At 37.8% G+C, this 144179-nt stretch overlaps 3 protein-coding genes across 4 annotated transcripts in view; all 3 read right to left on the reverse strand.

The window, feature by feature from the left end:
• Positions 1 to 851: 851 nt before the first annotated feature.
• Positions 852 to 119673, reverse strand: LOC145246552 (uncharacterized). 2 transcript variants are annotated; one of them, XM_080108151.1, is made up of 4 exons: positions 119257 to 119673; positions 51682 to 60056; positions 6367 to 6556; positions 852 to 1061 (listed from the first exon to the last, which is right to left on the reverse strand). In XM_080108151.1, exon 2 carries the CDS (start codon positions 59073 to 59075, stop codon positions 57861 to 57863), a length of 1215 nt encoding a protein of 404 aa, XP_079964277.1. In that variant the 5' UTR covers positions 59076 to 60056; positions 119257 to 119673; the 3' UTR covers positions 852 to 1061; positions 6367 to 6556; positions 51682 to 57860. The 2 variants fall into 2 exon arrangements, with proteins under 2 accessions (XP_079964277.1, XP_079964276.1); XM_080108150.1 differs by lacking the exon at positions 6367 to 6556.
• Positions 28467 to 28928, reverse strand: LOC145246441 (uncharacterized). Its single transcript, XM_080108062.1, has one exon. The coding sequence runs from the start codon at positions 28926 to 28928 to the stop codon at positions 28467 to 28469; it is 462 nt and encodes a 153-aa protein (XP_079964188.1).
• Positions 119674 to 143612: 23939 nt separating the features above from the next.
• LOC145246551 (uncharacterized) overlaps positions 143613 to 144179 on the reverse strand; it is a 24700-nt gene continuing 24133 nt past the window's right edge. Inside the window, exon 2 of the mRNA XM_080108149.1 lies at positions 143613 to 144179. This exon is cut by the window's right edge and continues 1112 nt beyond it. Within this exon, the coding sequence (XP_079964275.1) occupies positions 143865 to 144179 (315 nt within the window). The 3' untranslated portion in view covers positions 143613 to 143864.

Raw genomic sequence — 144179 nt, forward strand, 5'->3', positions numbered from 1 at the left:
TAGACCCCTGAGGTACTCCCGCATTTATATCATATTGTTTAGATGTACGACCATCGAGGACCACCTGGATTTTTTTCTTACTTAAAAAGGATTTAATTGCATTATGTATTTTTCCAGTGATACCATATAATCTAATTTTCCTTAGAAGGCCATCGTGCCATACCCTGTCAAAAACCTTAGATATATCGAGGGCTACCACTCTACCCTCCTCTGTTTTGTCCAGTGAACGGGTATGTATGTTACTCGAACCAAAAGCATTTGATTTTATTGTCTTTTTCCTCTTCTTTTTTTTAAGCTAGCATCAATTCAAAACATCAAAGAAATGTTGCCCAAAAGCTTTAATATAATGGTTTAAATAAATCAAATTATTTTTGTTTATTTAGATGTCCATAAACCATCTTTCACCGTCTCTTTTCTTTCTTATCCTGGACGATCCTTTTCCCCATTCTCAATCTCTTCTTTTATCTGTTGTCTGTCTCTTTTCTTTCTTATCTTGGACGATCCTTTTCTCCATTTTCAATCTCTTTTTCTTCTTCTAATATCTGTCGCTGCTACCAGACATCCCCTTACTACCTTCTCCCATCACTACGACAATCTCTCTCTTTCAGTATGGCATATGTAAACACATTTTACGAATCAAAAAGAAAGCAAAAACAACTTTAAAAATAGTTCATCAAAATGGAAGAAAAAATGATTAAAACCGGACACTTTTTTTTTGCAGAGTTAAAAAAATGTTTGGATGCTTGAAATTTAGCATTTATAAAAGGATTCACGAGTGCATTAGACATATAGACGCGCAACATTCAAGCTAGTGTTCTACTGAGTAAGAAAAAAAATAAATACATATGCACTTGACAAGAAAATGTATTTTTCATTATATCATAAAATGCACTGTAATAAAAGAAAAAGATGGGTATAGTTCACAAGAATATAATTTTATTGTTTCGGCAATTTACATGAAGAATTTTCAAAATATTTTCTTTTAAGACATTTCGATATTTCAAGTCACCAAGAGAATGTCGATCCAATGATACTTGTTTTTCTCAGGAATGCTGAATATTCTGCAAAATTAAAAACAATTAAATTATTAATTTCAAGAAAAGATTGATTTTATATATTTATTTTAAATACAATTATTAAAAATTATAAACATAAAAGTAAAATTCATATTATTAAATTTTATGCACGATTTTATTAAGTCTCCAAATGCATTCTAGATCAAATTAAAAATATAATGAAGACAATTGTTGCAATACTTATTAATAAAATGAATGAATTCGTTTTCATATTGAACTAAATATAAATAAAATCTTCAATATTACATCCAAAATGTAATAATTGTCTTTTATAATTTACACAATTTTTATAGTTAATAAAATACATTCTTTTAAAAGATATCTGGAAAGCTCAAATATTTCATTGGTGTTCTTCAAGAAACAATTATAATAATTCCATTTTGTTTACAGCACTATTCAACTAATGCATTACAATGCATGTAATAAATCCAACCATTCTCTTCCATTGCTATTGGTTCAACTAGTTAATCTATAAATATTTGAAAGGTACTGATACAGTTAGTAACCAATGTTTCTTTGGATTCTTCCAGCTGTTTATGTAAATAGCTGGAAGATGCTGAATAGAAACGTTACGTGCCTCAAAATTAAAACGATGCAGCACTATTCAAACAGGTAAATATTATTAACAATTTTCAGTTAGAAAAAGCTGTCTTTATAGGAAGCATTTCATAAAAAATATTTTCTTTTGATGAAGAAAATATAGTGATTCAACTGGTATAATAAGAACTTTTTCCATGATAAAGTTAAGGATTATTTCATTTATTTTCAATTTGTTTCAATAATTGTTTTTGTGCTATTACAGTTTTTAACTCAGACCGGTTGCTATTAAGGTAGTTTAATGTTAGGTTTAAGATTATTTTTATGTTACGTTTGGGCTAGGGAAAAACAAGTTTTATTTTACATTTTTGGTTTAGAATAAGGAGTTTGAGAGAGAAAAAACAGTGTTTTTTTTTTTTTTTTACATGGGTGTCACCACTTATCAAGACCCAGAGGCCACTCGAGGATAAGGGTTAATAGGTATACAATTAGTCATTGTGATTTTAGCATAGTAAACAGTGGGAATTTTGTAACTTGGATTACTTAGGGGGACGATTCAATTAGAATTTGTTCACATTGGACTTTTTCTTTTTTTTTTTCATAGGTATCAACACATTATCAAGGCCAAGAGGCCACTCAAGGATAAGGGTTAAAGAGTGTACAGTAGAAATTGGACAATATAATAATCATTAGTGTTTACATGTTATTTAGTTTTTCAAGAAGGGGAGTCGCCTGTTTTTAAATGTTGACATAATTATTGCTTTGATTTGTCTCGATGAAATTTACAATTTAGGAAGTTCTCGATTGAAAAGCGTTGTTTACTGCAATCTGATTAGCCAAGCGCGTCAGCATCGTCTGTTTTTATGTAAACTGTTAGACGATACCAATGAAAAGTCGGTTTCAGCATGAGTTACAAACTTTACACGTATCAATATAACCAAAGGAAACTGTAGCAGAAACAGATGGAACTTTTTTCTTTCACGAATCAATGCCTACCCTCTGTGCTATTTGGCCACATATTGACCAATCAGGGGCACGGCGCATTGATCCTTTCTCTCCCCTAAGGAAATCGGCCAGCATCGGGTTTGAAGAATAACAACTCGTTCCTACTAAGAGAGACACCAAACGGAACGAACCCCTTTTTTCGCTCTCTCCACCTCGTTGTTATTTCTACTGGTATTGACGATTCCACTGGAAATAACTACCGCAATAGCACCAGGTAGCCGGAGTCCAGCTTTTGACCAGGAACATATCACATTCTCCTTAATAAACCTTTTCTGTGTTATCTTTTATGAAGTTGTTGTATTTGTCATTTCAAAAGCTTGTATTGAATTATTTATTTTCTTAGGTTGTGCCCTAAAAGCATCAAAACCCTAAAAAAAAACCCATTCAAATTCTTCACATATTCCATAAAATATTTTATTATTCTATATATTTAATAGTACCAAATAAGATTATTAAGTTGAAAATGATTTTTACTTAAAGCAAAAATGAAATAATACGTTATTTAAAGAATAATAATAAGAAAAACACCTAAGATTTTACAGTCGATTAGTGATTAAACTTGGCAGTAAAATGTAGACATACAGAATTGTTAATTGTAATGGTGGTTGTAATTCAGGTCTTAAAATGGTGAAGACCCTGTGTGGATTTTCCTTCCTGATAATAATAGACGCAATGAAAGTTCCTGACAGAGTATCTACATATAAGTTAGAGGAGGTCAAATTTCCTAACAAGCCAGTAACTGTATGTGTAACTGCCTTAGTACTTGTTGTCAAAGAGCATAATTTTCAGCAAAGTTCATTGAGCCATGAAATAATGCAAGTGAGTATAATCCAATTACTATGACAAAATATCGGCAACCTCCAATTGAGAGTTAATTCAATGAAGAGTTAAATTAATGGATAAAATATAGTTTGTTTGCTCTCTAAGGCACAAGATTTTTTAGCTATTTAAATGGTTACTCTCGCTGATGATAAGATAACTGGATAGATATGCCATCAACAGAAAATGTGTCATTGCCACCGAATAAATAAGATTATTAATTTGAAAATGTTTTTTTATTTAAAGTAAAAACGAAATAAAATTTTATTTGAAGAAACAACAGTCAGCAAGTAATAAGCTTTATTATGGATGTAAACTTATAACAAATCGCAATATATTTTTTATTGTTTTCTTTAACTGAAACAATGCACAGTGCCATTTGACTTAAAGGGGATACTATTAGGGACCAAATTGACAGGGATACTATGTAGGTGGTTGAACACTGAGATTTCTGTTCACATTACACTTGAACTTCTGCATGTCAGTACAGTCAGGGAAACAGGAATTCGGGAGAAAATACAAACGTCTAGCAGTTCGATGGAAAAAAATTGTTGAATAAAAGGCTTTCCAGCATCTAGGGATCTGAACAGTGTACAGGTGGGATTTTGCTGCTTGTTGGGTTAGTTGGGGCTGTTTATGTCAAGGAGGTACATATGCTTGCCATTCATCAGAGCTCATTCTATTAAAATAGCTGTAAAACTGGCACAGGGATGCACCATTGCAGTAATAGAACAGAAGTTGCAGTTTTGTTGATAGTGTGGGATCTATTAGGTTGGTAACTATTTTTTTAACCCCATCTTGCAGATGCACCGCCAAGACGTGACAACAATACTCCATGCATAGGCGACTGATGACCTTGTAGAGATACAGCATACTCTCAGGTGTAAATAAATTTCTAGCATGGTAGACAGAGTCCGCTTTCTTTGCAACAGCCTTGGCAATGCCCTCGATATATGAATGTTAAGCCGAGGAGTTTAAATGAAGAGCTTTCACATAGTTATCATTAACTATGGCTATCAGTGGTTGAAAAGGTTTCTTGTAATTATTAAAAAAAATAGCTTAGTCTTAGCTGCATTGAATGTTACCATCCATTTTTCCCTATTCTACTACAGGCTAGAGATCTTTTTCTAAGTTTTCAGCCATTTTCTTAGATATGTGATTATTCATGTAGTGTCACATTGTTTAATGTAAAAGAGAGTAGTTATTTTAAATATATTTTTATTAGTTTTATTTAGTTATTTTACTTGGTTCTAGTCTATTTTTTTCCTTGTTTAATAGAGAAGATAGTGGTATTTAAAAAGATATTTTCATTCGATTCCTCTAGTTACCTCCCTCGATTCTAGTTTATTTTTACCTTATTTAATAGAGAAGACAGTGGTAATTGTAAAAGATATTTCATTAATTTAATCCAGTAAGTATAGGCCTTTTTTTAAGCGAAACACAATTAGAACTTTTTTTAATATCTCTTTTTTTAATATGAATATATTTCAAAGGTAAATAAAAGTAAAAGGTAAATATAAGAATTATTAAAGATATTAACAAAATTAAATAAAATCGTTTTTTGGCATAAAAACTTGGTCAATAAAAATAAAATCAAACCAAATTTAAGGGGGAAAAAATGATACCAAAGCTATGAACTTTAAAATCTAGTTCAGATGTTCAAAATGGTCTCCTTATAATTCCATACAATTTTGAACTCTACCAGAGATACTTTTACAAACTTTTTGGCACACTTCAATAGTAATTCCATGAAATTTATCTGAAATTGCATTTTTGAATTCATGAATAGTTTTCTGCGTAAGATTTTAAACTTTATCTTTCAATACATTCCATAAAATGTATGATGGTGTTAGGTCTGGTGATTGTGATGGCCTTTCAATTCGTCCCCTTCACCCTAACCACCTACCTTCAAAATTTTTAGTTGAACATTCCCTAACTCTTAACTCATAATAGGGTGGAGCTCCATCCTGTTGAAAAATAATATCGTTCTGATTTTCAACTCTTGGCCAAAATTCCGATTGTAGCATGTGCAAATAATTATCCTGATTCACAGTACTTTCAAAGAATATTGACCCTATCGATCCCGTACAAAAAATGTTGGCCCAAACTGTTACTTCTGGTAAATTAATATCCTTTTCCAATATGACATGAGGATTCTCATTGCTCCAATATACACAATTATGGCGATTGATATGCCCATTTTACTTCAAGGTTGCTTCATCTGACCACCATATCTTTTCAAGGAAAGTTATATCTTCATTAACTTTATACATAAATATTTCACAAAATTGCAATCGTCTATCTTGATCTCTATTATGCAAACTTTGAAGCACACGTGGAATGTAAAGTCTCATCTTTAGTTTCTTCAACATTATGTGAACACTATCACTGATTACTACCTCTGCAGAAAGATATCTATTTGATTTTTGAGAATACAACAACGATTCTTGCAGTTCATTGGACTTCTCTAAGCTTGTGTGACCCAACCAGCTAGAGTAAAAAGAGATTAACCCAGGAGAGGATTGCAGATAGCTAAATTGGAACTATGGTTGAAACGAGGAATTCGGGCCTTTTTATTTTATGGTGGGTCTCAGAAAACATACTGCCAGTTGGAAAGGAAAATGGTGGAGCCGTCGAAGTAAGTGCATTTCCTTTGAGAAGGAAAACAATGGCGACAATATGAACAATATTTTTGGGAAATAATATTTTTGATACAACAGGATTATTAGAAGTAGCTTATTGTTTTGTTTACCGGGGATTTGAACCTGACCTGGAGGTCAAAGATAAAGTCCTCAAGTGCATGAAACGATATTGATGGGAAGCCATTGCCAGTGGAAATTGCCTGATCTGGATGTAGGGGAAAGAACCAAGGTGTGTCAGATTGGATGATGATTGGCTACCTGAAACATATAGGATGGAACATACCTACCCCAACCATCTATATATAAGCCGGTGAAGAAAATGAGAAAGGCAGTTGCAGTTGCAGTTGAGTTGAGTTCCGCTTGCCATTGGGATTGAGTCATGCTTGCTGTTGTGATCGATGACAAAACACTTGTTGGAGCATTCCAATACTAGGTATAGTCCATTGTAAAGTGGCTGCAGTGGTCTGCATATTGAATCTATATGTATGAAAAAATATTTGCAGGAATGAAGATTGGGTGGATAATATGGCTTGGAAGTAGTAGAGCGTATACAGTATTTGAGATATTGCCATTTTTATATGATCTGCATAACCAGAGGTGGTTGCGGGTATTGATCTATCGACAGTGAAAAGTTCACTGGGAAGGCAAAGTGTGATTCCAAAATCCATCTAAGCTGATGTAGTATTCAGGTCTTCTTTAATAATGGACAGGAGTCCTAGAAGAACTAGCTGTAAATGTTCGCTCCAGTGTTGCAGTTAGAGCTGAGCTGATAGGTCAGCTTTGAGTCGAGGATGAAAGTGCTCTACCATTCTCTTAGCTGAAGGGTGGTAGGCGGTTGTTGCAATGTGGGAAATTCCGAAAGGTTAGCAAAGTTCTTGGAAAATATGTGATGTAAACTGGGAACCACTGCCGGTGGTGCTTCCATAGAAATGTTGTGCAAAGATACTGCTACTGGCCAACGAGTGAATTGACCTATCATTGTGAGGATGTAATGATGACCAGCAGAAGGTGGCAGGGGGGCCAACGATATCCAGGTTGATATGCGAGAGACGAGCATCAGGTATAGAGAAGTTGCCTGGAGTGGACTTAGTATGGTGATGTACTTTAGTAGTTTGGCAGGAAATACATGCCAGAGTCCATCGGCATATGTCAATGTTCATGTTAGACCAACAAAAACGAGCTGTGATTAGCTTGAGTGTTGCGTTTTTTCCAGGGTGTGTCAAAGCATGGAAATGATGAAAAATTTTCTTCCGGCAAGAAGGAGGCAAGTAAGGTCTTGGATGTGCAACAGATGTATTGCACTAGACGACTTTGTCTGAAAATGGAATTGGCATTTTTTTCAATTGAATGTTTGAAGTTGACATAAATTCTGTTAACGAAGTATCTTGTTCCTATTCAGCTGTGATGTAATCCAAATCTAGAGGTTTCTCAAGACTGTTGAGATCACAAAAACGGGAAAGAGTGTCAGCTACAATATTTGTTTTGCATGGTAAATATTGGATGTCGGCAGAATATTGTGTTACATAATCCATCTATCAAAGTTCTCTGGGTGTGTGTTTGCCACAAACTGAAGATGTACGGGAATTGATCAGCAGTTTGTGATCGGTAAAAATTGTGAATTGTCTCCCTCTCAACATAAAATAAAAATATTTTCCAACTAAGTACATGGCTAGCAGTTCTTGACTAAAAATGCTGTATTTGCGTTGAGGTGTGCTTAACTTGGCAGAAAAGAAAGACAGTGGCCGTGTTTAACAGTTTATTACCTGATTGAGTACAGCACCAACAGCTATATCAGAAGCATCTGTAGAAAGAAAGAGCTTAGCTGTCAGGTTGGAATCAAGTTAGGATAGCTTTGTGAAATTCAGAGCAGTTTTGGATGGATGGAAAGATGTGAGAGCTCTGTCAGAGAGATACAAGGGTCTTCTTATGTGTATGGAGTGAGTCTGTGAGTTTGGAAAGGTGATGTGAACAGTTGGCTATGAACCGACGGTAGTAGTTCATGACTCCAATGTAACGATGCAGTTGACACAAGGAAGTGGGAAAGGGGAAAATCCTGGATTTCTTGCACTTTTGAAGGAAAGGGTGTGAATCCAGGTTTGTCGATCCAGTGTCCAAGGAAATCAAGGGAACTAGCATTTGCAACATTGATTTTTAATCTGAAGGATTGTTTATGTTCAAAGACTTCAGTTACATGGGCCAGGTATTCTTCTTGTGTGGAATTTGCGATTAGAATGGCGTCGATGTATGCGAAGATGAAGGGTAGTCCATGAAAGACTTCATCTATGAAACTTTGGAATGCCTGGGCAGCGTTATGCAGTCCAAAATGTAGGTAGGTGAATTCAAATAGTCTAAAAGGGATGTATATCACGATCTTAGGAATGTCTTTCTCGGTGATGGGAATTTGGTTGTATGCACAGACTAAATTGATGCACAAAAACACTTTAGAACCAGATAAGGATGCAGAAAAATCGTGCATGTGAAGAATGGGATATCTGTCAGAAACAGTTGCTGTGTTGAGAGCCGGTAGTCTCTGCAGTGTCTCCACTCTCCCTCCAATTTCTTGGATACCATGTGAAGTAGACTGCTTGAAGGCTCTACTATGCCGATGGTGATCATGTGTTGAAATTCCGAGTGGGCTAGGGAAAACTTTTCTGGGCACAATTGTCAAGATTTTGCATGTACGGGAACATGTAATGTAATGTCGCACAAGATGTTTAACAGTCTCCATGTGGGAAAAGGGTTGGGTGAGCTCAGGAAACTAGTTCATTTTTTATACTAGTTATTTCCCTTGGTTATAGTTCATATTTGTATTGCTTAATATAAAAGACAATGGTTATTTTTAATATATTTTTATTATTTGTTTCCCTTGATTCTAGTATTTTTTCTTTGTTTAATAGAGAAGACAGTGGTATTTATAAAACTATTTTCATTAGTTTCTTTAGTTATCTCCCTTAATTCTAGTTAATTTTCACTTCGTTTTATAGAGAAGGTAATGGTTAAGTTAAAGATATTTTCATTAGTTTAATCTAAATATTTCTCTTGATTCTAGTTTATTTTTACTTCATTTAACAAAGACGACAGCAGTGATTTAAAAGATATTTCATTTGTTTCATCAGGTTACTCTCTTTCCTTCTAGTCTATTTTTACTTTGTTTTATAGAGAAGATAGTAGTTATTTTAAATATATTTTCATTAGTTTCATCTAGTTATTTCCCTTGTTTAATCGAGTTATTCTTCTCAATTCTAGTATATTTTTTATTTTGTTTGATAAAGAAGGCAGTAGTGATGCAAAAAATATTTTCATTAATTTCATCAAGTTTTTTCCCCCCTTATTCTTGGTTATTTTTATCTTGTTTAATAAAGATGACAGTGATGGTGTAGAAGATAGTGATGATTTTAAAGATATTTTGATTAATGTCATCAAAATATTTCGTTTGATTCTATATTTACCTTGTTTCATAGAGAAAACAGTTATAATTGAAAAGATATTTTTATTATTTTTATCAAGTTATTTCCTTTGATTCTAGTTTATTTTTACCTTGCTTAATAGAGAAGACAGTTATTATTTTAAAGCTATTTTCATTAGTTTCATCAAGTTATTTCGAATATATTCAAGTTTATTTTTTACCTTATTTAATAGATAAAGCATTGATAGTTTTAAAGATATTTTCATAGTTACATCAAATTTAAATAAATATTTTTAATTCCATAAGAAATTTCAATTGATTTAAGTCTATTTTTTCGTTGTTTAATAGAGAAAACAGTAGTGATTTTAAACATATATTCATTGATTCTAGTCTAATTTTATCTTCTTTAATAGAAGACAATAGTAATTTTAAAGATATTTTCATTAGTTAATTCCCTTTATGCTAGTTAATTTTGATCTTGTTTAATAGTGAATACAGTGGTGATTTTTAATATTAGTTTCATCTAGTTATTTCCTTAGATTCTATTTTATTTTGACCTTGTTTAATAATGGAGACAGTTGTTATTTGAAAGATATTTTCATTAGTTTCATCGGATGAAGTAAAGAATAGATACCCTGTAGCAGACGACGCCGCCTGGCGGTGCCAGGCGCACAATTCAACTAACACCGGTGATTCGACCTTAACATTGGCACAAGCACATGGCTTCAGTTGTTTTTAAACACGTCAAACCTGCTCGAATATTCACCAGCATTTTTTTTTTAAATATATTTACAAAACCTTTGAAGATTTAAAAGAAAAAGTATATATTTCCAAAACATTTTTTTAAAATAAGTAACAAAACGAACGTATTTAAATAAAAGATATTTAAATAAACGGGTGTCTCTTTCTGTTTCGAATTTTTGCGACCAAGATTGATTTTTATGTGCCGTGTTTTGGGGGGTTCTGTGTGCGTTTTTAAGACAATTCAATATTTATTGTTTAAAACATTAACTTCAGCGACAATTAATATATTTTCAAAATAATATTTTTAAATATTACATTTTTACGAATATTCGCGAGCAAGATTTAAAAAAAAAAAAAAAGACGAGGTGTTTTTTTTTTCAATTAAATTATAAACTTTATTTGAACTTTCAACAAACTTTTACAGACATAAAAATAGACTTTATAGATATTTTATAATAATTTTTTAAAAATATATTTAACGAAAAGTTTTTTTTTATCATTTCATTGGTGAGTAAAATTTCAAAGTAATAAATGGTGAAAAAAAATATCTCGAAAAGAAAAAACACCGTCTTTTTTTTTGTTTTAAATAAAACTTTAATTTTAAAATTTCGATGTTTGAAAAACAGTCCATAATATATATTTCATTATAAAAGTTCTATTTTTGTTTGATAAAAAGAATAAAACAGTTAATAAAAAAAAAAACAGTCCATTAAGTTCAAATAAAGACTGTTTGAATAAAACTTATAAAAAAAGATATGAATAAAATAATATATTTTTTTATCTCGATTGTTTATACTTGTGATTTTATTATGCATAAAAAATTGCCTCGGCCTAAAAGGATTTCTCCTTCACTGACCACTGACATACATCGCACTGTAAATAAATATTGAATTGTATCAAAAACGCACAAAAAAGAAATGGCCACAACCGTATAGAATGAACCTTTCTTTATAAGTTTTATTCAAACAGTCTTTATTTCAACTTTTTTTTTTAAATCTTGCTTGCGAATATTCGTAAAAATGTAATATTTAAAAATATTATTTTGAAAATATATTAATTGTCGCTGAAGTTATGTTTTAAAAAATAAATATTGAATTGTCTTAAAAACGCACACAGAACCCCCCAAAACACGGCACATAAAAATCAATCTTGGTCGCAAAAATTCGAAACAGAAAGAGACACCCGTTTATTTAAATATCTTTTATTTAAATACGTTCGTTTTGTTACTTATTTTAAAAAAATGTTTTGGAAATATATACTTTTTCTTTTAAATCTTCAAAGGTTTTGTAAATATATTTTAAAAAAAATGCTGGTGAATATTCGAGCAGGTTTGCTATTTGACGTGTTTAAAAACAACTGAAGCCATGTGCTTGTGCCAATGTCAAGGTCGAATCACCGGTGTTAGTTGAATTGTGCGCCTGGCACCGCCAGGAGGCGTCGTCTGCTACAGGGTATCTATTCTTTACTTCATCCAAGTTATGTCTACTCTCAGCCAACCTTTCCGCCATCTGGTCGGGGCAGGGTTGATTGGCTGGCATTTTTGGCATTCCTTGATTACTGCTTTCACTGCACTTTTAAACACAGACGGCTTAGACAACTTCACAAAATAACATGTCCATCTCACTTCAGGGTCCCCACTGAGGTTGTGTATCTTCCTGATTTCGTCCGCCACATCTATAGAGGCAACACATACTAATGATACTGGCTCGGCTTCCTTCTTCATGGTGTCATACCATCCCTGTGGCACCTGACTGAGCCTATCAACAAGGTTGCAATTTGAAGTGACCATTACCGCATCCATAGACAAATTGTACTGTTACCAGCTTTTTTACAGTCTCCAACCTTCGTCTGATCAGCATATCAGTGGCTGCCTTTGTGCGCACCCTGGTCTTGCCTGTCAGTGTATCGAATATCCAGTGGTACATGCATAGTGAATCAGTGTGTATGTGTAATTTCCTGATTTTCCACTGGAATGCCAGGTTGATGCCTTTTATAACTGCATCGAGTTCTGCCAGGTTGATAGTAGCAGCGTCATTCACCAGTCGCAACCAGCAGGCATCCTCAATCGCAGCCTCATTTTTCTCCAACAGCACACTTTTACTTCTTTGAGGTGAGGTTGTTTGTCGCGTTACTACTACATTGTGATGAGAAACTTGTTCCCCATTATGCCAATGGTTCCTGTATCCCTTCTGAGAGCTTCGATGAAGATGAATAAATCCAGCCTGATGGTATGACTTCAAACCCTAACACTGATGTCAATAGCTCCAATGCCTCTTCTGAGAGCTCTAATGAAGATGATGTAAGCCAACGAATCCCCCTTCATAGGAGTGCCCGCAACAAACGATCATGTCCACAATGCCATATGTGTGATCTGGAGACCAGGGGGGAGTGTAGAGTTGAATGTAATAAGCAATGAGGAAAGCCCCGACGTGTGTGTGTGCATTATGTGGCTATACTACTTACCTTCAGATGGGATCTGAGAGAGATTAAAGATGGCGGCTGTGACTTTATAAGGTTTAGTCTCATGGAATCGCACGAGATCACACTGCCCCCTGCACACATATGCAAATGGAATTTAGTCATTTTTTTAATAAAATGCCTATTGGCAGAGGTGAGGGGGAGAACGCATGCTGGAAGTTGAGAGAGAAAGTTGTAAGTGACGAAATTGACAGCGATGAATTCAAGCTGAATGTTTTGTTTATTTTATTTATTTAATTTTATTTTGCTGTTTATCAGCCCATCAAACTGCATCTTATCTATGTTTACCTTGTTAAATAGAGAAGACATTGGTGATTTTAAAGGTATTTTGATTAGTTTCATCAAATTTTACCTTGTTTAATAAAAAAAAAGTGTTGATTGTAAAGATATTTTTGTTTGATACATCTAGTTATTTTCCTTTGATTCTAGTCTATTTTTACCTTGCTTGATAAGGAAGACAATGGTGATGCTAAAGTTATTTTAATTAGTTTAACCTAGTTATTTTCCTAGATATTAGTCTATTTTACCTTGTTTAATACAGAAGACTGGGGATTTTAAAGATATTTTCATTAGTTTCATCAAGTTATTTCTTTGTATTCTTGTCTATTTTTACCTTGTATAATAAAGAAGACAGTTTTGATTTTGAAGATATTTTAATTAGTTTTATCATGTTATATCACTAGATTCTTAATTATTCAATTGAAAAGACTAATTATTTTATAGATTTTTTTCACTAGTTTTATCAAGTTATTTCTCTTGATTCTAGTCTTTTTTTCCTTGTAAATTAGAGATGACAGTCATGATTTTAAAGATATTTTCATTAGTTTTATCATTTTATTTTCCATATTTTTTTTTATCTTGTTTAATAGGGAAGACAGTGGTGATTTAAAATATATTTTCAGTAGTTTCATCAAGTCATTTTCTTTGATTTTAGTCTATTTTTACCTACCTTTTATTATATTTTCATTAGTTTAATCTAGTTATTTCCCTTGATTTTTTTTTATTTTTACCTTGCTTTTTCAATATAGAAAACAGTGGGGATTTTAAAGATTTTTGTTAGTTTATCAAGTTATTTCTTTTGATTCTTTAATTAGTTTCATCATGTTATATCACTAGATTCTATATCTATTTTTACCTTGTTTAATAGAGAAAACAGTGGTGATTTTAAAGATATATTTATTTATTTCATCTAGTTATTTTTATTGATTCTAATTTGTGTAATAGAGAAGACAGTGGTAAAATATTTTAATTAGTTTCATCAAGTAATATCACTAGATTTTAGTTTATTGTTACCTTGTTTAATAGAGAAGACACTCGTGATTGTAAAAATATTTCATTAATTGAATCAAGTTTTTCCTTTGATTTAATATCTATTCTTACCTTTTGTAATAGAGAAAACTAGTTATTTTTAAGATATTTTTTAGTTTCATCAAATTACTTCCCTTGATTCTAGTTTTTTTTCCTCGTTTAATAAGGAAGACAGTGGTGAATTTCAAGATATTTTCATTAGTTTCATCAAGTAATTTCCATTGATTCTAGTCCATTTTTATAGAAAACACAGTGGTTACTTTAAAGATATTTTCATTAGTTTCATCAATGTTTCCCTTGATTCTAGTCTATTTCTACCTTGTTTAATAGAGAAAACAGTGGTGATTTTAAAGATGTGTTTATTTGTTTATTGAGATTGTCGGACTGACTTTCTCATCTTGGTTGTTATAGTCACAACGTTTCGGCCGTTTTGCCCTCTGCCGTTCATCAGGTGTTTTGTATCGAAACGTTGTGACTATAACAACCAAGATGAGGAAGTCAGTCCGACAATCTCAATAAATGAAAACACCTCATCTAAAAAATACAGACAATTAATGTGTTTATTTGTTTCATCAAGTTATTTCCCAATATTCTTGTTTATTTTTACAGGTTTAATAGAGAAGACAATGATGATTTTAAAGATATTTTTTATCAATTCTATCATGTTATTTTGCATTATTCTAGTTTATTTTTACCTTGTTTAATAGAGAAGACAGTGATGATATTTTATTGGTTTTATCAAGTTTTTCCCTTGATTCTAATCTGTTTTTATCTTGTGTAGTAAAGAAGGTAGTGGTTATTCTAAAGATATTTTCATTAGTTTCATCAAAATATTTTTCTTCATTCTAGTCTATTTTTAATACTGTAGGGAAAATTGTAGTGTGCTTGATTAACGTGGGTGTCATTTGCTTAAGAAAAAGAAAGCGATAAAATCTAAACTCAGAAACTGACCGACACAAGACAAAAATGTATCTTATGCATATTGAAACGTGGCTGGGTATACAATGTAAAAAGCCAACATTTCTTAAACTGGAGAGGATTTCTTTTTTGTTGGCTCAATAGTCGTACAGTGTACTTTGCAATCTAGTGTCAATTGAAGAAGGTTTGTTTGCAACAACATTGAAAAGGGAAGAGGACAGATTTTTTTTATGTGTGCTTCAACATGGTTTACTTGGCGATCTGAAAATCATTTTTCTTTTTCTGTAACTCAAACATTCAAGGTTAGAAGCTATTCCGGCTTTAAATATAAAGTCCATGCAACCGAAATGAAAGTGGGATTTTGAAATTTGGAAGCGTTAAGAAAGAGACATTTTTAACGATTTGCATTGAACTTGGAAATTTTATATGATCAAAAAATGAAAAGATTGGACTGATTCGAGTCGAAACTGGGAAATTTTAAGTTTCGTTGAAAATTGAAAGCATTGAGACATGACAAGATTTAAGTGTGAGTCGAGTCAGACGTTTTTTCTAATCGTCGTAATAAAATGGAGAATTATGATTTGATTGACTTGTTTGTATTTGAGAGGCTAGCAAAGTCTAGCAGTGTTTTTGAGAGATTAGCAGAGTCTAGCAATCTGAACAGGTCAGAATTTACAATGTCGTTTGAATGCTACCATTGTATCTGGGGATGTATTGGCCCTCTACTTTAGATGGACGAAGGTTGATGCAACTGAAGTGAGTAAGGCCTTTTTTTTGTTTTAATTGGCATTCCTGGTGGAAGTCATCGAATTTTTTTTTAACCGTCATCTTTTATTACTCTTTTACAGTGGATGCTGGCGTTCCTGAAAGCAGCTTTAGTCTCAGTGCATCTATTACGTTGGTAGTTATGGAAAAAGTGATTTCTGTGCGCGATAGCAGCAGCACATTCTGGGGAGAATCTTGGCTGGCTGTAAGGTTTTTGTTGGAATATTTTAGATGGTATGAATCGGTTTATGCCTACAATTAACCATTCGGTCAGATCTGATACTATAGAGGACACATCCTTTTTTAAACATGGAATGCAGAGGTAAATCAGATATGAATGTACGGAAGCTATTCCAGTCAGCCATAGAGTATCAGTATACAGTACGGTGGAGGGGTACGTCTGGGGACTTATTACATTTCATTTTTATCTTAACTGATACGATGAAGTGGTCGGAAGATCCTAGAGGAGAATGAACGGAACATGACCATAGCTCAGGAGAAGTTGAGAGAAAAAGATCTAGGAGGCTTGCATATTGACCAGTAGTATCGGGCACACGGGTGGGTTCGCGAACAATCTGAGTGAGGTCATAAGCAATGGCAAAATAATGACAAAACCTCCCCTCATCGTCTGTCTTATTTGAATGGGTCAGCCATTCCACGTTATGGACGTTGAAGTCACCACAGATGTGGATGTTAACTGAGGTATGTGCAAACAGGATCTGGTCTATTTTCTCAGATATACTCTTAAAGATAGTAACTCCACTGTTATGGGGCCGATAGAGGGCAAATATAAATGCAGTGGTGTAAGCAAGTGCAACCCGGAAGCACATATAGGGTAAATTAGGATCTTCTCTAGAGATATCCCTGTCGCACGGGAAGCCATCTTTAATGTAGGCACATATTTCATGCCCATGGCGATCTTGGGGGTCAGATTTAGCTATAGCAGACGGTGGTGATTTTCAAGATATTTTCATTAGTTAACTCTAGCTATTTCCTTTGATTTTAATCTAGTTTTACCTTGTTTTATATAGAAGACAGTGGTTATTTTAAATATATTTTGATAAGTTTAATCTAGTTATTCTTCTGGATTTTAGTCTATTTTTACTTTGCGTAATACAGAAGACAGTGGTATTTACAGGGATTCTCATTAATTTTACCAAGTTATTTCTTTTGATTCTTGTCTATTTTTACCTTATTTAATAAAGAAGACGGTGGTGATTTTGAAAATGTTTTCATTCGTCTCATCAATCATATTATATAACTACATTCTAAAAAAAAAAAAAGTTGTCGCTTTTAAAAGATCTTAATATGCGATTCAGTCGTATTGTATGCAAAATGTCATCGTTTTCAAGTGAAGAATTTAAAAAGAAATTCGGTTGTATTTGTTGAGTAGAAAAAACTTTGTCGCTTTTAAACGAAGTAGTTAAGATTCAGTTTGGTTGGATTTCCTAGAAAAGTTGTCGCTTTTAAATAAAGAATTTAAAATGCGGTTGTGTGTTTTTTTCTGAGGGCTAGCTGTGTGCTTAGCCATGTAGCATGGGCAAGCTGTGTCTTGCCCTGCAGGATGGGCTAGCTGTGTCTAGCAAATGTTGAAACTAGCAGTGATTTGAGTGGCTAGTGTAGAGAGTAGCAGGGATTTGAGTGGCTAGTGTAAAGAATAGCAGGGATTTGAGTGGCTAGTGTAAAAAATAGCAGGGATTTGTGCAGCTAGTGTAGAGGCTTGCAGCGATTTGAGTAACTAGTGTAGAACTAGCAGTGATTTGAGTGGCTAGTGTAGAGAGTAGCAGGGATTTGAGTGGCTAGTGTAAAGAGTAACAGGGATTTGTTTGGCTAATGTAGAGACAAGCAGGGATTTGTGTGGCTAGTGTAGTGGCTTGCAGTGATTTGAGTAGCTAGTTTAGAAACTAGCAGTGGTTTGAGTGGCTAGTGTAGAGAGTAGCAGGGATTTGAATGGCTAGTGTAAAGAGTAGCAGGGATTTGTGCGGCTAGTATAGAGGCTTGCAGTAATTTGAGTAGCTAGTGTAGAAACTAGCAATGATTTGAGTGGCTAGTGTAGAGAATAGCATGGATTTGTGTGGCTAGTGTAGATGCTTGCAGTGATTTGAGTAGCCAGTGTAGAAACTAACAGTAATTTGAGTGACTAATATAGAGAGTAGCAGATATTTGAGTGGCAAGTAGAGAGACTATGAGGGTTTTAAGTTTATGTGGTGATCTTTTAATATCATGAGGGGGTGTAGTTTGATATGCATCCATTTGCATATTAATGAGGCTACATACCAAAATGATGTAATAAAAGACCTGGAGTTAAGATGGCGGGTGTCAAGTTTAGGAAATCTTACTAAACGGATCCAAATTTATAATGTCAATCGAATGCTGACAAGAGTCCAGTTTTATTTGATTTCAGTGGTTCTATACATTCCTGTAAGTATGGTATTAACCAACCGTTATTAATCCACACATTAAACACTTTTCTATATGCAGCATGATTCTTGGGCGAGACTGCATACTCGGGAATAGTATAGCCCAGCTGATCTGGCACCTCGCTCATTGTCAACTTCCACCTTACAGTTCAGGCTCTTTCTTTGTTTTCAAACGTAGTATAGAGGTTCTTTTCATCAATAGAAATAGCTGCATAGATTTCTTTCCTTCTACCAAGCATTACTCATCCAGCTGCTGTGATTATGACGCTTCCCAGTGCTCATATTGTGTCAATTCCAATTAACAGATCACAGCCAAGGGGTTTTTCTATCATCAGTAGAATGTCAACTTCATCTGTGTCACCTTTCTCAGTACATACCGTGACAGTTCTTAAACCATAAGATACTTGAGATAAGCCATTGATCGTCAAACACTGCACATAACTATTTTTTGCCAACAACAGGCATTTCTGTGTTTATTGTTTGGCAAGAGGCAAGAGTGCCAACAATACCTTGGCCCCAACTTTGTTTTCTGAACAGTTGCAAGATATGTGACTCACCTCATCGTAGCACTAACATTGTATTGTTCCATGTGTTCATGGATAAACACTCATCATACCACTCTGACTTCAGCACTCCTTAGCAAAATGATTATCCCCCCACATTTATAGCACACTGGGCTCTCGCATTTATCGCTAGCAAGGTTCAGGTGCTGCACAGTGAGTGCTGGCTGCTGCTACAATTGGTTCCAGTTCATTAAGGATGTTTCGAGTTCGGGCCAACAACTCATCCATTGCTAATTGGTCAATTTGTGATGATGCTTACAACAGTATACTGACATCATCAGATAAGCGTACTAAAAAGACACAGGTTAATATTTTGTTGATAATGTTGTGAGTTTAGAGCGCTAGTGCGCATGCACACCAGATGTTTACAAATAGAACGAAATTGGCGCCTTTTCCCAGCTTAGTCGTTCATTACCGACCATGTTGTTGTACCTGCTGAATTTTATGTTGAATAAAACCTTTCTAATATCTTAAAAGGTCTTTATTTTTCATTACAATTTATTCAACATAAAATTAAAAATTAACAGCAACAATGGATGCTATACTGAGACCTGGTAAATTCGAAGGATCGTCAGATACAACCGCTGATGAATGGAATCATTGGTATCGTACCCTCATCAACTGCATCGACTCTCTCACAGTCGCTCATCCTCAAAATCCTCCGAATAAGTATTCTGATTAATTTCATCTAACCGAAAGTCTATTCTCTTCTATCTCACTGTTCAACATTCGAGAGGGCTATTAGCATCCTTCAAGCAACCTATGTAAAACCGGTAAATTCTGTGTTTGCTCGTCACCTTCTCGCCACTAGGAAACAAAATCAATGTGAATCTATTGATCAGTTTCTCCTAAAACTAAAAAAATCTTCCTAAGGATTGTAAATTTGAAGATGTTACTGCCTCTCAAGATGCGGAGCTAGCGATACGTGACCCATTTATCACAGGTCTCACTTCCTCAACTATTAGGCAGAGATTACTTGAAAGTTTTGAAATTAACCTAGATCATGCCGTAGCAACTGCACGAAGTCTAGAAATGGCCCAACATAATGTAGCAGCTTATGACACATCAATTGTAGCAAAGGCATCTATTCATGCAGATGAATCTGAAAATAACTCTAGTTTGGAACTAACTAATGAATGTGCTGCTGTTTCCAGAAATAATCAGGCGACTCACTTCGCCAGATGCCAATTCTGTGGACGAGAAAATCATTCTCGAAATATTTGCCCAGCTCGGAATGCTGACTGCCTTAAATGTGGAAAGAGGGGCCACTTCTCTAAAGTCTGCCGATCTAAAATAAAACAAACAACTTATAATACCAGGACTAGTTCTGCATATATTGCCCTCACTGCGTCATCCCAATGCACTCCATGCACACAATATTCTGTAGTAAATGCAACAATTAATAGTACCTGTTTGAAAGCTATGGTAGACAGTGGAAGCACTCATAACTTTATACGAATGAACATCGTGACATCACTCGGCCTTAGTATATTACCTTCTAATGATACGGTAAGCATGGCTTCCTCGAATCTCACGAGCAAAACCTTAGGAGACTGTGTTGCATCCATCGCTGTTAATGGACAAATTTACACTAATATGCGTCTATCTATCCTTCCCAACTTGTGTGCTCCAATTATACTAGGACAAGAGTTCATGCAATTGCATAACCGGGTGGAATTCCGTTATAACGGAAAGATACCATCTTTACAGATTTGTAACGTCACTCAGATGAAAATCGAGCCACCGTCTCTTTTTCCTAATTTAGCAAAGAATTGTAAACCCATCGCAACAAAAAGCAGAAACTACTCAGCATCGGACTGCAAATTTATCCGGAATGAGATACAAACATTATTAAAAGAAGGTATCATAATCAAATCGAATTCCCCATGGAGAGCCCAAGTACTAATAACTAGAAATGAAAGACATAAGCGTCGCATGGTCGTTGACTATTCTGCAACTATTTTACACTTTTGGATGCTTTTCCGCTTCCCAAAATTTCGGATATCATACGCCAACTATCACAGTACAAAATTTTCAATAAGTTGGACCTGAAGTCTGCATATTATCAATGCCCTATACGTAGAGACGAGAGAATTTACACAACATTTGAAGCTGACGGAGGACTATACGAGTTTTCTAGGTTACCTTTTGGGCTAACAAACTCAGTAGCTGTGTTTCAACGTATTATGCATAATCTGATTCAAGAACATGAACTCCAAGGTACATTTGCCTACATTGATGACATTGTCATCGGAGGAAAAACTAATAAAGAATCAGACAGACTTACACCACTAAAAGAATTACTGATTCCGAACTGCAGTAAGTCACTCAGGCGGGCTCTAGGTCTCTTCTCATACTATTCACCATGGATAGAAAATTTCTCAGATCGGATTTCACCTTTATTAAACATTACGTCCTTTCCTATCACTGAGAAACTCAAAAATCAATTTCAAGCCATGAAAGATGAAATTTGCAAGGCTTCGGTTGCAGCCATTGAGGATGAAGTTCCTTTTACGATAGAAACTGATGCATCTGTGACAGCATTAGCAGCCTGCCGTTCCCAGAATGGACGTCCAGTAGCATATTTTTCCAGAACCCTAACGCAGTCAGAGCGTCGACATTCAGCAGTGGAACGTGAATCGGCAGCCATTGTAGAATCTGTGCGTAAATGGCGTGACCTCTTACTCGGTCGACACTTTACCATTATTACTGACCAACAGGCTGCATCATTTATGTTCAACACGCAGACACCAAATCGTATTAAAAACAATAAGCTGCTTCGGTGGAGACTTGAACTTTCAAACTATTCTTATGAGATAGTATATAGACCAGGTTCTCTTAATAACTCTGCAGATACCCTTTCTCGATCATGCTCTGCTTCGCACTCATTATCACTAAAGGACCTGCACGCAGCACTTTGTCATCCTGGAGTAGCGAGACTCTATCACTTTGTGAGGCAGAAGAATCTACCATTCTCCATGGAAGATGCTAAGCGCACCTGCGCTGAATGTCAAATATGTGCTGAACTAAAACCAAGGTTCTTCAAACCTCCATCAGGTCGATTAATCCATTCCCGATCCCCCTTTGAATGTCTTTCAATAGATTTCATGGGACCGAAACCATCTACGATTAATCTTAAATACCTACTCGTGATTGTAGATGAATATTCACGCTATCCTTTTGTCTATCCATGTCAGGACATATCAACAAAAACTGTTATAAATTGTCTCCAGAATTTATTTACCTTTTTTGGCTGCCCAGATTCCATCCATAGTAATCGAGGAAGTCAGTTTATTTCATGTGAACTAAAAGAGTTTCTCTGGCAACATGGAGTTGTGATTACCCACTCAACTCCATACCATCCAATCGGCAATGGATAATGCGAGAGAGTAAATGGCACAATTTGGAAAACGATCAAACTTGCACTCAAAACCAGGCAATTGGACGAACGTCACTGGCATGAAGTATTCGACATAGCTTTGCACTCTATTCGATCGCTACTTTGTACAGCAACTAACTCAACCCCACACGAGAGAATGTTTAACTTTTCCAGAAGGTCGGGCACCGGATATACCTTACCCGAGTGGCTGCAAGGAGGACCGGCCCTGCTTAGGAAGTTTGTCCGCCAACACAAGTCAGATCCCCTAGTGGAACCAGTAGATATAATATCTGCAACTCCTAATTTTGCCAGAATTCGTTTCCCTTACGGCCGTCAGTCAACAGTCTCAACAGAAGACCTAGCCCCCACTCCTGTCACTGACCCCTCCTCTACAAACTTGGAATCTCCTGTCTCCCCTGATCATGGTACATCACCAGACTCTACTACTCCATCAAACATCCGCGAACCAGAGTTGATTGATCAACAGGAGACCCCAAAGAATAATACCTCACCAAATGGAGAATCTTTCTCTCCAGTCGACAAAACAAAGTGTTTAGAAATAGAAGAGCAGCAGCAACAGTCTGACTCGAAGAAGAGCGTTTTCAAATTTCTTCCAGAAGCAACAAAAAGGGGAAGGAAGATCACCTGCAACCCGAAATATAAATAAAATGTGGTGGAGAGTGTCATAATATAGGCTAAGAGACTATTAGTCGCCTAGAGTTATGCCCCTTGGCCCGTGACGTATGAATCTCGTCCGCCATTGTTTCTCAGTGCAAGTTTACTACTAGACAATAAAGAACCCATTTTACACCACCTTCGAGTCTGTTTATAAATGCTTCCAAAGTATGTATTATCACGACATGGTGTCTGAAGTGGGATCCTCTAAAGAATCAAAGGAATAGTAACAATATTACACAAAAAAAAAACAAAAAAAAACGAACATTTTCGGGATCTAAAAAAAAAATTAATACAAAACACACGTGGTGTCGGTATTTTTCTCGCAATCGACGATGAATACATATTCGCAACTACCACCTCCAACAATCGATTGGAACACTTCAAATTTGGCCAAATCAATGGACCGATTTATCAGGCAAGTTCATTTATATTTCGACGGCCCAATGAAAGACGTAGATTCAGACACAAAGTTAAATTACTTGCTAATATGGTCTGGTATCGAGGGCCAGGAAATAAGTGACACTTTTCCCTTTCGACAGGGAGAAGAAAGGACATTGGATAAATATATCCAATTTTTTAAGGAATATGCGAATCCGCGATCGAACTTTCGTGTAGCTAGACACAACCTACTAAAATGTAAACAAAACGCGGATGAATCGGCACACGCATTTCTAAGTCGGCTGCGTCAGACAGCCAAACAGTGTGAATACGGTCGGACGGTGGAAGAGACCATTGTGTTGGACCTATTCATATTCGGTATTTATTTACAGTCCCCACAAAAGTCCCTAATAAGAGAAGGAAGCGATCTCACGATCGAGAAAGCAGTCGGAATCGTCGAGACAGAAGAAGCCACGTGTAAACAAATGGAAGCATTTATAAACAGACTCGAAGGTGGTGTAAAATGGGTTCTTTATTGTCTAGTAGTAAACTTGCACTGAGAAACAATGGCGGACGAGATTCATACGTCACGGGCCAAGGGGCATAACTCTAGGCGACTAATAGTCTCTTAGCCTATATTATGACATCCCTTCCCTTCCATATATATGTATATAGTCCAAGGGCGATATTTAGCCTTTATCTGATTAAGGGATAACATAGTCTCTAATATACTATTTAGCTTGTCTCCATTGTTCTAGGGTAATGGTATTGTCTCTTTTTTGCCCAGACAGAGAGTGTTGTGAGTTTAGAGCACTAGTGCGCATGCGCACCAGATGTTTACAAATAGAACGAAATTGTCGCCTTTTCCCAGCTTAGTCGTTCGTTACCGACCATGTTGTTGTACCTGCTGAATTTTATGTTGAATAAAACCTTTCTAATATCTTAAAAGGTCTTTATTTTTCATTACAGATAATCCCACCAAATGGTACAAATAACTTCCGTAAACCGGCTAAGTACACGTCAATCGTTTTCTTGGGGGTGAAGTTGACAGCTAGTGAACTGTTAACATGCAACAAAAGAATCCGTACCAAATGCTATATACAGGCTCTGCTTAATTTCATCAATGCCTGGTTGATCCCAGAGTTATTAGCATACTATACAGGCCCCTTCAGTTAATCTCAACTGTAGAAGTGTTGCTGGTTCTTTTATTTTGAACAGTTTATAGATATGCTCAGCCTTTTCAACCCATTCAACGACAGATGATCCAGCAGTAGATCCATCAAACTGTGGTATTAAGTGAATGTCGAATCTGTCAACTTTTTTAAATCACCGTTTATCAAAGCCGAAATAGTTTATGGCTTAACTAACAATTTCTCTGGTAAATTCGACACACTGCTATCAAAACTTCTAACTCCAAAACTCGATAATCTTTCAAGTTGAATTGCACACGACTACATACATAGCATAAGCCTTCTTCCAATTCATTTCACTGTTCACTTCACGTTCGTTTATATTCACCAGTCTCATTTATATAAATATAGTGACAGTCTGTGTCGCTCATGTGGCCGTCAACCAGAAAACCAAGTAAGTGTTGGCATTTTAGCCTTTCTTTTTTGTTGTTGTTTTTGAAGCACGCACACATGCTAGTTAAGTAAGTTATGATTTTTTCTACATTGTGTAAATAAAAATACCTTGACTGAATTTATATTTTAAGTACTAAAAATTCCTTTGACTAAATTTATAAAAAGCGTATGAATTTGATTTTGCTTTTTATGGAAATAAAGCATCATAGATGTTAACAATTAATTTTATTTTCAAATATTTCTTATATATTATGAAAAAGCAACTAAAATTTGTGTTAATAAGATCTATATAACTCAGAGAAAAATTAATTTATCAAACTAACAATATTATCATCGAATTAAGCATCGTATCTTCGATATTGTCATTAAAAAATAGCAAATATGTTATATGATTTTAATAATAACAATTTCAGGTAAATTTTAAAACAATATTCTGCAAAAGATTAGCATAAATTTTGTTTAATCTTAAAAATAAAAAAATGAAGGAAAAACTTTTAAAACTTTTAAGTAAAAACATTGGTAAACATACGTCAACAATAATTTCAAAATTTTAATTTAACATCAAATATAAATGCCTATATAAATATTTTTAGATAAAAATAAAATTAATTTACTTTTTTATAATCTTCAAAAATAAAAAAAGTATAGTTTTTCAATTTCCTACAAAATATTTTTCCCCTAAAAATAATTAAACAAAGCATTATTGCATTGACAGAGATCTGTTTTGCTTAGCTTTTAGTTTAGTAAATAAGTAAGTTCAATCTTTAATCCAGTATCTTATAATTTTAATTTACTAATTAACATTTAAATAGTTCCAGACAGAAATGAACTGAAAGTATTATAGGCTTTTGGACAGAAAATACAATGCCCCCTGTTCCTTCATTTTTACAATTAAATGGCATTAAGATGGTTTCAAATTTGTGAAGGTTTTCATTCAATTTCTGTGCTTCATAGCGAACAGATCCTTTAAAACTAGCTGCAGGATGAGTAGAAGGTCTGAAGAGAATTCTGATGACTGATCTGTGCAAGTGCCAGTAAATTTTCGAAGTGCTTAACCTTATAATGTCGGGGACTCCTGTCTGGTGGGAATCAAACAGCATGAAAGGAAGACAATGCAGACATAGGTGTTAACAATGGCTCGTTCGCCAGAGAACTGCCATCCGAGCTTACTTTTATTAGACAGCGCGCATGCCTAAAGGTAGATAACTCTTAGGGTTATGTTCCTTTACTAGTGAACATCACGTCCCTCCCCATCTTGGTGGGACGACCTGTCTTATTGTACTTTTTACTATTTATTTTATTTTATTTTATTTATTTATTTTTTTAACTTACATTATGAAGTCTTTGAGTCTGGCTGGGAGCAGTCTTTTCCAAGGTGGATTTCGTCTCGATAACTGGTCAGCTATTTGTGTTTTGGGCGTTTCCAGGTCTTCTGGGGTGTGTGGATTGTACTCACCTTCAGAGTCAGAATCGGAGTTGGGGTTTTCATCCCTAAGTGTTATGCGTTTTAACAAAGAAGAGTTTCTAGTCACTTGGTGATTTCCTCTCTGAACCGTTATCATACTTCCCTTCATTTTTGTAACGGTATATGGTTTAGGATTGTATGGTGGTGACAGTTTGTTTTACCTCTTCTGTCTGATCCAGACCTTATCACCCAGGCTGAAAGCTGTTGTTTTTGTCTTTCTATCAGTGTACCCCTTCATCTTCTCCTTTCCTTTGGAGTCATTTTCTTTTATTTTTTTATGCATCGGCCCTGTTACTGGGCTTTCGATACCATTTGGTATGCCGATGTTCATTTTTCGACCTGTACAAGCTTCAAATGGAGATATTTTTGTGGTAGTATGGGGGTGGCTCTATATTGCCTTAGGAAATGTGGTAACTGGGTCTTCCAGTTGTGACCTTCCACTGTGGCCGCAAGAACGTATTTTTTAGGGTGCGCATAAAATGCTCTACTTCACCATTTGCCCCAGGCTATAGAGGTGTAATGCATCTATGTTTGAAACCTGCTTGTGCCGCTAAGTCTCTAAAGTCTTGCCCTTGAATTGGCGGACTGTTATCGGATTTTAGAACGGTCGGATATCCTTGTCTAGCAAAGATTATGTTTAGACAGGGAATAACTGTACATGCAGATATTGAGGGTATTACCTTCACTTCAGGGAATCGGCTGTAATCGTCGATTATGACTAACACAGTCACCTGATGGGAACGGACCTGCAAAATCGACTGAGATTTCAGTCCATGGTGCAACTGGTAGTAGTGAGGAGTGTATGGGTTCGCGGCTTATGTGCCTTGGGTTTGAGGCGTGGCAGGGAATGCATCCGTGTATTGCTTCTTTCACCAGCCTATCGATTCCTTGGAACCACACCTTTTCCCTTATTAGTTGCTTGGTTTTGACCATGCCCTGGTGAGATTGATGGGCTATATCGACTGATCTCTTCCTTAATTTTGAGGGAATTACAAGCTGGTGTCCTCAAAGGACAAGACTGTTGTGTATTGAAATTTCAGGCTTGAATGAGGAAAAACTTGACAGCTGGAGGTCATTCCATTGTCCATCTTTAACAACAACCTTGACCTTTTGTAACTGGGGGTCCTGTTTTATGGCTTGTTTGACTTCTTCAAGAGTTAAAGATTTTGATATTGTATTCTGAGCTACATACCTTATGTAGGCTTCTGCTACATTGTCTTTAGATGGTATTTGTTGTGGGTGACGACTCAGATAGTCCGCAGGGTTTTGGTCATCTTTCCCAGGACGGTATACCAGGTTGTACTGGTAGGGCATGAGATGAATGCGCCAGCATTCAATCCTTGTTGTTGCTGGTTTAAGACTTTTCACAATCCCAAGAAGAGGACGATGGTCGGTGTTGATTTTGAATCTCACTCAATATAAATAGAGATGAAAATGTTCAGCTGCATATACGACGGCTAACATCTCTCTCTCAGTTTGAGAGTATTACTGTTCTACATCTGTAAGGGCACGACTGGCATAGCATAGCACCTTCCCATCTTGTATCAGAACTGCACCCAACCCAACTGGGCTTGCATCTACCAGGATGTCGGTGTCTTTCTTCGGGTCGAAATACGCCATCACCTCAGCTCCAGTCAAAGCTTCCTTTAACTTGTTCGCAGCTGCTTCTTCTTCCTCTGTCCATCTCCAGTTTGTATCTTTTTTTGTGAGCCATCTCAGTGGTTCACTAATAGTGGCATAATCTGGAATAAATCGAGCCACATACTGTGTCATGCCCAAGAATGATCTGATTTCACTAATGTTCATTGGAGATTTGCATTTTGTAATAGCAGAGATTTTCTCTGGGTCAGGGGACATTCCATTCTCACTGAAAATGTGTCCGAACAGAAAAAAGGCATTTTTCTTTGTTCAGCTTGGCTCTTACTTCTTGTAGACGTTTTAGGGTGTTCCTCATGCTGATGTAATGTGATGGCTGGTCACGTGCATAAATTATTATGTCATCTGATAGGTTTTTCACTCCTGGGATGTCTCTGAGGAGATCTGATATAGCTTTTTGAAATAGTTCAGAGGCTGCATTCACGCCAAAACTTAAATGCTTGTAACAAAATAAACCTCCATGTGTGGCAAATGTCGCTATATATGTGCTGGACTCTTCCAGTTCTAGTTAATGATAATCATTGGAGAGGTCTAGTTTGCTGAAAACTGTACACCCATTTAAGTCTGCTATTAAGTCGTCTACGGTTGGCATTGGATGTTTTATCCGTTGAATGGCTTCATTTGCCTTTCTCATGTCGATGTAAATTCATACGCTACCATTTTTCTTGGGAACTATCACAACTGGGCTAACCCAGGGGGTAGGTCCAGTGAGTTCTTCAATCACATCCATTTCTCTGAGATGTTTGAGTTCCGTCTCCACGTCTTTTCTCACATGGAAAGGTACCCTGCGATGTCGCTGAGTTATGGGGGACTGATGAGTCAATGTGGAGATTAATGATAACTCCGGAAATTTTTCCCATCTTTCCATCAGTGTGGGGAACTCGTCATGAATTGGGACCATCACATGGAACGTGAAGTTAAACGTTATCATTCCCAGTGCTTCAGCAGAATAACCACTCAAGAGGTTCTGCAGTCCAACTAAAGGATTGTCGCTGTCGACCACAAATATCTTAGCCCTACAGAATTTATCACGAAATTCTATGCTCGCATTAATAAATCCTCGGATGGGTATGGCATGTTTAGATCTGTACGCAAATATCCGGCTCATTGTTTTGTTTATATGTGGTTTGTCTTTTTAAACCTTCATATATGTGTCCAGCAATTATATTGACACTAGCATCCGTGTCTACCACAAACATTACAGGGAAACTATTGACAAGGGCAGTAACTTTTTGTGTCTTAATTGACAGTGTAAATTTCACCGAGTACACAGACTCATCACTAGATGTAGAAAGGGATACCGGGGGAGCATTGGTGAAACGAATTATTTTTACCGGCTTTGCTTTGCATGCTCTCGCAAAGTGATTTTTCTTGTGGCAATTGTTGCATTCTTTTCATCGAGCTGGACAAGTCGGGTGCGTAGACGAGTATCCACAATAGTGACATGTTTGCTGTCCGCCATCTTTTTTTGTCCACCACGCGGTCGATTCTTCGAGGTGTCATGGTAACTGTTTTGCCACACGTATTCACAACTGTCTTTACTGCTGTTGATGTTGAAATTTTCATTATTTCCACGCGTGAGACACGTGCGGTTCCTGTTGCTGTAAAAAGCATGTAGTTCATTACGCTCCATGTTTGCGGCATGCGTATAAGCCAGTTCGATGGCCCTAACTTCGTCCAGGACTTGCTTAGCATAGAGTTGTCCCTTAGCTCCTTCGTTCTGACTTCAGAGGATGTGCACCCCTGCAAAATTTGGGCTAGGATCTCTCTGTCTTTATCTTCAAAATCGTACGTGAAGGCTAGAGTCCGTAGACGTGCATGGTAAGGGTATAGGCTTTCGTCCGGGTCTTGCATGGCCCATCAAAACTTGAAAATTTCATACGATGTGTTCTTTTGCGGTGTAAAATGATTTGTTAATGGCTTTTTTGTAGTTTCATATTCGCCCAAAACTACAGACCCATCGTCCAAAATGTTGGTTGCACCTATGCCCTTTTGTTGGTCTGTGAAGTCATGGAATATATCGAAAACTTTGTCTCCTGCATAGTGGAGAAGTGTCGCTTTCTTTTTTTTTATCGTCGTGTATGTCCATAGCAACAAATAAATTCTCCAACCTGTCTATCCATTTTTTCCAATGAACGACAGTTGTGGTTTGGTCTGCATGTATGCTAAAACTGGTAAACCACCGCTGGCAATTGTTTTTTTTTTTTATATTAATTCCGAAAAATTTTGTTTTTGTATTAAATTCCGAAAATTATGTAGTGTGAGCTCGTCATGAAAAATAATCTCTTGTTACCAGATATAATGTTGGGGACTATTGTCTGGCGGGAATCAAACAACATGAAAGGAAGACAATGCAGACATAGGTGTTAACAACAGCTCGGTCGCCAGAGAACTGCTATCTGAGCTTACTTTTATTAGAGAGCGCGCATGCCTAAAGGTAGATAACTCTTAGGGTTATGTCCCTTTACTAGTGGACATCACAAACCTCTACCTACTACTTGTACTTGTGTAAAACCAGTTAAGCTACCATTTACAGAACTGGATCCAATGGTGGTAACTACATCGTGAATCAAGACCATCCACCCTTGTCGACATCTACTTGACCAGTTAGTTCAATTAGTTTTAGGTGCTTCGTATTTCCTAGTTATGTCTGCATATACTCCTCCCAAACCTTCATCCTTTTATAGAAATCATTGAAAAATGTGCATAGTTCAGTAAGCAGACCAAAAAGACTAACTGCTGCAACATATACACTACTTGCATCACTGATCACTGGATTCAGATAAGTAACAATTTTCATTTTTTTTTAAACATTTAAAAACAGTTTTTTAAAATACTGGCCATATCTAAAGGTTTTGATTAAATATGTAAAAAAATGTCTAGAGAGCAAACAAGGTCAGGGACACACCTGCAGCTACACATTGATTGCACATATAAACAATGTAATAAACTGAGGTTATATTAATGATTTAGAAGAATGTGGTAAGATCCAGATGGCACTCGCATAAATTGACTGCTAGTATTACTGTTAACCTCATTGTCAATTTGAAATCAATTTTAATTAAAAGCAATTCTGTTTGAAATTTGCATTAAAACTCTTTGTTGAAATTTTTAAAACCTTAACTTAAGAAATCACATAATGTGTATTTAAATTATGCTCAATACTTGTATGAAATGAGCATATTAACAGATGTAAACAAAATAATTAATATAGTTAATATTTTAACTCACTAAAATGCTTGACAACAAACAAAAGTTAGGAAAAGGTTTCCTTTCTTTGTAAATTGTAAATATTATATGAAATATGTCTTTGAAAATAACAGAATGTGAATGAGAGGACTTAATAGTTCCCTTTGGAGTTTGTGCTAAGACTGGACTACAAACTAGAAAGGTGCAAGGTTTTCTTTCTTCACTTTTCCTTTTTCCTTCATGAATTGTTTAGTTTGATTTCTGATGAAAACATTTTTTTCTTGCTCAAATTTTCACTATGATTACACAAATCAGCCTGTACTTGTATTCAGTATTCATTTACAGTCATGAGACACACACTATGATGTGCGGCAGAGTGATCTGAGTTAGAGTGCATAACAAGGACATCCTTGATAATTTTCTTGACCGTCAAGCAAATCCTGTTGCAGTACTGAGCATGTGGGTATGATTTTATTGACTGATGGATCAGTTTGATTCTGGTTCCAGAACAATAATATCAATATTTCATGAGGTTTTTGCAATTAACTTAATCAAATTTCAAATTAAGCTGAATTTTTGCTATTAGTACATTGAGCATACATGAAAATGAATGGGAGAGGGTACTGGGATATAGATACAATTCCCTTTCAGGGGAAGTGTATGTAACCCTCTTACATGTCATCTAAGTATTTCAACAAGGAGAAGGATCCTATCTGAGGCTACAAAAATTTTTGATCCATTATTTCTCTGTCTCCCAGTTATGGTCCACAGTTGTGTTCTTATTAGGACTATGTGGAATAATGATTTTGGGTGGTACGATCCTCTCCCTCCTCAGATTTTGAGTGGCTGAAGGGAACTTGTTAGGACCTATCAGGGTTAAGTGATCTCCATTTAAATTGACAGGCCTTGTTGGGGGACAATCCAGTGACATGCACCTATTTTGCAACTTTTCTAAGGAAGCATATGGGTTTATTGCTTGCATTCTACAAAATCAATAATTCTGCTTGCTGTTTGTTAAAGCAAAGGTTGCACCAATGAAGGAAAAACTCTGCACGTGTTAGAGTTAATGGGAGTTTATCTTACTCCAAAATGCCTGCCAACCACCCTGAACAATTGTAAGCAGTTTGTCCCACCCAATTTATGTGTGGCCACTGACACACAGATAGTGTTGTTTTTGATGTTATCCTAATTCATAGTATTACTAAGAACAGATTCAAGGATATCGTGCATCTAAGATCTCTTTTCAAGTATATGTCCACAACACAAAATCTAGGTGATATTATCACAAGATTGATTTTGAGGAAGTTTCTATTCAACTCAGAATTTTGATGCATTGGTCCTTTTGGCTATGTGAAGGACTCCTTTAGAGATCACACATGAATTATTCTGTTTAAACAAGCACTGCCAGCAGATGGTACATACTCCAATGAATTGTTCACTGATCTTGAATCAAGAGTACACTTCCATCATAATCATCCACAAGTTCTCAACCTCTCATCTACTGCAAATCACCTCAATGGTGTTCAAGTTCATAGCCTTTATGTTAGGATGAGTATTGGACAACAATTCCAAGGCGGTGGTGAAGACATTCCAAAAACAAGAATTTCCAACAGACACTAAGTATCTGAAGGAAATCAAGAACCTATATGGGTTCGTGTTGCAGATCATTTCCTGGATACAGATAAATTAATCCAATTAAAAGAGGAAGAATTGATGGATCTTTGCATCTTATCCACAAAATAAGGCATCCTATTTTGATAGGAAAACACCACTCACTTACCAAATATAATTTTACATGCAAGATGTTCCCATTTGGGAACTAGATCAACCTTGGCTAAGTTGAGGTAGAGTGACAACTGGGTTTCACAGGAAAGTCCGGCAGTAAACAAAGTCTTAGTATCTTGTACGAGATGAAAGAGGCACTACTCCAGACCTGTGCGACCAAATTTTGTGGGCAGTCTACTGATACATTGTACAGATTTTAAAGTGTCTTACCAACGTACATGTCTGGTAAAAGATGGAAGCTTGAACAGGAAAATGTACTTTCACTTGCCCAAACAAACTGTCCATATAGTGTGCTGTCCTTTTGTCAAGCATTTGCACACTTCACCAATCAATACAGAGTTCCAAAAGCAATTTTCAATGACAATGCCAAAACCTTTATTTGAAATATGAGATTCTTTAATTGTCTCTTTCTCCTCCAAAGTTAACCAAAGTTAATTTGGCTCATTTCGCATGAAACTAAATATGATTCTCTTATTTTTGCTATAGTATGAGGGAACTTGGGAATGTTACATTAAAACAATAAAAATCTGCCTCTATAATATTCTTGGCAGAGTTAAATTGGATTACTTTATTCCCTTCACACTTACCGCTGATATTCAGAGATCAGTAAACAATCAACCTCTGATGAACCAGGTATCTGCAAATAATCATGGTACTGCTGTCACTCTCAACATGTTCGTGAAGCACAACAATGTGTCTGCATTGATGAGATACACGAAGACGAAAGAAATGGTATTGCCCTGAATGTACGCTTCAGAAAAGATCTAGGGGTAGACTGAGCCTTCTATGTGCATAAAACTGCAATCAGCGGTGGAGTGTTTGTAAGGGACAAAAGAGTATCCCCTGTTCCATGTGCACTCTAAATGGGACATTATGTCTGTTTATTTCCTTTTCTGAGCTACATATTTAATTGTAACACCAAAGAGGGGCCACATCAGATCAGTAGGGTCGATGTGATGTTTTTTGTGTTAAATGTAATATTCAATCCCGGGCGAACGCCGGTTACAGAAAAAAAAAAATTTTTTTTTAGTTAATATTTTTATGTGTCAAAATCTTGTTGTTGAAATACCATACGGTCGGGGGATAAAAATAGAAATCGCATGCTAAACTTCAAAGTGAAAGATTACTTAAAAATTTTTTTAACCAAAATACGCTCGTGTTTGAACTAAACGAGCCAACACAATAATATTCCGAAACAGAGATTTGAAATGTCGGTCAGCTTGAAATGTGGTGTTTGACAGGTGAAATGTCGGATCGTTTTTGATCTGAGAAACACACACACACACACGACACAAATCAGGCATGATAAAAGAATTAATGACATCAGCCCAAGGTTCGACATGAATTGTTTTTTAATATGTATTATCTGAGAAACTTCAGAATGATAATATGTTTTGGGCGTGAATAGAATATTTTGGGGAAATACTTAACCTGCCAATGCACAAAGGACTTCAAAAGCAAGCCAGTATTCATTTCCAATTATGACTTATCTAAAAATGTCTTTTGGCAAATTGTTTTGGGCGCTAAATGGGAATTTTAACATGTAAAGAATATTTTTTAAAAATCACACGGATGTTTTTACAAAACCAATAAATTCAAAGGGGAAAGAATATCAAACGGATATTTTTAAATAGATGAAAGCTGGTGATCTATTACAAGCTAAACAATAATATTTCCTCTGATTATCAGTTGATAATATGGAAAAAACCATTATAAAGAAGGCGGGGTCAGACAAGTTGGGGAGGAGTCAATTTGATTTTGGAAATTGGGGGCGGAAAAAAAATACCTGCCATAGGCCAAATTGACCAATGAGAAGGAATCAGGTGGATTGTTATCAATCAATTTGATTGGTCGAAGATGAACGTAGGCGTCGTCATTATTCAAGGGTTTTACTATATAAGATCTGTAAAACTCGATTTAATCAGAGACAGAGAGAGATAGAAGGAGATAGAAGAAGAGAGAAGATAGAGATAAGGTCTCGGTAGAGGACTCCAGCCACCCAACTTCTCTCGCCCCCTCGCTGGTCGCCAGAGAGCTCAATTTGCAACTTAATAGAATTCAGAGGACCTAGGAAGAGACCAGCCAGAACACCTTAACGATAATTACAACGACCGCGACTCCGACCGAGTATTTCAACAACAAGAAGCTCATTCACAAATCTAATTGCTTGCTTCCATTTAATCTTCAATTGTACATACGTCTGTAGATAATCATTTATGAATTTCCTAAATACATTATATATCAACCAACCTCCGGAGTTTGTTTGCTGATGTGCTGTTGTTCCATGTAATTTTAATTCTTTTACTTGCCACTTGTGACCCCGTTCCCGTCAACGAACACTCAGTCAACAGGACGACCAACTAGACGATCAAAAAGAACAGGCCTTGAGGACCGTGCAACCGAGAAGAGTCCTCCAACGCCTTGACGAGGACTCACTGGGTGACGCGACGTACCAACGGTTGGCAGACCTGGTTGCCCAGTCGGCATAATTAATTACCCGGTGACTAGGATAGTCATAATTGGGCATCGACCCAGGGTTAAGATCATAACTGGGCCGCGATCAGAGGTTCAAGGTCGTGTAAGGTCACGTTCAAGGTCACATTTGGTGCCGTGACCAGGATCTTGACCCTGAAAGGTTTCTACGGCACATCAATCGGAGAGAAGGATCAGAAGAAAAACCACGGCACAACGTCTGTTAAGGAGAGGAAATCATAAACTACGACACAACGTCATCGAAATTGAAGGAGTGAATCAACCCAGAAAAAAAAACTACGCCCACAAAGCATCTTAGGAGGAGAGAACCAATCAACACCAAAAACTACCACGGCACAACGTCTTGAAGAGAAAAAAAATCGCAAACTACAACATTGAACATTAGAAACTTTTTGTGCATATATCTACAGACCTCGAACTACGGGAACTTTACCCTCGGAACCTGAAGCGAAGCGGGATATAGGTGAGACCCTCTTATTTTTCTTGTGATTATTTGACTTGGGTTTTTCTCGCAGTAGTTTGGGGGCGCCTGGAGGCATTAATTTTAAAAACAAAGAATGTCTGAAACGGGCGAGAGGAAGAGTGAGGCTTTAGGGGGAGTAGAGAGGGTGGCAACGGAGACTGGGGCGGTTTCGGATGGCGCCCTGGGAGAAGGACGGAAGAAGGAAGTCCCAGACGTCCAACCAGAGAGGGTGGCGACTGTGACTGAGAGAGTATCGGGACTACCGATGAGGGAGTTGCTTGGACTCCTACAGGAGGCGGCTGAGGAGGTGGTAGAACTGGCCGAGGTGCTAGGAGAGGTCAGCACCGAAGCCCCACCCCAGCTCACACTCGACCCAGAAGAAGGTCGGAAGAAGGAAGTCCCAGACGTCCAGCCATGGGGGGGGGAGGACGTGGAGGATTGGGAGGCGGAGGCTGACCCCAACCGAATGCGCATGGGTTTTACAAACCCACTCCTGGCAGATATGGCTTGGTCTGTTGGACCTTCCAGGTTGAAGGGCACCGAGCTGTAGAGTGCCCCACGAGTTATGGGAGACCACCTCACTCGTTGGGACCGAGCTGTAGTAAATGCGGGCAGTTCAGTCATAAGACCAGATGGTGCAGAGCAGCGGGAGACGCGGAGCTGGGGAGCAATGCAGAGAATCTTTCAGTGCAGCCCCAGAAGAGAGGTACGAGGCCAAACAAGGGAGCTAAGGAGCCCCAACATGGCCGCTCTCAACTGACTCCCGGCAGAGGTGAGTGGTTATGCTTCACCTACCACCCTGATGGACACGTAACGAAAGGGTGTCCCACCAGGTGGGGGGCGCCGCCCTGGGCGGTTCCCAGAGAGAAAGTGCTGAGAACGGACGGGTCCCAAGGGGGCCTGTTCTTACCGGCCCTATGTCCGCGGCGGTGGCTGGATACAGGGGGGACCTCTGATAAGAGGGTGCCCCTTGGCTAGCGGTGCAACTACGAGGAAGGCGATTGGCATCGGGGGTTGTTCGGGGTTGGACCGTCTATGTTTGTCGGTGAGACAGCGTGGCTGGGCAAGGGCCCCGTCTGTCTAGGTCGCTGCCGATGGATGGGGCGTTCCGGCGCTGGACTCCGTGATGTTCGGGCATCTGTGTGAGACGGAGCTTCCTCAAAGACGTATCATGAAGCCAGCGTAGGGAATAGAGTTGGGGGCGAGTTAATGTGATGGAGAAGTGGTAGGGAAAAAGAAAAGAAGTTACCGAAATCACCCTTGACTTTAATGTTAAAAATATCAATCTGGTAGAATACGGTAACCTAAAGAGGATCTGTTTCCTCTATTTTCAGGTATGACTCGACTCAGGATGACGTACCTGATGACAATGACGATACTGGTGATGACGGCAAGAGCCCTTAGAATCGGAAAAGGGGTTATCTTCAAAAAGATTAGCGAGGTGATGATCTCTCAGTCGAAGTGGTTAGTGACGCTAGTGAGCGATTTAGGACCTGGGGAGCGAGTGGACCAAGAATTCATGAGAGGGATTGATCAGTTCGATTCGGCAAGACAACGCCTGGTGGCTACTTATGGGAACCAGGAGGAGTATCTCCGAATCTTACAGCCTTTGGAAGAGGAAGTACGGTACTTAAAACGCGGGTGGATGAGTCACCGAAATTATCTAGGAAGAATAAGTAGACTTGGGGGACGATATAGACGGGCAGTAATACCCATCATAGGTTAGGCCCTGGGAGCTCTGTTCGGTGTGGTCGCTGAGGAAGATGTTAACCGTATCCGACAGAGACTGAGAGCCGTGGAAAACGGGCAGAAGACATTAGCCCAAGGGAATAAAGAAGGGCTCTCCATACTCAACATAACAAGAAGGGCAGTAACCGAAAATCGAGTGGCAGTGAACACCATTATCGAACAATTTGAACTCTTACAGGAAGAAGTGGTTAACGTCTCCCGGAAGATAGAGTCTGAGGTGTCTATGGGGGAGATGTTTTTGCAACACAATCTCCGGGTATCAAATTTCTTGAGTCACCTAAAGCAGACAGAGCAAGCATTAACCTTGTGGACGGCACACCTCAGAGTGCAGTTGGATGCACTGGCGTTGGGACATCTGGCTCCCAGCGTTATAACTCCAGAGCACTTGAAGGAAGTGTTGGAGGACATAGAATGGAAGTTGCCCAGCCGTCTGGGGCTGCCTATGGACCCCGAGACGGAACTATGGAAATACTATCAGTCACTCGGCTGTAGTGCGCGATTAGAAGATAAGAAGATCTTAGTGTTTGTTTCTCTCCCTCTGTGGGATAGAAATAGCAAATATGAAATCTACCAAGCCATCCCCCTACCTGTTCCCTATCCGATGGCCGCTCCTAAATTGAGTGTGGTGGCCAAATATCGAGTCAGAAATTATAGCTTTTAATATGGCTAGGGACAGGTTTATGCTATTGGATAAAGAGGAGGCTCAGAAATGCCAGAGTAATGAGCTGGGCACTTGTCAATCAGCGAGCCCGATATATGTAGCAGGAGATCACGAGTTGTGTGTGCTGGCGTTGTACCAGTGGGAAGAGAGTAAAATCAACCAGGTGTGCTGGATCGAAATCGCGACTAAGAACTTATTGCCCCTGGCCATACGAGTGACAGACGGCACTTGGGCAGTGGCCACCCAGATAGAATTCAAGATGTCGAGGGTATGTGGGAATGCGCCCTCTGGCTCCGTTAAGGTGTCTCCCCCTATGACATTGGTGGATTTAGAGAAGGGGTATGGAGCTTATGGTAAGAGTGTGGTATTGCCTGCCTTCTATCAATCGGAACAGAGGTACCTTAACGAGATACCAGAGCTAGAAAGGGTGAACACCTATTTCACTAATCTCACCAGTTTATGGGACCCCCTAATTAGGAAGGCTAAATTACAAACAAGGGTAAAACTTCCCGAGTTGTTAAAAGCCACTGAGGACGTCAATGTAGATAGCTTACAACGTCAGTTGGACCACATAATTGAGCAAGAATCAACGAGCGACCCTCCTAAGTGGGTAATGGTGGGGGGTTTGACGGGTGGAGTAGGGGTTATAGTAGTATTAGTGATGGTAGTGATGTGTTGTTTGAAGAAGTGGATGAGTGGAAGTGAGTGTTCAAGATGCCTCTTGGTAGCCCATGGCCCTGAAGGGAGTGGCCCTGGTCAGGAATCACAAGGGGTCCGCATTAACCTGGCGAAGCTACAGACGAGCGACGAGAAACCTGCCCCAACTCCACCCTTATGTCAAGAAGTTGAACCTACTGAATATTTTTAACATTATTTAGTGATTTCAAATGTAGGACTTACTTGCATGCTTAATACCCCAAAAAGGAAAAAAAAAACATTTTTTTTTTTTACTAATTTTTTTTTTATTTTACAAACGAACTTTGTGCTTATGAAACCACCACCACGAAATGAGTTATTGAACACTCTGAGTTAAGGCAGTAGCCATTTATCCGAAACTATGAACTTTCCACTTCTGCATGACATGAATTTTTTGTTGTTTGTTTTGCATGAAATTCTGCAATTAATTCTCGCTTTCAGAGTAGGCCATAATTGTATTATTAGTTGGGAGAATCTCTTTGGGTGTTAAAGACATGGGGCGTTGTCCTCCTGTTGAGTGCGCCGCCCCATGGGGGGGCGATTGTAACACCAAAGAGGGGTCACATCAGATCAGTAGGGTCGATGTGACGTTTTTTGTTAAATGCGATATTCAATCCTGGGCGAACACCGGTTACAGAAAAAAAAATAAATTTTTTCTAGTTAATATTTTTATGTATCAAAATCTTGTTGTTGAGATACCATACGGTCGGGGGATAAAAATAGAAATCGCTGCTAAACTTCAAAGCGAAAGATTAATTAAAACATTTTTTTAACCAAAATACGCCCGCGTTTGAACTAAACGAGCCAAACACAAAATATTCCGAATCAGAGCTTTGAAATGTCGGTCGGCTTGAAAGGTGTTGGTTGACAAGTGGAAATGTCGGATCGTGTTTGATCTGAGAAACACACACACACACGAAATAGATCAGGCCTGATAAAAGAATTCATGACGTCAGCCCAAGGTTCGACATGAATTGTTTTTCAATATGACTTATCTAAAAATGTCTTTTGGCAAATTGTTTTGGGCGCTAAATGGGAATTTTAACATGTAAAGAATATTTTTTAAAAATCACACGGATGTTTTTACAAAACAAATAAATTCAAAGGGGAAAGAATATCAAACGGATATTTTTAAATAATTTGATTGGATAATTACCTGATTTTTGGTAGATTTTTAAAAAGACGGTCCGTCAAAAAGTACTTACCTGCCCCCCCCCCCCCCAGTTTGAGCGGTGCTTACTTCATTATCATTGTTCTAGTTTACAAAATATCTTGCAGTAAAATAAAGATTCAGTGTATATGTTTCACTCGTTTCATAAATATATTTTATTATAAAATTTCAAATCAGAACTTTTTTATGTACTTTCCTTTTAAAATGTACTTTTGTTCGTTTGTTTATTTTTAAAATATTTCAAAAGTAAAAATAAAATATATTTTTAGTTTCTCATTCAAATTGGCACTTATGACGACAATTAACAAAAACATATCTCAATATCCAATATAAAAATGTGTAAACTCGTTTTTTTTTTCACACCGAATTCATGAATTAATGAAAACAAATAATTTTATTTTGGACCAATCAGGGAACTTTCTGAATTTATTCGTAATGGTCTTTCTGAGAGCCACCCAAATCCTTTTAAAAGACAGAATTTTGTTCAATAAACCAGTGGAACCCAGTTGACCCGAGTCTATGGATCAATATCACTGAGCTTGCCTCTGTTAGATGCTAATCTCTGCAACATCTCTTCATTCACACACAAGCATTAGCAAGCACACAGACACACACATTCATTGCCTTATTGTCATCTGCCAAACTGTATAAATTTAATTCATAGAAACATTTCCAATCTTTATCACTGAATTTCTTTTCTAATACAAAAACAAATGAACATTGATTATTATAAACAACTTTAAGTGAATTATAATTCATATAGTGTATAATTAGAATATGGGATATTTTATGCGAGGGAATAATAAGAGGAGACTTCATTCAGTAAGAACTTCGCATAAGAGGAGGATGTGACTTTATTCAGGTTTTTATTACGACTGCCCGGGGAGGTGCCCCCAATGCCAAGGTAGCCCAGTTCGTATAAAGGGCATATAACTCGAATAGTCTGTTAACATGTATCTTTCCTTTTTTTTTTTTTATTTTACAAAACAAAAAAAAGAGAAAAATGTCATCCGTGTTGGAAGTCCTTAAATCTAGGCAGCAGTTGTTTGTTGCGGACGGGTCTAAACCTATTTTCTAGGCCTTTTGTCTTGTATTGTCTCTGTTGGTTGCAGATGTTTTTTCCCTACTGGTGTTCCTGGTGTGGTAGGTGGTGTTGGCATTATTTGTGTTTGTGGGTGTTGGCTGTCTAGGTATACTGGTATGGGTAGGATAGGTAATTCTGGGACATGGTTGCCCATCTTGTTGTTTGGTAAGACGTCTGATAAGGTGTCATCATGGGCCAGGTTGCGGGTGTCTGTGTTTATCCTGCAATGGTGATGGAGGCCACGATCATTGAACATCGGAACAAGGGGTTTGTGGTTAATGGCGAGTGTCAGATGGGGGCAGCCCAGAACAAACATTTTGCAGTTTTCCAAACTAAACTTTATGGCTAAAGTTTCCCCTTCAATTGGTGTGTAACAACTCTCAGCACGCCTAGTGAATCGGGAACGAGCATATACGACTTTCCAGTGTCCTGGTCCACAAAGGTGGCCCACTGTGGATGTACACCCACAATGTTTTTGGAGTAGAATAAATCCTATCCCTGTTCCATTCCAGTCTGTAGTCAGGCATGTTAGCGATTTATTTTGAATGTTTGAACACTATCTTAGATGCTTTCTAGTATTTTATGCTTAGACTGTTGAAAGAGTTGCTCCAACATATCATCCCAGTAAAACCTGCTGTTATGCTTAAGTACCTTCCTGAAAGGTGACATGATGCGTGCATACAAAACCTCGTTAATCAGACCGAAGAAAGATCTGACTCCTGCTATATTTTGGGGGGATGGAAAGTTTCTGATATCCTCAACCAGTTTTTGAGACGATTTATACCCTGTCAAACTGGCAAACTTGACATGGTCTTTTGCAAAATGGAATTTATCTGGGTTGAACACGATCCCAGTTTTGGCACAAAGCATATCTAATAGTGTGCCAAACGGATGTAGTTATATCATCATTCCATAAAATTAAATCGCCCACACAATGAGTCACATGAGGGAATCCTTCCATAATGGTGTCAAATCTTTTTGTGTAGGCATCATTCGATGATTGAAAACCTTAGGGAGCTCGCAAATTAGTATTGGGACGATTCCTAAATTTTTTCCAATTCTGATTCCAGGAAAATCTTGATAAATATTCCAATACCAAGTATGATTCTGGTTCCCGTGGAATTGTTGTTTTGAAATATACCATTATATAATCAACAGTTTTTGTGTAGTGAAAAAATTTGGTACAGCAAAAAACTGGAAATACAATTAAGGGAATTTTGAAAACGATTTGATTGTTTTCGTAAAATTTCTTTCATCTCTATATATGAAAGTGAAAATGTGTGTATGTATGTATGTTTGTTTGTGTGTTTGTATATCTCGCAAAAACTTTCAACATGGGTCACGGATTTTCGCCAGATAGGTATTATTTTAAAACTCGATCGTTCGCCCGACAAATATCGAAAAATTGGCCAAAAACGTTAATTCCATCACTCTAAAATGATCAATTTTCTACAGGGGGGGGTAAGCAAAAACCGTCCTCTCATGACGATGTCGCTTCTACGCATGCGTCATACGACGTCGTAACTTGATTTAATTTAAAGATTTTAAAAAATAACTTAATTTCGTGTACGTTGTCTTAGGTCAGTTGGTTAGAGCGCTGGGTCATTATCTAAAGGTTTTGGGTTCGAATCGTGGTGTGAGATGTTTTTTTTTTTCGATTTTTTTAAATTTTACTATTGAAGCAGGGTTATGTAAGCCATTTTTCATGTAATGTTCGTTTTTCTGTTTTTTTTTACTTCACTTATTCTTAGGTTTTCATTAACACACCCCACCTCTGACTGACCACACACACCCAAAAACACCCGGGCAATGCCGGGTACCCACCGATTTTTAAAATTTTAATATTGAAACAGGCTTATTTAAACCATTTTTCACGTGTTTTTTTTTGTTTTTATTTTTCAGATTTTTTTAAAGAAGTTTTAACGTTCGTTTTTCTGTTTTTTTTTTTTGTTTTTCCGATTTTTACATTTAACATCGTTCGTTTGCCTTACGTTAGTTTTTTCGATTTTTTTATTTTTAACTTTTTTTATATAATATGTAATTTTTATTTAATATTTAAAAATATTTACTTCGCTTATTCTTATGTTCTGATTACCCCCCCCTCCTCCACCGCCCGAGCACACACACCTCTAAACACCCGGCTATGCTGGGAACCACCCGCTAGTCTATATATATAAAAGGCAATAAGTGTGTGACCATTTCGTGTATGTCTTGCAAAGGCTTCTTTCGCACACGCTCCCAGGGTCGTTACAATCGCTTAGAACTGTTTATATAGCCCCTCTGTCCCCTGTTTGTCCTGCTTTTTAGTATAAATAAAGTGAAACTAAATTCAAACCATGCGTTCTTGGCATCACGCCGGGAAACATCCAGAAGCAATCAGCTTTGATCAATGTGGGGACAAACTCCTCTTATATCAGACAATTACTATTCAATCTGGACAATGGGGAGCTGGGTTCCCCCTCCCCAACATCTGTTGGGGAAAAAACCAGTCAAAGTTGGGTAAACAAACCTAAACGCTGCCTCACAGCAAAAGTTAACTGTGTGACTTCTATTTAACCTCATTAATTAGGCCAAATAGAGGTAGCAGAGTTAACTTTTATTGCGGCCACCTGTTTTAAATAAATTCAAACGTGTTTCCGTTGTATGTCACGGTGGCCCAGTGGTTAATATCGCATGTTTTTCTTTTCACACTTTAATTTCCAACTTTGCCTCAAGGGTTCGGGTTCAGGTTCGATCCTCATACTCACCTACCAAAACTTTTTTTTATTTTACCCCCCACCCCGGATTTTTTATTTACCCAAAACTAGACACACCTCAAAACACCCGGGCATCGACGGGTAACCCCCACTAGTTGAAGATAAAAGTCAAAACAAATATTTTAACCATGAATCAAACATGCACCATGAAATTAATAACAATCTATTTCAGGAGTTATTTTATATATCAAAAAATACAAAGAAAAAGTAAGTCATGATTAATTCAAAAAAATACAATAACATCAAATTTCAAGGGGAATAACCTGCTTTTTTTAGCTTTTGATATTCGTTTTTTTCTTTTATTTTCTCTTTATCTTCAATAACTCTTTAAAATTTAACATTTTTTTGCAGCTTCAATCGCTAACTGGTTTTTACTCCACTTTCTAGAATATTCTTATCTCTAAATGAAATTTAAAAATAACAAAATCTTTCATTAAATTTTTAGCCTCAATCGTCTCAAATTATTCATATTTATTTATTTGACGTTTTAAAAATATTTTTAACAATAATGTTATTTTTAAATCTAAATAAATTTATTTATTTCTATATTTATTTTATTATATAATTATATACTTATCGTCCTTTAATGTTTATTTTTATTTAATGTCTTAATTCACCTCTTTATTTATATATAAAAAAGTAAACTTTTGGTAATTGTTTATTTCTATTGCTAAATAAAAGTAATTTATTGAACTTTTGAAATCGCCTCCACCTTAATGCTGTTTCTAACAACCTTTTTATTTTTATTTTTTGTTAGGGGTTCGGGAACATTTACCTATGCTCACATCACGACTGTGATACCAGGCATCGGTGAATGTCGACCAAGCCAGCCCCTACAGTCCTTTACTTGATCGGCTCTGAGTAACTAGTTTGCAAAGTTAGGGCTCAAAGGATTAAAAAAAAAGTTGGACCAAGTAAAGATTAGAAACCCTGTAGCAGAAGACGAAGATTGGCGAACATTTCAAGTGACACCGTTTGGTCGACCTTGACATTGCTGGTGGTTGTTTGTAAACACATCAAATACTAGACATGGCCGAATGTTCCTGAGCAAGATGTTTTTAAAATATATTTACAAAACTTTTAAGATTTAAAAATATATATATATATTTACAAAAAATAATATATATTTACAAAACATTTTTTTAATATTAAATATTTACAAGATTTTTACAAATTTTTTAAGGATTGAAAAAAACTTTTCTATTTACACAAAATTTTTAATGTAAGTAACAAAAAACATGTATTTAAACAAAATATATTTAAATAAATGGGTGTCTTTCTAAGTGCTTTTTTAATATACTGACAGACCTTTTTAATAAAACTAATAATAATTATAATTATGATAAAAATAGAGAAAAAAACTAAATAAATAAATAAAAAGAATGAGCTATATGAATCAAAAACATTAAAAACCGATATTATAACAAAGAATTTCGGACGCTAATCTCTTCTCGCTATTAAAAAAATACATATTTTTAAAAACTTTTAAATAGAATTATTTAAAACAAACTTTTATAATGGCAAAAACAAATATAAAATAATTGACTTGTTCGGATTTTTTGCGACCAAGGTGTGTGTGTGTGTGTGTGTGTGTGTGTGTGTGTGTGTGTATGTGTGTGTGTGTTTCTGTTTGCGTTTTTAATACAATTCAATATTTATTGAAAGTGCGATGTATGTCGGTGGTCAGTGAAGAAGAAATCCTCCGAGAGCGACGCAATTTTTATGCATAATAAAATCACAAGTATAAACAACAAGTATAAACAATCGATATTTAAAAATATATTATTTTATTCGCATATCTTTTTATAATTTATTTTTATAAAGATGAAATGTAGTATCACAAGATACAAATCTTTATAACTTTTATTTTTATTAAAAAAATAAAAAACTTGCTATTTGCTTACTTCTTCACAAAGGCAAATTAAATACAAGTAAGTTTTAGCATCCGAAATTCTCAGTTAATGTTTTGCAATTAATAAAGCTCATTTTATTTATTTATTTATTTTTTGAAAATACTATCTTTAAAAAAAAAAGGGGGGCAGTCCTAAAACTGCAGTGCAGTGGAGTGCGCTTCCCGAGGGGGCGGGGTTCACCTCAAACACACAAAAGGGAATAAATCTGAAAAAGTAGAATCTCCACTCTTGTTGCACCTACTCTCTTGCCAGATCTGGAATCTCCCCAGCACCGAAAAATGAAGATCGGTTTGTAGTTTCCAGCTTCACGCGCACACGAGATTTTGCGAGAACGCACGTAATAAAATGCTGGCTGCCATCTTTGTTTTTCCTTTTCTCGGCCTGAACTCACTCGCTTCACACCCACGGTAAGACTTCTGTTTTTCTTAGCTTCTGACCACATTTTTATTATAATTATTGTTATTAGTTTTATTAAAAAAGTACAGTGAATATATGGTGAGCTACGATGTTCACTCTTTCGCTGCCGGAAGTTCAAGTGCCCCGAAACGTCTTCTGCGCATGCGGCTAGAGGCGCCTTTTTACTAAATTACTTTAAAAATTCAATGTTTTGATTTTCTGACCAATCAGAGAATTTTCCAAGCTGTCGGAAATTCGGTGTCTGTGGGAGCCGATGAGAATCTTTAAAAGAGCTCTGTATTTTCCCCCCCAAAAAAAAAACAGTGAACAAAAATTTAGAGATAATGTTAGAAGGCATATATCACTACTGTCTGCAACTCAACTCTAACACGACAACACTTTGAACATGACAGTCAGCTAATCAGACAATGTAGGTGAACACACAGACACAGAAACAGTAACTAACTTTTGCATTCCCCCTTTTATTATTGTATGCTCACTTGAAATTAAGTTTATGAAAATAATTATTTTAAAACTTCTCACATTTTTCAATGAACCTTCCAGAGTGATTAATTAACTCTACTCAAAAACTTTCAGTGAAAATTATTTCATATAGTTGAGTGAGGAAGTTTTCTTTACGATTTACAGACCCGTGAACTAATCACGGGTCTTGAATTATCAACTCAAACTTCCTCGAAATCTCAAACTAATTTCCCCCTTTTGTTCACTCATAAATGAACTATTATTTTCAATGAAAATATTTCATAAAATGTAATAAATCTTTTTCCTTTTATAAATTGAGAGTTAACCTTGATTTTTATGTTGATATATTTTCTACGAAAGAACCTCGTAAATTCGACTCTCTGTCTCGCTCTCTTTACTTCTTTTCCCCACTATAATAACATTAATTAATAATACATAAACAATTAAAAAAAAAGAATAGGCCAAAAATATATTTAAAATAACACACACACATTCAGAAAGACACCCATTTCAAATATATTTTGTTTAAATACATTTGTTTTGTTACTTACATTAAAAAGTTTTGCATAAATAGAAAATTTTTTTTTTAATCCTTAAAAGTTTTGTAAATATTTAATATTAAAAAAAATGTTTTGTAAATATATATTTTTCTTTTAAATCTTAAAAAGTTTTGTAAATATATTTTAAAAAATTTTGCTCGGGAACATTCGACCATGTCTGCTATTTGACGTGTTTTCAAACAACCACCAGCAGTTGAACAACCGGTGTCACTTTAAATGTTCGCCAATCTTCGTCTTCTGCTATAGGGTTTCTAATCTTTGTCCAAAAAGTTAAACTTTTCTCCTTTTATAATAAATTTTTCACATTTCTTTTTGTTTTTGTTGTGCAAAGATGTTCCAAAGGAAATGTTTAATTGCTTCATTCGCAAAATATTTTAATGAATGAATCTGAAGAGGAGGACATGACAAAATGTAAAATCAGCAAAATCACAATGCGTAAGGACCTGTCACCAAAGGAAAGAGAAGAGGAGGCCCTTTACCAGGAGATGAAGAGGAAGAGAGAGGAATCGAAAAAGTTGGGGGATGAGAACGCCCACTGTGTCCGATGAGACGGACAAGTAATAAACATAGTGAAGTACCCGGGCAAGCCCTCAGGGCAGAGCCTAAAGAGAAAGTAAAAAACAAAACGAAACAAAAACCTGTCCATGGTTTTAAAAGTGGGCGTGTTTTTTCCAAGTTTTCTTCTAATCCAAATTGCAAGCATGCGTTTGTTTTGTCTAGTTTTTCATTTGAGCAGTCCGTTAGTGATTTAACGTGTATTTATTGTAATGTGGATACAGTGACAACAAAAAAAGCTGAAATAAAAGCAATGATAGAATTACACCAGCCAGCAATCCTAGGCCTAACTGAGCTGAAACCCCAAAAGATCACGGTATGATCTTCAGAAATGCGAAATAAATATAGAGGAATATGAAGTTTCACACACTTGAGCAAGATGGACGATATGCTTGCTGATCTCCAAAGACTTGAAACCAACCATCTATGACAGAGTGGACACTAACGACTTCAAAGAAGCACTCTTCGTCGACTGCAACATGGCAAATAACTCCTCCCTCCTTGTAGGCCTTGTATACAGAAGCCCAAGCAGCAGTGAGGAAAACACATGGGAACTAAATACCATTATGAGCAAAGCGACTGAGGCAACAAAAATGGACCTACTTCTGATCGGCTACTTTAACTTTCTTAACATATACTGGAAGCAAGAAACCAGCACAGTCGGTCCTGACCACTCAGCATCAAAATTTCTGAAAGCTACTCAAGACGCATTTCTTGTACGACATCAGTAAGAACCAACAAGATATAGGGAAAAAATCTAATGTGTTAGACCTGGTCCTTACGAACCGTGAAAACTTTATTGAAGAAATTACAATGGCACCTGGACTGAGGAAAAGTGACCACCACACTCTCATTATCAAAATAGTCCACTATAAAGTAAAACAGCCCAAGCAAAAACGTTTCAACTTCCCAAAAGCAGACTTTGAGAAACTCATAGGTGAACTGCAGGAAACTATAATTCAATAACTTGAGTGTTATTTCTTCCGCCCGTCACACCAATAATTTCCTGGATGAGGTTGACACTATTGTCCAAACTTCCAACTTCCAAACTTCTGTATACGTAACGCACCTTCTCTCAACTTCAAACAAACTTCTGCTAATTCAACTATTTCTTCAAAATCCAACTTCAAAATGAACGTCCCTCCAAAAAAATCAACCCTCTTTTATCTCCAACCAGGAGCATCTCATTTGCATATCGGGTGGTCACATTGCAGGCATATAAAGATAAGGCAGTCATTTTTGTTGGCCCTGTCGGTGAGGCATTAGAATACTCCGACTGCCCCCTGCAGAGGGTAAAAGTCCCTCAATGGGGGTCCTGGATATGACCTTAAACTATATCCAGTGGTGAGACTCCAGCTTGTGGGCTTTGGAGAGTGTGGAGCCACCCTTTAATTACCATTGCTCCCAGGTCCACTCTGACCCGGAGTGGTAGTACCGGTTAGGATTCAAACTATGGGTTAAATAGAAACCGACTTGAAAACAAAAAATATATTCTATTAAAAAATTTTTCTTCAAAATCTTTGGATTCGGCATTAAATAACCCGAAAAGGATTGATATGCTGTAAAACAAAAACAACCAACCAACCAACCATTTTTGTTTCTCTCTTCTTCATTCATTTCATTCCACGACCGACCCGTTGAATTATGCACATGTGCTAGTTAGGTAAGTCGCACGTTTCCCTACAGAAACAGACTGGGATACAGAGCTGGAAGGCTAAAATGTAGACAGCATGTGAACTCTGATTAAGGACAAAATCAACCAGGCAGTCCAACGCTCAGTACCAACCAAATCAGTAGGCCGAGCCCATACAAAAAAATGGATCAACAAAGAAACGCTGGAAACAGTCAGAAAGAAACACAGACTCTTCAGGAAGTGGCATCAAACCAGAAAGAAAGAAGACTACATCGAATACCTTAAGGCAAACAACAAAGCCACCAAATAAAATGCAGGAAAGCAAAAAGAGGTCTAGAAGCTAAAGTAGCAGCTGAGGCTAAGAGTAATTCCAAAGCATTTTGGTCATACATTAAAAGCAAGATGACAACGAAATCGGGAATAGGAAACCTAAAAATGGAAGATGGAAGCAAAACAACATCAGACAAAGGAAAAGCAAATATAATAAATGATTTCTTCCATAGCATTTTCACACGAGAAGATGATGGTCTGTTACCCGACCCACCACCTACTGAGTATAACATATGTTTAGAAACATTTGAAATCTCTGAGGAAAAGTATGGAAACTACTCAAGAACTTACAGACCAACAAGGCTGCAGGACCAGATGGCATCAACCCTCTTGTTCTTTCAAAGGCTGCTGATACCTTGGCACACCCAGTATCACTGCTTTTCTGTAAATCTCTGCTAGAGGGACAAGTACCACAAGACTGGAGAAAGGCAACAGTCTTCCCCGTCTTCAAGAAGGGAAGCCAACTACAAGCGAGTAACTACAGACCAATTAGTCTCACATGCATACTCTGTAAGGTGATGGAAAAACTCGTCAGGGAAGAAGTTATAAGGCATTTAAGAGAAAACCACCTTATTAGCACAGAGCAACATGGCTTTGTACAGGGAAAGTCCTGTACTACTCAGCTTCTGGATGTTATGGATACCTGGACAGAAACTCTCGATGCAGGAGGAAGTATCGACATCGTCTACATGGACTTCATGAAGGCCTCTGATTCCATGCCTCACTGTCGCCTCTTGACAAAGATTGAGTCATATGGCATCCAGGGCAAAGTCCTCAACTGGATTCAGGCGTTCCTAAATGCTAGGCAACAGTGTGTAGTAGTAAACGGAGCAAAATCAAGACCAGCACCAGTAACGAGCAGGATACCACAGGGAAGTGTCATTGGCCCAATGTTATTCGTCATCTACATAAACGACCTACCAAAACTCTGCCAAAATGAAATGAAGCTGTTTGCAGATGACACAAAGTTGTTCACATGTAGTGACATCCCAGGAGTCACAGACAGACAATAGGCTGAGCTAGATAACTTTGAGAACTGGTCACAGGACTGGTTGCTCCGTTTTCACCCACAGAAATGCAGTGTCCTGAAACTAGGGAGCAGGAGATCAGAGGCTAAATACACATTGAAAGACCACTCACTTGGAGCGATAACACTGGAAGAGCATGATCATGAGGAAGACTTAGGCGTCGACATTGTCAACAAACTGAGTTCCAAGGAACATGTAACTAAATCCATCGCAAAAGCAAATAAAGTTGTTGGGATCATTCGCCACACTTTTGACTTCCTCTCGAATACAGTCTTTGTGCAACTCTACAAGAACCTTGTGCGTCCTATTTTGGAGTATGGCCACTTTGTCTGGCAGCCACATCATAAGACCTTATGCAGTGATCTGGAAAACGTACAGCGCCGAGCAACCAAGCTGCTGGCATCACTGAAGGACAAGCCCTATTCTGAAAGATTTAGAACCCTGAGACTGCCCACTCTTGAGCATCGGAGAAATCGTGGTGACTTGATCGATCTCTACAAGTACATCCATGGGATCTATGATACAAGAAAGCCGTCTTTTCAGATCGCCAAAAACAGCGTGACCAGGGGGAACAGTCTCAAAATCGTAAAAAAAACACTGTAGGCTAGATGTCCACAAAGGGACCTTCTCACAGGGTGTTGTCAACACATGGGATGATCTCCCAGATGCAGTTGTACAAGCACAAACGGTAAACGCATTCAAAAGCAGACTTGACACCCATCAGAGATTGCTGCCGAGTTTATATTGTCCATCCTCCTAAATGGAAGTGCAAATTCCTGGGTTTCTGTGCCACACATGCTACAAAGTTGTCTAGGAAATTTTTCCCTTGGAACGATGAACAGGTCTAAAACCTGGACCTCAAACATCTATATGTCAAAGTCAAATTTCTAAAAGAAAAAAAATTAAATTCACTTACCGCATTTATTTAACAGATAGCAAAATGGTGGTTTTCTTTTGTAGTTTTCAAAAGACCTTAAGCAGAACCTCAGTCAGCATAATATGTAGTTCTAAGGTTTTGGTTTTGGATACTTCAAAAAGCCAACCGACTGTCAAAGTTTTGCAGACTGATACCACGTGATCAGTTTCACTTTAGTTTTAGAAATATTTCCAGAAACAGCTTTCGTTTAGAAAATAGAACGTACATATATTGTTCTATTGAACCTTTTTTATTTAATTAATTTGACTTTGCTTGTTTTATTTTTAAAAGTATAAAGGTTGCCAAGACATTTTCATTTACTAATAAGGTTTTTCATTCATTAACTAATGGAAGAGTGTCGGTAAAAAAAAAACTTGCCAAAACATAAGCTCCCACCCTTTTCTTTAGTCACCAATTGGAAAAAAACGCTGATTTTTAACATGATTTACTCGCAATGAGAGCACTGTAAAATCATTTTTTCTCTAAGGGTTAAGTATTCATCAACTTTTCATGGACTTGACGTTTTTATACATAAACTTTGCTCACAAATGAAAACAATGTTACCTTGCGGCCCCTAATTTTTGCAACAGTGCAAACAGATAACTAATTATGGGCCTTGAACTTTCAAAACAGACAGACAGCGCCTATGTATATGACGGAATAAGAAAACTCATTAAGATAAATAAAGATTACCTTTAAAGTAGTTAATAAAATTCTTGTATATCATATTAAATATGTTATGAAAAGTTCTATGGCGTTTTTATCATAAATTTTTGACAGCATTAATCTCACTTCAAACAGTTCAACTTAAAAATATATGAGAATCATAATGAAAGAATCGTAAATCTAAGGTATTTTTTAATGATGCGATTCCGATTCTCCTCAAAATACATGATTCTTACAATTAACGATTCCAGTTCGATTAATCGTTCCACCACTATCGCAAATATTGGTATCTGCCCCATCCTGTTATGAAGGTGGTGGCGTCCAATGCTTCTGAAACAAGAGGAACACTGTGATATCCATTCCATGCATTGAGGATGGTTTTCTTTTTTCCAAGGGGTATTGTATTGACAAGGTTGAATGGAGAAGGTGTGTGATGTGTCTCCTGTCTTCTTGCTGCATTCAAATTCTGCAAGTCGACCGTTCTATGTGGGCTGCCATCTTTTTTGGGAACTATGATGATTCTGGAACACCATGTTGTTAGTGTCCCAGCTGGCACTAGTCAATTATGTTCAGTTACATGTCGGCATCTAGCTAGGATTTGACAGCTTCTTTCCAGTGTTAGGATTGGCTTGTGAACGGCTTTGGGTCAGTAGTTGTCTAAAAATGTAATAGTGAGTGGCTCACCCATCATGGTCTGCAACTTTTGGTGTGTGCCCGTGTTGAATGCACTGCTGGCAAAGTGACACTTGATCCAATTTTCTAGGTCGTTGCGATAAACAGGTGTGTCAGGGAATGGCAGCTTGTCTGGTGGTGGTGGACAAGGTGATCTAAATGGACAACCACAAGGAGCTAATGTACAGTTAACCGTTTTACAGTCTATCTTTGTTGTGGCTACTTGACTCCTAATTTGTGTTGGAAAGTCATTGTTTTAATAATCCTTAGTTTATTTTTTTGGCCATCTGTGAGATATATAGACCCCTAATCTTTGGGCAGATGTAAAATCATCTCCGAGCATGTTACATCATCAAGTTTTAATGCGGCGATTAAGGCTCCTATGATGGGCAAGTTGTTGTTGTTTACAGCACCTAATCAATGCTTAGTGCGTAGTAGATGTTTGGAAGTGCACCTGAGATCCTTTAAGATTCTCCAGCTGTACTGGTTTGGGCCCCAGTATTTACCATTGTGATTGAGTGGATCATGGTTTCACCTCAGTATGCATAAATTGTCCAAGGTACCTGTGAGCCATCATGTTCAATGTGATTGTAATATTAATAAATGGGGATGGTTCTGGTCGTCCTGGTGTGAACTGGTTGTTGGTCAATGGCCCATGTTGAATTCTCTCTTCTTCTAGTAACATGGGATGCATGTTCTTGGTTGATATGAAATAGGTGTCATCACTTTGATTGTCATCAGAGTGATCCTCAATTATGGCATTGGATAATGCTTTGCTGTGGCATGTGCCTGAGAAGTGGCTTTCTCTTCCACATTTGTGGCATGATTTACCCCAAGTGGAGCATTGCCTGCGGCCCTTTGGGTATGCTTTGTGACTGCAACCTTTACATTTGTTCTCATTACTTGTCTTATTCTGTGGCAGTAATTTTTGCGATGGCGCAGATCTGATTGAGGCTATTTATGAGGTCTCAGCTGGCCGGAAGTAGCTCGATGCTCTGGCAGTAGACTCTAGAGTCAACAAACATTCGGTTAGGTTGCTTAGTTTTGGCAATGAATTAATCTGTCAAAATTTTGCTTTGCTGGGAAATGTCCTGTAAGTCGGCAATGATCTGGGATTTGATCATATCCTCAGAGAATGAGGTTGTATATCGTTGGTTGTCACAACTACATTGTCTTTCGAAAGAGCAAAGCATTGCTTGCAAATAAAAGATGTTATAGTTTCCTTATCACCTTGCTTCATGACAAAATAATTGTTGCCGATACAGCTCAGGGTGAACCGATTTCATTGCAACAGATTTTATGTATCCTAGCAGCTGTTTCTCTGTAGCAGTATTTAAAGCATCTGGGCCAATGAAATTGAACAACATTTCATTAATAGACGAACTGCATGCAGATCGTAGCTCATTTTGTATTTCTGTGGGGTCAGTGAGTTGTGTCATCTCTTTGTAATGGAGCCTTTGCTTCTTTGAAGATGATCCAATTATTGTCTGACGAGTCTGATTCTATGATTGAGTGGTCGGGTTTAGCATGTGGATAATGCAAAAATGGTATGGGCACGTGTTGCTCGGTAGGTAATAAACATGCCATGAGTTGTGTTATTTGCTCTTGCATGGCAAGCTACAGTTGCTGCATTTAATATCTGATTAAGCTGGGGGGGGGGGCACAGATAATGCTTCTGGCCAGGGGTCAGGTGTCAACAGTAATTTTCTCGAATTATCTCGTCAAAAGTAACTGAGCACTTAAGAGACAAAAATAGGAAGAGATTGTCTTGCATAATCTCACTCAACAGGGGCTAAGCTGTTAAGAGACAAAAAGAGACTGTGAACCAAACAAAAGGTTAGATAAACTAGTTCTCTCAAATAATCTCATTAAAAGTAACTGAGCAATAAAGAGACAAATGAGTCATAGGACTAGGAAGTGCCGATAACTAGTTCAGTCAAATTTTTACAGGATGTTTTAATTGAAATAAAACTATTTGGGCAATTGGCGTAAAATCTATCAATAACCAAGGAGAGATATAAATGTTATGGCTGATAAGATATTGAGAGAAAATCGAGGGTTGATGTAAGAGAATAAGAAAAAGCCGAGTGAAAAAAACTCGCACAAAAATATGTCTACATGTATTTTGAAACACAACATTATAACATGTGTCATGAAGACTGTCAAGAAGCCAAAATCTGACTTTATTATTAAAATAAAAAAATATCCAGTTTCAGTTTATTGAATTTTAAGACTCAGGACCAACAAGCATAAAAAAACTATGCAAACTCTGGTTTAGTCTTGCAATGCTTCGACTGGCTTTGAAAATGTTTTAACATTTGAAATGTATTCTTGCACAACTAAGCTGACACACTTCAACATTGCTTCAGTGCAATTTCTGAAAATCCTTGAAAAAAATAACACATTCTCGCCATTTAAACAATTTACTGAGTGTTTTTTTTCAACATATTAAACTGTTGTCTTTACGTATTTGGAAGAATACATTTGGAATTCCTTTATTCTTACAGGCGAAAAAAGAATAAATAAGGAATTTCTCACAAAAAAGTATAAAATGGCGATATCGAACAGACTATACACTAAGACATTTTTATCTGGATTTAATTATCTGTTTTATGTGAACTTTACCTCAGAAAGGTTTAATTAAATAATCTTTTTTGGAAGAGAAGGTATGCAACAGAGCGCATATGAGTGCGTATGAAAATATCAGCAGCAGCCAAAAGAAGTAGCATTTGAAGCGCATGAAATTGGCAAGTGTGCTCGGGCTTGCATCTGAAGATAAAGAAAAAGACACCACATGATCAGAGAAAAAAAAGTTGAAGCCAAAGGAGATAGACGTGAAAAGTTTAGAATGGGTGGCTATGGCTAGCATGCGGTTGGAAGAAAGAGAAATGCGGCAATGAGAGACATTAAAGCTGGCATCGAGATGAGAAGATAGAAAAACTGTAATGAATGACTTGATTTAATAAAGAAAAAAGCCGAGTTAGATTTGTTTTATTTGTTTGTTCCAGTGACGGCACACAATCAGTCTTTACTCATCAAATGGAAGTTTTCCATTCTTGAGACATTTGAGTGAAGCATTCTTATCTATGTATTCTTGGTTAAATTCTTCCAAGAACTTTTTGGTTTTCCAGTGTTGTTTCTATCTTTGTTTTTGTTTCTATCTCGTTTTCTGTGTATTTCTTTCTTTTTTTTCTTGCAATCTGCGATTTATATTTATCTGATGGCTGAATCGTCAAATGTGTTTCAAATCTATTTAATTTATAAAAAAAAACAATCTTTGTCATTTCTTGATCATACACTCGTTGGCGATCACACAGCTGGTTATAAAAATATTTTGTTTATTTGCAAATATAACCTTTTTATTTTCAATGACAGACTGACAAGTCTGATAGTGTGTGTGATGGTGTTGTTGGCAGTGGTGGTGAAGAATGTGTTGCTAGCATCCTCTTGTGTCACTGTCTTGATTCCATCTCATGACTTCCCTGTCTCTTTTTATTTGGCCCAGATGACGTTAACAGTCCACCTGTATTTTTTTCAAAATGTAAGTCAAATTCGCTGACTGGAGACTGCAGCCTAAAATTTGACCCCCCTCCGACGTTCTAGAAGTGTAAGCCATTTTGAGTTTCAGAACAGTTTCAGATGGTTCGCTGTTACACACAAGTCCTGGGAGGGGACTTGTTTGTAGTAGACAGTTCCACAGAACAAAATATTCTTACCGTGTCGAAACCCGGGAAAAGAACATGTGAAATTGCTCCACAAAAGGTTTAATATTTATGAAGCAACTCTGGTTTCTGATTGGTTGGTAGCAGAACGTAGTTAACTTGATTCGTCAGTTCTTAGCAGCATCTATTATAAATAGAATCGTCCGACTGTGTGGGATCATACCCCATTATACCTCCAAAATATTGCAACATCCTCCCTATTTTTTATAATGGGGAAGTCCCTTGTGTTTGTTCTGCTCAAAAATAAATATATATTTTTATATTTACTTAGACATAACAAAAATTAGAAATCATTTGGATCTTAGAATTTTAGCATTTAAAAAGACGCCATTTTTAATTGTGTTCAAATGTCAAAAAGGAAAATTACAAAGATTTTTTTTTTCCTAAGCAAAAAGTATTAGTAGGTTAAAGTGTTAATACAAATAAAATGGATACAGTTTAACGTCTTGTCCAGGACTATTTTTAAAAGAATTAATTTTTATATATAGAAATCTATATACTGAGCATTATCCCTAGGGTTTTCCACTGATATTCATGCAAAAACGTAATAGCCTTCACATAAGTGGAACTTCACTGGTCTATATTTTTAATATATAGAAATCTATATACATACAGGGCAGTGAAAGAAAAAAAAATTATTCAGTCGAATTCACCAACAAGTTTTGAGAAAAAACGTTGTAGCTTTATCTCGTTTTCTACGAAATGGCATTTTATATCCATATGCCTAGACCTTTGGTTGATCACCGTGCTCTGTGCTAAGACTATACTGGCTTGATTATCACAATTAATTACGACGGGGCTTGTAATCAATTCTGGCTCTAAAATAGTCTTCAGCATATTTTTAAGGTAGAGTGCTTCCTTTAATTGCATCTCTTGGGCCTTTCGTCCAAACTTGTGACCCACTTTTGTTTACCATCACCCTCCTGGACTTTGCATACAGACTTGTGATGACATTTTGTTTGCCATCACTCCCTGGGATCTGAATTATTCAACAAGTGCTGCTGGTTCATCATATATCTTGGCAGTATTCTCTAGTATGGCCCCCAAAAGTTTTCAACAAACTTTGTAATTGGGTTTGTTGGGGTAAGTGTTCTTGGTGATCCCTCATCATTTATATTGTCATACCTGTTGAACTTTTTCTCCTATGTGCGTTTGCATGTGTTTCCTTAAAACAAAATTCTGTGAAAAGGAAGATGTACAAATATTACAAATATAAGGTTTTTCACCTGTGTGAGTCCGCATGTGCCTTTTGACTGAAGAGTTATGTGAAAATTTACATCCACAGATTTTACAAGAATATGGCTTTTCTCCAGTGTGTATACGTATGTGACACTTCAAAGTAGAATGTAGTGAAAAGGATGATTTACAGACCTCACAAGAATATGGTTTCTCACCTGTGTGCGTTCGCAGATGTCCAGCTAGTAAAGATTTCTGCGAAAATTGAAGTCCACATATTTTACAAGAATACGGTTTTTCTCCAGTGTGCATTCGCAGGTGGGTTTTAAGATGCTGACTCTGTGAAAATGTATTTCCGCAAATTTGACAAGAATATGGTTTTTCCCCTGTATGTATACGCATATGCGTTTTAAAATTTGAATTTTCTGAGAATTCAGAACCACAGAGTTTGCAAGAATATGTTTTTTTCCCTGTGTGTAGTCGCATATGCTTTTTCAGAGCAGAATTTAGTGGAAATTTGGACTGACAAACTTTACAATAATATGGTTTTTCTCCTATGTGTGTTTTCATATGTTCTTTAAGTAAAAAATTCTGTAAAAAAGTAGACCCACAAATTTTACAAGAATATGGTTTTTCTGTGGTGTGTATGGACATGTGATTTTTTAGATCACAATTTTGGGAAAACGCAGATCCACAAAGTTTACAAGAATATGGTTTTTCTCCAGTATGAGTTCGCATGTGCCTCTTAAGGTGCTCCTTCTGTGAAAATGTCGATCCACATATTTGACAAGAATATGGTTTCTCTCCTGTATGTATGTGCATATGGGTTTTGTAGTTTGACTTTTGAGAAAATGCTGATCCACATATTCTACAAAAAAAAGGTTTATCTCCTGTGTGTATTCGCATGTGAGTTTTAAAATTAGAATTCTCTGAAAATGTACATCCACAAATATTACATGAATATGGGGTTTCTCCAGTGTGAGTTCGCATGTGTCGTTTAAGTTGCTGATTTTGGGAAAATGTCATTCCACAAACCTGGCAAGAATATGGCTTCTCTCTTGTGTGTATTCGAACATGAGTTTTAAGATTAGAATTCTGCGAAAATGTAGATTCACAAAATTCACATGTATATGGTTTCTCTTTGGACTGCTTTTGCATGTCTTTTCAGGTGAGAATTTCGTTCAAATGCAAACCTAGAAACCTTACAAAGAATATGATTCCTCTTGTTTTAAGTTGAAATAAGCAAGAAATTATAACAGCACAAATACAATGGCATTATAATATTCACTACAAAATTGTGTTTTAATTAAAGTATTTTCAATCCTCTTTAATGATAATTATAACCAAAGATCCACAATGTAAATGTAATAATGCTTGTAAATTATTTTAAATGAAAGTAACCATTGGCTACATGGTTATATTAAATGTCTTTCTCCAATTTGAAAATCAGCCTGTTTTAAATATAAAAGATGATAGGAGCACAAACACAACTCTGATTCTGTCTTTCTTGAACTTATTTTTTATTTCTGCTTACTGATAATTACCATAAATAATATTGAGTATAATTATAAAGGCAGTACATTTTTATGCTATTTGTACTTATATCCCAAAGTAAGTATTTTGTTTCATAAAAACGAGGCCAAAATGTAGCAAACAGTTAATGCCCTTTGGTAAAAATATATAAAGTATAAAGAAGATGTGTTGCAAATAGTTATACCATTTGCCAAAATCTAATATCTGAACCATGGGTTTTCTCCTGTATATATTTGCGTGTGGGTTTTACGAGTAGAATTCTGTGAAAATGTAAATCGACAAAATTTACATGTATATGGTTTTGATTTTGTGTTTTTGCATATTGGTTTGCAGGTCAGAATTTCGTTAAAGTGACACTTCAAGAACTTTAAAATAATGTAATGGCCACCTTGTATTTAATTGGAGTGTATTGAAATAGTATATTTGTATCCACGCTTCCATAACTAGATTTTCATAAAAGACTAGCTAAGTTCATAAAATATGTTTTTTTTCATAGTGCATGTCTCTGTTGATGGATGCAAGTGTTGCAATACAATGTGATTATGTTTTACAAAAGCATTTATCCGTGTCTGAATATTTCATTGTCTTTCTTCAATTTGTTTACATCTGTAAAGAAATAAAAAATAGGAACAGAATTAATACAACTTTATATTATTCACTCTGAATCTGTTTTTAATTATGTCGACTTAATCGAAAGTGATAAAAATGAACGTCTAAAAAGCACATGTATTGATACATTCTATCTCCACTTCATTTGTATCACTCTCTCTGTCACGCTCCTAAACAAGGAAGATGTCACAAGAACATGTTAACTGAAAATGTATCTATTTCATAAAATGAAGATCACCAAACTTTATAAAAGTGTAATTTCTTTCCAGTGTGCATAAGTATGTTTCATAATGAAGCTTTATTATTAAAATAATGTCTGAAGAACTTTTATAAAAGCATTAATCATTGCTTAAATAGTTAACCAAATGTCAATAACTCCAATTTGATAATCATCTTTTTCTGAAATTTTTTACAGCTATAAATAAGATTATATATTATGTATATATTGTATATATAAAACGATTTTCATATTTAGTCCGAATCGTCCTTTAATGAATGTATTGTGCAATTTCTGTTCAATGACAATCACAATATATCATATTGAAACAATCCTTAACCTCTAAAATAGAATTCATATATGAATTCATATGGAGGCATGCCGTTTGCATAAAAAATGTTATAAAAACATTCTTTAAAAGTAATTATTTTAACTGTTATCCTTTCTAGTAGAACTTGTAGCGAGCTACTACTACGATGCTATGCTGTATTCTCACCTTAGTTCTCTCTTTCTCCCTACTCTTTTCTTTTTTCCTTCCTTTCTTCTTATAGGTCATCAGAGGTTCCAGCCAATGAAAAGTGAAAACTGTGTACGTGGGAGATTCAAGTGAAGGAAACGTTCTTACTTCAACGACGACTAGAGACAGCATCACGCGCCACTCCTTAGCTCCCGTAAGGTAGCGAAAAGGAAACATTGAACATTAAACAAAGACTCTACAAAATGCGCTGTCTCTTCTTTGTAACCCGAATTTCGGGAACACATATATATACAGATATATAAAAACCACTTAATTCATTGCAAAGTCGCGTTACACATCCTCATTATTATTTGGAGACGATGTCTTCATTAATCAGCATTCTTTTCAATTTCAACACTCCAGTTCTCTCTGGTATTGGAGGCGCCCCGAAGTGGGGGCCTACCGAAATGGTGACCCTAATTAATACCCCTTGTTAATGTATGGTAATATACCATAAACTTATAATTAGTTACGATATAGTATGTGCCTGATTTATTCTGTGATTTCTTTTACATTTTTCAAGTGTTTCATCTTTTCAAAGATATTTTGTTCGAAGTTAGAATTTAAAATAAAATGTTTTGGGAAAAGTTGCAGTTGTTTATATTATGTTTAAATGCAGTCATAGGCGGCGAGAGTTATGAAGGAAAAATAATTCTCATTGTATTATTTTAAAACAGTCTTTAATCTATAAAATATAATTCATATATAACAAGATATATTCATTTTTAATGAAAGAAAAGTTTTTGTAAAAACATTTTTAAAACTAATTATTTGTTGCCTTTTCTAATACAATTCATATTTATATTGTCTTACGAGATAATATTAGCTTGATTTTTTCTGATTTGTTTATTTAAATTTTTAAAGTGCTTAATCTGTTAATTATTTAGTGATATCTTGTTTGAATTTAGAATTTAAACTAAAAAGTGTAATGTAAAACTATAGCAGGGCTCTAATAGAGAAAGTTTAGGCAGTCCCCCTTTTTAAACTTCCCAGATAGTCAGCCAATATTCCTCCTCCTCTATCTGCCCACGGTTTGAGAAACATAACAGAAGTGGGTCAGACAAAAAATCCCCCTACCATCTAACTTTCATGCTCTTGCTCTCTTCCTTCCCAAAAGCAAAAAGGAAGGAAGAGATTATAATGAAAGTGAATAATGCAAAGAAGGAATATTGGCGAAAATAAACCTATGGCAACAAAAAGACTTTCAGAAAATCATCCTATTCCTTAACCGGCATTTGCAGCAGATGAAAAACGTCCCATGTCTTCTTAACCGAGCTATGATATGAATCCACAACATATTAACCCACAAACTGTGCACTCAAATCAACTCTCATAGAGATGACAGAAAAAGAGCAAACACAATTGCAGATTTTTCTGTATTGTGGAGGGTTACAGAACTGTAGGAAACATGCTTTGTTTCAATCGAATCTATATATACATATATAAATATATATGTGATAAAGGATTATGAAATTCCTAGGGTGTAATTGGATGTATTGGCCAACATTTTCAAGAGCAATCAACTCGTAGAATACTTAACATAATTAAATCCTTCTTAGATAAGAGAAAAATCCAGGTTGTCCTCGACGGTCATACATCTAAACAGTGTGATATAAATACGGGAGTGCCTCAGGGGTCTATCCTTGGACCTCTATTGCTTCTAATATTTATTAATGACCTCCCCAACAAAACTGCCTCTGAGATGGGTATGTATGCTGATGACACCGCACTCTATAACAGACATGACAGAAAAACAAATGAACACATAATTAAAGAAATGGCAAAAACACTAGAGGATGACCTCCAATCTGTAGTGGAATGGGGACAAAAATGGATGGTCACATTCAATGCTACCAAGACTTAACTGGTTTAATTCAATAATTACAAGAAACCTTCTCTGCCACCAATAGCAATGGCCAGTGACTCCCTGTCTGAGAGTACATCTTTCAAACTGCGTGGCCTAACGTTCACAGGAAACATGAGTTGGAACAATTATATTGAAAACATTGCCAGGGCTGCTGCGAAGAAGGTAGGCTTTCTCTACCGTGCTAGAAAACTAATGACACCTGAAAGTATCCTGTACCTCTATAAGGCCACCATTCGCCCATGTATGGAGTATTGCTGTCACATTTGGGCTGGTGCATCTGCTGCTAGTCTCTCACTCCTGGAAAGGTTCAAAAGAGTCGCCAATCTGATAGGCCCTGAACTGGCATATAAGCTTCAGCCTCTGTCCCATCGACGAAACGTTGCATCACTCTGCCTGTTCTACAAGTATTTTAATGGTGAATGCTCTGACGAACTGCAGACACTTGTTCCCCCACGACGTAGACACCCTCAACAAACCTGACAAGCAGCTAAATCCCACCCCCACACAGTAGAGATCCCTAGATATAGAAGATCTTTCTACTCCAGTAGTTTCTTCCCCAGAACCGCTAGACTCTGGAATTCTATTCCAGGTCCCAGCTTCCCCAACTGTACTGACATGCAGAAGTTCAAGTGTAACGTGAACCGACATCTTGCTGCCCAAATCCCAACATAGTGCCCCAGTAGTTGCTGCCTCTGATAGTAGCCCCCTATACCACAATGGTAATGTGCATTGTTTGGGGTGAAAATGTAATAAAAAAAAAACAAACTGAGAACTTATGCCAAGCGATTAATGGAGCCACAGAAACTAAAGCTATAATGAATGATTGATCTGGCGCCTAACCATGAGAGATTATTTACTGAAGAAAAAGCCGAAAGCATACTCAAAGGAGAGAGGTCATATCGATATAATCGAAATAAAAAAAATAAAGGAGAAGATTGAGAGATACAAGGATTACCCTATTATATTCCGATTACTTGAAAAAATCAGAAGTGGAGGTATTACTTGTATTTCATGATTTGTTTTTGGGTTGCTGATTATGTCAACCAGCTAAGTATTTCAACTTTTCTGTCACCCAATCCCAGATCTAACCCTCTCCATCCTCATTGAACAGTCAAGCAAACTTCGGAATGACATTCATGCTTAAATATTCCTTTGATTATAGACTCAATCAATCACTTTTTTATGATACCATAATTCTATTTTTCTTGTTGCATTTGTTCATCCCTTTCTTGGCTCATTGAGTTTTGTATACAAATTTTTAACTATTTTGTAATACAAATACACTTATATATAAATCTATGGTTGTTCATGTGTTCTGTCATTTTGGCAATCCGTATGCATTACTTGGTTATCTTGTGATGACAACTAATCTTGACCCAGACAACATATCATAAGGGCCATTATGCATGATGAATTTTTCAATTTATATTTCTTTTTTATTCATGTGTTGTGAGCAATGTAGGGAGGAACCACTCATGTAATTAAGGATTCACCCTCCTTGGATAACTCTCCTCATTGAAATACTTGGGTCATTTATATTAATGAGTAAAGCAAAATGACGAACATAGGTTTTATGAGCGAACTATACCCAGATAAACTTGATAAAAATAAGGAAGAAATTAGAGCTATAAGTTAGAGGAACCAAGCGAAAAACAGTTAAGAAAAAACACTGAGCACATGGTGGATAATTAGGGCTCTACATTGTGAGCCGAACAGTCGCATTTGCATGTGATTTTTCAAAGTGGCGACTAGAAATAATGAAACGCTTATCTTTTGGCAATTGTATTCCTTTCACTGACAATCTTACAAAGTTCATTACTGAATGAAAAATATCTTTTCAACATTTTTTATATAAAATGAACAAAGTTAAATTATTTAAACTATAAAAGTTTAATAGAACAATATACTCTTTTTATAACAAACGCTGTTTAAAAAATATCTGAAGTAATTAGAATGTTTATACCTTCAAGTATCAATATAAAATTTGTTGTATATTTGGAATTAAACTTATTAAAAAAACACAAAAATCTTTATGATGTGCATACTAATCAGAGAACTAAGATGTAATATTCTAAAAATCATGTGAATTTGGCTAGTAACTTTTCTATTTGGCTAGTAAACGAAAATATTTAGTTGTCAAAGGTCAACTAAAGATAAGTTTGTCCATAGAGCCCTGATAATGATGTGAAGAGAAAATGTTGACAGAATTTCCAGCAGAAATGAAGATCATGACGTCAGATCAGGTCGAACATGAAAAGGCTAGAAATATTTTACACATCTGAACGTAACGATTTTTATTCTATAAATAGATAGGCACTTGTCCAAGTTATCCGGAAATAGAAATCTTCTTACACTCTAGAAAGACACGACGACATGCCAGCTACCAGTTGGCAAAAAGACGGCAGATGGAACATTATGGCAAACACGTTAAGTATTTTTTTAAAACTCATCCTAAATGTTTTTTATGTTACCTTGTTTTTAAACTTGTTTTTCTTGTTTTATTTATGTATTTGTCTCTATTCTCCTGTCTTATTCGTCACCCCCCATGCTACAAAGTAAACGATAAAAACAAACAAAATGCCGGAAACTAACGATAAAAAAATACAAAATGCCGGAAATTATTCTCCATTAGAGTAGATAAACTTGGGACTTTATAAAAAAAAAGTTAGAACTTCTTTAACAATAAAAAAAATGTAAATGAAATATTTTACACATCTGAACGTAACGACTTTTATTCTATAAATAGATAGGCACTTGTCCAAGTTATCCGGAAATAGAAATCTTATTGCACTCTAGAAAGACATGACGACATGCCAGCTACCAGTTGGCAAAAAAACGGCGGATGGAACATTATGGCAAACACGTTAAGTACTTTTTTAAAACTCATCCTAAATGTTTATTATGTTACCTTGTTTTTAAACTTGTTTTTCTTGTTTTATTTATGTATTTGTCTCTATTCTCCTGTCTTATTCATCACCCCCCATGCTACAAAGTAAACGATAAAAACAAACAAAATGCCGGAAACTAACGATAAAAAAATACAAAACGCTGGAAATTATTCTCTATTAGACTTTATTTAAGTAATATACTTAATATATACTATTACTGCAAGCTTGCCTATATTGAAAATGCTTGCTTCCTGGCTAGCCAATCAAACCATCTAATATAGTTAGCCTTATTTTCAATTACATTCGAAATATAATACAGTGCCATTAGCAAAGAAAAAGTTACCTATGAAAACGAACCTCCTAAAGTAAAACCTTGAATAATTATCTAAACTCGAATGTAAATTAATATTAAGCCGACTTCACAAATTGATAAAAGTTAATTATTGGATTATAATTAATTATACGGTGAAACTCCAATGATTCAAACTCGATAGATAACGACAAACTTCCACCCATTAATATGGGAGGGGAGATTATCATCAAAAGTGTCCTGAATTGTTAACTTAGCACCGGACTTATTACTTAGATATAAATAAGTCACTGGTACCCATTCCCCTCCTCCCCCTTTTTTTCTTTTTTAATGGAGAGTAGATAATACAGTGGATGTGTTATCGGCAGCTCCAGTAACTCTCGCTTCTCCTTTTTTTGTCCCTCAGTCCTCATTCAATGAGTGATTTTTCTGACAAAGGGTGAAGAAAAAGCTGCTTAAAGGTCGGTAGTACTTGGTGACCAGTAGTCTGAGATGTCGGAAATTTTTCTGTCTCTGTCTGTCCTTGTGGCCATGTCACTAGTAAGGGTGCTAGAGGTAAACGTTTTGTCTGGGCTGACGTTATCCGCCTGATAGTCAGGGACCCAAACCTTGGATTAACCACTAAGGAGGCTGTCCTATCAGCAGGCGCAAAGTACTGGGACTGCTGTATTGCCATTTGGTGAGTGGATCTGGACCATGCAGTAGTCTCTGATGGGGCCTCTCGATGCCATACTAGTGGGTAATTGTTACGGCTTTACCTTTTCGTGTGCTACAGAAAAAAAAAACATTCCTGTCTTTTTCTCTTACTTTCCCTCTCTGTACTCTAACCAAGTATGCCGACCTATTCCACAAATCCCAAAACCTCAACATGAAATATCTCCAGAATAAAAACTTGATTAAACCTAGAACCCCATCTTCCAACGTAGATCCCTACTACCAGGTCTCCTTCAACATCAGGGGTCTACATTCCAACCTTCCAGAGGTTGAAACCCAATTACAGGAGACAAAACCAAACATATTATTTCTAAATGAAACTGGAATAGGGCCGACCACTTCCCTAGATGAGTTCATAATTAATGGATACTCTAACTTAACAGCTAAGTCTGACCCCCAAGATCGCCATGGTCATGGAATATGTGCCTACATTAAGGATGGCTTCCCGTGTGGCAGGGATATCTCTAGAGAAGATCCTAATTTACCCTATATGTGCTTCAGGGTTGCACTTGCTAACACCACTGCATTTGTATTTGCCCTCTATTGGTCCCATAACAGTGGAGTTACTATCTTTAAGAGCATATCTGAGAAAATAGACCACATACTGTCTGCACATCCCTCGGCTAACAACCACATCTGTGGTGACTTCAACGTCCATAACGTGGAATGGACGACCTATTAAAATAAGACAGATGATGAGGGGAGGTTTTGTCATGATTTTGCCATTGCTTATGACCTCACTCAGATTGTTCGTGAACCCACCCGTGTGCCCGATACTACTGGTCAATATGCTAGCCTCCTAGACTTTTTCTCTCAACTTCCCCTAAGCTATGTTCATGTTCCGTTCATTCTCCTCTAGGATCCTCCGACCACTCCATCGTATCAGTTAAGATAAAAATGAAATGTAAGAAGTCCCCAGACGTACCCCTCCACCGTACTGTATACTGATACTCTATGGCTGACTGGGATAGCTTCCGTACATTCATATCTGATTTACCTCTGCACTCCATGTTTAAAAAGGAAGTGTCCTCTATAGTATCAGATCTGATCGAATGGTGAATTGTAGGCATAGAGCAATTCATACCATCTAAAAAATTCCAACAAAAACCTAACAGCCAGCCATGGTTCTCCCCAGAATGTGCTTCTGCTATCACGCACAGAAATCACTTTTTCCATAGATACCAACGTAATAGATGCACTGAGACTAAAGCTACTTTCAGGACTGCCAGCAACCTCTGTAAAAGAGTAATAAAAAATGCAAGAGAGCTATATGCCCAGTCTGTTAAATCCAAAGTAGCTGATCAGCGGCTTGGTTCCCACCAGTTTTGGCAAATAACAAATAGGATCCTGAACAGAAGTGTGCGTTCTATCCCAACCATTATCAATGGAGCAGAGGTCATCTTGTCAGCGTCAGACAAGGCCAAACTATTTGCAAAGAAATTTGCAGCTAATTCTACCCTATGCGACGAAGGCCATCAACTCCCCATATTTCCTCCTATAACACAGAACAAGCTAGGTAACATACAAATATCCGTGCATGAGGTCGCCAAGCTAATCAAGAACCTAGATTCCAGTAAAGCAACTGGCCCTGATGGCATCCCAATTATAGTGTTAAAAAAGCTTCAACCAGAACTTGCTCCCATACTTACGAAACTATTTAAGCGCTGCCTTAAGGAGAAGTGCTTTCCGACTCCCTGGAAGACCTAATCAGTTTACCCTGTATTTAAGAATTCAGGTGATAAGTCATCTCCCTCTCAGTACAGATCAATAAGTCTCCTGTGTGTTATGAGTAAGTTGCTGGAATCCATATTACATAGAGAAATAGTCAACCACCTCAGCAGGAACAACCTTCTTAGTGACGCACAATATGGTTTCCGCTTTGCAAGAACTACCGCAGATGTGCTGACGGTTATATCCCACAGGATTAGTGAATCTCTTGACAAAGGCTTTCTTTCTAGGGCAATTGCTCTTGACATATCAAAGGCCTTTGACAAGGTATGGCATAAGGGTCTACTTCACAAGCTTTCCAGCTACGGTATAACTGGAAATGTTTTCTCAATCATTAAATCATTTCTCTCCGATAGGCTCATAAGAGTAGTGGTAGATGGACAAAAATCGGAGGCCTGCAATATAAATGCTGGAGTCCTTCAGGGGTCAATCCTTGGTCCAACTCTCTTCCTGATCTACATCAATGACCTCCCTAAATACATACTTAAATCATTCGTTGACATCTATGCTGATGACACGACCATCTACGGCAACACATCAAAGGCTGTAAATCACAAAGTTCTCTCTGATTCTCTCTCCTCTGATCTCAAGTGTGTGGTTCAGTGGGAGAAGACGTGGCTGGTTACCTTTAATGCATCTAAAACCAAACTCCTATCCTTACATCATCAACGCTCTAATCCCATCTGGCATCAGTTGTGATGGATGGCTCTCGTCTGGGTGAGGCCCCGTGTTTTGACAAGCTTCTGAGTTTGACCTTTACTCCTGATCTGAAATGGAACACGTACATCAAGTCTGTTGCCAAGGTCGCTGGAAAGATGGTTGGATCCTTCTACCGCTCCAGAAGATATCTCACTACTGATGCAATTCTCTATCTATATAAAAGCCAAGTACGTCCAAGGATGGAATACTGTTGCCATATCTGGGCAGGAGCTGCTAAAAACAGCCTATCCTGCCTTGACAGAGTACAAATAGATTTTGTGGCTTAGTGGGGGATGCCCTTTTCTCTACCCTGCAACCTCTCTCCCACAGAAGAGACGTTGCGAGCCTATCCTTGTTTTATCGTTATTTCCATGGCAGGTGCTCGTCTGAACTCCAATCTCTGGCCCCCCCCTCGCCAATCTTTCACAAAAAACACCCGTCTAGCTGAATCCACTGTGAAAAATTTCCCCCACTCTATATCTGTGCCTAAATCAAAACGTGGATTCCATGAACAAAGCTTCTTCCTTAGAACTGCACGCCTGTGGAACTCTGTTCCATCTGCCTGCTTCCCACCGGACTACAACTTGGATGTCTTCAAGTCCAACGTTAACAAAATCCTAATGAACCGCCCCCTTAAGTAAACACTTCATCAAATCTCCACACTAACGTAATGTACTTGCAATAACCCTTATCCCTGAGTGGCTTCCAGGCCTTGATAAGTGGTGATCACTGTGTAAAAAAAAAAAATCATGGTTAGAAATGAAAATTGAGAAAGCTTGAATTGAACAGAAATTAAGGATAAGCGAGTTGAGTATAGCATGCCAAGCAAATGAAGACAGGAAAGGTAGATCTGATGTGATGGAACAAATATGCCTAGTCCCAAAATCGTGGATAAAGTAGTTAACTTTGCACACTTTGAAATAATCGCCTTCCACATAAACTGGCCAAAGGAATGCTGGGCAATACTTTTGCAAACAGCATTGAGTGGCAAAGCTCATAAAACATATGCAGTGCTTCCAGTAACAGACTTTGAAAACTATGAGACTGTAAAGACAGCTATCTTAAAGGGATACAAACTAGTTCCAGCATACAAACAGAAGTTTAGAGACTTGAAGGAAAGCGAGGGTGAAATATGTGTCCTCTATAGTATCAAACCTGATGGAATCGTAAATTGTAGGTATAGACTGCTCCATACCCTTCAAAAAATTCCAGCAAAAAACTAACAGTCAGCTATAGTTCTCTCCAGAATATGCTGCAGCTGTTGTTCACAGTAATCATTTTTCAATTGCTTCCAATGTAATAGATGTACTAAGACTAAGGTCGCTTTCAGGACTGCCAGCAACCATTGTAAAAGAGTAATAAAGAATGTGAAAGAGTTTTATGCGCAGTCTATTAAGTCCAAAGTAGCTGAGCAGTGGCTTGGTTCCCACCAATTTTGACAAATAAAAAATAGGACCCTGAACAAAAGTGTGTGCTGTATCGTAATCATCATCAATAAACCTGAGGTAATCTCGTCAACATTGGACAAAGCCAAACTCTTGCTAAGAACTTTGCAGCTAATTCTACCATATGCAATATAGGCTGCCAACCCCTTGTATTTTCTCCTGTATCTGAAAACATGCTATGCAACATACAAATATCTGTGCATAATGTTGCCAAGTTAATCAAAAACCTGAATTCCACTAAAGCAACTGTCCTTGATGGCATTTCAATTATAGTGCTGAAAAATCTTCAACCAAAACTAGCTCCCATACTTACAAATCTGTTTAAGCCTTGTCCGAAGGAGAATTGCTTCCTAACACCCTGGAAAACCTCGTCAGTATGCGCCATATTAAAGAATTCATGTGATCACTCATCTCCCTCTCAGGACAGACCAATGTCTCCTGTGCATCATGAGTAAGTTGCTGGAATCTGTGTTAAATAAAGAAGTAGTCAACCATCTCAGCAAAAATAACCTCCTTAGTGACATACAATATGGTTTCCATTCTGCTAGATCAATAGCAGATGTGCTAACTTATATATCTCATAGGATTAGTGAATCTCTCGATGGAGACTTTCTTTTTAGGGAAATTTCTCTTGATATATCTTATCTTAAAAGGTCATTGATTACCTGACAAGGGTATTGAGACCATATGCCAAGGTTTGACCATCTTCCTTCAAAGAGTGTCAAATGGTATTAGTTATATGTTCATGAAAATACCTACACACATATACATACAACACATACATATACATATATATACATACACACACATATATACAGGGCAGAGTCACTGATTTAGTAGGAAAATTAGTAGTGGAATAGGTCCTGGTGGTTCTTCCATTCCGTTGCGAGGCAAGACTTAAAGGCAATAAGTGAAGGAGCATTAACAGTATGAAAACTTAGCCCATTCCAGACAGGAGTAACTCTGCTAGAGAAGAACTGTCCACGAGAGCCAGGATGATGTTGTATTTGCATCTTTAGATTGTGTCCCCTGGTGGATGGATTGAGGACTGGAGCAAACAAGCTATTGCCACATATGGTGCAAGGTCTATTATAGACGTTATCGAAACCCCTTATTATCTTGTAGGCCTGTATTATATCAAAGGCCTTTGAAAGGGTATTGCATAAAGGCCTACTCCACAAGATCTCCAGCTATGGTATAGTTGGAAATGTCTTCTCAATTATTAAATCATTTCTCTCTGATACGTTCATAAGAGTAGTGGTTGATGGGCAGAAATCAGAAGCGCACAGTATTAATACTGAAGTCCCTCAGGGTCCATCATGAGCCAAACTTTCTTCCTGATCTGCATTAATGATCACCCAATTCACATCCAAAGATCATTTGTAGACATTTATGCTGACAATATGTAGTGTTGTAAATAAATGAAGATGTAAAAAAAACGCTTTCCAAGGCTTTATTGAACAAAATTCACAGCTACTAAAGCAAGAGAGAAAGAACTCAGTCTTTTAAAGAAAAAGGAACATGTGCAAAACCGTAGCAAAAAATTTAATTTGCATATCTAATTTTTTTCTTTTTAAACAGTAAGAACAAAACAATTTGCATTAGCATTTCCTTTAAATGAAAATATAACAATCTCCTCCACTTGTAAAAGAGATTGTAAATTTGTAAATAGTTTTTTTTTTGTGTTTTTTGTTTTTTATGAATCCAGTCACTGGACTGGTCTGTGAATTCTGTTAGATTGGCATGGAGGTAGTTCACTATTCGAAGGGCTATTGGTCCTCTGAGAAGGTTAGTTCTCAGGGCTCTGACTATTATAGTCAAATTAATTTTCTGTATTAGGTGTAGTTCTAATGGGACTTGCTTTGATCAACTGGGTCGGGTCTGCATTTGAAATGTTGGGTTGAATACTTTTAGCAGGATTTTGAGGTCTATCAAAGCGTGGAAAGGGAGCTAGATGTCTCAGTGCTACTGAAACTTCCGGGCCATCATTATGTCATATTCTTGCATGTGTAGGGTTAGCTCGTGGCTACCATAATATGATGGTCTAGCGACGACTATAATTTAGTCTGGTGACGTCATGAACATCGGTCAGTAGAAATTTGGTCACGTGTCTCATGACTAAACCAGAGTTTGGTTTACAGTTTTGGAGGGTTAAATAAATTTAAACATGCCGTCGATATGTATGGTTCCAAAATGCCAAGGTAACTACGAAAATGGACCAAAATTTACCGTGTTTTCATTTCCAAAAAAAAAGGAAATAATTTACCAGTGGATTAATGTAATAAAAAGAAAGGATTTTACTCCATCTAAATATAGCAGAGTAAGTGTTAAAATGTTTGAGATATTTTTAGAAAAAACAAAAAACCGTGCCTTTTTTTATTTTTATTTTTTTTAGAATGTATTTTAAAATAAAAATGAAAGTATGCATATAAAAAATGAATTTTTCATGTAATTTAAGTTATGTGCTGAAATAATAAATTATTATTTAGAAACTTTTTTAAAATGGGGAGTATGGTGAAAATATTATGTACTTTCACCTAAGAATTTAATAAAAGCGATATCATAAAAACGGAATTCCTTGTTTAAATAATTCTAAATAAGAAAAATCATTTATCTTTTTAGTTCAACTATTTTACTGTGCAATATTTATATCAGCGTGAAATAGATTAAACTTTTTTAAAAAGTTTATGACCGTTTTTGTTATCCCAAAAGCTTATTAATAATTATTTGTGGTAAATGTTGTGGCCCTGTAGGTGTGAGAATTTTGGAGAATATACTTCCAAAATAAACTATTAAAATTGTTTAAAAAAATAATAGAAATATTATTTTTCATTTAAAAAAAAAAATGTTTACAAAATGCCAGCAATAAAAAAAATAATATTTCTATTATTTTTTAAACAATTTTAATAGTTTATTTTAGAAGTATATTCCATAAATAAAATAAACAACCCACTTTAAACGGAGAAATTACGAGTTTTGTATATGTTATTCACAGTTTTGTGTTAGGGTTGTCAAAAATTCCCCAAAATTTTGATACTACTAGTGGCGCTGTAAACGAAAATAACGTTAAAATTACGGCTAACGAGTAGTTTCCAAGATATGAAGAAATGTTAGTTTTAAAAAAATGGGAGATCACTTTCTATAAAAATTTAACATAAAATGAACACCCACTTTATGGCCATCGTTTTTTTAGGGCGCTTTCTTTAACAAATAAAAGCGAAGAAAAATGAGTATGGCCACCTTTATGTTGGGGGTTGAGAGTCAACGTACAATGAACACAGTTTAACGTAAAATGAGCACCCCCTTTCAAAAAGTGTAAACAGAATTTTTGTCGGGGAGAAGGGGTCAACTGTAGATGCTCATTTTATGTTTAGTTGTGTTCATTCCTACATCAAAGAGGCACTTCGCCTTGTTTGAGGCGAAAATGTAATTTTTTAAAAAATTGCTCGTTGCCCATGTAAAAAAAAAAAAAATTGGCCATAAAGTGGGTGGTCGTTTTAGGTTAAATTATTCCCCCCCCTTTTTTTAACTAACATCTCTTTATATCTTGGAAACTACTAGCTTGCCGTAATTTTAAACGTTATTTTCGTTTTCAGCACCCCCGAAAACCTATAAAAGTGGTAATTTAAAAGGATTTTTTAAGGGTGGACTAATTCTGCACATTTACCTTATTTTTTTATTTTATCGTTTTTTTTGTCATGTAATTTTTTTTTTTTTTTGTATTAAGTCAAACATGGTACGATTTTCTTTTAAATTATTTCTTTAGGTATGTGAACTTCATTTTCGATCTGAAGACATACAGTGAGAGTGTGCCAGTTGACACGGTTAAAATTCGGATAAAAAATTGTTATAAAAATAAATACAATTTAGGCGTGCAGTATGATTATGATTATGTTGGTGCGTGAAAAATAAAAAATAACTTCCACGCAAATTCCAGCGTGGCCTTATATATTAAATCGATTCAAAACGAGCGGACGTAGTACAGAGTACCCCACGTGATGTTTCCGTCCAATGGGATTTCTCCAAGGACATTTTTCTAAACTTTTCCTCTTAAGCTCACTGGGAGCCGGTCCAAATAGTATTTAAGCACACACAAACATCAAATCTCTCTCTCAACTGCATTTTCATTCGGACGTTCCACGCATGTTACTATCACTCTTCCATTTTCACCGCTCCGCGCGCTTCATACAATTTCACAGGCGAACATTACCTATTGCCTCTCTTAACATGTTTTAACATATGAACAGTTCAACAAAAAAAGATATTCTCCTTTTTTTATGAACACTTATAAAGGACTTCTGAACTCATTATAAAGAGAATTATATTTTATTTGTTAATGGTTGGTTTCTGTGAATAAACCCCCGTTTGTTTTGCATGTAAGTCTTCTTCTTTTTATTTTTATTTATTTGTGGAGGAAGTTAGTTCCTAAAAAGGCCTGACGACCCCCACAAGTTGGTGACCCGACTTAGAACATTGCATGCACAACGGAATCTCCTTCAAGCTACACGCGGTTTCCTAACCTACTTGCAATATCATGCGTGCAGTAACACTCAAAGGAAGTAAAAAGACGACGCGAATCTCAAGGGATGATACGAAGCGTGGATCTCAGTACAATATAGCAACAAATTAGTGAGTTATGCCGATTGTCGCTATAAAGTCGAAAATTAAACAAATCATGACTCAGCGTCAAAACAGTACTTTTGCTCATCAGGCACCCCCCAACAACGAGTTGGTGATAAATAACGTGTAATGAACACACACAGCTACAATTCAGCAGATCCAAATGTGAACACGAGCATGTAAAATCCCTCGGAAAATGATCTACCACAATCTCGAACTTCACTCGGCAGTTTAACAGACCTCAGAAACACAGACCCTAGCAAAAGCAACATTTTTTTTCGATCACAATTTCAAGCTTTGCGTACTCGAAACAAGTCAACCGACAGTTTAAAGGCTTTAAAATCACTTTCAAACGAAAAACAGAAAAATGGAACCTCCCCGTGCTGAAACACCTCTGGCTACATTAACGCTAAATATACCAGCTTTTAATCCCACCAATATAAAGACGTGGTTTATCCAGATCAAGGCCCTTTTCGACGCAAAACGGATTACGTCTCAGTGAACCAAGTATTGTTATTTGGTTGAAAAACTCCCAGCAGATGTCGTCGAAGAGGTGACTGATTTATTGGAGAACGTACCAGAAAATAATCCATACGATAAACTTAAGGAGGCCATTTTGAGACGGACTGGCTTATCAAACGAGACAATGTTACGCAATCTCTTCACCCAAGTAGAATTGGGAGATCGCACACCGTCGCAACTTTTACGATACATGCGATCATTGCTAGGGGACAACAAAATGTCCGAAAATATAATGAGAAGTTTGTGGCTGGATAAACTCCCAGACACAACAGTACAAATTCTGGCACCTACAACGGAAGAGACAAGCACTGAAAAGCTCGCTGACATGGCAGACCGAATTCATGAAAATCTGAGGAACCACGAAGTAAATGCAGCACAAGCACAGCCAAAACAGACGAGAGACGACGAAGTAGCCGGACTAAAAACTACAGTCGAAAATCTCACTCGTCAATTGCAGGAATTAATGAAAATAAATGGTCGTTACTCATTTAATAAACGACCCAACTACCGAAAACAAAGTTTTAGTAGAGGTCGAAGCAAAACACGAGAACGAGCGAACGAAATCTGTTTTTACCACAAAAAATTCGGCACAAAAGCGAGGCGTTGCACTTATCCTTGTTCTTTTAAAAACAAGAACCAGGAAAACGATCATTCCAGCCAGTAGTGACGACAACTGTCGCTGGATTTTCCACTAAAGGTTGTCTATTTTATATTCGTGACAGTAATCACGGATATAACTTCTTAATAGACACTGGACCCGAAATAAGTGTGATACCACCGCTACGTAAACAGAAAGGTACTCCACAGCCTTAACACCTCCAGGCAGCTAATGGCACACAAATACCGACATACGGTGAAAAGTTCTTAAGCATCAATCTCGGCTTGCGTCGCACATTTTCGTGGATTTTTACCATAGCCAATGTGACGACACCAATATTAGGAGCAGATTTCCTAGCACGATTTAATCTATCGGTAGACATGACTAATCGCACACTGACTGATAACCAAACAGAAGTCATAATTAAAGGTATCACCACAAGATACCAGTCTACTGGGATTAGTTCTGCTTTACCTGAAGAGACGTACATTCATCGGCTGTTTCAAAAATACCTACAACTTACTCAGCCATTCAAAGTCACGGATAATATTAAACATAATGCAAGGCATTATATTAAAACGAATAGACAACCCGTCTACGCCACCCCCAGACGTCTGAAGCCGGATCAGTACAAGATCGCGAAAGACGAATTTCAACGCATGTTACAACAAAGAATTATCCGACCTTCCAAAAGTGCGTGGTCATCTCCTCTACATATGGTACAGAAATCAGACGCGACAACATGGCATCCTTGCGGCGATTTCAGGAGATTAAATGCACAAACCGTATCGGATAGATACCCTATCCCACACATTCACGATTTCGCAATCGGACTGCAAAATGCCACAGTATTTTCCAAACTGGATTTAGTAAAAGCATATTACCAAATACCGGTGGCGGAAGAAGATATCCATAAAACAGCACTGACCACGCCATTTGGATTTTACGAATTCGTCAGAATGCCATTCGGACTTAGAAACGCTTGCCAAACCTTCCAAAGGTTAATAGATGAGGTTTTTAGGGACCTTCCATTCGTATTCACATTCATGGATGATGTCCTAATTGCTAGTAGAAACCTCGACAAACATAAACAACACTTGGAACAAGCTTTCCAAAAACTGTCCCATTACGGTTTAAAATTAAACTTGGACAAATGTATTTTCGGTCAGCAAAAAGTAAATTTCCTCGAGCATTCAATTGATAAGGATGGTATATCACCATTACCCGAAAAAGTAAGTGCCATTACGAATTTTCCACAACCTACGTCTGTTAGACAAGTTCGTTGCTTCATAGGTGTAATTAATTACTACAGACGATTTTTACCCAACTGTTCCACAATCCTTGCACCGTTAACGTCATTATTGAAGAACAAAACGAAAAACCAACAATTAAAACTGGAAGGATCAGCTTTAAAAGCTTTCCATCAAGCTAAAACTGCCTTAGTCAATTTCACAAAATTGAATTATATTAAGGACAGTGAAGAATCGAAACTTACACTTACAACAGACGCGTCAGACATAGCTGTAGGAGCAGTTATACACCAACTGACAAGGGATACAATGACCCCTATATCGTTTTTCTCAGCCAAACTGAGCAAGACACAGGCAAAGTACAGTACCTTTTCAAGGGAGCTATTAGCAATTTATTTGTCAATTAAACATTTTAGATATCTGTTAGAAGGAAGAAACTTTTGTATTTACACTGACCATAAACTGTTAACGTATGCACGTATGTAGATAAATATGGCCCAAGAAAAATCAGACATCTTGATTATATTGCTCAATATTCCACAGACATCAGATACGTCAAGGAACAAGAAAACGTCGTGGCGGACGCATTATCACGAGCTGCAATAACTTCGCTAAATTCCAGTTCGCTGAGTATGGAATTAATTACACAAGAACAAAAGACGGACGAGATACTCACTGACGTACAACAGAAAACGTCTTTGCAACTGAAGAAAATGCCCGTACCTTTTAGTACAACAACATTTTATTGTGATACAGCAAAAAAACAACCACGTCCATACATACCGCCAAGCATCAGACGACATGTTTTTCAACATTTTCACAATTTATCTCATCCAGGCAAACGAGCCACTGTAAAAATAATAGCAGACCACTTTGTTTGGCCGAATATGAATACAGATATTCACAATTGGACCAAGACGTGTGTATCCTGTCAAAAGAATAAAATACACAGGCACACAAAGTCACCATTGGGCACTTTCAGTACGCCCGATGCTAGGTTTACCAATATCCATGTTGACTTGGTGGCGCCATTACCCTCCTCAAAAGGACACACCCACATTTTCACCACAGTAGACAGGTTCAGCAGATGGCCAACAGCCATACCCGTGAAGGACACATCGGCGGCGATAGTAGCTGGAACAGTACTAAAAGACTGGATAGCGATTTTTGGAGTACCGTCAGTACTCACAACGGACAGAGGCTTGCAATTTCAATCGAAACTCTTCGCAGAGTTCAACCAATTGTTAGGAACAACCCACATAAAGACAACGGCTTATCACCCTTGTTCGAACAGCCTCATCGAACGCTTTCACAGACAGCTAAAAACTTCTTTGGCTACGAGTCTTAACAACGCAGACTGGTCAGATAATTTACCAATTATTCTATTAACGATCCGAAACACGATAAAAGAGGATTTACAAAGCACGCCAGCGGAGGTAGTTTTTGGATCAGCAGTCACACTGCCTGGACAATATTTTAATGCATACACAGACATTTCACCCACAGCTACATTTGTGACGGAATTAAAGAGCAAAATGTCTTCTCTCAAATTTACACCCACCAGGAAGGCTGACAAACAAACATATATGCCGAATGACCTTCACACATGCAAATATGTATTTATTAGGAATGATACAGTCAAAAAGCCATTTTGTCCAAATTACACAGGACCATACAAAGTTTTGGACAGAAGTGAAAAATATTTTACTGTCCAAAGGAAAGACAGGAAAGACAACATCGCGATCGACCGAATTAAACCAGCATACATTGAGGAATACCCTCAGACAATTTCCCCACCAGAACAAATTCCCTTAGAACATGGGAGTCCAGCAGAAAATGACGGGAACATCAAACCTATGACAAAAACAGGTAGGAAAGTCCACTGGCCGAAACATTTCAAGGAATACATTACATATTAAAAATAAATAAATAAATAAATGAATAAATAAATTTTTTTTTCTTTTTTCAATCTGGGGGGAGTATTGTGCCAGTTGACACTGTTAAGATTTGGATTAAAAATTGTTATAAAAATAAATACAATTTAGGCGTGCAGTATAATTATGATTATGTTGGCACGTGAAAAATAAAAAATAACTCCCACGCAAATTCCGGCGTGGCCTTATATATTAAATCGACTCAAAACAAGCGGACGTAGTACAGAGCACCCCACGTGATGTTCCCATCCAATGGGATTTCTCAAAGGACATTTTTCTAAACTTTTCCTCTTAAGCTTGCTGGGAGCCAGTCCAAATAGTATTTAAGCACACACAAACATCAAATCTCTCTCTCAATTGCATTTTCATTCGGACGTTCCACGCGTGCTAATATTACTCTTCCATTTTCACCGCTCTGCGCGCTTCATACAATTTCACAGGCGAACATTACCTATTGCCTCTCTTAACATGTTTTAACATATGAACAGTTCAACAAAAAAAGACATTCTCCTTTTTTTTATGAACACTTATAAAGGACTTCTGAACTCATTATAAAGAGAATTATATTTTATTTGTTAATGGTTGGTTTCTGTGAATAAACCTCCGTTTGTTTTGCATGTAAGTCTTCTTCTTTTTATTTTTATTTATTTGTGGAGGAAGTTAGTTCCTAAAAAGGCCTGACGATCCCCACAAGAGGCATCAGCATTTGATGAAAGGACTGGAAAGACAATTAGTGTTAAATTAAAAAATCCCTATCTTAAGGATGGTGCTATTCCTCGAATATTACCAAACTGTCCCTCCTATTTATCGTCATCAACCACTTTTAGAGAGTCTCCTAACGCAAAGTAAATGCGTTTAGAAAATTCTGCTCTTAAGCGTGTATTATGTGAAAGTGTTGCTGACGAGTTACGGAAACGTAAAACTTTCCATAATATTGATGATTTAGAAAAAAATTTACGTTTATAGATAAAAATTATTAGACTTCTATTAGGCAAGACAATACCATCATTATGTGCCATATAAAGAGATGGCCATGCCCAAAAATAAAAATGTCTATGGTGATTGAACTGGACTTGGCCGTTAGAGTATTCTGTAGTGATGTGGAAATGAGTGCTATAGGGGAGTATAGAATTCCTAAACATGTAACAGAGGAAAATACTCTGCAGATTTTGATGGAAAACATGAAAAAAATGGACATGAAGAACAAGAAATGAAAACTTCTAATATAAGTTCATAAATGTTTCTCAGCCTGTAAGAGAGTGCCACTGATAGCCTTTTCTAAGGCATCGGTGTCAATAGTAAATGATAATTCATCATCGATAACTTTTACAGACAACTTTCTTAAGTTTTTCAAAGGAATTGATAACTATAGGAGGCATGGGAAATTGTTTATTTTCTACCAGTGGACGAATTTTGTAAGAATACTTAGGTATCCATTTCGCGTAGTATGAAAACATACAAGACACCTCTTTAACGAATCTGAATCGGAAGGAGGAGGCATTTGTAAAAGAGGTTTCAAACGCTCAGGATCTGGTTGCATAGTCCAGTTACAAATTTGGTAACCAAGCAAATTGATGGAATGGAGGGAAAACTTTGATTTTTCTTGGTTTATTTTGAGGTTATATGTCGAAGCAACCTTTAAAAAATACTTCAAATTAACATCATATTCCTCCTGAGTTTTACCGCGAATGGTAATATCATCTATATATGAAAAAGTTCCAGATAATTTGTTGTCAGAAATGAAAGAATTCATAAACCGTTGAAAAGCAGAAACTCCATTAGTGACACCCATGGGTATTCGTTTGAATTGGTACAAATGATTTCCAGCTTGAAAGGCCATGTAGGGCCGATCTTCAGGACAAATTTCAATCTGGTAGTACACTTTAGATAAGTCAATTGTACTAAATGTACAATATTGGGCTATTTGGTTCACAAGATCCTCAATCCGAGGCAAAGGGTATGCATCAAGTAAGGTGAAACGGTTAATAGTTTGGGAGAAATCAACTACTAGTCATTTCTTTTTATTAGGCGACAAAGTCACAACAATCTGAGCACCCAATGGTGAATAACTTGTTTCAATTACATCATCCTCAAGCAGTTGTAGAATTTCCTTTTCAATAAACCGAGCATCCTCCACATGGTAATTTCGGAATTTAGTAGCAATAGGTTTGCAATCAGGGGTTAAGTTTCAAAACAATTTCACAGGGGCATAGCTGATCTTGGTTAGGGCGCAGATTTTTAGAATATCCTGAGGTCCACCAAAAGAAATAGTGATACCCTGGTGTAGTTTTAAAAAAGGCACTCCGAGTATAATATCCATACAGGAATCAGGAAGCACTGTAAAGTCAATTCTTTATACTCGCAACCATTGAAGGAAATGTTCTCAGTGCAATATTCTGATAGTTTAAGGGAAATGGCGGATGATGCCATGGAAATTATGTTGATTGATTGATTGATTGGTTTTACGGCATATCAACCTATGTGGTCATTTAATGCCGGAGTCCTTTTTTTTTTTTTAACTTTTTTTATTGGGAGGGGGGGAATGACTTTTTCAGCCTTTCCTCCCTTTTTTTATAAAATTGAACTAAGAAATTAAATGTTGTATTTATACATGGATGTGTATATTTGGGTGACTTTAAATTTCCTTAAATTTTCTTATATAAATTTACTTTCCTTAGGTATGCTAGAATATTTGCTGAGTTGACCTTTTCAAAAAGGTCTTCCATATTGCTTTCTGTATAATATAATTTTCTAGTTGGGGCAAGGTCATCACACCCAACTAGGATATGTTTTACTGTGAGTGTCTCCTGGCATGGGATGCACTCTGGCGCCGATTCTCCATTTAGTATATAAGAATGAGTAAAGTTGGTGTGCCCTATGCGCAGCCGAGTCAGTATCACATCTTCTCGGCGTGATCTCTTGATGTCCGGACATCGTTCCTTAAGTTCAGGTTTGATTGAGTATAATTTGTTGCCCTCTTGCTGACTCCACCGCAGTTGCCATTTTTCCTGTATGTATGCTTTTATCTGGGGTCTAAGATCAGTATGTGGAATCTTAAAATTGTCAGTTGGAAGGTGAGAAGATCTTTTGCAGCTATATCTGCCCTGTCATTGCCTTTGATCCCCACATGGCTGGGGATCCAGACAAGAATAATGTTTTTAGTAGTTGAAAGGATATTGATTTTTTCTATTAATTTTGTTGTTAGTGGATTTTCTTCTTTTTGATTTTGTATAGATAATAGGACTGATAGAGAATCTGTGAGAATGATGAAGTTTTTGGTGGTTTCCTCTGAAATTATGTTGAGTGCTAGATCGATAGCTATAGTCTCTGCAGTGAATATAGATGCTTCATTTTGAAGATTTCTCTTCATTGTGGTTTTATGGTACGTTGCTGCACATCCAGTGTGATTGTTGCTTTTAGACCCGTCTGTGTAGATAAAGGTGTAGTCTGAATATTGTAATTTTAAATGTTGAAGTTCGTCGTGGTATTCAATAGGGTTTGTGGTAGATTTGGACTTTTTGTTTAGGTTGAGTTTTATTTCAACTTGTTTCATGGTCCATGGGGGTGTTTTAGGCAGTATGAAGTTGTGAATGCTGGAGATTGGAATTTTCGATTCTTCAATGCTTTCCTTCATTCGGAGCCCAAACGTTTTGATAGTTTTTCTTCTCATGTTAAAGAGTTCTTCATATTTAGGATAGAAGGTACATTGGTATGCAGGGTTGTTTGGGCAAGACTTCAGTTTCAGTAAATATTGAAGGGCTAACTTTTCTCGCCTTAGATCTAGTGGGGGTTCGTGTGCTTCCGTGTATAGACTGTTCACGGGGGAAGTTCTGTATGCTCCTAGGGCCAATCTTAGGCCAGTATGGTGAATAGGGTCTAGGCTTTTTATATATGATGTTCGGGTTGATCCATATATGAAACAACCATAGTCTAGCTTTGAGCGGACTAGTGCTCTGTAAAGTTTAAGGAGTGTTTCCCTGTCTGCACCCCAATCGATATGTGCTACCACTCTCAAAAGATTTACAGCTTTGTTACATTTTTTTTTCAGATAGTTTATGTGTGGGATGAATGTTAACTTTTTGTCAAATAAAATCCCTAAGAATTTGTACTGGTCAGTAACGGGTATGGGCATTCCTTCCATCATTAGGACAGGATCATTATGCATGTTCTTTAGTTTGCAGAAATGCATGCATTTCGTTTTTCTTTTGGAGAATCTAAATCCATTATCTTCCGTCCATCTCATTACTTTGTTTAAGCACAATTGAAGCTTCCTTTCTATTATAGATATATATCTAGATCTACAGCATATTAGGAAGTCATTCACATATAGGGAGCAATCTACCCCAGGGTTAAGGTTTTTTACAATGTTGTTAATTCGGATACTGAACAGGGTCACTGACAGTATACTCCCTTGAGGTACTCCATTCTCTTGTTCTTTCAAGTCCGAAAGAGCTGTGCCAACCTTTATTCTGAACCGTCTATTTTTTAAAAAATCTTCAATAAAAATTGGCATTCTGCCTTTTAGTCCAAGCGCCTTCAGATCCCTTGTAACACCATACACAGTATCGTAGGCTTTTTCCATGTCAAAAAACACTGCTGTTAAATGTTCCTTCCTTACAAAGGCTTCTCTGATGAAGGTTTCAAGTCTGACTATGTGGTCTATTGAACTTCGGTTTTTCCTGAATCCTGTTTGAAATTCTGTAATAAGATTCTCTGTTTCCAGGAACCAGATTAGTCTTTTGTTTATAATCCTTTCCATGGTCTTACCAATGCAGCTTGTTAGAGCTATTGGCCTGAAATTCAATGGATCTGAGACGTTACTTGATTGGGATTGGATGTTTGAGTTTTCAGATTTGGGGATTGGTATTATTGTGGCCTCTTTCCAGGTCTCGGGTACGTTTCCACTGGACCATATAATATTGAAAATTTCAAGTAGGTATTTCATTGAGGTTTCTGGAAGTTTTTTGAGGATTTCATATGGAATTTCATCGGGCCCTGTAGCTGTGTCATGGGATTTGGTTAGCGATTCTTTTAATTCAGGCAAGGTAAGAGGTTGGTTGTATTTTTCAGTATTTTGTGATTTAAATAGAATTTTCTTTTTCTCTTCCTTTTCTCTAATCTTTTTGAATTTCTGTTTGTCTGTCACATGATGAAATTTTTGATAAATTATCTGCCAGGTTATTGGAAATGTCTTTTTGATCGGTGTATATTTTGTTGCCTTTAGAGATGTGGGATATTGGTGTACTACTACACTTTCCTTCTATTTTCCTCATCATGTTCCAAACTGTTTTCGCCTTGGTATTCACATTAATTTTGGATATATAATTTCTCCAAGTTGTTCTTTTGGATTCCTTTATGATTCGTCTGGCTTTTGCTCTGTTGTTTTTGAAGAAATCCAGATTTTCGCTTGTTGGATACTTTTCAAATTTTCTCAAGGCAGCTCGTCGAGCTCTGATGGCTTTTCTGCATTCTTTTGTGAACCAAGGTTTGTTGTGATTGTTGGTTTTGGTTGTTTTCGGTATGGTATTATTTGCTATGTTTGTCAGTGTTTTAATGAAGTAGTTCAAATGGTCATCTTCATCATTCTTTTCGAAAATTAATTGGTTTTTGCACTGTTCCTAGAAGTCTTCCCAATCCGCTTTATGTAGGTTCCATTTGGGTGTTTTTTGTTCAGTGGTAGTACTTAGACTTTCCAGGATGATTGGGAAATGATCACTCCCACAGGTGTCATTGTGTACTTTCCAGTCATAGTCCATATATATGGAAGGATCACATAAGGTAAGGTCAATGGCGGTGAAAGTACCTGTTGCTGGGTACATATAGGTGTAGTTTTGATTATTAAGGAGGCATAGATTATTTTTATTTATTATGTTTTCTATTTCTTTTCCTTTTTTATTTGTTTCTTTACTTCCCCATATTACATTGTGACTGTTGAGATCTCCTAGTAGAAAAAAGGGTTTAGGGAGTTGTTTTATTAATTGAGTTATCTCAGTTTCATTGATTGTATCTTTTGGAGGGATGTATATTGAGCAAAGTGTTATAATTCTATGTAGAGTCACTCAAACTGCAATTGCTTGCAAGTTTGTGTTTATATTTATTTGTCTTTGAGGGACTTCATTCTTCACAAGTATTGATGTGCCTCCAGAAGCTCTGTCCGTATCTTTATTTATGTAGTTGTAAGATGTGTAGTGTTTTATGTTGATGGTATTATTTTCTTTCAGAAAAGTCTCCTGTAGACAGACAAGTGCTGGGCTCATATTTGTTATTAATAATGTGAGTTCATTTTGGTTTGCTTTTATCCCTCTGATATTCCATTGTAATATTTTGTTCATCATTTGGAATTGTGTTCAACTTCCATCGTCTCCAATCCCTCAAATCTATTTTTTGTCGGAGTCCCTGTTCGAGATATAGATCGGGATCTTTCTTTTCCTGTTTTTGTTTGTTTTTTTTTTTGTCTGGGGGGATTTTTGATTCTTTTCTGGCTTGTGATGTGTTTGATGGTTGTTCGGTTGTTTTTGTAGAAATGGTTTGTGGTTTTGTTTCTTTTTGTGGTTCAGTAGTGTCTTTACTTACTATTATCCTTGGATTGGTTGCAGACATTGCACTATTCATTTTCCTCATTTCTTCTAATAGTTCTTTCATTTCCTTTATTAGTTTGCTTAGGACATCAATTTTCTTGTCAGTTGTATCCGTTACATGTATATGACCATTTTGATTGTTGATTGGATTAGTTTTTTTTGTTGCATCTGCATATGTTTTAGTTTCGATGATTTTCCTGGCCTCTGGGTAGGATATATTCTTTATATGTTTTAGTTTGGTCACTTCTTTTTCTCTTTTCCATATTTCGCAATATCTAGAGCCAGCGCCATGGTTTCCCAGGCAGTTGGCACACTTGAAATCTTTTCTGCAGTCAATGTGTGGGCCACTTTCTCCACATCTTCCACACACTGGTAATCGTGTGCACCGATCTTGATGGTGTCCAAACTTCTGGCACTTGAAGCATTGGAGGGGGTTTGGAATATAAATTTCTACATTTATTTTCATATATCCGACTTTCACTTCTTTGGGTATGGTGAGGGAATCGAAAGTTAGTATATATGTATTGGTATCGATTTTCTCACTGTTTTTCTTAATTTGAACTCTGCGAACATCTAACACATTCTGTTTCTGTAAGTTTGTCCTGATTTCCTCCAAGGGACAAAGTGCAAGTTCGTGGCTTTTCACTACTCCTTTGCAGGTATTTAGGGTTGGATGTCTGTAGCATTTGACTTTGATGTTTTCAAATAATTTTAGTTTCAATATTTCTTTAGTTTGTTCTTCGTTATGGGTTTCTATTAGTAGGCTGCCGTTAAATTGTTTTTTAATAGACTTTGGTTTTAGAGTTAAGATTTTTTTCAATTTTAAAAGGTGATAGTTTGCTCAAAGGAGTTTCCTCCATTGATTCTATTACTACGAATGTTGAGTTCCTTGGTTTTATCGTCTCTTCGTCAGAGCTACTGATGTCAGAGACATCAGAGTGGGTTCTCTTTGGGTGGTTGGGTGGTTTTGGGGAGGAATAAGCCATATATTTTGTTTTCTTTTTTCGTCATCTTTGTTCCCCACCCACCTCGGAGTCCTATTTGGGAAGAGCCTGGGGGGAAACCCATTCGCCCAGCCTCTACAGGGATACAATGATGATATAACCGACTTTGGTGGTATCATAATGATTATCTGTTTTCTCTTGATATTGCTATGGGATCTGTAGCAATCCTGAAGGGTTTACAGCCTCGTCATCGATATTCACACCTAATCGATTGACCCTCAGCCACCGCTTTCCATCATATATTAGGGAGTAGGGTTATTTGTGGGAGAGGGGGGATGTGTTGTATTAGTAGTGAGTTTTTGGAATGGGCAATATATGGTGGGGCTTGGCGTGACTGGCCGATTGGTCGGATCGGGCCTCTCCGACCGCCCGTCTAATCGAAGTAAGGGCCAAAGTAATGTGTTGCGGTGCCTAAACTTCTATGTATCCTAGTTTAGGTTCGCTCAATCACCAGGATCACGTCCTAAGACTTTACGGGTAGCAACCCACAGCTAACTGGTTGCCCCATTGAGGGATTTTTACCCTCTGCAGGGGGGCAGTCGGTTTGTTCTCATGCCCTACCGACAGGGCAAAAAAATAAATAAATAAATAGATAATTTAATAGAATATATTTGTTTTCTTTCTTTCTTTTTTTGTTGTTTCTTTTCCTTTTTAAAATCTGTTTCTATTTAACCCATAGTTGGGACCCTAACAGGTACTACCACTCCGGGTCAGGGTGGACCTGGGAGCAATGGCAATTAAGAGGTGGCTCCACACTCCCCAAGCCCGTAAGCCGGACCTCACCATCGGATGTAGTTTAAGGTCATATCCAGGACCGGGAGTAAGGTAGGAAAAAATAAAATAAAAAGGGGGGGGGAAATAGGCTGTTGTTTTTGTTTTTGGTTTTGCAGAACATAATTAAGTTTTACAAAAAAGATCAGAAAACAAAAAAACGTCAATATAGGTGCATTTCGTCTCAGGAAGCCACAGGGCAGCCTGATTTGGTAGCACCAGTGGAAATTATGGAATTACGTTTTAAAGTAGACAGCTTCATTGTTTTAACAATATAAGCACTGATAAAGTTATCAGAACTGCCGGTGTCTATGAGGGCAGTCAATTTTTTTCCTTTTAATTCAACAATTTTAGTAATGGGAGGGCACCTATCACCACCTTTAGCATAGGCTACCATAATAGTAGAAGTAGAACGTGAAGGTGTCGGCATAGTAGAATGGCAAACTTTGGAGAAATGACTGAATTTATCACAGTTGCAACATATCTTATCACAGGCAGGACAATGATGGCGATCATCCTTAAAGTGACGACTCCCTCCACAGTTATAACACTTGCCATGAGCAGGAAGGGCAGCAGAAAATTATATAGAGTCACACTCCATACAAGAACCAGTAGAATCAGAAATTTTAGTAATAGTAGTGGCCTCTTCGGCAGGATCAGTAGACACATTGTTATTCTACTAGTAGTAGTAGCAGCGGCTGCTCCAATCAGGGAAGCGTATGATTCAGCACGAAAGTGAGCTTATTCTAAAGCACTAGCACATTGAGTAACCTCTTTGAGAGTTAGTGTATCAGTTTCAAGTAGTCCAGCATGTATTACTGAGAAACAGACAGATTCATTCAGACAGATTCATCCCTGTAAGTAGTAGCATCTTTAAAATAACAGTCAGCGGCAAGTTGATTCAAGACCTGAAGATATTAGTCGACAGACTCGTTTTCTTGTGGCAGACATGTAGAAAGCAGATGTCTAGAATGAATAACGCTTGGAGACTTGTCATAAAGACCTTTCAGTAATTCAACAGTGTGTTCAAATCCCAAACAACCCTGGATAACGTCAGCAACAGTGGGACTGATGTTTAAATAAAGAATTTCGAGTTGATTTGGCTTTAACGAAGCAATAATTGATAAATAGTAATTAAAGTTACAATACCACAATCTCCAAAGCTTGCTAGACTGAGGGTCCGCCAAGGATATGTCAAATTTGTCAAGATGAATGATCTAGGGTTATAATCAGGATTCAGTTCTGGGGTTCAGGAAGGAGCGAGTCACTCTCTCGACAACAGCTCGCTTCTGCCCTCTTCTTTTCCAATCGACCACACCTGGCCTCTCGCCACCAATGTCACACTGCACAATCCGAACGTCAGCAATACAAACTTCTTTTCAAGAGAAGATATTCACGACTCTTTTCTCTCTGCTGCTCCAGGGAATTTTTCCCTGCTTTTATATCCTCTTATCTAGAAAAAAAAAAAGGAAGAGACAGGAAAAAAAATAATAGCTTCTCCCATCATACTCTGCTTTCCCAAGATGCTCTTTGCATATACAAATGCGATGGCCATCCTTTCCTTCTTCTTTCCCAAAGAGTGATGCAGATATGCCCGGTACGTTTCTTTTCTTTTTTTCTTCTTCTTTCCTAACCATATACCCCACACGCCCTCCCTGATCTTTGAGATCAATAAGACACTTCATAATCCTTCATTCAAGCAGGCCTCCTCCTCTCATGCTGAGGTCTCTGAGGGACAACTTCTTTGGGGTTGACATTTTCAGGTTCTTTTATTTTTTTTTTCATACAGTGGTCACCACTTATGAAGGCCCGGAAGCCACTCAGGGATAAGGGTTATTGCAAGTACATTACGTTAGTGTGGAGATTTGATGAAGTGTTTACTTAAGGGAGCAGTTCATTAGGAATTTGTTAACGTTGGACTTGAACATATCCAAGTTGTAGTCAGGTGGGAAGCAGGCAGACGGAACAGAGTTCCACAGGCGCGCAGTTCTAAGAAAGAAGCTTTGTTCCTGGAATCCCTGTTTTGATTTAGGCACAGATAAAGAGCGGGGGAAATTTTTCACCATGGATTCGGCTAGACAGGTGTTTTTTGTGAAAGATTGGCAAGGGGGGACCCGAGATTGGAGCTCAAACGAGCACCTGCCATGGAAATAACGATAAAACAAGGATAGGCTCGCAACGTCTCTTCTGTGGGAAAGAGGTTGCAAGGTTGAGAAAAGGGCATCCCCCACTAAGCCACAAAGTCTATTTTGTACACTGTCAAGGCAGGATAGGCCCACTTTAATGGTAGCTTCTTCACCCTCAATTCCTACTGTTTTGTGCACGGATGCTGCCACTTATATGCAAAGATGGCTCTATGAGGCACAGTTGTCTCATCTAGTCTGGTTTTCGGTGAGACGTTGTACTAAAACACCGCCTCCATGGGTGAAATGATGCTTTTTTCCGTAGCAGCCTTGATGGTGCGATTATTCCTCTCCACTATCCCATTGCCACTTGGCCGATACGCTGCCCTAAAAAATTGCCTTACTCCCCACCTATCACACACCTCTTTAAAGGCTTCTGATTGGAAAGCGGGGCCATTGTCCATTAACAGTTCCTCAACCGGTCCTCTTTCCAAAAATATTTCTTCGATAACCCCTTCGATCGCCCATGCAGCTTCTGCCCTGATCTCTCTCAATATGGCAAACTCCCCGGTCAACAGTCGACCATCGACAGATACAGCTTATGGTGATAATGGGTCACATCAATGGCCAATCGCTTTCAGTCCTCTGCAATGTGTATATCTCCTGCTTCATGTCTGGATGGTCCGGGGTCTATCGATTGGCACTCCTGACAGTGCTCCACTACCTCCCTGACCTCCTTCTCGGTGTTTTCCGGGTAAACCTCTTTTGCCAGAAATAACGTCCGTTCTCAACCAAAGTAGTGCATTTCGTGTAACTTTTTAACTTCCTCTCCTGCACAGCATACTGAGGAAACCTCCTTTCTCTTTTTCATCCAGGCCTTCTTTACCCGTGTCATCAAATCCGCCTTGTTTTTTTCTGATGGGATCAGCACTACAGATATCTTCAACTGGAATTCCGCTATCAAATCTGCAAGTGCTCCAAGCCTGCACTTGATCAGCATTTCTGCAGCACCTCTGGTCCTAACTCTCTTATTGCCAGTCACTGCTGACCTGATCCATGAAACTACTGTTGCCGAATCGGATTTGATTTCAATCGTTTTCAATCCCCACTTCAGGGCCAGATTGATTCCTTTCATAGCGGCCTCCAGTTCGGCTACGTTGATATGGGAAGTCGTTTTTCTTCCTTAACCATGCCGCATCTTCCACAGTTATGCCTCCCATCTCTAATACGACGCCCAATGCTAGACTGCTGGCATCACACCAAATCACCCCCGCGTCTCCGCCGCTGACGTACCATTCCCCCTTTACTGGGTCTTCTTTCGTCACTCTCGCGATTATTTCCTGTAGCATGTTTGTGACCTCCTTCATCACACGGCCCTCCCAGCCATCAGTGCCCGTTTGTCGTTTAATAAAGCTGCACGCTATTCTGAGCCAGCCAGCGATTGGATAGTGTCTCACCAGTCTCCCGCAGACTGAGAAGAGTTCTTGTTTTGTCAGGTCGGTTCCGATTTTGGGTATTGCATTCCCTCGTCTAAAGACAAGGCTTCTTTTGCCATCTCGGCATAGTTTCAACCCCAACGCCGCTCCTCCATCCAGGGACTCTGCCAGTTTTGCAGTCAACCCATACCTCACGACATAGCCTCTCACCTTCTCTGCTGTCACCTCTGCTTCCTCCACAAGAATGTCGTCAATGTACGAACTAGTGGCCTTGTCCATTGTACAGTCTTTACTCAACACCATCTTCAGCATGGCAGTCATAATTTTTGGGGCTGAGCTCAGCCCAAAGCCTAACCTTGTCAGGCAATACAACTTCCTCTTGTACCGGATTAATTGATGTTTCCAGAGTTTTTCATTTACATGGATCTGGAGATAAGCCGACTTCAGGTCGACAATCTTAGTGGCCTGCTTCATTCTCCTCCACTTCCTCATCACCTCTATGCATATATTAATCCCCTTTCCAGTGTGGCAGGCTACGTATCTGTTTAATTCTCTGAAATTCAGTACTGGTCTAACTTTATTCTTTGTGGGTTGAACAACCATCAGTAATGGTAGCACTCCTTTTTCTTCCCCTGTCTACAGTTTCAGAATTCCCTCCTCTATCCACCTCTCCACTTCTTCCTCGAATCCTTTTCTTATTTCTCCTCGCAGTGTTTTCTCGTAGCAGCTTACTTTGTTTCGTAGATCCTGAGGCCCAGAGATCCATTTCCATTCCACCGTTCACCTCTCACCATCGAACCTCGCCAGGAAATCCTCGTCCTTGATGCAGCAAGCCTCTGGTTTTTGTGTTCTGATATTTCTATCACCTTCCACTCCTGCCATTCCTACTGCGCTGAGGCGTCCAAAAGTTACTTGGCCCCCTCTCAACATAGCACCCCCCAGGTGGTTGATCGCACTTACACATAAAACCACATCAACATCACCAACCAGACGATCCAACACCAGGGTTCATAGTCCAATAGGCACACCTTGCACCAGTACTTCCGCTGTTGTCTCTCCCAAGCATTTCACCTCCCTCCCATCCATGGTCTTAATACTCCTGGTTCAGCTCCATCATTTAGCGACATTCTTCGTTACCAACGTCATGGTGCAGCCTGAGTCAACAAGAGCCATGGCTCTCTTCCCATTGACCACTACTACAAAGCCAATGCTTTGTTGTGCGCCATTTCCACATAGAACCACTGGCGCAATGGCTCCCCTTCACTCGTTTCCCTGGTCCCATGCAGCAACGCAATAGCGGCTAATGTGCCCCACTCGTCCACATCAGTAGCAGATGACCCCCGGTCTCGGCTCTTTGCAGTCTTTGAGCAAGTGAGGACCCTGGCACCAGAAGCACTTGATGGCAGGCCTCCTCTCCTGTCGCCTCGCTGCCTGTCTCTCGTCATTCAAGTGGGGCCTCATGCACTTATTTCCACTCATAGCTACAGCCATGATTGGGCCCTTGACATTCTTGACTAGGACTCTGGCGTGGACCAAGAGATCATCCACTTCCATTGTATTGATCTCAGTGATTCTCTGCATGTTCGCGGAGATTTCTTCTGGGAAGCCATTCACTAGGTATAGCTTTACCGTCATCTCCAGACTCCTTCCCACATAACCAGCCAATCCTGCCAATCTTCTGATCTCTGCAGCAAAGATGTCAACAGACTCGCCTGTCCACCTCAAACTTGCAAGCTTGCCGAGTGCTTCAAATAGACTCTTGGCGAAAGCCAATTTCAGTCTTTGCTCCACTGAGGCAAGGTCTCTCTTATCTTCATCGCACATCTGCTGGTAAATAGTGAGGGCTTCCCCCTCTAAGTAGAGCGGCAGCAGAGTGACCACGTTTTTGATTTTTTGCAACCTTGCAACCATCTTTAGTTTTTCCAGCCATTTAATTAGGTCACCCTCCCCAATGAAGGGTCTCAACATCTGAATTGAGAGTCTCCAGTCAGCCATGTTAACCTGCTTCACTGGCCGAAATAGCTTCTAGGGTTATAATCAGGATTCGGTTCTGGGGTTCGGGAAGGATTGAGTCACTCTCTCGACAACAGCACGTTTCTACCCTCTTCTTTTCCAATCGACCACACCTGGCCTCTCGCCACCAATGTCACACTGCACAATCCGAATGTCAGCAATACAAAATTCTTTTCAAGAGAAGATGTTCACGACTCTTTTCTCTTTGCTGCCCCAGGGAATTTTTCCCTGCTTTTATATCCTCCTATCTAGAAAAAAAAGGAAGAGACAGGAAAAAAAATAATAGCTTCTCCCATCATGCTCTGCCTTCCCAAGATGCTCTTCGTGTATACAAATGCGCTGACCATCCTTTCCTTCTTCTTTCCCAAAGAGCGATGCAGATACGCCCAGTACATTTCTTTTTTTTTTCTTCTTTCCTTACCATATACCTCACATTCTCCATGAGAGAAATAAATTTTGTTCAATAAATTGTAGTGTTGTAAATAAATGAAGATGTAAAAAAAAACCTTTCCAAAGCTTTATTGAACAAAATTCACAGCTACTAAAGCAAGAGAGAAAGAACTCAGTCTTTTAAAGAAAAAGGAACGTGTGAAAAATCATGTGGCAAGAAACTTAATTTGCATATCTAATATTTTTTTTAACAGTAAGAACAAAAAAATTTGCATTAGCGTTTCCTTTAAATGAAAATATAACAACCCTACCATCTATAGCAACACTTCAAAGGCCGTAAATGACCAAGTTCTCTCTGATTCTCTCTCCTTTGATTTTGGGCACATGGTAGAATGCAGACAGAAGTGGGTGCTTAATTTTAATGCATCTAAAACCAAGCTTCTATTCTGACATCATCCACACTCTGATCCCCATGTGGCATCAATTGAAATGACGAGCTCTTGTCTTGGGGAAGTTCCATGTTTTGATCTGAAATGGAACACATGCATAAAATCCGTTGCTAAGGTCACTGGAAAAATAGTAGAATTATTCTACTGCTCCTGTAGATATCTCACTGCTGATGCAATTCTCTACTTGTATAAGAGCCAAGTACATCCAATGATGGAATACTCTTCCACATCTGGGCAGGAGTTTTTAAAAGCACTTTATTCTGCCTTGACAGAGTTCAAAATAAACTTTGTGGCTTTTTGGGGGAAGCCCTTTTCTTTTCCTTGTAACCTTTTTCCCACAGAAGAGACGTTGCGAGTCTGTCTCTGCTTTATCGTTATTTTCATGGCAAGTGCTCACCTGAGCTTCAGTCTATAGTCCCCCCTCACCAAACTTTCATGAAAAACACTCGTCTAACTGAAAGCACTATCAATAATTTCCCCAACTTTTTTTTATTCTATGAACAAAGCTTCTTTCTTAGAACTGCATGCCTGTGAAACTGTTCCGTTTGCCTGCTGTCTAGCTGACTACAATATAGTCGTCTAAACCCAATGTAAACAAGTTCAGGATAAGCCGTCCCCTTAAGTAATCCAAATCTTCACTACTAATTATTACTACAATATTGTCCCATTGACTACGATACCCTCATTAACCCTTATCCTCGAGTGGCCTCTGGGCCTTGATAAGTGGTGACTTCTTTATAAAAAAATGTACAGTTCAGTAAATAAAAAGCGGGATATTTCGACCCATGGTGCAGTTCTAAGAACGTGGAGAGAAGCTATGACGGATTGAAGCAACTCATTAATTGAGGAGTTCTAAAACCGTGTTTCCATTATGAGGATACCAGTTAAATAGTTTTATCACTTACTAACAGTGAAGTATGCAGAAAATGGAACTAACGAAGGCAGGGAATTTGAAAATCTCACCAGAACTTATATTAGAGATGAAAATTATTAGCAGGGACCAATTTAGATATAATGCTATTTATTGCATAGTATGGAGACCTTGTTTGCTAAGAATAAAATTTTCAGAAAAAGAGTAAAAATTCAGGATGATTGTTACTTCAGTGGTGATTGATTTTACATTTTTTTTTTTTAAATAAATGCTTTGTTTAAAAATGGAACATTTATGTAATGATACTACCAATTTAGTATACTTACTAAGCATAAGAATAAAAAAGAACCTAATAACCCTATATAATTTCATAAAATTACTGAAACTCCTTCTTCAACGCTGATATGACTACTGCTAAATCTCTTCAACATTCTCTCAGCTACAAAAAATTCAACTGCCTGTCTTCCTCAATTTGTCTTTGTTTACAGAAAAAGTCACCACTTATTAAGGCCTGAAGGCCACTCCAGAATGAGGGTAAATGCATGTACAAGAGGGAAATTGGGTAGAAATTGACTATTGAAGGGATAGCTCAAGAATTTGTTTACATTGGATTTGAAGGTGACCATGTTGTAGTTAGCCAGAAAGCAGGCTAGCGAAACAGGGAAGTCCTAGGAAAGAAGCTTTGTTTATGGAACTTGTGTTTATATTTAGGTACAGATAGCAAGTGGATGAAATTATTGATAGTATTTGTAGCTAGATGAGTGATTTTTATAAAAGACTAGCATAAGGGGAACAGAGATTGAAGCTCTTATGAGAATCTGCTATGAAAATAATGATAGAGCAGAGCCAGGCCTACAATGTCTATTTGTGTGAAAAGAGGTTGTCGGGAGGAGAAAAGAGCATCAGCTATCAGATTCTGAAGCGAACTTTGAACTCTGTCAAGGCAGAATAGGGTGCTTAGAGTGGTTGCTCCCAAGAAGTGGTAACAGTACTCCATTTTAGGGTGTATTTGCCTATTATACCAATAAAGGATTGCATCAAGAGTGAAATACCTTCTGGAGCAGTAAAATGATGCAACCATTTTCCCAGTGACCTTAGCAATTGATCTGATATAAGTCCTCCATTTCAGATCAGAAGTGAAAGTTGGTCCAAGAAGTTTGTTGAAGCAGGGTGCTTCTTTGAGACTTCTTTGAGGCATTCATATAAACTGGGGCCAGATAGAGAAAAGACAAAAGCTTGGTTTGGGATATGTAAAAATTAAACAGCCACCTTTTGCCCCATTGCACCAATTGCTAAAAATTGGAGAAAGACTCAATGAGATTTTGATCGTTTCTGACCTTTAAGGTGTTGCCATAGATAGTAGTGTCATCTGTGGATATGTCAACGAATGAACTGAAAATATGATTTGGGAGATCACTGATGAAGATAAGAGACTAAGCCCAGGATTAGTCCCTGAGGAGCACCAGTGTTGATACTTTGAGCTTTCATTGATGATTACTTGTAAAAACATATCAGAGACAAGGAATTTGGTGGTTGAGAAAATGCTTGAAACCTTGTGAAGTAAACCTTTATGCCAAACCTTATCAAATGCCTTTAATATATCAAGAGCTATTGCTCTAGAGAGGAATCCCTCGCCAATAGATTCACTGATCCTATGTGAGATTCCAGTCAGCACATCAGCTGTAAATCTTGAAGGACTGAAGCCATATTGCTCGTCACTGAGTAAGTTATTCTTGCTGAAGTGGTTGACAATTTCTCTATCATGGATTTAAACATTTTACTTATGACACACAAAAGACTTATTGGTCTGTATTGTGATGTAGCAGACCAATCTCCAGAACTTTTAAATACTGGGCAGACTAATGAGGTTTTCCAAGGTGTTGGGAAGCTTTTAGCAAAAAGTTTGGCTTTATCAGATGCTGACAAAATTACCTCAGGCCTCTTGATGATTGAGATTGAGGATGCACATCGATTCATAACATTGTTTTTTATTCTCCAAAACTCACGGGAGCTAAGTCTGTTCTTCTACTTTAGACTTGATGGACTGAACATATGGCTTTCTTGCGTTTTTATCATCCTTTTGTAATGATTGGACATGTTTGGACATTCTAAACATTAGTTTGCTAAGAATATTAGTTTATGGATGGGAATGTTAAATTTGTAATAATCATAATAAAACAAGAGTATTTAAAGAATGAAAATCTCAAATATGGACCTAAAAATCTGCTGAATTTATTGAAACAAATGATTGTTATAAGATTGATGTGTTGACTTAAAAATATAAGCCAAATGTGTTAATTGTTAAAATGGATGTAGGACACTAGGTATATCAATGGAATAAATTGAACATTAATTATAGTTAACCAATTTAATATATATATATATATATATATATATATATATATATATATATTAACTAAAAGGTCTATAATTTCATTTCAGAATTTATAGGTTAAATCTTTAAAAAAGGAATGTAAAGGGTAGGAGGGGGTAAAGTAAAGGTGAATTGGAGGTAAATGTAATATCTAATATTATGTCTAAATAATATTAATAATTTTTAAATATTAAAAGTAAAATAAGAATTAGATTTCACTTAAACATTCATTTAACTAATTAAAAGAACATATTATGCGATTAGGATACTTTTTAATCTAATTATAAGGGAATTAGGATCTATTCAATGTTAAACTAAAATTATACTTAACTACATAACTAGTTAGAGAAATGTTTATTAATACTCGATTGTAGAATATTAGATTAGTAAAAATACATGAAATGTGAACTTTAAAATATTACTTTCAAAATAATTATTATAATAACAATAATATTGATAAATTTAAGATAAAATTAATGTAGGTGCAAGAACTAATTAATTTATTATTTGATATTAAGCAGAAATGAATTATAAATTTAGACTCTCGATTAAACTCATAAATATATATTTTATATTGAAATGTTTTTAATACTAACATTTTGTATTCAACGTATAAGTTAATTAATTTATTATATACACTGAATCAATCAATGAATAATATTAAATGTAAAACATTAGAACTGTATGAATATTACTTATTAGGAAATTAGAGGGTGAAGGTGTTTAGTATGATAAAAGAATGAATGGTAAATAAACCGAGTTTATATATCTGTGGTTTTTGTTCAAAGAAAATGTGGGGAAAATAGAGGTTTACCGCAAAAGTGTACTCGTGTCTGTCGTGCGGGTTGAGGAGGAAATACAAAAGGATCTAAGATGGCGACTGTGGTCTTTTAATGCCCATGGTCTCAAACAGTTCTCGAAAAATCCCGTTTTACACATGATTTTGAGGTGCGACTGGGCATCATAAAAGCAGGTTGCTGAGGGGAGTAGGCAGTGTTGCATGAACAGCAACAGGTGTTACACCATTTGGAGTAACGCCCCTTGGAGCTGACCAATGTAAGAATAGTATTAAATAAAGATGGTTGCTGAGTAAACACAACGACTGGTTTTATTGATTGAGATTGTCGGACTGACTTCCTCATTTTGGTTGTTATTGTCACAACGTTTCTACCGTTTTGCCCTCCGGCCTTCGTCAGGTGTTTTGTATCGAACTGGGGAACCATTTGTTAGGAGTCTCGAACCCAACCCTCTATTATTTTTATGGGGGGTACCGTGTTCGAACACCCTATTATTAACACTCTATTATTATTATTGGTGTATTAACACTATTATTATTATGGGGGTACCATGTTCGAACACGGTACCCCCATAATAATAATAGAGAGTTGGGTTCGACACTCCTTACAAACGGTTCCCCAGTTCGATACAAAACACCTGACGAAGGCCGGAGGGCAAAACGGCCGAAACGTTGTGACAATAACAACCAAGATGAGGAAGTCAGTCCGACAATCTCAATCAATGAAAACACCTCATCTCAAAAATACAGACAATTATGACTGGTTTTATGTTATATTTTATCTGTGGGCATCCTCACGCATGAAACATGGTGATGACGGTGGGATGTACAATAAAGAGAAGAAAAAACAAAACGGTGGAAAGGTAGCAGAAAAAGAAAAAAAAAACAGATAAGTAACGTTTAATTTTTCGGTGTGAAAATTACGACGCCATGAGGTGGTGAGGAAAAAAAAATGTTGGAAGGAGACATGAGTGCAATAAACAGACCGGTAGCTGGCATAAGACCACCACCACCCCTTTGTATGGAGCAGAATTTGACAGAGAATTGGAAGCTATTTAAGCTGAAATGGCATAATTATGCTATTATTACGTATCAGACAACCCAGTCGATACAATATCAAACTGCACTTTTGCTTCATACGTTAGGGGATGATGCTTTGAAAGTGTACTACGGGTTTCACTTTTCAACGCCCGAAGATGAAAGAACGCCTACGGAAATTATTCGGGCATTTGATAAATATGCTATAGGGGAAACAAATGAAACTTACAAGCATTATGTTTTTCACACGAGAAAGCAAGGAGAAACGGAGACCGTGGAATCTTTTATTACGGCACTTCGGACGTTAGTAAAAACGTGCAATTTTTGTGACAATTGCGTTTTCTCAGTACTCAGAGATCAAGTAGTGCTGGGAACACATAACCCTCAGACACAAGCTGAGTTACTTAAAATAAGACAGCTGAATTTACAAAGATGTATAGACATGTGTAAGCTGTCTGAAAATGCTACGTTACAAGCCAGTATCCTAAGGCCTGAGAGAGTGAACCGAGTGGAGTTCAGACACAAGAAAAAGCCAGGGGAAAAACTGTGAGAGAATGCAGAGTGTGTACACTGCAACATGGACTGAACAAGAAAGTATGTCCTGCATTTGGCAAGACAAGCTACAACTGTAATGGGAAAAATCATTTTTCTGCGAAATGCAGACTAGCAAGGAAAAAGAAGGTGCAGACTGTCAAAACGCAACAATACGAGGATCAAGATGATAGTAGTAGTTCTTCAGACTATGGGCAGGTAGACAGTGTAACAATAAAAGAAAAAGTTAACGCTGTGAATCGTGAGGTGATAAAAGCGGAAATGATGGTGAAAGGAAAGCCAATTATTTTTCAGCTTGACAGTGGAGCATCAGTAAACATACTGAATGAGAAGCATGTAATGGAGAAAACACTGGAGCCTTCAAATAAGACATTGGTCATGTGAAATGGAACAGAAGTGAAGCCATTGGGAGAGTGTCAAGTCAAAATGATAAACCCCAAAACTGGACAAAAATATGCAGTTAAGTTTGTCATTGTAAAAGAGCATTTCCATCCTTTACTGGGAGCAAATGCAATTCAGAAGATGGCACTCATCACAATCAACCAGGACCAGTTCAAAATGATATCCAAAATTTCCCAAGTGGATGAATCCAGCAGCCAGAACTCTGACAGCATTATAAACGAGTTCAGAGGTGTATTTAAGGAGGAATTGGGTCAGTTACCTGGAGCGGTACATTTGGAGGTGGATACAGCAGTAACACCAAATGTAGCTGCAGCACGAAGAGTGCCAGTCGCACTGAAAGACAAATTAATAGTTGAATTGGAGAAACTGGTTAAAAAGAAAGTTATTGAACCAGTAAGTGAGCCAACTCCATGGGTAAGTGCATTGGCATTGGTGATGAAGAAAAAATGGAAATCTAAGGATTTGCATAGACCCAAGACCACTAAATAAGGCTTTGAAAGGGAACATTTCCAACTACCTACATTGGATGATTTGCTGCCAGAACTGGCTGACAGCAAAGTATTTTCCACCCTGGATTTACGAGATGGATTTTGGCATTTGAAATTGGATGAAGTCAGCAGTCGTTTGACTACATTTACCACGCCATTTGGTCAGTTTTGGTGGAAGGTTTTACCATTTGGGATTACTCCAGCTTCAGAGATATTTCAAAAGGCCCTCTTTAACAATGTATGGGATTTAGAGGGTGTGATCAACAAAGCAGATGATCTTCTGGTGATTGGGAAAGGTAAAACAATGGAGGAAGCAACAACTGATCATGACAAAAAACTGAGAAAACTGTTGCAGAGATGCCGTGATCATGGGATTTGATTGAATGCTGGAAAATTGAATCTACGACAAATATCTATATCTTTCCTAGGTCACACGATAACCAGTGATGGGTTACTTCCTGACCCCAGGAAGGTAAAAGCTATAAAAGAGATGCCATGCCCAACAGATGTTAAAGGCGTGCAAAGATTGGCTAGATTTGTGAACTACTTGGCAAAGTTTCTGCCACATATTTCCGACGTGATGGCCCCAATTTGGAATTTAGTGAAGGCAGATGTGCCATGGACATGGTCCCAAATTCATGAAAGAGCTTTTGAAAAAATTAAAAGGTTAGTGAGTGAGGCACCAGTATTGAGATACTATGAACCCAACAAACCTTTGGTCATTCAATGTGATGCAAGTAAGAAGTCTATGGGGGCTGCACTACTGCAGGAAGGTCAACCTCTAGCCTATATCAGCCATGTGCTGACTGACACAGAAAACCGATATGCGCAAATTGAAAAAGAACTGCTAGCAGTAGTCTATGCTACCGAACGGTTTCATCAATATACGTTTGGTCGACAGATAACGGTACTGGCCGATCATAGGCCATTAGAAGCTATCATGAAAAAAGAGTTGGGAAAATGCCCCAAACAACTACAATACATGCTGATGCAATTACAGGCTTACGATGCTACCGTTCTGTACCATCCAGGTAGGAAAATGTTCCTTGCAGACATGCTATCAAGAGCATATATCCACGGAGTGAACAGCACAGATATGGACAATGAAGATGATGTCAAGGAAGCTGAATACATTCCTGTAACAGAGAGGAGGCTGCTTGAACTGCGCTCAGCCACAAAAGAAGACCGAAGCATGCAGCAGTTGCAGCAAGTAATTGTGGAGGGATGGTTAGACGAAAAAATACATCTTGACCCAGAGGTGAGACCGTTTTTTGGTACACGAAATGAAATGACTGTACAAGATGGGTTAATTTTCAGGGGTAATCGTGTAGTGGTTCCAATTACCCAGTGGGCTATACTGAAGGAGAAGCTGCATTCTACACACCTAGGAATAGAAGGATGTTGCAGAAGGGCAAGAGAATGTTCGTATTGGCCAAACATGAACAGTGAGATCAGAGACTATGTTTCAAAATGCCCCACATGCAGAAAATACGAAGTAGCCAATCCAGCTGAACCATCATGAAGTTCCTGGCAGACCCTGGGCGAAAGTGGGAGTGGACCTGTTTAAGTTTACAGATAGAGACTATCTTTGTACTGTGGATTACATGAGCAACTTCTGGGAAATTGATCATCTTCAAAATACAGAAGCTAAGACAGTAGTAACCAAACTGAAACATTATTTTGCACGACATAGAATATCAGATCAGGTGGTAACTGATAATGGGCCTCAGTTTAGCAGCCAGGAATTTTCCACCTTTGCTAAAAAGTGGTGTTTTATACATACACTTGTCAGTCCATACAATAGCAAGGCGAATGGGAAAGTGGAATCTGCAGTAAAAATGGTAAAGAACCTTTTCCGAAAAGCGATGGAGGATACGGCTGATCCATACCTAGCAATGTTGGATCATAGGAATACACCATCTAAGGGTCTCTTATCACCAGCTCAGAAGCTGATGTCAAGGAGAACAAAAACGCTTCTCCCAACTAGAGAGGAGTTACTCAGACCAGAATTGGCCAAAAACCTCAAAAAGTGTGTCAAACGAGACAGCAGGAGACAAGAACAGTTTTTTAACCACAAAGTGAAACCACTTCAACCGTTACACCCTGGAGATATAGTACGGATGAAACCCCACATAAAGGGCCAGAGAGAGTGGAAGAAGGCAATTGTATGGGAGAGACTGGATGAGCGGTTATACAATGTAAAAGTGAACGGGGAGCTATATCGACGGAATAGGGTCGACTTGAAAAAAACTGCAGAAGCACCCCCACTTACATCGTTGATTCACCAGCCATGCGGAGTGCAGAGGGAAATAGTCAGGAATGAAGGTAACGGCATAGAAGAGAGAGATGACACAGGCCAACCTGGGTATGAAGGTGAATTGGGAGAGGGGGTTAACCCGACACCACCCCCAATGATATCAAGCCCCGAACAAACAAAAGCAAGCCTACGGACAACACGGTCAGGAAGAGTAGTGAGAGATCCTGTGAGATTCAGGGACTATGCGAAATAAAGTAGGGAAGGGCAGAATAATCCCTGTTAGGCAGGAGGGTAATCTGCCCAATGAATGCCTAGGTCACATTTTTATATATATTTTAATTCCGTTCAGACGTATTTTTGTTGTTTGTTTTCTCCTTTCTTTGAGAAAAACAGCAACAGGTGTTACACCGTTTGGAGTAACGCCCCTTGGAGCTGACCAGTGTAAGAAGAGTATTATATAAAGATGGTTGCCGAGTAAACACAACTGGTTTTATGTTATATTTTATCCGTGGGCATCCTCACACATGAAACAGGCAGAAGCGTTCATACTTGTGTAGAGTGAACATCGTCAGACTTTTCCGAACTTGTTTACATTGGACTTGAAGGCAACGATATTGTAGTCGGTTAAGAAGCAAGTCAGCAGAACAGTGTTCTATAGGCGGGCAGTTCTAAGAAAGAAGCATTCAGACCTGTATAGAGCAAACATTGTTGTGCGACTCAGACTTTTATGATTCAGGGTGATAACTCTGTTATACTAAAAATTGAATTCAATTTTAATCTTTTTTGCTTAAGGTAAACAATTATAGTAATGGATTATAAATTTCAACTAAATAAAATTATAGGTTTAGAATTTAGTAATACTAAGAATTATAATTAATGTAGTAATAAATTTGATAACAGTTAAGAGAGTTTAGTTATGCATAGTTTTAAATTAGATTAATAAATAATTTAATATAACCGGAAATTGGAAAAAAAAAGGTTGTTGTTTAGTTTTGTATATGCAAACATGTGTAATACATTATAATTATTGATGTTATTTGAGTAAATATGGATATATCAATTTATAAATAATAAATTTAATAATTAATAAATAGAATATTTCTGGAAGAATATACTTAAATTAATAGAATTTGTTAGTACAAATAGATGTGTTTTAGTGACTTTAGTTCTAAATTCAAAATGGGGTAATGCAAATATATTATAAGGTATTTACAGCTTCTCTTCTAATTTTCGAAGTTTTAATCATATCAAAACACACGTTATCTCTTTTTGATGGATTGATTGTTACTATTTCTTTTGATGAGTTAAGGGCAAAATAGATTGACTGAGATATAATAATTAAATGATTGATGTTGTGCTACGAAACAGAAACTATCAAGAATTGTAAATGTCAAGTGAATTAAAGGAATAAATTGTAAGATGGTCAACATCATGAACTTTGGAATATAGACTTTTCGACTACAATTTGAATTTTTAAAGAAACTGTTTAGGACAGCATCTTACCATTTGCCCATTTTGATTTTCTGAGATCACTTCTACCTGTGATAAACTTACGAGTAAACTTTTTGCAATTACAATTATTGATCTTGATAAAAAATACGTAACAACAATTCTTTAATAAACGTGTTACTGCTCTATATGTGTTAAAAATATGCGTTTTTTAACTTTAAACAAACAAAACAATGAGGTCTCTCTTTCAAAGTTCTTCCCAAATGTACTATGCAATTAACTTAAGAAATGATAACACTTTTAATAATTGAATTAATTAAAATATTGTTGTTGATATGAATAATATTTGAAACAGGAATTTGTTTGTTTGTTGGTTTATTTGACAGACAATGTCACTCGTAAACCGAACTACTGCACTGAATGCAGCGACCACTATATATGGCCAGAACAAATCTTTGGCAAAGACATTCTCATAACAATCACTGTGTCAACACCCATGGATTTCAGAAGGAATAAAGACACGACATCACAATTTGCCCATCTACACACGTGATAAAGGAACTATGTTATGCTTCACATTCAACAAATAGTGCCATGAACTCTCCGATATAAGCTTTTGTGCACATAAATCAAATCAGTTCAAAATGGAGTTTTAGGAGTAAACAACATCACTGCTGACTCCGTCCTTGTGTGACATTAAACCACTAGCATAACTTTGCGTGTGTCATACACCTAAATTCTCAGCATGGAAAGTACCATATTGGACGAGAATTAATTAGTTTCAACAAGTTATTTCAAACTGTTGTTTGCATATGCAATGAACATATACACCCATGCATGTCACATAAGCAATTAATGATCTTTTTCTCTCCAGAAAATAATCATGTGTGTTCCCTCTCCACATGAACTTTTTGTATTTTCTACAAGACCCTTATTAACAAGGACTGTCTAATAAACACTTGTTGCAAAACCCTTTATATTGGAATGATTTGAATTACTGTTTCTTAAACATGTAAATAAATGTTATTTTATTCCCGTACGGTGATCTTGAGTTCTTTGTCAAATGTCATTAAGATTCCAAAGTTGTTCATGCCTTTTAAATTTATATGGATGTGGATGTGACTCGACAGAACCCTTCTGTAAATCGGAGATCTTGTTAAATTTATCTTTAACAGTCCCAGTGATACTCTGCCACTTTCATCTTATAGATATATCTGCACCTGCAATCTTGATCTCTAAAACATTGAGAATTGGTGAACACCGACTCATACCCCACATGTCCTATATGAATGAAAACAAATAAGTACATCATTTACAAGACTTTTTAACCTACTTAGAACGTATTAGAATTAAAAATTTAATGTATTATTATGTATTATGCTCAAACCGTCAATATTTCTTTTACCCACTTTGTATTCCGTCATGATCCCCAAATTTCAGAAAGATCCACCTGAAGAAGGTCGAAGGTTATTTACTTAAAACTAATATTTAAAAGAGTGTAGGTTATATGCTTTTTCTTTCTTTTCTTTTCAGAAAATGCCTTTTTCACACTGTAAATGATATATTTATTTCGTTTCAGTTTGTTTTTTTTCATAAACATGAGTTACATGACCCACATGTGATTTCCGGACACTGTCAATTTAACCAGTTTATTATCAAAACCAAACAGTTATTTATGCAGAATACGGACTGTACTGAAATGATAACATTATTATTTAGAAACTCATTGTAAACAAAGAGAGGTGGAGGTCTTTTTAAAAAATTATGATGTACTTTCACTTAACTAACCAGGGCCAAAAAATAAAACAGAAACCAAGTTTTTTAAAACAAATTAAAATCTATTAAAATTAATTATTCTTCAGCTACTTTTTTCCAGAAAGATAAACGCCTGAATTTTATCATGAGAAATAGAATAATATAAAACCTTTCCTACTATTTTTTAAGAGAATTTAAAATTTTAAATTTTCGAAAAAAAAAAAAAAAAAAAAAACGCCTTTCACTGGCATTATTTGAATCGATAGATAAACAATTAAATATTTTTCAAAAGCTTTTTGAATCAATTAATCTTTTTATTGTCTAAATAAGATTGGGGATGATTTGCTATAAGAATATGCAAAAATATTATAACATAAGTACCTAAATTTCAAATAATTTTATCTTTTATCTCAATATGTAGAAATCACGTGTCGAAATTCAAAAATCCAAACTTATACGTCCCTTTATTAAGAAACTACAGAAGGCTTTACAAAACAAAATGAATTCGTAATTCGTAATTTTGGAAAAATAAAGAACAACTATTTTAGTATGTAGAGTCGACCATAGGTGAATTTGATATAAAGTAACAAGAAATTGCCGAAAAAAAATTATCGTATTTTTAGCAAAATGCGTAATTATTTATCGATTTTTACATTTTTGGTATCGATTCTTCAAAGGATTTCCTATTTAATGGTATATTATCAATATTCGGCTCAGTAAAAGAAAATTATTAATCTATTTTTTCAAAGATTTAAGAGTAGTGTTTTTCATAAAAATAATGAAAATATATAATTTTTTTAATTTTTTGCTAATCTGAAAGATAATAATTATCATTAACATATTCAACGAATTTCACACTTAAAAACACAAAAGATAAAAAATAAAATGCATTCCAAATTCAGATTTTCAACCATAAAATTTTATACATGCGCAGTTTTTTTGTTTTTTTTAGTAACAATCATCATCCTTCCAACAATACAATATATTTTGCTTAGTTTCAGCAGATCATTTTAAGCATATTTGTACCTACAAATAAAGAAGGATGGGGGTTGTAGGTAAAAAAATAACTATGAATATGAATATGAAACAAAATACACCATTATAAAGTTCGTTTTTCACTTAATAATCGGTGAAATTTTTGTATTACTTTGATAATTGATTTTTGGTAGATTATTAAAGAGAGACTCCGTCAAAAAATACATACTCTCTCCTGTTTTGGCCATGCCTACACTTAACAATTTAATAAACAAAATACGGTGTTCATTCAGAATTACACATAGTTAAAAAGAAAAACAGAAAAATTTTTTAGTGTACATACTCATCACAACTGAAGATGGCATGTTCAAAAAATTACGTAAATTGATCAAGTATTTTTTTTTAACTAAGAAAATCAAAATTTACAATTTTTAACGATTTTACAACTAAACTATATTGAAAATATGGCTGATTTTTACCTCGACACTTCGAATTGAGTTGCCTCTTCTTACTTATTTCATCAGATTTAATCATGGCCGATAAAAACACTATGACTGATTGACTCGCTTAGTCATAAAATTTTATTTTCTTGCAGTTTAACTCATTGTACTCTTCTGTTATAAAAACCTAAAATCGAACAAGACGGTGGTGAAATTCGGGACCATGCATAAAAGTTCTGACTTGTTTCTTTTCATGTAATATTTACATTTGTTCATTTATATATTGTTATATATGTATACATATATATACGAAAGACATTTACTGCGGGTTGACAGTTGAGAACACTTCTGGTAGCTGGGCTTCCGGTAAGATGGCGTTCTGGAAATAAAAAGTGTTTTAAACTACTTGGAGTCAATCTCTTTCCTCATATCTCTTCCACAGAGCACCCTGATCTCTACTCACTCATAATGATATTAAATAAGTATCTGCGTGGCAAGACAAACTTATTTTATTGTATCACTCACAAAAAGATAAACTTTGCTTATATAAATCACATGCATAATGATGTATGTATACAACATGGTGTTAGAAGTTTAGAACCCATTTGTTTTGTAAACTAAAAAAAAATTATAATAATAAATAAAAATAAATAAATAAAATAGATTCGCATTTTAGACCGCTTCCTCCACCTGATTTTTCGTCAGAAAATCTTTCTGAAGACTGAAAGGTTTTTAAACAAGACCTTAAAATATATTTAACAGCAACGGAAAAACTCGAGAAAAATGACGAAGTCAAAACAAGCATTCTTTTGCAATGTCTAGGCAAACGAGGCCGCAGAATTTATGGAAACGTTGATTTTCAAACTGAGGAAGGCAGCCTTAAATTTGCAACAGTTTTAGACAAACTTGAAGAATTTTGTAACCCTCGAAGAAATGTAACACTCTCTTGTTTTCAGTGTCTCACTGCTCGTCAGGAAGACGCGGAATTGTTTGATGAGTTCATTACTAGGATAAAAACACTCAGCCAAGAATATGAATTTGGTGAACTCTGTGAAAGTTTAATAAGAGATATAATAATAATAGATACTAATGACTCACGTTTACAAGAAAAACTATTGTCCGAATCTGACAACTTTGGAAAGAGCTATAAAAGCAGGTCGAACGGCTGAATTAACTAGACAAATACTGGGGGTATTACAGAAAGAATTAAAATCGGTGAATTTTACAAAAAAAAAAAGTATGTAAAAAAAGAAAATACTAATCAACCACAACAACGATCCAGAAGTGATTTACCACACTCTTCAAATAATAACTACAGTAACGACAAAATAAAAAAAGTGTAGATTCTGTTCATTCTCACATTTTCATGGAAACTGCCCTGCATATGGTCGAATCAGCAATAAATGCAAGAGACAAAATCATTTTGCGAGTAGATGTCCTACTAAAAGAGTAGTACAGAAAGTGCACCAGGAACACAATGAGGCATCTTCTACAGACGATGGTGATTGTGAAAATTATGTGTATAGCATCTCTGCCAAATTCTCATCCAAGGAGAAAAAAGTAACAAAAATCCACAAAGTTAATGCCTTAACTGAAGATTGGAACATTAATTTACAAGTCAATGGGACTAACATACAATTTAAAATGGACTCCAGCAGTCAAGTTAACATTCTTCTGATAAAAGATTACTACAGATTATCGGTTCGTCCAAAATTGCATTCAACCAACATAACACTTTTTGCCTATAACGACACAGCAATACCAGTTCAAGGTAAGTGTGTTGCTCAAGTAATAAGAAATAATGTCAAGTATCATGTCATGTTTGTCATAGAATATATAGATGCCTCTCCAATACTAGGAATAAACACCTGTACTAGTCTCAACCTAATAAAAAAGGTATGCAAAATTAACACAAATAACAATGATTTTCTCTCTGAATTTAAGGAATGCTTTGGAGAACTTTGGACTCTCCCTGGTATTCATCACATCACAATGGACCCAGAAATTAAACCTGTCATAAACTCTCCACAGAATATTCCCGTTGTACTAAGGAAAAAATTTAAAAAGGAACTTATAAAAATGACAGAGTTAGGTGTCATTAATCCTGTATCAGAACCAACAGAATGGGTATCATCACTGATGGTAGTAGAAAAACCCAGTGGTTCCCTTTGTGTATGCCTTGACCCATGGAATCTTAACAAGGCTATAAAAAGAGAGCATTATAGGTTACCAACAGCATCAGACATAATACAGGAAATGGCAGGTGCAAAGTTTTTCACTAAGCTTGATGCATCTAATGTATTCTGGCAGATTAAAGTTGATGAGGAAAGTTCCAAACTTCTCACTTTCAACTCACCTTGTGGACGCTAGAGATTCACACGTCTAACATATGGCATACACAGTGCCAGTGAAGTATGTCATGCAAAAATAGCAGCTATCATTGAACATGTTGAAGGATGCAGAAACTCACAGGATGATGTCATCATTTGACAGACACTCCAGAACTCTTTCAAAAGAGAACTACTGAGGTTCTGAATGCTATAAGGAAATCCAGTATGAAACTAAATCAATCAGTGTCAGTTCAACATAACTGAGTTGACATTCCTAGGACACAAAATATCCAGTAGAGGAGTTGAATCTGATGACAAAAAATGCTAGCGATCATGAACATGCCAGATCCAGCAAAAAAAAAAAAAAAAAACAGAACTCCAGCGTTTTCTAGGCATGATAAATTACTTAGGAAAATTCATTCTTAACTTATCAAATGAAACTGCATCTCTTCGCCTCTTGTTGGGAAAAGATAATATGTGGTCTTTTGATAAACCACAGAAAGAAGCTGTTCAACGACTAAAAAAATTACTTAAACAGAGTCCAACATTAAAATACTTTGACCCAGCACTTCCCATCAGAGTCTCTTCAGACGCATCAACCCTAGGACTTGGGCTATGTTGGAACAAAAACACAATAATAACTGGGCTCCAGTGGCATTTGCTAGTCATTCTCTTACATCAGCTGAGGGCAACTATTGTCTGCTTGAACTGGAAATGGTGTCTATAGTATTTGCATGTGAACATTTCCATGAATTCTTATATGGGCAACGCTTTCGAATAAACAATGATCACAAGCCTCTCAAAACCAATTTCTAAAACCTGCCTAGAGTACAACGTTTCCTATTATGCTTACAAAAATACAATTTTGAAATTGAATACACTCAGGGCAAACTAATGCACGTTGTTGACACACTCAGCCGTGCAGCACAAAAGTACAACAATCCAGAAATCTCTGACAAAGAAATGAACTTTTTTGTCTACTTTATAATTTCTTCAATACTCATTAGCGACAAACGTCGACAACAGCTCATAACTCAGATGGCTAATGATGAAACATTACACCAACTGCAACAGAAAATCAAGTCAGGATGGCCACAGCATCAGAATAATCTCAACGCCTGTCTTCAACCATATTTTAATTACAGAGATGACATGACATACCAGGAAGGACTACTATTAAAGGGTCAACAAATTGCTATCCCAAATAATATGCGAGCAGAAATGCGCAGGATTTTATATCAGGCACATCTTGGTATTGAGAAAACCAAATCCAATGCTAGGCAGTCTCTTTTTTGGCCAAACATAAACAAAGAAATAGAGGACATGATGAAAAATTGTGATTCAATGCTATAGCAATCAACAAAGTTCAGCCAGAAATATGGCATGACATTCCTGACCAACCATGGCATAAGGTTGGTACAGACCTCTTCAGGCTGCGGGGGGGAAAGATTACCTCATGGTAGTGGATTACCACTCAAAATTTTTTGTAATCAGCCATCTCACTAATACAACTGCATCAACAGTAATAACCTGTACAAAACATATCTTCTTGAGCCATGGTATGCCCAACCAGGTAATATCCAATAATGGCCCCCAATTTAAGTCTCAACAATACAAGGAATTTGCTACAAAATGGGATTTTTTCCATGTAACTAGCAGTCCAGAATACCCACAATTTAATGGTCTAGTCGAGAGAACCATGCAAACAGTGGAGAAAACACTGCACAAATGTTTCCAGACTGGAGACGATCCATATCTTGCTCTACTAACCTTACGTACAACACCTAACAAAAATAACTCTCCTTCACCAGCAGATAAACTGATAAACCATCAACTGAGAACACTTCTTCCAAGCATAAGAAATTGTAGAATATTGCTAGGGTGAGCCAGCTAATCCAATGAAGATGTTGTGCTGAATGGATGCGATAATTGACAAATTGTAGTTTCTGGCAGATGTCTAGAACAGTAAAAACCGCTGAATGCCAGAGCAGATGGCATTTGTAGAGTGTCACCTGCCCTTCCTGGCATGTTTAGTCAATTAGGCGCCTCAAAATAGAACAATCCACCATCCCTGACTAATTGTAGGCTGGTCCCATGGCAATTAGCATACCACTAATTGCTACTGAATAAATATGTTGAAATTAGTTAAATGATCCATAATGGTGGGGAGGGAAGGTAAGCGCATTCTTGATTCTTGATTCTACATCTCTCCTCCCCCATCACGTGGAGGTAACAGCCTCCGAGGAGGAATGAGCTCCTCACGGCCAGGTTGAATATGTGGGAATAGCCTCGCAAGTGCCCACGCCGACTTGGCTGGCATTGGTCTAGGAGGTTCAGGTACTTCTTCTGGAGTGATGTTCATGACCCACAGTACCAAAAGTTGATAAGTACGGTACAGCAAGGTTTTCCTGAAACACAAACTCTCACTTCACCCGAAGTCCTTGAGTACTGGGAAGTACGGCACCGCCTCAGCACCCATGATGACCTGGTGCTCTTAGACAGAAGAATAGTCGTTCCAAAAGGTCAATGAGGAAATATACTGCACTGCCTGCATTCAGCACATCAGGGCATAACTGGAATGAAAGCCTGAGCAAACGAATCCATATATTGGCCTGGAATGAATGCCTCCATCCGCAATACCAGGGAGAACTGCATGACTTGCATAAGGATCGCACCAAGCCAGCCCCGGGAACCAATTACATTGACACAGTCCCAAGAGTGACCGTTCCAGCAGATTGTCATGGATCTGCTCCATCATGTGTAGGTGATCTGTGGTGAGTCTTTCTCTGGCAAATGTGGTGGCATAGATTTTGAACAATCCACCATCCCTGACTAATTGTAGGCTGGTCCCATGGCAATTAGCATACCACTAATTGCTACTGAATAAATATGTTGAAATTAGTTAAATGGTCCATAATGGTGGGGAGGGAAGGTAAGCGCATTCTTGATTCTACAGAAATAATGGTTATGATCTTTGCAGATCATCCCCAACTAACATGCAGAAGGTAAAACAGCATATCAGCAATAAGCATGTGCTGCCTTCACTAAATATAGGAAATCACATCAGAGTACGTGATGGGAAAATGTACTTCTGTCTGTTTGAACTGGACTTATGTCAGTTAAATCTGCAGTATGCATGCTGCCTTTGAGCAATGGCAGTTGCGCAAGTCGAAGTAAACCATTGGGGAGAGTGGGGCTTGCTATAAAATTTCTGCATGGGACCATGCGCTTCGATTGCAGTTTTGAACCATTCAGTGGTCTCGTTTGTGCACTGTTCAGCAGGAAGAGAAAAAATATTTCCAGATGGGGCATCTCTGATAATATCTCTGACGGCTTCCCAGTCAGCCTTTTTATAATATCTCGTTGTTTTGAGCACTGGCTCTGCAGTTTTGGCTCTAGAGTTTAGGGCGATTTCAACCATTATCACTGCATGATCAGCGTTCTCAAGTGGGCTGTCAGCATTTGTTATACAATCATCGGGAACTGTGGTCAAAAACAGATCTAGAAGTGATGCATGTTGTTCTTGCTGGTAAGGGAAACGGATTCGAAATGTAACAATTTGTGATAGGGAGTGCGATATAGAGAAGCTATGAGTTGTGCTGCCCGCTGCATCTGTGTAAGTAGAGAATCCAAGCCAGTTTTTGTAATGGACATTAAAGTCACCAAATACATGTACTTGTGTGCTAGTGTCGAGGGAGAGTGCTGTGTCTATGCTGTCAGAGACTTTGTTTATTATGGTGCAGTTCTGGGTCAAGGGAGAGCAGTAGAGAAAGTAAAAGTAGCTAATGTTGTGTTGCAAGTTTAGTCTAAAGCACATAAAGGCTTGATCGTCCGATTCTAGGTTTGTTTCTCTAGTCAAGGGAAGGGTATTACGAACTCCAAGTCCGTGCAGGTGTCTGTCAGAGTCCTTACGGCAGAGTGGGAGATATTCAGGCATGTTAAAGTAGTTAGAGAGGATGGAGGAGTGTTGGTTAGTCTCACTTAGTGCTAAGATATCCGAGGTAGTTATTAGGAGAAATGCTTCAACATCAGCAAAATTAGTTCTAAGGCCATGGATATTGGTGAATGCAAGCCTCAAGCGAGGAGGCAAGTTGGATTTGTTTGATCCTAAGCCTGGTTTAAGCTTATTTTTAGATTGTACTGTCGTCATATTTTTTAAAGAGTTTCAGTTTAGGTAAGGGGGGGGAGCTGAACAAGAGGTTATGCAGAGCATCAGATATGCATCACAAGTAGACCATCAGCTGACCTTTCTTCAATTAGGATTGTGGCTTCAGGAAAGCCCATTGGGGATGAGTGCAGGGTCCCTTTCCATGCGCGACATGGCACTACAAACATCCCAATATTTTACAACTGCTGATGGAGCAGCTGCTCTAAGTGCTACCAAAGAGTTTGAGCTTCTGTACTACTAGTCGGAAACAGCAGCCAGGAACTGTCAATCCTGTACCCTCAACCCATCAGAGGAAGGTCAACCTAATCTAATTGCTCAGGCATATATGGTACTCAAGCACTCTCAAGTGCCCAGTTTTAGAGGTGGGGTGTGTCGGGAGTGGGGAAAACAGCGTTCGTTGCCCTAGACAAGAAACAAGATTTACCACTGAGTGTTTCTGTCGAATCACTGTGATAGCATCTCTACGCCTGACTAATAGGCAAAGAAGGAGTATGGAAGCCAGTCGATAGACATAGCCTATCTACTCCTGAAGTAGTTTAGGTGTGCAAACCAATAATTTGTTTGAGTCACCAGCTCTAGGAAGGTTGTCATCCAAGACTGAAGAGGCCTCCCTCCCCTTTGTTTTAGTTTCAGAGTTTTCCTTCTCCTAGACGGATGATCTGGGAAGATCTACTGTGTCCGTCAGCATTAAGAGGGTTTGCTTCACACCTGGGGTCTAATCCAGGTATTTCTGTGACCCCGCGTGGTTAGTTAATGTTACTGGGTTAGTTTGTAGAGGTTATATATCTGCTGAATAGTTACACTCCTCAAAGTGATTTAGGGACATTGCTATTTCATTGTTACTGGATAAAGGGGGTGAGTAGAGCTCATGCAGTGTAAGCAACTAAGATTGTAAGAAGGCTTGTTAGAAACGAGATAATGTGGTTTGAGGCTTTCCGTTTATATTTTTTTATTTTATGTTAGCTTAGGTCTAGGATAACGTTACAGTATGAGTAGGTATTAAGAATTGAACTACGAGTTGTGCCCAAACTATATTTTATTGTGGTGTCGTTCGTTCGGGTCAACAAAATTCCTCTCGTGGACAACCACATCATGGATGTACCTCCATAGGCACTTCATCCATCGCTTATTATTCCTGTGCCTGGCAGAATTCACTGTCGGATTAGTGGAATTAGTGTCTCCTTCTTTCTGTCCGGCACTTCTACCAAATGGTTTGAACTTTGTGCTTTTCTGATTATTTAAAAACATTAGAAACACTTCAAACATTGGGTAAGGCACTTAAACCATAAAAAATAACGGTAACATAAGTGCATAAGCACTAAAATTGTATTTGTTTTGTTTTGTTTGTTAGTTAAACCTGGCTAATAAACAATAATAAAAATAAAAGATATTCCGAAAACTGCAAAGTTCAAGCCAAACTGAAATTTTTATTTTTTACGTTTGAATAAAAAATAATTATTAAAGCAAAAACAGTCGTGTTCTCGTCGAGTAATTTTTTTTTATTCAAGAAAAGAAAAGGTACTCATTTTTGTTTATCGCTACAAGTGCTAATCTGGACTTGCACCAATTTTGTTGTTAATAACTATCTATAACTATAATCCCTGGTAAAAAAAAAAAATCCTCCCCTCCCCCCGAAAAAAACGGCAAAATGAACAAAAAAAAAAAAAAACACGGAAAAAAAAAGAAGAAAATATCCACCAAAGAAAATAAAACAACGAAATAATCCGAAAAGTGCTAAAAAAAAAAAAAAAAAAAAAAAAAAAAAAAGGTCAGTTGTCAATTTGGTCTCATTTCGTTTTCCAGTACGCTCGATCTGACTGTTTGATCACCCGTCTGGTCGGCCATATTAGATATTCATCGTTAGTTATTTACACGAGACATACACATTTAAATCATGATTTTCTCTAGTTCAGATGGGTACAGTAAATAAACTTTTAATTCGAAATGACCCCAAATGTACTAATGTATAAACATAAGACACAAAAAAGAAACTGTGATAATTAAATTGTTGACTTACCGAGGGTGGCTCGGTGGGAAGGGAAAGACATTCATGGCCGTGAACGGCCCGGCCTGGTGTTTGTTAATGAAGAAAATAGGATGTCTATTCCTTATAGCTTAAATAGACATTTCAGTCTCGTTTCAATCTCGCTGAACGAGAGATTGAGACTATAAAAAGAGTCACCTTTGTAGGCTTGTTGTTGTTGTAGTTTGTTCTTGTCGTTGTTAGAGATCTATCAGACCGGTACGACAACTGTTAACAGCGCGTTATATTTACAAGAATACGTTTGCTTGTAAGCAACGAGGTAATTTTTCGTTGCAAGCTAAACGTCCTTTCTCCCCCCCCCCCACCACTCGTCGGTAGGAAATATCGACAAAACATTTATAATGCGTACAGTGTACAGCTTTATTTTCTCATATAACCACAATACGCTCTCAAGGGATTTTACCTACAAAAGTTTCTTTTCTGTTTCTTATGTTATACGTTAGTACATTAGGGATGATTTCGAGTTAAAAGTTTAGATTTACTGTACCCATCTGAACTAGAGAAAATCATGATTAAAATGTAGGCACCGCCAAAAATGGCCGCAAAATCAAGTTGTTGTTGTTTTTTAAAACTAAATTACATTTATTAAAATCCATTATTTCTGAGTAACTTTTTTTTTCCAGAAAGATAAAACCCTGAATTTTATCATAAAGAAAACAGAATAATGTAAAACTTTTTCTACTATTTTTAATTCAATTTTAAATGTTAAATTTTCCCAAAAAGTTAACAATTGATATTTTTTGTCTTGCACAAAAAACGTACTTAAATATTTAAAAAAAAGGGGTTTTTGAAATAATTTATTTATTCATTTATTGTCTAACTAAGATTTAGGATGATTTTCTAAGAGAATATGCAAAAATATTATAATATAAGTACCTGAATTTCAAATAATTCCACTTATTCATATAGGTAACCAGATATTTCGCGTCGCCGTAGAGTTCAGATCGACTCTGTTTACGTTTTCTTTTGATGAGACGAAAACTATGGAAGACCAAACAGGCCAAAAAAACTTATTTTTCAGTGACGAAAATTTCAATGTATTATTAAGCTGAGGCTGGCCAGTACCAGATGGGTGACCATTTGTATGAGTTTGGTTTTTAATGTGTATGTGTGTGGGGGCCAGGCTCCCCAAAATGGGGGGAGGGGGCAATTTAAAGCAGAATAAAAAAAAAATTATTTCAGCGCGTTTGGTCCACCGTAGTCGAAAGGCGGCAAACGTTTTCAAACGAGATCGAAAAAAATGATGCTATTTTTAACACAAAGGGCACAATATTTATCGAATTTTTTTTTTTGTATCGATTATTCAAAGCATGCTCTGTTTAATAATGGTCATGCATTATTCGGCTCGCTAAAAAAAAATTGTTAATTTATTTATCAAAAATTTTTAAATGGCTTTTTTCGTATAAATATTAAAAAAAATTTTTTTTTGTTTTGCTTAACTTAAATTAATTATTTTACTTAACATATTCACCGAATTTCACACTTCAAAACTCAAAAGCGGGATAATTAAACACAATCGAAGTTCTGATATTCAGACGTCAAAATAAGGTATGCAAACAATTTTTTTTTTTTAATCTATAATTCTGTCCCTTACAACAACACAATGTTTTGTTCAGTTTCAGATGATTATTTTAAGCATATTTGTTCCCACTTCAAAACAAGGGGGGGTTGTAAGCAAAAATATATATATATATAAATATCGTTTATGAAAAATAAGTACACTGTTATAAAGTTCATTCTTCTCCTAATAATCGCTGAAAATTTCGTATTGATCAGATAATTACCTGATTTTTGGTAGATTTTTAAAAAGACCGTCCGTCAAAAAGTACTGACCTGCCCCCCCAGTTTTCACAGCTTTATTTTCTACCGCTATTTACATGAGACATAAACATTTTAATCATGATTTCTTCTAGTTTAGATGGGTACAGTAAATAAACTTTTAACTTGAAATGATCCCTAATGTATTAATGTATAACATAAAAAACAGAAAAGAAACATGGTTATCTTTCAGATGCAAGGTTCATTGTTTACTTGCGGTTTTAACGATGTAAGATTCCGTTGTACGGAAGACCAAATCGGCCAAAATGTCTATGATGTTTTTATTGGCGCTTTTCTTCGTATTTTTAATAACATTTTTTTGCACCATTTACAAGTTCTTTTTACAAATAATTTTTTTAATACTGTAATAGTAAAATAAAGATACATTTATTAATTATACGGAAAAAGTATCTCGTAATGTTTTCACACGAGATTTTTTTCCTGTTGATTTCTCTTCTTTTTTTAATATTAAAATTGATTTACTATTTAAAGTGATTTTAAAGCCTTTAACATGATGAAGTTTATAATGAAAACCAAATTACCGTTTAAATTAAAATAATCTTTATTAGAAATTTGTAACAAAATAACAAAATTATAAAACTATTAGATTAAAATTGAGAACTTTTAATTAAACAACGTGAACATTTTATAATGAGTGTTTTCATGAAATGTATTTTTAATAATAAAAAAAATAATAATCTTTATTAGAAATTTGTACCACATCGACTAATTTGTTCATGATTAAATGAAGTTAGTAATCAATAGGAAAAAAATCTCGTGTGAAAACATTACGAGATACTTTTTTCGTATAATTAATAAATGTAACTTTATTTTACTATTACAGTATTAAAAAAAATATTTGTAAAAAAAACTTGTAAATGGTGCAAAAAAATGTTATTAAAAAATAAGAAAAGCGCCAATAAAAACCTCGTAGACGTATATTATCATTTAAACAGTATATCAATTTAAATATTTAAATTCAGTAAATAAATTTAAATATTTAAATTATGGCCGATTTGGTCTGCCGTACAACGGAATCTTACATCGTTACAACCGCAAGTAAACAAGGAACCTTGCATCTGAAAGATAACCAGAAACATTTATAACGCGTGCACAGTTTCTCGTATAACCGCAATACGCTTTGAAGGGATTTTACCCTTTTCTGTGTTTTGTTTAGTTTTAATTGCCACTCTGAGTGCAATTCTTATGCCCCCCAAATATATCATAATAATTAAATTTAACTTGAAAATCTTATCTAAAAATAGTACGGTTCATATTCTGCAAGTAGCGAAACAAAAATAATAAAAAAAGCGAATACATTTTTATATTTAGGACTTTTCGTCATAGTTGTAATAATTCTTACTTACCTTTACATGGTTCGAACTTAAAAACAAAACCAATTGACTAAGAAAAATGAGGCAAAATTACCAAATAAGTATCAAATGTAAAATATTTTCTGAAATAATAGCTGCATGTTGACCGGTGTTAAAGAACATGTCATTCCTTCTAAATAAAAGAACAGTAGCGTATTGTTGTCCATGAAACGTAAGCGATTATTGTTAATTAGAAGCCATACATACAGAGATACTCTAAGTAGGGAATTGAGAAAAATTCGACGACTTGTAGGGGAAAAGAAGTTTAAGCGAAATTAAATCGCTTTGCCCTATACAAAATAAGGTACTTGTGCATTTAACGAACCAGACGTAACTCAACATTTGCTCGGCTTTGTCCGACGCATGACGTCAACAGCCGGATAAAACCGAGCGTTGGCGATAAAATAAAAACAACGCTACAACAAAATAACTGTACAATGAAATTGTAAAATGTAGAAACATAAAAAAAATTCAATAAGTAAAAAGCAAAAACCATTTGTTTTTTGTTTTTTTTATTATTGTTTGGAATTGTTTTCAACATAAATATAAAACAAGTGGGTTTTTTTTTGGGGGGGGGTCTGAACTTTTTTTCAATTTTTAACATTGTCTTAAACACGTAAAAGTTAATTTTTTTCAACTCTTTATGTCAAATAAATGGAAAAGCCTAAAAAAGGGGCAATAAAAGGTATTATTTTACTTTAAGGCCCGTCTCACGTTCGTATAGAAGAAAATGTTTTTTTTGTAGATTCCAGTGTGCTGAAAAAGAATATGAAAACCGTTTCCGTCGGAAATTTACCGTTTGCATGGTATGAACCCCGGAATGTTGGAAGTACGTGCGAGCGCGCGGAAACATAAGCGAGCTTTTTCAATGGCGGAATCGCGCGCACACTCGCGTACCTGACGGCCTTTTCACAGAGCAATAGTAGTGTTTGGCGGAAAATTTCAAAGTATATGAAAAACAAGAAAAATAAAACAACTTTGAGGTGTAAGAAATTCTCTTACTCGTTTTTGCCTATGGCAGAATGAAAGAGACACAGAAAAGCAACAAAGGCTCACCTTAAATCCAAGAATAATTTTATTTACAAAAGGGTAAAAAAGGAGTCCATATTGCAAAAGAGTGCCCTCTTTAGCTTCTGCCAAATGGCGGGTAGTTCTTGTCTTGAAAGGCGAAGGTAGTTGTAGTTCTTGCCTTGAAAGGCGAAGGTAGTTTTCTTCTTGTTGAAGATGCTGGTAGAATCGGCCGCTCGTAGAATTGGTTGAGGGTTCTCGAAATCCTTCCAGACTGTCGATGCGAACAACGCACTTTGCGATCGATGTTCATAAAATAATATGCCCCCTTGCGGGCAATGATAATGAAGAAATTATTCCGTAGAACATTTTAGCCTCCGGCTAGTATCCGCATTTAAATGAGTGGAGAAATAAATGGGGTAAAACCCTGCCTTAGTTCATTAGGCACGGAGCGAGATTACGTGCGTCAGCTTTCTCCGACGTCAAGTTGAAATCTGTTTTATGAAACACAAAATTCCCGCCACTTCTGAATCCTCCGCAACAACTGGACAACGCAATACCATTGGTCGAAATAACTGCGTGATTGTAAATCACGCGCTTATCGCCCTTGCATTACCCCCCCCTACTCCAACTTGGAGTGCTTTCCTTTTCTTGTTTTATTTCTTTTTCAGCTAATTTTAAAGTTTCCACCCAAAAAGTGCTATAATATATTTTTGAAAATGAGAAAATTCTATGTCCTGGAAAAAACAATCCCCCCTCCAACGTAGTTTGCTTGGTGAAGTCGTTGTTTATGCTACAGCGTGCATGCGCGTAGCATAAACGGAAGCTGCAAAATGGTGAAAAGTAGTTCGTGGGTTCAGGGGTAAATACCATGCAAACGGTAAATTTGCCCCAAGTTTGACTATCAGATTCGTTGTCAGCGACCTCAATTACCTATAAAAAAAACAAATTAGAGTGGTCGGTGTTCTGTAGTAGCATATCTGGATATTTACCATTATTTGTAGACAGAATCAATAATTTCGAAAAATTCGAAAATTCTTTAATTGATATTCTTCCGCGTATATATTCGGGTGGGTGGGGGTGTGGGGTTTAATTTGCGCCGGAAGTTATATTTGTTTATAGCACCCACCCAGCCACCGGTTACACACGCCAAGGAACATTTGCCAACAACGGAATTTGACATTTTTTATCATTCTGTCTTGATTTATGGTTTGGTTAGGTGTCGACTCCCTGCATGTTAATTATTGGTTACTACATAATGTTAAACTATTCCGACTTATCCCCCCCCCAAAAAAAAAGTAATTTGTCCGCCACTCTACTACTGAAGAAAAAGAATTGTTTTGAAAAACAAAAAAAGTCTTTCCGAGATTATTAATGCTATTCCAACTTAACACCCTCCCTCCCAAAAAAAAAAAACTGATTTGTGCGCCACAAAAAAAGGGTCTTTCCGACATCCCCCTCAAAGTTGTTTTATTTTTCTTGCTTTTCATATACTTTGAAATTTTCCGCCAAACATTACTATTGCTCTGTGAAAAGGCCGTCAGGTACGCGAGTGCGCGCGCGATTCCGCCATTGAAAAAGCTTGCTTATGTTTCCGCGCGCTCGCGCGTACTTCCAACATTCCGGGGTTCATACCATGCAAACGGTAAATTTCCGACGGAAACGGTTTTCATATTCTTTTTCAGCACACTGAATTCTACAAAAAAGATATTTTTTTCTCTTAAAGTAAAATTTTACCAAGGAAAATGCGTATTTTAGCATATAATTTAAATATCTATTTAAAATTAGTAAATTTGTAGGGGAGAAATTCTAAAGCAAAAATGCTTAAATTTTAATTTCTTAAAAAATTCAAAATGTCGACATGGCCAAGGGAGAAGACACATAATTTAAATAAAAGGTGGGAGGTAGCGCAGTGCCGGGCAAAAATAGTGGAGAAACAGTTTACAAAATTACATACAAAACGTATACAAATGGAAATAAAGCTACCAATAACCGGATGAAATTAAATGGGTGTTGCTCAAAATGTTACATTTTAAGAGAGTCTAAAATAGTAACAACCCCTCCCAAAAAAAAAACGAACTAATGTAAAGCTTAATGGAAAGGGAAAGTCTAAACTTATGTGCTGACGTTGTAAGAAATTCTCTTACTCGTTTTTGCCCTTGGCAGAATGAAAGAGACACAGAAAAGCAACAAAAGCTCACCTTAAATCCAAGAATAATTTTATTTACAAAAGGGTAAAAAAGGAGTCCATATTGCAAAAGAGTGCCCTCTTCAGCTTCAAATGGCAGGTAGTTCATGCCTTTAAAGGCGAAGGTAGTTTTCTTTTTGTTGAAGATGCTGGTAGAATTGGCCACTCGTAGAAATGGTTGAGGGTTCTAGAAATCCTTCCAGACTGTCGATAGAACAACGCACATTGCGATCGATGTTCATAAAATAATATGCCCCCTTGCGGGCAATGATAATGAAGTAATTAATCCATAGAACATTTTAGCCTCCGGCTAGTATCCGCATTTAAATGAGCGGAGAAATAAATGGGTAGAACCCTGCCTTAGTTCATTAGGCACGGAGCGAGATTACGCGTCTGCTTTGCTCGACGCTGAATTGAATCTGTTTTATGAAACATAATATTCCCTCCACTTCTGAATCCTCCGCAGCAACTGAACAACGCAATACCATTGGTCGAAATAATCGCGTGATTGGAACGATCACACGGTTATCGCCCTTACATTCTGAAATTTCTAACACACTGCCAAAGGAAGGAAGAGAAAGAAATGGATACTCATTTCTTTCTTTTTTATTGGGAAATTAAGGATTGTCGCCTATTTGGACAAGTTATTACAATTAAATTCTGTCCCAAAGGACTTAATATTAACACAATAATAGCAATTAAATTCAATGTGTGTCTGTTGTCAATCTGAACTTATAATGATCTCTCTATGGCAACCAGAGAATTTATTAGTAATAAAAGGTATGACTCTACTGATGAGTCTATAAAAGGAATATACAATTATTAACTTGGTGTTTGGTCCGCACAATTCGGACACACCCAATCTTCAACGGTAATTTGTTGGTCGACCCCGACACAACCAAAATGGTACCACTTCCAAGTGTATGGCACGTAAACTCATGCAAGTAAACAGTAGGATGTACATTTTGACATCCTCATTATTGTTTTTGACAAAAATTGTCCAGTAAAATCCACTCCTACACATTTGAAGGGCCGGACAAAATTTACTCTATCAGAAGGCAGCTGAGACCCAGAGGGTGCTTTGTACGGTAGAGAATTAATTCTCTTACATATAACACAGTCACGGAGAACTGACTTCACCGCCTGTCTCCCTTGGGGGATCCAAAAACCCGATAGCCTCACCTTGTTAAGGGTTGAATTTGCTCCCATATGACAACAATTCTGGTGAGCTTCAATAATGACCAATTTGCTCAGGTGGGTATTTTTTCCTAACAATATGGGAAATTTCACTTCATATGGAAAAACCTCGGAGTTCTGAATATGTCCTTGAGTCCGTATCAGTCCCTCCCTATCTAGAAATAACCCAAGGGGCGTAACTCTTGGTGGAGCAGCCCTATTAGAGGGTCGTTGCAAATAAGCAAGTTCTGTGGGAAACGCTTCCCTTTGTAAATGAGAGAAGAGCAACAATTTAGCTCTCTTGACGGTGTCAGTCTTTTGGTGACGTAATTTATCACCGAATCTCACAACTTTTTCTAAGACATTAATAGCCTTAGTTAATGAGGAAAAATCAGATATTTTAATTGGCAAGTGATTCTCGTTAGAAGCAGTTTCATCCGAGAACATACATGTTACCATCTTCCTGTTAACATTGTTGACAAGGCAAGGGGGACGTGGGCCAGCTGATTTCAACTTGATTAAGCCAGTCTGGTCCGCAGGTCCAAAATTTGAAAAATTGTTTGAACTTAGAGGCAGTAATACCTCTGGTTAAAAGATTCAGCCGGATTATCCGACGAAGGAACATATCTAAATTTAGGGTTTATCCCATATTTAAGTTTAATGTTTTCAATGAACTTATTAATGTCTGACACGCGATTTTCAATGAATATATTTTTCTTGCAGCCTTCCCATTCAAAATCCATGACAGGGCTACTTGTGCGTCAGGCACGACAAAAAAGGATTTGATATTGATAGGCGCTAGAGCACCCAAAACTTGTGGAATAACTTTAAACGCTAGAAATATAGCTAATAATTCCAAAACAGGTAGTGATTTTCCCTTGATGGGTGCCACTTTTGCCTCGGCGAATATCAAGGAACACTGAGCACCCTGTTTCGCATACACGGAAAACCCATAAGCATGCTTAGAAGCATCGCTAAAGCAAATAATTTCAACAGGGCATTCCGCTAGGAGAGTACATCTAGGAAATTCAAAGTTCCCTATACAATTTAACTCGTTGACATGCGCTTGCCACGTGGCCTTAACTTCTTCAGGGATTTGTTGGTCCCAAGACAACTCCTTTTTCCACAGTTGACGAATAATAATCTTCCCCTGCACGGTGACAGGAAGAAGTAAAGATAATGGATCATTGTGAGACTAACCGTAGCCCTCGGCGCAAGAGGGTCTGTGTGTGCCTGGCGTGTGGGGTGGTGGCTGATCCTGTGGTCGGGGCAGCGGAAGAAAGAGTTTCAAGATGGCGCCTGCCTGCTTTTATTAGAGACGGAATCTCGTAGGATCGCGCGCGATCTCGCGGGGATGCAAATTAGCTAGGCCATCTTGAGGAATAAAAATCGGTCCATTGGAGGTGCGAGGCAGTCGGGTTCTGACGTTCGTGGCGATTAGTACAGTGACCGTTGGGTTCCGTTTCTATTCGTGCAGTCAGCTGAGCTTTGTTAGTTACCTTCGCGCCGTGGCTGTCATTGTTTGTTGGTTTGCTGTGTGTTGCTGTGGTTCTTCAGTGAAACGCTTCGTCGCCCACGACGAGACCCCCCGTCTCCTACACAAGATACTCTTACAAGCTATTTCGGCCCCCCCAGTCTGAACTTGGTTTTCTTTTCTTCAATGGCGGATAGGTTCGATCTAAAGTTGATACCGGAATTCGACGGATCCGACCCGGTACTCAGCTGGGTTGAGAAGGTCGAGTTACATTGTCAGTTGTCCGGCGTGAAAAATGTCGAGCGCGTGATTCCTCTGCGATTGACCGGCGGGGCCTTCGCTGTATATCAGCAACTCAGCGCTGAGGAGAAGTGTGACTACTCGAGTATCAAGGCGGCGTTGTACAGGGCGTTCGCCACTGACCCCGCCACTGCATGGGAGCAGTTTGAGACGAGGTCTATACGCTTGGGCGAAACTGTGGACGTGTATCTCGCCGAACTTAAGAAGCTGACGGTGTTGTTCGGCGGTCTTCCCGAGAGGGCCCTAGCCTACAAATTCCTGTCAGGACTCCCCGCTGGAGCAAAGCAGCTCCTGCGAGCAACCTCTACCATGTCCTCACTACCTCTGAGTGACCTAGTGGACAGAGCCAGGACAATAATGAAGGATGACTCGACGGTGCAGGAACCGGTAGTCGCCATCGCACAGGCCCCACCAAGTGGCGAAGGACCGTCTCAGGGACCCAGCCCGCAAGGTGATGTCATCTGCTACAGATGCAACGGGCGGGGCCACATGGCAAGAAATTGTAGAAGGCGGTCGATGGCTGTTCGCTGCTACCGCTGTAACAAGACTGGGCACATGGCCCGAGACTGTGCGGGAAACGGGGACGGGGACAAGGTGCCAGTGCCGACCTCTTCCCCGAACAGAAAATAAACAAGGCGCTCCCTGTCATTCAGGTCCGAGTTAATGACACGTTATGTTCAGCCCTCCTTGATTCCGGTTGCTCCCGCACCATAGTGTGTGCGGACTTCTGTCGGGCGTGGAAAAAGAAGAACGTCAGGATAACTACCATTACTGGAAAAATACGAATGTGTTGCGGCGTGGGTGTGGTACACATTCGCACAAGAACTGGGAACTCGGCCAACGTCGAAGCGCTGGTGACACGCGAAAAGCCACTGAGTTTCGACCTGTTGCTAGGCTACGATGCCATCAAAGCCCTGGGCGGCATGCGCATAACGCGCGCTGGCGTTGTAGAGTTTCAGGATAGGCCCCCGGTGTGCGCAGCACTAAGAGTCGACCAGCCGGACTTCAGTGCGGAATTCGACGACCAACAGAAGGCGTGGACCGCCACTTGGAGGTGGTCAGAAGACAAGGAACCGGCCAAACTACAAAACAAAGTGGCAGAGTACCGTATGTCCGACCAGATAAGGCCTGCATACGAAAGCGAGCTCCGTGAATGGATTAAGAATGGTTGGCTGATTTCATACACCTATGACAAACTTGGACCCCCCAAGGGCCTGATACCGCTGATGGCAGTTGCCCAACCTAACAAGTCAAAGGTGAGGCCGGTAATGGACTACCGTGAGTTGAATGCACACGTTGATGCGTTCACAGCAGACGCCGACGTCTGTGCCAGCAAGCTGCGAGAGTGGCGCCGGCAGGGGTCCAATGTGTCCCTACTGGACTTGAGAAAAGCATACTTGCAGATCCGGATCGGCGAGGCGATGTGGCCTTTCCAGACAGTGATGTTTTCCGGGAAGAGATACTGTCTTACGCGACTCGGATTTGGGCTAAACGTAGCACCCCAGATAATGAAGGCTATCGTCAATGCCGTGTTGTCACAAGAAGAATGGATCAGAAAGGGAACATCGGCGTATATTGACGATATATACGTGAACGAAGATATCGTGTCCTCTTCGCGCGTAAGATCCAAACTTGCCGAGTTTGGTCTAAACTGCAAGGACTCTGAGCGGCTTGAGGATGGTGCCCGCCTATTGGGCTTGAGCGTTCAAGAGGAGCGAGGGATCCTGAAGTGGAGGCGTGGAACCGCAGTTCCCGACGTACCCGACGTTTACACAAGACGTGCCGTGTTCTCCCTGTGCGGGAAACTTATGGGGCACCTTCCAGTATGCGGATGGGTTCGTGCAGCGACAGGCGTCATAAAAAGGAGGGCAAATGCGGTCACCAAAGGCTGGGACGATGAGATAACCGACGAACTATTGGTTCAAATGTTAAAGGAGACCGTCGCTAGTGTGAAAAAGAATGACCCCGCCACAGGGGACTGGTGCATGCAGGGAGACGAACTGAGCGTGTGGGTGGACGCAAGTTCTCTAGCGATCGGTGTAGTTTTGGAGAAAGATGGGGCCGTAGTTGAGGATGCCTACTGGCTGCGACCGGCGAATGATGCTGCCCATATCAACCTGGCAGAACTCGACGCTGTAATAAAGGGCATTAACCTGGCACTTCAATGGGAAGTGAAGAAACTGCGTGTGCACACTGACTCACTTTGCGTGCACCACTGGGTGTCGGACACACTCACGAGCAAGGCCAGGGAACGCACCAAGGCAGCCAGCGAAATGCTGATAAGACGGAGGCTCGAGACTGTGAAAAAACTGGTGACGGAGTACAACCTGTCCGTAGAAGTAGTGCTCGTCACCTCGGACTACAACCTCGCCGACAAGCTCACTCGGGTACCACGGAGATGGTATGAGGCTATGAAGAAAGAAGCTAAGCCATTGCCTCTGTGTGCTGCCTCCGTCGAGGAGGACAAAATCAGGAAGATACATCACGACAGTGGGCACCCAGGAGTACAACGGACCTACTACTTTGTGAAGTTGGCTAGACCATCAATACCAAAAAGCGCAGTAAGAGCAGTGGTCAGGGAGTGCCAAACGTGCCAGTCCATCGACCCCGCCCCAGCCAGATGGCGGAAAGGACAGCTGGGAGTGGACGCGACTTGGAGTCGGTTGGTATGGATATAACCCACTACGGCAGCCAACACTTCCTCACGCTGATAGACTGCGGGCCAACGAGGTTCGCGATTTGGCGCCAATTAGCGAGACAGGATTCCACCAGTGTCATCCACGAATTGGAATCCCTATTCTACGAAAGGGGGCCGCCTGAGGAGATCCTTACGGATAACGACACGGCGTTCTGCAGCAGGGAATTTAGGCATTTTATGGACAACTGGGGGATCCGCCTTCGACACCGATGCACGTATGTGCCGAGCGGCAACGGCATAGCGGAGCGATGCCACCGAACCGTGAAGAAGATCGCGGCCAGGAAGAAGTGTACGATCGCGGAGGCGGTTTACAGATACAACACAACGCCTAAGGACACCGTGACTGGCGGCAGTGCGCCCGCTGATGCGATTCATCACTACCACGTGCGCGTCAAGGACGTTGAAGTGTGTCTACCCGACCAACGAGAACCCCAGGGGACGTACCAAGTGGGAGACACCGTCTGGGTGAAGCCACCCGGCGGCCGGTGCACCAGCAGCTTTTGGAGGGGGCGGGTCACCGGCGTCATCAGTGAACAGGCCATACTAGTCGATGATACTCCGTGCCACGTAAGGGATGTCCGGCCCGCTCTAAGCGCTGACCAATCGGCAAGCAGTGGAAGTAGCGAGTCATCCGACGATGAGCGATGGATCCAACCCGTGCCCCACGAACCTGGTGACTCAACTGCGAGCAGTGGAAGGAGCGAGTCATCCGACAATGAGCGATGGATCCAACCTGTGCCCCATGGACCTGATGACTCAACTGCGAGCTCTAATGCTGATGCTGATGCTTCCGATGCCACTTCTGAGAGCTCCGATGAGGAAGTCCCGGCAATACCCCTCCGCAGGAGTGCTCGAATCAAACGGCCACGTCCGCTGTGTCACGTATGTGATCTGGAGACCAGGGGGGAGTGTGAGACTAACCGTAGCCCTCGGCGCAAGAGGGTCCGTGTGTGCCTGGCGTGTGGGGTGTTGGCTGATCCTGTGGTCGGGGCAGCGGAAGAAAGAGTTTCAAGATGGCGCCTGCCTGCTTTTATTAGAGACGGAATCTCGCAGGATCGCGCGAGATCTCGCGGGGATGCAAATTAGCTAGGCCATCTTGAGGAATAAAAATCGGTCCATTGGAGGTGCGAGGCAGTCGGGTTCTGACATTCATGGCGATTAGTACAGTGACCGTTGGGTTCCGTTTCTATTCGTGCAGTCAGCTGAGCTTTGTTAGTTACCTTCGCGCCGTGGCTGTCATTGTTTATTGGTTTGCTGTGTGTTGCTGTGGTTCTTCAGTGAAACGCTTCGTCGCCCACGACGAGACCCCCCGTCTCCTACACAAGATACTCTTACAGACTTGAGACTTGAGATAATATCTTGCGTTTGGTATTGGCATTGCCATCTATTACAGATGGAGCGAGTTTAAGGGTATCCCTTTCAACAGAATATTGATACCCCAGCACCTTTTCAAAGTTGGGGGAAGAAGACGAGATAGTACCATCTTCCATCATTTTATTTTGTATGCTTGTGCAATTGGAGTTGCAGAATTGGAGTTCAAACCCCGCTTCTCCGAGTCTGTCGCGGACTTTATTATACACATGGGTTAGAGTATCTCGGTCACTATTAATAGTAACTAAGTTGTCGACATAGAAATTATTGGAAATCGAATGGGAAGCTAAATCGGCTTCATATTTTTTGGCATGATGCTTAAGTATAAAGCTTAATATAAAAGGGCTGGCATTGAACCCAAATATAATAGTATTAAATCGGTAGGCGCACAATTTGCCATCTACCTTGAGGAAAAACCAAAATCTATTTTTATCTTCAATAGCTTTTAACCTGATCTGTAAAAAAGCTTTGCGCAAATCGCCCAAAAGCACATATTTTTCTTTTCGGAAAGCTAGTAGAATATCTAGCAACAATGCAGTCATGTTAACACCCAAATAAGCAGCGTCGTTAATTAAAATGCTACCTTTACGTTTCAAAGAACAATTGAAAACAGGGCCGATTTTTGTAGTTATTCCCAGACCTTCTTTAATTACTGGCCGATGGGGAATCCATTTATAATTCTCATAAGTTCCATGGGGAACGGAGAAAGGTTCGATAATTCCGCAGTCTTCATATTCTTTGAAGACCTGTATATAATCGTTATACAGTCCCTTTCCTTCTAAGGACTGGGCCACCCTATGCATTATTCGCAGTGAAGGCACATAATTGGACTCCACCTTGAGAAGCTTGTCATGCTCCCAAGGCAGCTCGACGTAATATTTTCCTTCCTTGAGAACTATAGCCTCTTCGAAGGCATTTATTTTTTCCTTATCAATTGAAGACAACTGGTTGGCATCCTCAATACCTATGGAGTCCAAGGAAAAAAAATTTTCTACTCCACGTTCAACAGCAGGACCGTCAAAAAAAGGTTGCAGCACATCCTCGTAAGATGCTACTGGCTTTAATACACTATCAATTAAATATGACTGACACATACGGAGTGTTTTAATAACTTGATTGAAGGCTGGCAATTTTTCCACAGCCTTATCATTTTTGTTTAAAAAATTTGACCCCTCACCGAAGGGAATGATATAATTGGGGAGTTTCCAAGCGGAACCTCCCAAGCACTTAATTAAACTGAGATTATGGATTCTAGGAATAAGATCCAGGCCAATGATACCGAGAATGTTAGAACCGTTTAGTTCAGAATAACCAGGGCAAAACTTATACCCTTTTTCAGTTAAATTCGACATAATCTCATCGAACTTGTTTACGTTAAATTTCAATTTCAAATTTTCAGCAAACAATGCAGAATGATAAAAAGGACGCTGATGTCCCAATTTAATAGACACTTCCAGCTCTGAAAGATGTAAGGACTTATTCCCCACGAGGGTATTGACGGACATTTGTACCGTCTCAGGATTTAGATTACGGTTGTGAATCAACCGGTCCAGAATTATTTTAGAGAAAAAGGATTTTTGGCACCTGTATCTATCAGACAGAAAAAATAAACCGGGTGCCCTTTAACCTTCATAGATATCTTGAGTACAGGACTAATACTCTTGTCCTGATCCGCCACGAAAGTACGTCCCACAAAGGGCCTAGATTCTTTTGGACACATTAAGGAATAATGGTTTTTTAGACCACAATTACTGCAAGGGAGGGGAACCCCTTAACCCCCCTGCAACTGGACTCTGAATGCTCACCGAGGAGGCACCGGAGACATAATCTTAATTCTTTCGCTCGAATAATTTTAGATTCCGAATTTGGAAATTTAGAACAAACTTTTGTCAGGTGACCATCAACCTGACACAATTTACAAAATTTATTTTCGCCATTTTTGACGAAAGATTTAGAGTTATTATTTCTCTGAAAGGACTTGATTTGTTTTGGCTCCGAATTCTTCGCCACGAGGGTTCCAGCATTCAACAAACCCGACATGTTTGGCGGGAATTTTTCCCGCCTTGACGCATTTAAAGGCGACGCCATTATTATGTCTATAACGTCAAACGTATACGTTAAAATAGACTTTAAAGAAGGAAACCGTTCACAGGATTTAATCATTATTTCTCTGCGAACACTGTTCGGAAATTTGGCGAACAGAATATGAGCTATTAATCTTCCTGAGGTGGATTTATCTGTAAGAAAATCCGTGCCAAAGGAATTATCCATTTCCGTCAGTTCAAGTTTGACTCGCTGGATGAGGATTCTGATATCCCTCAAAGATGCAAAATGGTCTGGTTGTGGAATAATGTCATCGAATATTTTGTTCATAATTGCTGAAGGATTTAAATATTTTTCCTTCAGACACTCCAAAGCTGCTTCGTAATTCTCGGGAATCACATCAAACCTAGAAATAATATTAAACGCCTCTCCTGATAATTTGGATTTTAGCAATAATAATTTATCTGCACTTTTCATGTTCGCAGTACAGAATTCAAATTTCCTTAGGAACCCACGGAACTCAAACTTATTGGGAGTTGGATCCCCACTAAAAGGGGGGGCACTCCAACTCCATTTTCATGGGAACAATATCCCTTGATTTCTCAATCTCTGGCTGGAGCTCAGCCAGTCTGTCGTGGACTTCCGCTTTAAACATTTCGAAATCACGACAGATATGTAGTCTTTCCTCATCTGGGGACTTGAAAATTAACTGATGCAATAAATCGTCCACTTCAGACAATCGTTTCTTGATGTCGGAAGAAAAATTATTTATACAACGCCCACCTCCTCTCTCGTTCATCCAATCCAAAGAAGCCGTTATACGAAACTTTTTAGCTTCAATTCGACCAACAAGATTTGAATTTGCCATGTTCGAAGGACACAACACGAGAAAACTAAATGGCCGTTCCCACGTGGGGAAATAAAATCAAAGGGCGCGAAAAGGATTCTCCGACGAGAACCACTACTATCTGAAGGGGGTTACGTCAACAAAATTCGACACTCTCAATTAACAATGAATTTAAACCCATAAGAAAAGTTCAGACCGACATTCGACAACACATTTCAACAATGAATCAATTATAAATTCAAGAATTAATATATTGGCTTTCCATACATTATTTAAACGATTACAATTATCGTAAAATATTTGGAAGGTATTTTTTTTTTTTTTACGAATTAAAACTTCAGTTTACAATTTACGTGAAATAATATTTATTTTCAATGAATAAGTTCTTTTATGGATCATTACAATTTAATATAAAAATGAATATTCAATATATTATTTTTTTGTTAAAGCACATGGTTTTTTAAGGACCATTACAAATTAAATATAAAAATGAATATTAAATATTATATTTTTTTAAAGGCGACACAATGAAAGGAAAAAATCCAAAATAATGTGTGGGGGTGAAACAAAAATGTAGTAGGCAAAAAAAAAAAATGTTCTGTCAGCAACAGTACAACTTCAAAATAGTCAATATCGCCCACCTCCAGAAGAAAGGGAATTCCTGTCCGTGCGTGATAACCGTGGTAAAAGAAGACACACTCCAATCGCCAGAAACACCCACGCACACAGTTTGCAGGACACTGCCGACTCGTCTCTAGCCTCCTGCTTTTATAGTGGCCGGGAATTATCCATTTGCATAATCACATGAGAAAGAAACGTGATTTTCCAAGAGTTGCATGAGGTAAACGCTAATAAAAACCCCTGGACGCCATCTTGGAATTCTCTTTTCCCCCCAACCGGTGACACAACATACGTACCCGAGATAAGCTCTTTTTCCCCTCATTTTAGTTATTGCTACTTCTGCTACACTCCCCCCTGATCTCATGATCACAAACGGGGCAGGGGGCAGTCGTCTCTGTCTGGTACTTCTCCAAAGAACCGGAGGCAGCACTTCCCCCCTGCCATCCTCCTCATCACCATTATTGCCACCAGTCTGCTCCATAGGCGGTGTTTCACAATCAGGGCAGGGGGGCAGTATTCGTCTCTGTCGGGTACTCCTTCGTAGAGGCAAGACGGGTGGTCCTTCCTCCGCTTCTTCAGTATGTACATTATATGGCTCAAAATCCTCTCCGTTGTCCTGCATCATACTCTCTGTCTTTTCAGAAGACATCATACTGTCTGAGTCTCCCTCTTCCTCCGATGTAACAACATAATGGCGAGGGTGCAAATCCTTCACGTGACGAGGCACACCGTCCACCAAAATCGACTGAGGGCTGATCACCTTGGTCACCTCACCCTTGCCGAACCTCGTGGTACATCGATTTTGTGGTCTTTTGACCCATACGCAATTTCCAACCTGGTAAAAGCTGTTCTTGGGACCTGGGGACGCAGTTGCGAGATTGGTCTCCTTTACTCGAACTTCGTATTGATAAATCCTGTTGGCAGGCGCAGTGGAGGGAGATGTGTCGTCTCTTGGTGTGATGTAATACCAGTAGACAGCCTCCTGTATGGGACAACACATTCTAGCCGCTATTCGTTTCACTGTACGGTGACATCGCTCCGCTATGCTATTCCCGGCTGGAGCGTATGCACAACGGAATCGCAAGTGAACTCCCCATTTACGTGCAAATGCTTGGAACATATTACTGCAGAAAGCTGTGTCATTGTCTAAAAGGAGTTCATGCGGCGCGCCACGCTCGAGGAACACTGCCTCCAACTGATGAATCACGCTTGCCGAGTCCTTCCTTGCCAATTTCCTCCAAATGGAGAAACGCGATGGACCACAGTTTGTTAAAGTTAAAAAATGGAAGGTGCCATAATGCGTGATATCCATTCCAATTCTCTGCCAATTCTCGTTAACTTCCAGCTTTCCCTTTTCCCACCTGACTGGCGCTGGGTCAATGGACTGACATTCCTCGCATTTCTGTGTGACTGTTCTGACAGTTGCTTTTGTCGTGGTTGGACATCTTCTCCTGACAAAGTAGGTAGTGCGTCGCACCCCCGGATGTCCACTATTTTTGTGAATAGCCATGATTTGACTCTCATCCAGCTCGTCTGTGTGGACCGCACCTATCACTGGGTCAAGACCGTTTTTCTTTTTCATTGCCTCAAACCACCGCTGTGGCACTCGTGTCAGTCGGTCAGCAATGTTTCGTGCTGATGGAACCAGCGTCACATCCACTGTCAGCCCGTACTCTTTCACGAGCTCCTTAAGAGTGCTTAATCGCCTCCTAATAAGCATCTCGCTTGCTGTTTTGGTGCGTACTCGCGCCTTTCCAGTTAGCGTGTCCGAGATCCAATGGTATACGCAAACAGAATCTGTCTTTATGTGTAGCACCTTGCTCTGCCACTGGAGAGCCAAATTGATGCCCTTCAATACGGCATCCAGTTCAGCCAAGTTGATATGTTGAGAGTCATCTTCAGGTCGCAGCCAACATGCATCTTCCAACACAGTTTCACACATCTCCAAGGCTGCCCCAATCGCTAGGGAGCTAGCATCGACCCATACATTCAGCTCTTTGCCGTCCACACACCAATTTCCCTGTGCCGGATCGTTCTGCTGCGCAGATTTTAAGGTTTCGAACATCATACGATGTAGTACGGCGTCCTTTGCTTCATCATCCCAGCCCTTCATTACCGAACTTACTCTCCTTCTGAGTATTCCGCAAGCCACACAAAGCCAACCGCACACCGGAAAGTGCCCGACAAGTCGACCACACAGGGAAAAGATTGTTCGCTGCGTAACAATACTGGGAGCCTCCGGAATTGCATTTCCTCGCTTCCACCGCAGTTCATTGCGTTCCATCCTGACTGCCAATCCCAGCACCCGTGCCCCGTCCTTCAACTGCTCCGGGTTCTTGCACTCCAACCCGAACTGCGCGAGGTGTTCTCTCACACGGGTCGCGGGCACCACGTCTTCATTGACAAAAATGTCATCAATGTAAGCAGATGCTGCACAGCTTATAACTTCTTCCTGAGATAGTACTTCGCTGACAATTGCTCTCATTATCAAGGGAGCCACATTCAACCCAAACCCCAGACGGGTCAGACAGTATTTTTTCCCATCGATTTCCACAGTCTGGTATGGCCACAGTGTCTCATGGACCCGGACTTGTAGGTATGCTCTTCTGAGGTCCAGTAGAGACACGTTAGCACCTTTTTGTCTCCACTCACGCAGCTTAGCCGCACAAACATCTGCGTTGGCCGTAAATGCGTCTACATAATGATTTAACTCCCGGTAGTCCATCACCGGGCGCACTTTGGCTTTGTTCTGCTGTATCATAGCCATCAGGGGAATTAGACCTTTGGGGGGTCCCAATTTATCCTCCGGGTATGGCACGAGCCAACCATTATCTATCCAGGTGTGGAGCTCCTGCATGTATTCTTCACGAATTTCTGCTGGCACTGGGTATTCTGACACTCGATTATGCAGCCTTTCAGGGGGGTGGTCCACAGACCATTTCCAAGATGCGGTCCACGTTCGGTTTTGATGGTCAAAGGTAGTAGTGAAATCTGGTTCATCGATAGAAATGGCTGCGCATTTAATACTTTTCCTGGCGCCCAGCCGCACTGATCCTGTAGGCTTGACAACGACACCTCCTAGAGCTTTTATGGCGTCGATCCCTAGAAGCAAGTCAAATCCCAGTGGCTTGACATGCACCACCAACACATCGACTCTGGCAGACACACCTTCATCAGTGGTTACAGAGACCGTTCCAACACCGCAGCACGCATGGGACATTCCACCAATTGTGTTGACATTTACGTTTGTTTTTCTCCAAGACCGGCACCGGTCTGCATGTAAAATTGTCCTGGAGCATCCTGTATCAATAAGCACCAAACATCACGTCGCGTCAACATGCATGGATGTTTATCACCGGGAGCGTCGTGTTCACATCTTGGTTGGGAAGGAGACTGGCGCTTATGCGTCCTACCCTTGCTCGTTTCCCAAGCAGTTCCAAGCCCAGTGTCCACTCTCACCGCAACGGTAACACCGTGTTCCACGTTTTCGACAGTCCCTTGCAAGGTGGCCTTTAACATTGCATTGGAAACAGGTCACGTTAACAGGATTATTCTGGGCCCTGTTGTTGGGTGAGCGTGTGGCTGCAACCACATCCTGATTTTGTTCGCCAGTCGTCGTCAAAATTCTTGCTCTCGACATTCGCTCCCCCATGGACAGGGCTTTGATGTTCGGCACCTGTTGAAGAGCAATTGAGATGGTGTCAGGGAATCCAGTGACAAAAATTAATTTTGTGAGTCTCTCTAAGCTTTCTCCTGTGAATCCGGCTAATCCAACCAACTGCCTGATTTTGTTGGCGTACACATCCACACGTTCACCAGCCCATCTAACGATAGTTATTTTTCTATATGCTGCAAACGCGTCATCAGTAAATGCCTCCTTTAATCGAGCCTCAATCTGGTCTATTTTCTTTTGATCGTCCTCCTCCATTTCCATGTAGAGGGCCAGCGCATCGCCTTCCAGGTATAAAGGTAGCAGACTCGCTACGTCATCCACCTGCTGAAGTTGTGCGACAAGTCTCACTTTTTTCAGCCACACTACAACGTCTCCCTCGCCAGAGAACGGCTTGATAATATCACTGCTTATCCGCACCTTCGCCATATTCGGGCCGAAATAGCTTGAAACAAAAATGTGGTAGGCAAAAAAAAAAAAAATGTTCTGTCAGCAACAGTACAACTTCAAAATAGTCAATGTCGCCCACCTCCAGAAGAAAGGGAATTCCTGTCCGTGATAACCGTGGTAAAAGAAGACACACTCCAATCGCCAGAAACACCCACACACACAATTTGCAGGACACCCCGACTCGTCTCTAGCCTCCTGCTTTTATAGTGGCCGGGAATTATCCATTTGCATAATCACATGAGAAAGAAACGTGATTTTCCGAGAGTTGCATGGGGTAAACGCTAATAAAAAACCCCTGGACGCCATCTTGGAATTCTCTTTTTCCCCCCCAACCGGTGACACAACAGACGTACCCGAGGTAAGCTCTTTTTCCCCTCATTTTAGTTATTGCTACCTCTGCTACAGAAAAAGAAGAGTTCTTTTATTTTCAGGTCATCTTTATAACGCCATTATTATTTTTTAACTTAGGGTTACTTTAAACATGATTCATACTCATATCGTTTTCCACGTTCAGTCCTTAAACAATAACTTTTTTATTTTAGAGAGTGGGCAGTTTTAGTTTCACTAGCCGCTATAACACGAAACAAACAAGACGTACTGTTCCTCTCTCTCTCTCTCTCTCTCTCTCTCTCTCTCTCTCACGCTATTAAAAACTAAATACACACAAATCGTTTACTGCGTTCATTCGTTCTCATATTAAACCATAACTTTTGTTTTCCTTATTTTTTATTTGTGAGGTTTGGGCGGTTGCATTGCGCTAACTGCTATAACATAAAACAAACACAACGTTCTGTTCTTCTTTTTCTCTCTCTCACTAAAAGACTTCTAGCAATATTACTTTCTTATTAAACTTACAGAAATTTTTTAAGATATACACAAACTGTTCTCCATTTCATTTCATCCCATAACTTTTGCTTTTTATTTATTGTTTTTTTTTGTTGTTTTTTTTAGGGGTGTGACGGTGACGGTTGAGTGCCACTATTGGCTATTACAAAACACAAACTATTGTTTTTTGTCTGTCTGTCCTTTTGTTTGTCTCTCTCCCCCCCCTCTCTCTCTCTCTCTCTCTCTCTCTCTCTCTCTCTCTCTCTCTCTCTCAACAATGATTAAGTGTTTCCTCATATATTTTGAAAGTAACAAACATTGACCATTACCAAGAAGGAACGTGAAAGAAGAACATTTTCACGTTATTAATTTTAGAGGGAGGATTTCCATACCGTCCGCCCAGGGTGCCTTTTGGGAGAGGGGAGGGTAAATAATACATAGTTAAGTTTACAAGAACCTATATTTTGGGAGGGGAGGACCTATGCTTTTTTCACTTTTTATCTTCTACAACTTTTTACTTTTTGGCCTCTACGTTTTTTATGCAGGGTGAGGGAATTTTTACATTAGATATAACGCTTAAATTTCCTTGAGAATGACGAGTTTTATAAGCTATTCAGTACACTCATAAATACAAGGTCATTTATATTTGGCACAGCCAGGTACTTTTCAAGATATAAATATCTGCATTCTGCACTGTAATTCACTTGTGGAGGTTAGCGGTGTCTATTCCGACAGCCGTTCTTACCATGGGGAGGGGTCTATTCCAAAAACCGTTCTTAACATGGGAGTTTGAGGGTGGCCACCACCAGCAACTGTACTGTACTTTTTAATATGGATGAGGATATTCTTCCACCGGGCAATGCCGGTTAACAGGTCGTGCTAGTATTTAATAAGATAAAACTATCTGACCATAAATGATATCTAAAAAGCGTATTCTAGTTGAGAAAATAGTTAAAACTGATAGAATACACATATTAAACTTTAAGTGTGACAAGAAATTACATAGTTTGGTTTCTTAGGACTATTATTCTCACGTTTCAGTCGATGTAACCTCTAACCTTTAGCTGGCTCTTGTCAAACCGAGGAATCTTTCTAATTCGGAAATCAGCACAATTTCGAATGGAACTTTATTTAATCCACAGGGGTAGGATTCTCTCCTATTAGCCATTAGGACTTCTAAGTAATTCACATTGTATTTTAAGTGTCGCCCCACACTGAGGATCGAACCTTTAACCTCCAGAAAAGTGTAATTTACAACTGAATTTTAATAAATACCGTATTCACTATGCAAAAACATTAAAAGTTCTGGTTTAATTTAGTATTATTCAGTTGATATTTTTTTTTAATTAAAAAATGGAATTTTAAAAATAATACAAAAAGTTATTTTTAATAAGTATAAATTATATATGAATTTATACACGGTTCTTTAACTGTGTAAATCAAAAAAAAAATAATGATGGAATAGATATAGTATAAATGTGTAGGTGTTTGTAGCAAAGAATTAAAAAATAAAGTAGCAGAACTTATAATCAATGATTATTATAGTTTTATTAGAATAATTCTGATCATGTTTTCATCAGATACATTTAACAAAAGGTTTCATATATAAGGATCCTTGCAAAAGTAAAGACTCCTATTTTTTAATTCAATAACTAAAACATTGAAGAACTATGAAAGGGAAATGGTACCATTAAATTAAAATTTGGACTTCATAATTTATTTTTCTAGTCACCACCATTCTCAATGCACTTTACCTATTTCTTTTGATGCCTCCGTCGTAAAAATCCAGATCGTGCATTGTCACTCACAGCTGTCACACTTTTAAATGTGCTGATATAAACTGCATCTGTTTTATAAACGTTTTACAGGAAACTCTGAATGTTTATCGGTTCAATGGAGGAATTCAATGATGCATCTCTCCTGATGCATGTCCACGACAGGGGGTCGCTTTTTTAGAGTTTCACACAGTTAATAGAGAAATTAATACATATTCAGTTACCATAACAAAGCAGTTTGCAATCCTCTGATTCATTTGAGTGGAATAAGAAAATAGGAGGCACACCTTTTGGAATGTGAAATTTACATACTGTTCCGCACAATGTAAACAACTTGCCATCGTAATTGCTGAATCCATGGTATTTGAGGTGTGTCAAATTATTAACAAGGCAGTTTGTTTCGCCAATAAAATGGGTTGTAAAGGTGGGTTGAATAGTTCTGAAAAGAGTACTATTACAGAACAGCTAGCAAAAGGTAAAACTACCCTCGAAATATCGAAAATGGTAGGAAGGTACAATCAAACTGAAGAACTTTATCAAGGACCCTACAAATGGACGTTAGAGAGCTGATATAGGTAAATCTAGAGATGTTTCACGCCGTTCTCTACTCCAGATTAAATGTGAAGTTGTTAAGAACCATGGACAGACAAGTTGAGAAGTCTTTGACCAAGCAGGATTGAATAATGTATCAAAAAATATTCGATATCGCCTTCTGAAAGAGGCGACAAAGTCTGTTAAGCCTATGACAAAGCCTCTATTAAATAAACATCACACACAAAACCGATTGAAATGGGTAGAAGACAACATGAAAACGGATTTTTTCAAAGTTTTGTTCACGAATGAAGTGTGTCACTCTTGATGGGTCAGATGGCTGAATCAAGGGATGAGTCCTAGATGGACGACATCGTCATTAGCGTTTAAGGCGCCAATAAGGTGGTGGTGGGGTAATGATTTTGGCTAGAATTATTGAAGGTAATTTAATTCGCCCATGGAGAGTCCCAGAAGGCATAAAAATGATGTCAAATGCTTACATAGCTTTTTTGAAGAAGCAGTTTGAACCATGGCTCAAGAAGCAAATGTTGACGTTCAGAACCATTATTTTTATGCAGGATAATGCTCCCTCGCACACAGAAAAAAAAGTAAAGGGTATTTGCAACAACTTGGGTTCTCTGGGCTACGGAAGATGGAGTGGCATGCGAACTCACCAGATTTGAACCCAATTGAGAACCTTTGGAGTATCATAAAGCGACACCTCTATGCAAGTGGATGTCAATTTAAGAGCAATATGAGTTGTGGGATGCTTTCTTAGAGGTATCACGACGAATAACTGTTGACAAAATCACAAATTTGACTAATTCTGTGGACCAACGTCTTTTACAAGTCATTCATAAAAAAGGATCGCCTATCCCCTATTAATTATGCCAATGTAGAAATTGCTATGTAGTTATTGTGTTCTAAGCATTTTTCCGAGTTCATTTAATGTTTGAAAATTATTTCAATAAACAAGCTATGGCTATATTTTTTTCTCAATCTCGTTATTAAACTTGACACAGTGAAATCAACAGATATTCCCATCTTCTGCCATAGTTTCGCTTATACTTCTTTAAATATTTTTATTTTCTGACTGGAGTAGCTGAATAGTATTGTAAGCACTTTCTCAAAGTTTGATGGATTTTTATTAACTCGTTCCTAAAATATTTTTAAAAAATGTAAACTCGTTAATAATTTAATATGCAGTGTATATAACTAGGCTGTCAATTGATACAATATTTTAACAATATAAAATGTAAAATGGATAATTTATATTTTTCGTCATCTTTTTCTTTTACTGGATTCCCAAACACGAATTCATCTAGTCTAGTTGAGTATCCAGCTTAGTGTTATTACTATAGGCAACATCAATTAGAGAAGGAGCACTAATTCTTGTATAAGCTAGTGTAGAGTAGCAATATCAAGGGGATGTTTTGGACTTTGAATAATATTCTATTTGAATATTTAATCAGGGTTTACTTGTAGGGAAAAATATCGTGCCAGGTTGTTCTTACAAACTCCTGTATAGAGAGACTTTAGACACTTGAGGACAGAGTCTAGTAGGCAATAAAATTCTCTCCTGTGTGTTTGTATGCTCATTCTTAATATATTCTTAGCAGAACTTTTCTCTTAGCCGGGGATGGGGCATTCTACTAGATGTCAGACATTCATCTGTTATTCCATACATTCTAAGCAAGTGATCTTTTTAATGATTCTAACCGTTACCCACATATGCTTTCTTAATACATCCTTAGCAGAAAATGCAGAACTTCAAAAATTATATGGATTTTCACTTTTTGTTTCATCATATAGTCAAATTTCTCAGAAATCAAAGAGAAAGCCTTCTTAGAGCTAACATTTGATCTCTAAGACACATACACATTCATATATTCCATTAACGTTCATCTTTACCTTTACTCCTCAAACATTGAGTTAGTAGAAAATTTGAGAATACAATTTTTCTCTCCTCAATTGACTATTTAAATATGTTATATCTTTCTTGTGGTCTTTTGGTCTTACTGGTTAAACATCACCAGAGTAAAACAACAAAAAATACTAAAATTATTAAAATTAAGGTTGATTTTGTAGCATTTTGTTTACACTTTGATTCACTGTTATCTAATTTTCCCTGCATCCACGATCACCACACAGCCTTTTCCATTGGTTCTTGTCAACTGTCAGTCACACCCGTAGAAAAATCACAAAAATCCGGGTCAAATAATGCATAAGTACAACCTTTCTAATTTCCTAGAGATTCCCTTTTACTATTGTAAAATCCACAATTGTATTAAGTTCCTATACTTTGGATAACACCTCCTTTTCTGATCTGATTAATCAAGTTTGTGATGATTTTATACATGTTTTACGTGAAACTTGAACCTTTCAGCAACATGTGAAAATCCTTCAGCACCTAATCCACAGCTTCCTATTCTAGTACTTTTTCAATTCATATATTTGGAGAAGATACTGATTAGATTTTCTCAGTTGCATAGGAGTGTAGTATTTGACATTCTTGCATAATAGTATTATCAATGTTCTCTTTGGTCCCATTAATTTGTTGCTAACACTCTATTGTCATTTCTAACATCATATGAAAAGTAATTGTATAAATGATAGAGTACAGATATTCATTTTTAGTGTGAAAAGTAATGTGAAAGTCTTAATTTATTATTATATTGATTTAGGAAATATTTTAAAAAATAATGGAAAATTGATCATTAATAAGTACAAAATCTGCACATGGCATTCACCCCATGTGGAATTAACCAGCTTCCACTAAAGGAGGAAGTGTGAAGGGAATATTACAATCACTAGCAGTTTCTAGTTATGTATATTCTGGACAGACGAAGCTACATTGGGTACTTCAGTCCTTGCAGGGAGATGTCAAGATCATTTTACATACAGTGCCTGGTATTCTCATAAGTACCCATTTGGAACACCATTACTTACCTTTTCCCATTTAGTGCAAAACGGATTGAATGGCCCATAGCCCTTTTTACCCTGCATGCTAATCTGCCAGTAGGTATATTTCATTTTAATAATTTTTTACTGATTAATTTTTCATTATACATAATTTCATATTTGGTATTAGAAATGCCTTCTGTTAATAATGGGGTGCCTTTATTCCTAACATGAGAAATATGCTAGATGGCTTGAGGAGACAGCATACTATATTTATGAATATTTGGTTAGGGTTTACTTCTGATAAGTATCCTTATTTCAGAGCTTTTGACAAGCTCCTGTACAGAGAGTCTGAAGATACCTGAAGATAGTGTCTAGTAGGTATTCAGTTTATCTTTGGAGAAAATATGCATGTGAGTTACCAAATTAGCATTATGAGAAAAGGGAAACATACAAAGTTTACAGGAAATAGTTTCTCTTGTGCATGCATTTTTAATGGATTATAAAAATAAATGTTTAAACAGCAGATATATATTTTTAAGTAAATGGTTAAACACTTGCAAGTGTTTTCAGAGAATAGAATATATATTTAAAATGATACGTTAGTAGGTAAGCAAAAATTTAAAAAAGTAACAGAACTGTCCATTATTAATTATTATCATCTTTTATAGCAAAACTATTATTTATAATCAGCAATTATTACCAAGTTTCATAAGAATTATTTTCATAATTTGTGCCTTTTCATGTGTGTTCTTAAAGTTGAATTCTGTGCGAATGCAGACCCACAAACTTTACAAGAATATGGTCTCTCACCTGTGTGTCTTCTCATGTGTTTATTCAATGCATCTTTTACAGAAAATGCATTATTACAAACATTACAGGAATATGGTTTCTCTCCTGTATGTATTCGCATGTGTTTTTGCAAAAGACTCTTCATTGAAAATGAAGATGTGCAAACTGTACAAGAATATGGTTTCTCTCCTGTGTGAGTTCGCATGTGTATTTTAATATAAGATTTCTGTGTAAACCTTGATCCACA

Source organism: Euprymna scolopes, chromosome 24, assembly GCF_053919585.1.
Source record: "Euprymna scolopes isolate OS-2025 chromosome 24, ASM5391958v1, whole genome shotgun sequence".
NCBI classification, from domain to species: domain Eukaryota; kingdom Metazoa; phylum Mollusca; class Cephalopoda; order Sepiida; family Sepiolidae; genus Euprymna; species Euprymna scolopes.

What these genes read in the sequence shown, in the direction of transcription:
- LOC145246441 (XM_080108062.1), bottom strand. Translation starts at nt 28,928, where the DNA reads ATGAGCCGGATATTTGCGTACAGATCTAAACATGCCATACCCATCCGA.
- LOC145246552 (XM_080108150.1), bottom strand. Translation starts at nt 59,075, where the DNA reads ATGCAAAAGCAGTCCAAAGAGAAACCATATACATGTGAATTTTGTGAA.